The sequence below is a fragment of the Astyanax mexicanus genome, chromosome 22 (genome assembly GCF_023375975.1).
Source record: "Astyanax mexicanus isolate ESR-SI-001 chromosome 22, AstMex3_surface, whole genome shotgun sequence".
NCBI classification, from domain to species: domain Eukaryota; kingdom Metazoa; phylum Chordata; class Actinopteri; order Characiformes; family Acestrorhamphidae; genus Astyanax; species Astyanax mexicanus.
The window spans coordinates 24,648,759-24,777,511 of NC_064429.1; the positions used below are offsets into that span (position 1 = coordinate 24,648,759).

The 128,753-nt window shown below is 37.4% G+C and overlaps 4 protein-coding genes across 6 annotated transcripts; 3 read left to right on the top strand and 1 right to left on the bottom strand.

The window, feature by feature from the left end:
- Positions 1–9,675: 9,675 nt before the first annotated feature.
- cdk7 (cyclin-dependent kinase 7) lies at positions 9,676–17,648 on the top strand. Of its 2 annotated transcripts, none has more exons than XM_007243947.4 (12): positions 9,676–9,827; positions 11,401–11,460; positions 11,646–11,679; positions 11,799–11,866; positions 12,827–12,895; positions 13,695–13,805; positions 13,901–14,019; positions 14,769–14,868; positions 15,735–15,821; positions 15,922–16,071; positions 16,194–16,338; positions 17,416–17,648. In XM_007243947.4, the coding sequence occupies exons 1-12, from the start codon at positions 9,762–9,764 to the stop codon at positions 17,442–17,444; spliced, it is 1,038 nt and encodes a 345-aa protein (XP_007244009.1). In that variant the 5' UTR covers positions 9,676–9,761; the 3' UTR covers positions 17,445–17,648. The 2 variants fall into 2 exon arrangements, with proteins under 2 accessions (XP_007244009.1, XP_049326662.1); XM_049470705.1 differs by lacking the exon at positions 9,676–9,827 and adding an exon at positions 9,831–9,849.
- A 5,692-nt stretch (positions 17,649–23,340) lies between these two features.
- On the top strand, positions 23,341–73,695 carry serinc5 (serine incorporator 5). The gene is made up of 12 exons (XM_007243945.4): positions 23,341–23,725; positions 38,540–38,707; positions 43,782–43,960; positions 47,253–47,335; positions 51,588–51,681; positions 56,198–56,409; positions 59,158–59,250; positions 59,971–60,097; positions 62,645–62,714; positions 64,573–64,609; positions 66,105–66,249; positions 67,913–73,695. Exons 1-12 carry the CDS (start codon positions 23,699–23,701, stop codon positions 68,055–68,057), a joined length of 1,380 nt encoding a protein of 459 aa, XP_007244007.3. The 5' UTR covers positions 23,341–23,698; the 3' UTR covers positions 68,058–73,695.
- Positions 73,696–74,994: 1,299 nt separating this feature from the next.
- On the bottom strand, positions 74,995–98,167 carry thbs4a (thrombospondin 4a). The gene is made up of 21 exons (XM_022667579.2): positions 97,902–98,167; positions 97,084–97,281; positions 95,413–95,660; positions 94,557–94,650; positions 94,391–94,473; positions 94,213–94,264; positions 93,881–94,035; positions 92,081–92,218; positions 90,789–90,866; positions 90,424–90,696; positions 90,109–90,213; positions 88,689–88,796; positions 88,435–88,594; positions 82,403–82,521; positions 80,675–80,727; positions 79,798–79,979; positions 79,470–79,697; positions 77,392–77,588; positions 76,996–77,168; positions 75,620–75,759; positions 74,995–75,500 (listed from the first exon to the last, which is right to left on the bottom strand). Exons 1-21 carry the CDS (start codon positions 97,978–97,980, stop codon positions 75,448–75,450), a joined length of 2,916 nt encoding a protein of 971 aa, XP_022523300.2. The 5' UTR covers positions 97,981–98,167; the 3' UTR covers positions 74,995–75,447.
- A 3,449-nt stretch (positions 98,168–101,616) lies between these two features.
- mtx3 (metaxin 3) lies at positions 101,617–111,666 on the top strand. Of its 2 annotated transcripts, XM_007243943.4 has the most exons (9): positions 101,617–101,897; positions 103,659–103,728; positions 103,872–103,948; positions 104,811–104,903; positions 105,013–105,195; positions 105,651–105,727; positions 107,097–107,254; positions 107,672–107,760; positions 109,714–111,666. In XM_007243943.4, the coding sequence occupies exons 1-9, from the start codon at positions 101,817–101,819 to the stop codon at positions 109,819–109,821; spliced, it is 936 nt and encodes a 311-aa protein (XP_007244005.3). In that variant the 5' UTR covers positions 101,617–101,816; the 3' UTR covers positions 109,822–111,666. The 2 variants fall into 2 exon arrangements, with proteins under 2 accessions (XP_007244005.3, XP_007244006.3); XM_007243944.3 differs by lacking the exon at positions 107,672–107,760.
- The last annotated feature ends 17,087 nt before the right edge of the window (positions 111,667–128,753 follow it).

Below are 128,753 nucleotides of genomic sequence, written 5' to 3' on the forward strand. Positions count from 1 at the left end.
TAATTAATTTTCCTCTAGCCTCTGTTTTCATCTCAGTCTACACAGTTCACCTCTCTCACCCCGCAGATTGGATGTGGGCTTATATGTGAGGCTGGTATTGATTGCGAGGGGTTTTGTAATGATACACTGAGACCTCTTCAATATAGAGGTCAGCCGCTGCTCCCTTGACAGCCAATCAATGTGTTGACTGTGTTAGTAAATAATCCTCACAGGTCAACCCAGAAAACCACCCAGACTCGCAACCATGCAAAGAGGTCCAGCGCGTTTTTTTCTCTTTCCTCCGCAAATGTTGCCAAAGACCCCAGTGGCCTGCATAGACTATACATTTTTAATCTTCTGAATACCATGAACCAAGTCCATTGTGTGTTATCCATTGTATGCAGAACAGGAGCACTTTTTCTTTACAGTAACTATAGTGAATAATGAGGATACTCTATGAAAAATAAATGCATGAAAATTTGATCTTCATTTGAACTGTATTGATATTGAGAGATGGAGGTTATAAAACACATAAGAAAACTGAATAAATGTTTTCCAAAAACAGATGATTAAAACATGTTTGGTAAAGTTTTAGGAGGAGCCTGTCCTATTTAAACCTCATTACAACATTTACTTCCCCTTCACACCTGGCTTTAACATGCATCCTGGTCATGCATCTGATCATTAGATCATTAGTGACCAGCACAAAGTATAGGAGTAAACAGTGTACAATACTCTTTTACAATACTTAAGGAGTATCGCCTGGTAATCTGATGACTCAAATCACATTCAGGGGTGATCAGAGATGCATATGACCACATTATTAGTATTAGTATGTAGTAGTGTGAACTTCATCACTGCCCCTGCTGGAATTATTAATCAAGTAATAACCGTAAGACCACACGTCCACCATCCGGAGTAGTTAGCTGAGCATGCTACAGTTATACGCTAATGGATAAAAGGGAATCTTGTGGATACTCAAAACTGCACATTGATGGTGAGTTAGAGATAAATAAATGATACCAGGAACCAATAAAGAAAGATGCATTGGTTAATATGGGAGTATATTGCTTAAATAAGACCTTGAATAATATTTCCAAAAATCGTCAGTGTTTCTTTAAATCCAGTTTGCCTTATATACGCCTTATTACTTCTGTGATTGCAGCATCAGTAAAGAAGTAAGTACACTGAGATCTAAGAGCAACATATGCTGCCTCCAAGGCCACCTCTTTACTTGGACATCCATTCCATTTTTAACAAGACAATGCCAAACCACATGCTGCACACATTTATTTTATCGGTGTGGCTGCAGGAAAAGAGAGTATGGGTACTATACTGTCTAAATTAAATAATAAATACTGTACACTGCACTATAAATGTAAAAGCTTGAGGGTGTGAACACCTGGGTCTTTTTCCAGCTCCTGCAGCAACACTGAGAGTCTCAAATGCTTCAGTGTGTTTCTTATTCTGATGTGTGACCACATGGCTCATGCACACTCAGTACATGCATCAGCTGAAAGCGATGCACGCAAAGGTTTCCATGCAGTAATGGCCACAATTAGCAGTGTTGAGTATCTTCAAACAGCTGTTACACCGCTGAGGACCTACATGATTTAAATATGCAGAAGTGTCTGCATATGAATATGATATGGTATGTTACGTTGGTTTTTCATTTTTTCTTACATTAAATTTCATTTTTTTATTTTTAATGGCAGACAGTATTATGTTTTGTATAGTCAACTTATTAAAAAGAAAAAAATAACCTTTAATGTTGCCATTTCTTTTCACTTAAAACATTTAAAAGTGTCATAGTGGGGCAGAACTCAGACAAGCGCGGATGTAAAATAAACGCTTTAATAACAAAAGGAGTAATACTGAGAGTAGTCAGAACAAGCAGGGTCAATACCGGTAAACAGGAGCCAACAGGAGAAAACATACCAGGGTTGATACAAACAGTCCATAGTTCGGTACGCAGGCAGAGAGGCAAAAAGGGCAGACAAAAAAAAGAGTCGGGGTAACAAAGGCAAAGAGAAACACGTTGTAATGCTGGACGAACCGAAACAATACTCAGAGTTCAGGGCAGTCTCAGGAGAACGACTTCCTGGAGTTGTCACATGATTGTGAGAGTCACTGATGGTGGTGGTGCATTCTGGGTAGCGTAGTCTTGTGAATGGAAGTCGCAGGTAGAGCTGAGTGTGGGTGAGACAGGCACCGCTTCAGCGCCAGGCATGACATAGGATACCAAGCACTGAAATGTATTAAGTGTTATTTTGTCCCATTTTTCCTGCAAACATGTCATAAGATGTGAAATAGCACAGAGTCGTCATTATCACTTTTGTCTTTTTAAAATATTCCACATATTCTCTATTGGGAACAGGTCAGTCCCCAACCGTATCCTCTTCTTCTTCAGCCATACCTTTGTAATGTGTGCAGCATGTGGTTTAGCATTGTCTTGGGTGTTTGATAAATGCATTGACATTCCTGAAAAGATGTCATGAGTTTTTGGAATTGAAAGTCTCTTTTTGGTTTATTAAGGGAAACTGTAAACTTTGAAAGAAGGCTTCCAATTAGTACCCTGTTTGTCTGCCTCTAGAAAGATTTGGACATGCGCCGTTGGTTTTAAATTCTTGGGCATGCAATCCAGGGAAGGGGTTGCAATCTCCAAGAGAGATTCCTGGAAAGCCACTGCTGTGTATGGGGGTGAGCATCGTCCTGCTGAAAATGGCAATCGAATTCCTGCCATGAAATGTGGCAACACATGTGGCCTCATGGTGTCCTTCACATATCATTGAGCTGTTAGTGTCTGTCATGTCACTACTAGACACGATCTTAGTTGTATGTAAAGGCTCCCTATATCATCACACCACTATTTGGGGCACTATAACTTCAAGGCAGGATTGACAACCCTTCACAAGGCAGCCATACTCGTATCTGGAACCTGGAATTGAAATGGTTTCAGTCTGGGGCAGTCTATGCATGTCTGTTTGTTGATAATCTCTCACCAAGAGGTACACTACCTAAAAAAGCCTCTGAGAGCCTTAGAGGAAAGAAGGGGAAGCACTTTTACACATCCTTGTAGCAAGCTACATGAAGTTAATCAGACAATACATGAAATATATTGGGTTTATACTGTCTGCAGTAAAATGTAAAAACACAACATTTTTCTTCTGCATTTGTACATTTTATACTATGCCAACTTTTCCTGAGTTTGAGTTGTATATATAATTCAAAACAGCTCACTTGCTTTAGAATGCACAACCATAAAAAAGGCCCATAAGCAATTTCTTAGGCAAGACGCAAGACTAAGTAAGAAATGGGAGCTTACACAACCTTAAAGTGTACCAAGCTCTTTGCTTTTGATAGCATTTCCAGGAAACTCTTTCTAATAACCCATAAAGCAATGCTCCTTTTGTTCTAAAAGTGGATTCCACCTACAAGCACTATTACACCAGTCTTTTCTAAATAACTCACAGATTACTTTAGCAATGATTCACCCTCCACCCATTCATCTCCATTTCCAGAGTAGACAGTCTATGGTTTGACCTATTCACCTATATATTAATCAACTTGAGTGTCTATTATCAAGCTAGAAATAACTGTGGACTTGAAAGGTACAGCTGTTCATCTGATGCCATCTTAAAAGCTGCAAGTCTTTCAGGCCTTTCAGGAGAGACCCACTTTAGCCTCATTATTAGAAACTCATTGAAGGGGGAGGAGTGCGCATGCCCGAGAGTGTTGATTTGGTTTCTCGGATTCACTCAACATCTGCCCACTCGCTACAAAACCTAACAGTTGTGGAATGAATCAGCTTGAGCTCCACGGGGAGCAGAATGACTGCAACATAAAGCCAATGCTGACTAGCAGCAGCAGCAGCAGCAGCATCTTGTAGAACACGTTTTCTATAGCGGAGCAGGTTCTGCTCGAGGCCACATGAAGCTTGTAAATCTTTCTCAGCATCTATCTGCTAAATCATAATGACACAATGATGATTCATTTAATATCGCGCAGCATCCAAACGCGATTTATGATAACAGCAAAAGCAGATGACGAACCATGAGAGCCAGCAAGCCATGACCCTCTTACAGCAGCTGGAAAGAGGTGAGTTGGACTGAGGTCTAATTGTGCACGGAGATTGAGAAGATGGGCCTACAAACAAAGCATGCAGTACATAATGCTTACACGGAAAATGTGGAACAAAAGGGAAATGTGTCTTCATGCATTTGTCTTGGTCGATGACAGTTATTATCTCCTGCAGGAGTAGACTGCACTGCACTGTACTGTAGTATGTGAGTGCTTTAAGGCCAATTTGTGCTTCTGCGTCGTCAAATTTACCTCTGTAAATAGCAACTGTGATTGGTCCGAGAAGCATCATATTCTTACCATCCCATTGAACCAAGTCATGATTAGAATCACCTTTTCAGATCAAGGTTATTATCGATAACGAAATAACGAAAACTGAAAGTGAAAAACATTTTTGTACTCTGAAACTAATAAAAACGGTAGTTAAAAGTAAAAAACAGTAACTAACTTTTTCATTGAGTTCATTTTATATGTTTATAAAATGAAATCATAGGTAGAAAATGCTTCGTTTTCATGTTTGTTTGTATGTTTTTTAGTTGATAATTCTGGTGAAAATGAGTAAAACCTGTAGAGTTTATTGGGTTCCTGAGTTTGTTAATGTGTTTATCCCTGTTATGATTTGTGTTTTTATTTTCATGTTAATGTGTGTTCTATTTTAAGCAGCAGCATTACATGCATTTTGGGCTTAAGGCTGTTACAGTTTTTGTGAACAGTAACAGAACAGTTTTTTTTTTTTAATTACACAATACATTTTTAAATCTTGCATCTCAAAAATAATCCAAAGTAGGAACAAACATGAAACTAATACTAAAATTAATGTAACTAAACTAAAACTAAGTACTAACAAAAATAAAAAGTAATAAAAACTAGCAAATCCACTATAACTAATTCAAAAACACACCCAAAATGTTTTTAAACTATTCAAGGATTTAGGAGGAATTTCAGTGCATAAAGTGCAAATGCACAAGCCTAGCCTGTCTTCCCTCAGTTAGTACTACATCAAGCAAATAGCTAATAGAACGATGTGAGCAAGTGATTACTTAACTAAAACTGTGCAAAACATTATGTTAACCATGTCCAAAAGCAGGGTGGATTTTTCTGGGCATCTGAGATGCACAATCATACAATGGAGATGTAGTGGAGTGAAAGTACATTGGGTGCTGCTGTAAAGAACAGAGAGAGCTGTGAATGGTCAGAATGGGTCATACATTACATCATTCACTATTCACTATAAAGCATTTGGGTGCATCTCAAAAAATCAATAAAAAAGTTATTTATTTTTGTAATTTGTGAAGCAATTCAGTCTAAAATGTGAAACTCATATTATTTAGGTGTATTACACACAGCGTGATCTATTTAAGTGTTTATTTCTTTTTTTTGTTAATGATTATGGCTTACAGCCAATTTATACTTTTGGCAGTGCATGTTTCCAGCAAATCCTGCTGGAAAATGAAATCTGTAGTCAGCAGAGGGATGTTTTTCGGGAAAACATTGTGCTTGATGTCCTCAATGACAAACGTCTTTTAAGTGTTGTGAGACACTGTGTGTGTGCATTGCATAATTATAAACAGGTAAATGCTTTACCGTCCAATAATGATCAATGGAAAACTACACTGTTTAGATTGTGTCTGAAGCATTAGGCTGCCCAGTTAGATAGGATTCTGAGGCATGAAGGCACCCAGTCATCTCTGAATCAGAGCTTGGTAATCTAGTCTTCTATTTTAGTCATCAAAATGCAAATGGTTAATCATATCAAGCAGTGAGCAATGTCTGGACGTGTTGCTGCCATTTGATTCAGATGAAGGGAGCTTCATCATTCATTACACAACATTCTAAGTAAGATTGTGTAGGCAGCAGGGCATCAAGTCAGCATTTGTTGCATTTCAGACTCCCTCAGATTAGTACTGTATATAGTATATACATAATAGTATTAGTGTGTAGTACACAATTGGGATGCAGCCAAAATCTCATTAAGAAGGAGGTTATCCAATTTATTAGAATTAGGTGCCTCCAAATCGAATTTGCGTCATGAAACCACCCAGAAAATCATTTTGTAATTCGAGGACACTGTCTCCGACAGCAGTTGGGGAAATTTATCTGATGGGGTTAGTGCACTAAACCACAAATGTGTTTATCAAAGTCAGAGGAAGTGGGCGTTCTCAAAAAGAAAAGAGCCCTGAGCCAACCACTTCCTGTTAAGATGGGAAACTTCTGATGGTGTTATAAAGTGTACAGTAAACAAGTCGACCAAAAAAAAAAAAAAGGTATTGAAAAGGAAACAAGGCCTGAGAATGGTCCTGAAACTCAAGCTTCAGCTGCATTTGCACAAAAACAGGCTTCAGTTATTACAAATAAAACAACAACAACAACAACAATGCTATGCATCCTCAGGCTAAGCTAAAAACAACGCCCATAGAAGACCATGCATAAGGTGTGGGAAAGCGTCTGCGTGAGTATCGGTTACAGAGGCAGTTGGCACTGAATTTCACACTCTCGGTCGTGAGGTAGATGTGACAGAAACTGCGAACTAAAACGCTGTTCCTGTTACTAACACCTGTCAATCTGCTAATTAGCCTCGCAACTCATCACAGAACGCAACTTTAATGTTTTATTCATTTTATTCATTTTTGTGAATTTAATAACTGGCACAGATAGTGCATTTACAGTCAGATAATTGAGTACAAAATTCTAATTAATAGATACAGCCAATAATACACACACACATACACACACACATATTGGACACACCACACTACATGGACAAAAGTATTGGGACACCGTCTTATAAACTACTTCCTCTAAAATCGAGTGATTTTTTTTGTTTTTCATTTTTTTGTGTGTAGAAGATTGATGTGAAAATTTGTTTCAATTTAAAAGCCTCAGAGGGGTCAGCATGTTAACTACGGTGGGTAACTTATCATTCTCATCTAACCAATAGGGATGGAGCACCATCACTCCAGAGAACACAGCTCCACTGCTTCACAGCTCAATGCTGGGGAATATGCTTGATATAGCCTCTATAACCCATGACTGGCATGTTTCTCAGCTCCAGAGAGTTCTATTCTATTATCAGTACTTCTCTACAGGGACTTGACAAGCTGTGTGTGTGTGCATTTGCACGTCTGTGTCAGCAACAAGGGGCAACTTTGGAGGAGCTGAATGCATTCATGAGAAGGGGTGTTCACAAACATTATTTTGGACATATGGTAAAAGTTCAGAGATGTCCAGGCTTATGGTGAGAGCCAAAACAGACAGTAAACAGTAAATGATATACTGTATAAATGAAAAAATGGTTCTTTACATGATGGCCTCTTTCCATTTAAACTAAGGTTCTTAGACCTGACCATTTTTATGCTTCGAACAAGTTAACCTCATAAACTGACAGTTCACTTGCTGCCTAATATAACAGGAGTTATAATTAGTGTTGTTTATCTGTAATAGAATTTTGTACATTAGTTTAGTGAAGGTAGCCAGCATCTTTTTTATTTAGGCCACTTTACATTATTCATGGAGAAAACAATTATTATATCCTTATTGCTTATATTATATGCTATTTTGCTTTTTTTTTTTTTTTTTAGGGAAGAACTAGTGGGCAGGTCCATTCCACAAAAGTGTGTTAGAAATGGAATGCCCAAATTGTCCTAATATGTATTTAAGAACATTTTGATAGGTGCTAGATTAAAGGGAAAGATTAGTTTAGGGATAGATTAAAAGGAAAGTGCATCAGTGCATCATATCACAGTATTTGGTGCTTACATTATCTGCTCTGGAGAAACTACTGGAGATTTTTTTACTCTTACATCAAACCCACTAGGAGAGCCAGAAAGCTGAGGAGGAACACAGTCAGTCCAACCGAGAGCCTGAGAGCCTGAATTCTCCCATTCTCAAGCATTCTGAGCATGCATCTTCAATAGAATAAGTAAAATAGCAAGGGTTTACTTTTATATTATTTAATTTGTTGCTTATTTAGCATTCACATTAGATGTATTATCTGTAAAAGCTCCTGGTATTAAGAAGTAGCTCTCTTTTGCAATAGGCAACAGTGCCCTCTGCAGGGAGGATTAGTAAAGGCTGTATTAGCTTTGTAGGGAAAAATGGAAATGTGCTAGCAAAATAGCCTACTGATAACTAATAGCTAAATAATAATAACATATGTGTTCATGAGTTATAAATATGTTTATTAATGTTTATTGATGCAGTGATGCAAAAACAGTGTTGAACAGCATTACCCATACAAAACACACAACTCCAAAATAAATAAATAAATAAATAAATAAATAAAAGGGTGGCTTACTCAAACAACGTGACAGTTTTGTTTTGTTTTTTTGTCATTTTCCTCCAAAATACTACAGCTTTCACAGACATTTACGTATTACTGCACTTCCAGCTTTCTGTTTTTAACCATTTCTACCTTTACATAATGAAAAATGAAAATGTATGTTCCAATCCACTGTATTGGTGTGTTTTAACATACCCACTGCCAATCTGAAAAGGCCTTGCAAATGAGCTGATTAGCTGAATCAGGTGTGCTAGGACAAGAAAAAACTGTACATTTGTAACACATGGAAGTGCCAGGACCAGGATTAAGGCGGATGGACTACTACAACAACAGGGCTTTACCACTGTCAGTCAAGAACAGAAAGCTGAGGCTGCATTTGGCACAGACTATAGGGTTCATTATCAATCAAAGCTTTTGGACATGCCTTCTCATTAAATGTGTTTTTCTTTCTTTTTATTATTATTTTTTTTACATAATAAAGGTAATATTAAAGACATGAAAACTATTAAGGAACACATAAACATAAGGAGTGCTTGTTCTCCACAATCCCCTGACCTAAACCTGATCATCTGAGATGGTGATTTGGGATGAGCTGGAGTTTCACAGTGTGAAGGAAAAGCAGCAACTATTGTTCCGCCCTTCCAGGAACTCCTTTTAGACGCTGAGAAAACTATTCAAGGTGACAGATATGTCCCCAAAGATAAATGTGCTACATAGAAGAATCTAAATTATAAAAAATAATATGTTTTTTTTTTACACTTTTTGTTTACAGAATAATTGTTCATGTGTTCATGTATAGCTTTACTGTCTTCAGTATTAAATTTACAATGTAAAAAAGTCCTAAAAAAAGGATTTAATTAATAAAAAAAGCTTAGAGATGTTATTATAATAATACGATTTATGTATATGTATTTATATGTTTATCATGTATTCATTTATGATGATAATTATTTTTTATTATTATAATACATTTTATTATTATTATTATTATTATTATTATTATTATTATTATTATTATTATTAATGTTTATTATTATTATTATTATTATTATTATTATTATTATTGTTGTTGTTGTTGTTGAGTGTATTAAGCCTTTTTTATGTATTTATGTATTTTATGTATTTTAAAAAACTCTGTAAACCGAAAAAAACACTATTTATTTCAGCATACGAGCTTTAGAATTCGCATTTAATCGATTAAATAAACCGCTGTTTAGACGGTAGACGATTTAAAGCGACAAAAGTAATATCGCAGATTTGTATATCATGTGTACCTCGAAAAAGACTGACAAAATGGTGTGTTGATCAGCGATTGAGTCTCGGGAAGGTTCCGCTGACTCTTGTGTTACCCGGATGTATTTAGAGCGCTTTAACTGAACAGCAGCAGCCTGGCTTCTCACAAAGAAGCAGCTAAACTCCGGTCATGGCTCTAGATGTGAAGTCCAGAGCGAAACGATATGAAAAGCTGGACTTTCTGGGAGAGGGTCAGGTAATGAAGCACAGCTTTAAAGGTGTTTAATCTAAGACAATGACCCATATTCTTCGCTCTGAGTTAGATGGAGTAGTTAGCTATCTTAGCTTAGCCCAGCTTGCTGTATTAAAGCCTGGGTTTAGCTTAGCAACGCAACTGTTAGCACCCGCTTGTCAACAGTAGCTCGTGGCACAGTTAGTTAGCTTAGCTAACTACAGCTCTGGGAAAAATAAGAGACCACTTTAGTTTCTGAATCAGTTTTTCTGAGTTAGCTATTTATAGGTATGTGAGTCAAGTAAACATTGTTGTTTTATTCTATAAAACACGGACAACATCTCTCCCAAATAATAAAAATGATCGTTTAGAGCATTTATTTGCAGAAAATGAGAAATGACTGAAATAACAAAAAGGTGCAGAGCTTTCAGACCTTAAATAATGCAAAGAAAACATATACTTTATATACTTAAAGTTTTAAGAGTTCAGAAATCAATATTTGTCTTTTAATCATAGTTTTCATGCATCTTTGCATGTTCTCCTCCACCAATCTTAAACACTGCTTTTGGATAACTTTATGCCACTCCTGGTACAAAAAAATCAAGCAGTTCTGCTTGGTTTGATGGATTGTGATTATCCGTCTTCCTCTTGATTATATTCCAGCCAACCAACTAGCTAGATTTTATAATCTGTTCTTTGACTCACTATAGCTTTTTTTTTTTCATTTTAGCCTAATTTTCACAACTAGGTTAGTTAATTTATTTTTTGTGTAGATGGTGAGCTACACAACGCTGGCTAGGTTAACTAACCTAAATACTATTAATTAAGCGCCTTCATTTTCTTCACTGTACTGAAGTTAATACTTTATCAGACATGTATAATAAAGTACTAGAGACCCAGACTTGAGTAAAATATTTTGATATTTTATAAAATTCATCATAAAAGCTCACTAAAAGCATAAACCAATTGAATATTTATATTTAGTTAGTTTATTTATTTTTTTATTGTATATTTACTACGTTTATATTTTATGTGGCATACTTGGCGACATACAAGTGATTAGAGCTCCTTAAAACGCCCTTTAAACCATCCCTCCCTTCTCCTTCCCACTCCAACAAATGAAAACATGGACAGTAATTCAGGGTCAATCACAGTTGAAGGTTTTTAAGGTACTAAAGGTGTTGAAGATGGTGCTTCTGGTTCTTCCATCTCGAAACAAAATAAAAATCTCAGGTGTTATTATATTCAATGATCCAACATGTCATGATGATGGTTTACCTATTGGATGGATTAGGTAGATATGATCAGTAATCTGATAGATACTGTCTTGTACAATAAAAACATTGTCATTTTTTCATTGATACTGACATAGCACGAAACATTGCATAAGTGGCCTTTTCAGTCAACAAATCTGAATCCATTAGATCTCATTTAGGATGTTTTGTATTCATGTTACTTTTAAAGTATTAAGGGCTGGCTAACATAATCCTATGTATTGAAGTTTGTGACAGTCCTTTGTTCTTGTTTTTTTTTTTTTTTTTCTTTTTGACCTATGCACATTCCCATGACCTTCCATGTTATTCTGTCTCTCTTGCAGTTTGCCACTGTGTACAAGGCAAGAGACAAAACTACAAACCGAATTGTTGCAATTAAAAAGGTAAGATAACTAATACTCATAAAAAGAAGCTCTCAGACATGTTTTGCTCACTGTGATAACGTTTTCACAGACAATAAAGCCAGGTTATATTCACAATTCAATGTAGTTAATTATCAATTTATCTTCGTTTTGCCCTACAAGTGAAACCTTTTAAAACTTTCCTTTTGTTTTTATGTTCTGAACAGATTAAAGTTGGACACAGAACAGAAGCTAAAGATGGTAAATGCATTCTCAGGCATGAAATCCTATCGTTAAGATTGTGATCTCTTGTTTTGTTTGGGGTTTGTCTCTGATTTTGTTTGACTCTAAAAAGGTCTGATTTTCCTTTTGTCTTTCAGGCATTAACAGAACAGCTCTCAGAGAGATTAAGCTACTGCAAGAGCTGAGCCACCCAAACATTATTGGAGTAAGTAATACTTTATATGTTGGGTTAGGGCTGCACAGCATTAGATTGATATATTTAATAATGCAGTATTTTCTGATACACCTATCATCCCTTATATTTAATACCCACTTCAGTTTTTATAACAATGTCAGAAGGAATGACCCACCATCCCAGAATACAGTACCTGATCTGGTACTGGTGGTCCTGTTGGGGTTGGGACCATTAAAGAAGAGGGTAAAAGGAGAATAGTAAAGTATGCAGAGAAACTGATAAATGAATACAGTCTGTAATTATAGAAATTTAAAGTGCTTTTATATGGTCCTATATGGTTAGTGGTGCTCCTTGAATTTGCCTTACATGACATGGCATGAACTGTGGTTTGAGTATTGTGCATGAGCAAATACTGAAATTATACAGCTCTGGAAAAAAAGAGGCCACTTATACATTATGAGTTTCTTTGACAAACCAAGCTGAACTGCTTGAATGTTTGCACCAGGAGTGTCAAAATGCTATGCTATCCAAAAGCAGTGTGTAAGACTGGTGAAGGAAAACATGCCAAGATGCATGAAAACTGTGATTAAAAGCCAGGGTTATTCAATCAAATATTGATGTCTGCACTGTTAAGACTTTTTTTGCATTATTTGAGGTTTGAAAGCTCTGCATCTTTTTTGTTGTTTCAGCCATTTCTCATTTTTTGCAAATAAATCTTTAAAAGACAACATTTTTTATTTTGAATTTGGGAGAAATGTTGTCCATAGTTAATAGAATAAAACAACAATGTTCATTTTACTCAAATATATTCCTAGAAATAGCAAAATCAGAAACTGAATAAATTTTTCCAGAGCTTTATATTGTACATCCCTAGTGCAAAAACACTGTTTGCTACATAGAGCATGTCATTTGCATTTACGTAAAGACTATTTATTATCAAACTCGCTCTTGTGCTTTGAGTAATCATCTTTCTTTTAAATTCTTCCAAAGCTTCTTGATGCCTTCGGACACAAATCCAACATCAGCCTTGTGTTTGACTACATGGAGACGGATCTAGAGGTAAACAAGGGACAGGATTTGCCGGTGTTTACGTGCCAGCTACTTACGAGTCCCGATGGTCTCTCTGTGTGCTTTTGTACTCTTATTTAAAACCAGCCCCACTGGACTGCATTCAGCTGAAGTCCTAATTGAATTTTTGCAGCAAAAAAAGCAAACGCAGAGTGGAGGACAGGCAGAGAGCTCCTCTTAATTGTACTTTAAAAATCAATATTACCTCTCTTATCGCTTTTCCCAAACAGCTATTATAAAATTAGAGGGCAGATGCCAAAAGCAGGCATGGGAGTTTGTGAGGAGAGGATGTGGAAGCAAAACATAGCACATGATTATTTTTAACCTGTTTTGCTGCTTGCATTGTGGTTTTACACAGTAATTGTGTGGCAAGGGTCTTTTTTCTGTTACTAATGTACGTTATGGGGGTTGATGGGATTTTTAGAACAATCACTGTGATGTTTTCAAATAATGTTTCAATAATTTCAATAATGTTTGATTGTATTCAGCAACAAGTATTAATAAGGTTGTGTACTGATGTTGGGTGAGGTTAGGCACAAATGAGTATTTTCCAGCATCCCATTCTATTCTCTAACATGCCTTTTTTTATAGAGATTTTACAGTACAGTAGCACTTCTTTGAAAAGGGTGTTCACTTTGGTTGTGTGAATCCGTTTTGTAAAAAATAAGTCATGATTGTTTTAGATGGTACTGGCACCTTTTTTAAGGAAATGGTTGTGTAATGCAGATGTTTTACAAATACAAAGATTTATGTGTTTTTTTTTTTCTTTTCTTTTCTTTCTTTCCTCCAGGTGATCATAAAGGACACTAGTCTTGTACTGACGCCAGCCAACATAAAGGCATACACACTGATGACTCTGCAGGGCCTGGAGTACATGCACAGTCACTGGGTTCTGCACAGGGTCAGTTAAAAACCATATAATATATAATGGTTCACATGACGTTTACCGAAAAGCAGTTAATTATTTCTAATCATGTTGTGTCTTTGCTCTTCCAGGATTTGAAGCCCAATAATTTGCTTTTAGATGAAAATGGAGTTCTGAAACTTGCTGATTTTGGCTTGGCGAAAGCATTTGGAAGCCCTAACAGAGTCTACACACATCAGGTCGTGACCAGGTATGCACTTTTTTTTTTAGCCACACACGTGTGATGTATACAACTCTGGGGAAAAAATGAGAGACCACTTAAAATGTATGTGTTTCTTTGATTTTACCAAATTGAACCCCTTGTATTATAATTAAGAAGAAGATGGATGATCACAAGCCATTAAACCTAGTTGAACTGCTTAAATTTCTGCACCAGGAGTGTAAAGCATAAAGTTATCCAAAAGCAGTGTGTAAGACTGGTGGGGAGAACATGCCAAGATGCATGAAAACTGGGATTAAAAATCAGGGTTATTCCACCAAATATTGATTTTCGAACATTTTAAAACTTTATGAATATGAACTTGTTTTTTTTTTTTTTTTTTTTTGCATTATCTGAGGTCTAAAAGCTCTCCATCTTTTTTGTTATTTCAGCCATTTCTCATTTTCTGCAAAATTAATTTTTTTTTTTTTTTTTTTTTTTTTTTTGGAATTTGGGAGAAACGTCTGTAGTTTCTAAAATAAAACAACAATGTTAATTTTGCTTAAACATATAGCTTTAAATAGCAAAATCAGAGAAACTGAAGTGATCTCCTAATTTTCCATGTATATAAAGCCGATCATATGTGACCTAATTTTACAGAGCCTTAATTTTTTGTTGTAATTATTGTTTTGAATTCAATGTTAAGCAGATTTATTATTAAATTATTCTTCGAATTATGTAGTTTATTAGCTTAATAGCATAATATTTAGAATTTGTACACATGGTACATTTTGTTTCAGATGGTACCGTGCACCGGAGCTGCTTTTCGGGGCCAGGATGTATGGAGTGGGTGTGGACATGTGGGCTGTTGGCTGCATCCTTGCAGAACTCCTCCTCAGGGTGGGTCACATGACTGTTGGCATTAATAAACAATTTTGCTTTCATGTTTGATTATTTTCATGCAATTTTAACACATGTATACATTTTACACTAAATGTCAAAATGTTTGTCGACACCCAAATCCTGAGAGAGCACAATTGGCTTTTTTTTTTTTTTTAATCCCATTTTCTGCCCAATTTAAAAGAACATATAACCCAAACCACTTATTAGGACTCCCCCTATCTCTAGTGATGCCCCAACACACCAGGAGGGTGAAGACTAACACATGCCTCCTCTGATACATGTGAAGTCAGCCAACGCTCTTTCAAACTGTTGCTGATGCAGCATTGCCGAGTAGCATCACAGTGCACTCTGAGGAAAGCGCAGCGACTCAGTTCTGATACAGTTCTCGCAGACGCTTTGTGCTGATCAACATCACCAACATCATCTACCCACCCAGAGAAAGCAAGCTGATGGCAAGCTGTATAAACAGGATTCAAACCAGCGATCTTCTGATTATAGTAGCAGCGCTTAGCTCCCTGGACCACTCTAAGCCCATTCTCGCCCTCCTTTTTTCGTAAACATTGCAAGTGATGAGGTAGTCCAATTGGATGGGGTAATTGGCTCAGCAACTTGGGGAGAAAAAAAAATAGTAAAAATAAAAAATTTTTTAGATAAAAAAGGAAGTAGGGTGATGATCGTTCAACATTTGGACCACACTAACCCTCTTTTGGCTGAATAGAATCAAATCCTCACAGCAATCCTTGATAGTTGCAGTATGCTTGTTTTTTTGTCCATATAGTGTTGTCCAGAAACTTCTACATGCAAACTATTTTTGTATGTTTATTTTTTGTTCTGTGTACTAAATCAGTTTATTTTGTTAAAAGGTACCTTTTCTGGCTGGGGATTCGGACCTGGATCAGCTGACAAAGATATTTGAAGCTTTGGGGACTCCAACAGAAGACATTTGGCCTGTGTGTACACACAGTATTCTGTATCATATTCATATTCTTTATGACGTGTGTTTTTCAGATAAATAATCAATACATGCTAATTTAATCATTCATTTTTAAGGGTATGACCAGTCTCCCAGACTTCGTATCATTTAAACCATTTCCTGGCACGCCGTTGGAGCACATTTTCAGTGCAGCTAGTGACGACCTGCTGGATCTCCTACAAGGCCTGTTCACATTTAACCCTTGCACCCGCTTCACAGCCACAAAGGTACCAGTATACACTTAGTTTAAGCTCAGGCATGACTTACAGTACAGTGGATTATTTAAGTATGTTTTTAATGTATACACTGTTTCTCTATATATATATTTATAAATGAATAAATGTTTTAGGCCCTGAAGTCGCAATATTTCAGTAAGAAACCAGGACCCACACCAGGCCCTCAGCTGCCCAGACCAAACTCTTCAGCAGAAGCTCTGAAAGAAAAAGAAAATCTCACCATTGGCATCAAGAGGAAACGGGATGGTATTGATCAAGGTAAGTACTCTTCTAATAGTCATGGGACAAAATATTGCAATGTTTGCAGTACATTTATATGTGGTGTCAAATATTAGTGTTTGTATTGAAACATTGGCGCTCTAATCTCCCCAAAGACAGGATAAAAAATTTGCGTACCACAGCAATCACTTGGCAATCCTTAAACACTACAGCAATCACCATCCTTAAACACTACAGCAAAACACCCTAGTTACCACTAAGCAACATCATTGCAGCTGTCTAAAATATAAACTTATGGCTAATTTCTACTTCTGCATTGAACCTACGTGTCTCCAGTACAGCTCAACACGTACTTGCATTTCCAGGGAGGTGTGCTAACGGGTAGCATAAGTGGCAACCATAGCAACCACATGGGATACAATAACAACCACTTAGCAATACTGTAGCAATCACCTGAGAACATGGAAAACATTTAATAACACCATAGCAGCCAACTAGCAACCACTTAGCAACACTATAGCAAACACCAGAGCAGCTGTTTAACAACACTGTAGCAACCACCCTAGAATACATTAGAAACCACATAGCAGCACTGTAGAAACCACCTGGCAGCATCATATCAGCCACTTAGTAACACTGTAGTAACCACCTAAAAAAACTATAGAAGCCACCAGACAACACCATATCAACCATCTGAGATACCAATAGAAGCAACCTGGAAACACCATATTAGCCACATAGCAACACCATTTTAGCCACAAATTGTTAGCCACTTATTAACACCCTAGAAACCACCCTGGAATACCACATAAACCACATAGCAACACCATGTTAGCCTCTTAGTAACATCGTAGCAACCACCTAGGATCCTCTTTTTTTTTTTTTTTCGAAAACTACATTACAGGTTAATAATGTTGAAAGTTGCTTCCAGAATACTGCTAAATTCTGTTGTAGCCAATCACATTACGAGCTCAGGCCTAATTGTGGGATAATGTGTGCCCCAAGTATCTCTTTCATTTTCTAGATAGTTTTATGAGAATCTATAGTTACATTTTTTAATTATATATTTACAAGTTTGACAGTATAATCATAATCATTTTTGTTTTGTTTTTACAGCTAGCCTGAAGAAAAAGCTGGTGTTTTAGGAGAGGAGGTTAAAAATCCCACCTGTCTGCCTTTGAGCCACGTGACCACTAGTGCTGCTGAAAACCTCCACGAACAATAAATCCATTGGTCAGCCGTTCATCTTGCATAATGATTTTGTACATATTTATGGTAACTTGATTTGTTTGATTTTTGTTTTCAGTTATTTTTTTACATGCTGTAAGTAATTAAATTATGATGAAAGGTTTGGAGTCCTGTTTCATTTTTTCATTGAATTTTAAATGATTCATTCCATTCAGCTGATGCCACAATAGTTATTTATTTATATTTATTTAATCTTTTAGAGACAGGGATTTATCACATAAGCTGCTGTTGGTCCCTGGATGGATTCTGGCAGCAGCTTCATTTTATCTGCCCTGGTTGCTAAGCAACCAGAATTTGGGTCCCAAACTGCATAGGGAGCTCTGTGAGCTTGTGTCAGTGTGCAGTGTCAGATGAAATTTGGGGTAAAATCCTTTGTCTTACAGTCGGAACAATTATAATCTCTACTTTCTCTGCATGAAGAAACAAATATGTCCACTATATGTTTGTGGTTAACCAATCTAATACCTGTATTCGGATACTGAAAGTTGCACTTATTGCTGACACAGATTGCTTGTCTAGAAGAATAGGACTCAAATAGACATACATAAACCTGTTGACACCATTAATAATGCCTAATATATACCAGCCATAAGATAGAGGGGTATAAAGCACCCCAGCATTGAGCTCTGGAGTGATAAAACTGTTCCCTGTAATGATTGTGATCTATACAATACTTTTGGATGAGTTTTGCAGCGAAAGATGAAGTACAGTGGGCATCATCTAAAATCCCAGCTGCACTGCTGCTTTTGTTGCTAAATGCAATCAAATTATCATAGCAATACAGCAAAATCTAGTAGAAAGTCAATAGAAATGGTTACTCCAACAAGACCAATTTTTAATACCCCATAATTTTGAAAAAATGAATAAATTAGCAATATCTTTGTCCATGTATTGCATATGGACTCTATCTTCCGAATTTAGGTTTGTCTCCTTCTTTGAGGACCGTTCTGTTGATTATGAAGCTTAAAAGCTTGAGTATTTAAATATGCATTTTGTATATTTTAATTAAATGTGTGATTTTAATGTAATATATATGTATGTATTCAGCTCTGAAAAAAACATAAATAGAGCACTTCAGTTTCTCTGAACATTGTTTTATTCTATAAAGTACGGACATTTTTCCCAAATTCCAAATAAAATATTGTCATTTAGTGGTTTTATTTGCAGAAAATGAGAAATGGCTGAAATAACAAAAAAGATAGAGATATACATTTAGCTAGTTAGCTACGTTAGCTAGCTTATTTTTTGCTATAGGACCAAACGTTAATAAGATAAAAATAAAATTGGAATGGTTATAATGAAGGAAAAGTTCATATTCATAAAGTTTTTAGAGTTCAGAAATCAATATTTTGAGGAATAAACCTGGTTTTTAATCACAGTTTTCAAGCATCTTTTTATGCATCTTACACACTGCTTTGGGATAACTTTATGCCACTCCTGGTGCCGAAATTCAAGCAGTTCATCTTGGTTGGCTTGTGATCATCCATCTTCCTCTTGATTATATTCCATAGGTTTTTAATTTGGTGAAATCAAAGAAACTAATCATTTTAAAGTGGTCTCTATTTTTTTTTTCCAAAGCTGTATTTAATTATGTATTTAATGGATTTTTACAATACGTTTTTGTACATTTAGAACTTTTGTTGGTGACGTTTATAAAAAAAAAAAATAATAAAACCTTTTCAGAAAAAGAAATTCAAATACATACAGTTTCAGATTTTAGATAATCCGATCTTTAAGTTAAAAATAAAAAATAAAAAATATTTTAATGTGATTGATTCAAAACTATGAATTTATGCCAAAGGAAATGTACAGATTAAAAACATTAATTTATTCATTCAATTAAATTATTTTATTTAAACAATTAAAATATGAGTTTAAGCCAGAGGTGAAATGTTTGATATATATATTCGAATTTATGAATCAAAAAAATTACCATTATGAACATTTTTGTATTTGTGAGCTTTGAGTCAAATATATTTTAAGTTTTTGGATATGATTTTTTTTATCTAAAAAATTATGGATCTGTTTTTTTTTTCTAAAAATGTATAGCTTTGACATTCTGAAAATGCAATCTTATTTTGAAATGTATTTTTCTTTGCCAGAACATTTCATTAAAAAATCATCCAAAGCATTGTTTAAATGTATGAATTATGCCATCAAGTTTAACAAAAGTTGGATAAGTTCAATTCTTATATAAAAAATACAGTTGCAATTTTTTGTTTTGTTCACACCTCAAGCGGAGCTCCCTTAAAGATAGAGGGAGAAAGCTTGAGATGTGAACAAAAATATTTTGCGCCTAAAACACTAAGTGGACATAAGTATTGGGACGCCATATTCTAAATGCAGATTTAAAATACGTATAAAAATAGTATATGAACTTTTAAACTCCCTAACCTGATCAAATGGATTTATCTGGCAGAAGATTGCTCTCACCAGCTTTGCTGCCAACTAGTCCAGTGTGCTGCTGCCAGTCCATGTAAATATTTGGCACTCTGACTCATTACTTGGCACTAAAGCCCTGAGGGAGGTGCTGTTGTCCCACACCACTCAGCACCTCATCTGTCAGCTTAGTGCCTCATTGGACACGGTTTTGCTGCTTCATCTGGGTGTCAGAAAAGTTTGCCTGGTCTTCTGCCATAGCAACCTGGAGGGAATGCAGCTAACAGTGAAGAGCAACAGATACAGAGAGGGTGAGATTTGTGTTGTTGTAGCAAAGGAGAGGCTGTAGCACCTTTTGGCCTGAAATTCCAGGATCATTCACACTGTGCTGTTGAAGTTCAGGCTTTTGACACTTGACTGGAGGTGTGAGGATTGGGTTGACTCTACATGCAGTATTTGTAGAATGATGGCAAAACTGGTATCCAGAAAAGGAGAAATGGCTAAAAAAAAACAAAAAAGATGCAGAGCTCAAATAATGCAAAGATAAGTTTATATTCAGAAAGTTTTAAGAGGCCAGAAATCAATATTTGGTGAAATAATGATTTTAATTACTAATTATTATTTTTTATGCATCTAGGCATGTTCTCCTCCACCAGCCTTACACACTGCTTTCTGAGAACTTTACGTCACTCCTGGTGCAAAAATTGATGGCTTGATGGTTTGATGGCTTGTGATCATCCATCTTCCTCTTGATTATAATTCCAGAGGTTTTCAATTTGGTAAAATCAAAGAAACCAGTTTGTATAGTTACACTTTAGATTAATATTTAAGAGCACATTTAAGAGTACTTCTTTGGTATTACATATCATTTTTAGATTATGTTTTTTTTGCATTCAATTTAAATAAGTATAAGCTGTGTAAAGATAAGAATTATACACTAACCTGTGGGATATGTGGGATGGGCCTCCTGCACTTAATAATGGATGTGAGCCACCTGTCTGATCACACGACAATTCTAGCCAGACGTCGCCAGTCACAAGCATTCCCATCTGCTGCACTGTCTACTGTTCAGGGTAGTCATGCCTTCTGTGATGTATTCCTGGTACATGTGTGACACTGTTAAATTCCCACAAGATTTTAAAAAGGGAGTGTCCTTGAATATGTAAACAGGATGGCTTGTACAGAAAAATAGCAAAAGAGACCTCAAAAAAGAGATGCAATCTGAAAGGCCCTCAAAATCCTTGACCTGAACATCATCTGTGGATTGACTTCAAGAGAGCAAAACATGTGAGCCAGCCTACGTTATCTATAGAGACTCTCTGTGCAGGAAATAACAATTAAAATTCTGTTTGTTGGCTACAGACGTCAAGTCAAAAGAAAGTTGAGGCGTTGCTGGGCCTATGGAGGCCTTGGTTTGGAGCTGAGGTTCTCTGCAATGTGAACACCATCTAACATTGTGTTCTTCACAATTTCCACAGCAGAGCTGTTGATGTTCAGCAGGTGATGGACACCTGGAGCTCTCCTGAAGTCAACAACTATTTCTTTAGTTTTATAAACGATTAGAGACAGGTTCTTGGTTCTGCACCAGTCTGTTAGCCACTGCACCTTCTCGACTTGTCTTCTTAATGATGTGGTTTGAGCTGTACTTTGCAGTAAAGTCCTGAGTCAGTAGAATAAACAGCAGTGGACTGAGAACACAGCCCTGGGGGGCACCGGTGCTCAGTATGGTGGTGCTGGAGGTGTTGCTTCCATTCCTGAATAATTGTGGTCTTTCAGTCAGGAAATCCAGAACACAATTATAGAGGGAGAAGTTCAGGCCCAGCAAGGCATTTACAAGCTGTGATACTTGCAAAAGAGGGTGACAATACATCCATACTGACCATACAGGGTCTCCACACCTTCTTGTGTTTAATTTACATGGTAAACAGCACAGCCATCTTAAGATGTTCAAATCACATAAATCAGATACAGCTTTTTTATATGTGTCTGGTTTACAAGCATAATCAGCCTGACTAAGATAAACAGACAGTCAGGATGGTCAGGCCTAATGACCAAATGCACCAGCTAATATCTAAATAGTGCATATTTTATATATTTTTGCCTGTATGAGCAGCTTTTTAGCAGTTAAAGACCAATGTGAAGGCAAATGTTCGCTTAGCTTAACATTTCTTAATGAATGCCCGGCCATGGCCATAGGATTTACTTACATGACGTCGGGGTCACTGAAATGTACTGAGTGTGAAGAAGATGTCTACTGTCTGCACACACTAAATGCAGACACTCGTCTGGGGCTGAGAGAGCGGACAGCATAGTCTGACCACATAGTCTAACCACACTCTTGCTGCTACATAGACATGTCACCCTGACACAGATACACTGTCCTTCCTCTGATAACAATATATATTTACATAATTAAGTTTGTTTGTGTCTTTCTCTGCCAATAGAATTGATTGTTACCTTTTAAGGGAAAGGTGCACATCAATGTATCATATATAACCCAGTTTTCTCTGTTTCTCTGCCTGAGAGAAGAGAACTTCTGAACTTGCTCTTTGTTACTCAAAGGCTCTGGGTGTCTGAGTATCCGACTGATTGTTCTTTCTTGTGTCTTTTGGAAGTCAGGTAATTTTCAACCTTATATCTCTGTTTTTTAAGTGTTTTTTTTGTATGCTGTGTGAAAATTTAATAATGGGTGGATCAAAAGAAAGCCTCCAAAATCACCTTAAATAAAATATGTCTACACTGACTTCCATATAAAGATTTTTCTGGAGCTTTTTGCATGACAATATATGCGACTTAGGCTACTTTATGCTGAGTCATTTGATGCTTTGTTTTGATGTTGTAAAGAAATAAATAATACAGTATTATTAGTTGTCCTAAGAGGGGGAAGGTTGATGGGCCAAAAAAAAGAAAAAAAAAGGAAAAGAAATGACCCTTTTAACCAAAGGTACATACTCATCCCAGGGGTACATATAAAAATAATAAAACATACATATAAAAAAAGAGATTTAAAAAATATAATTATATTACGTTATATTTCATGCTTTGATCATATGGATTGTTTGATTAATTAATACTTTGTAATCATTGAAATATCTAGGTCCAATACATTATTTTATTTGGAATTTGGGAGAAATTATGTCCGTAGTTTATAGGATAAAACAACAATATTCATTTTACTCAAACCTGTAAATAGCAATAAAATCAGAGAAACTGATTCAGAAACTGAAGTGGTCTCTTAATTATTTTTTCCAGAGCTGTATTTCTTTGAGTGAAAAACATTTTATTATTGATTTATCGTTGCATTTTAAGCCAAAACTACACAAAAACGTTGTTGTTCATCTTTCACCAGATTTACATACGTGACTTTTTTCATAGGTGCAAAACCAGCACTGTACTGGGGATGTAAACTAGTAACACTGACGACAGCGGAAGTGACACACGCGGTGTGTTTTCTTTGATTGTGGAGAAAAGGCTGAGAGTTCAGAGGGGGATATGGAGGGAGTCCGGGCTCGCTGTGAGCGGGTGAATTAGGAGGCTGTGTGCGGGCCTTTCTGCTCTCTGTCTGGGTCTCACCATTATACTACAGCCGGTATCGGTCAATCAGCGGCGGAGGACTGTGGCTCCGTTTTTCTGAGAGCCGGAGCAGCGGATTCAGACACTCACACACACACTGAAAGAGAGCGCTGGTTAACGAGGACAACAACACGCACAACATCTGGCTCAAACTGGACCCGTATCTGTGGAGGGAGTTTCTAAATAATCCGGATTAAAGATGTGCACCCCGTGCTGCGTGTCTCAGGTGAGTTCCTGTGTTTTTTAACGAGAGAAAAGAAGGTCGAGATGAAAACAAGCGTGACTGGCGTTAACGATACTACTCTCTCTCTCTCTTTTTTTTTTTTATCTCTGCTTTACTTCACTGCCAGCTCATTTTCCTTTAATATAAACATCCTACCTTCATTTTTACTTTCTTAAAACAATATTTCTCATTTAAAGACGGTGTAAATCCGTATAAACCGCTGGAGAGAGCTCGTCTGTTCTCTCTCCTGCTGAAGTTACTCCTCTCCCCGCCGTGTCTCTTTGTTTGTGCTCCAGTGTTGAGCTGTTACAGTATAACGTTAGCTAAACGTTTGGTCATATAGCTAAACGTAAGCTAGCTAATGTAGCTAACTAGCTATCTGATATCTCTAGTTTAGTTATATATATAAGTCTCATATAAGACAGGTGTAGAAACAGTACAGTACATTTACTGTACATTCACTACTGAAATAAAGTTATCCAAAAGCAGTGTGTAAGACTGGTGGAGGAGACATGCCAAGATGCATGAAAACTGTGATAAACAAAAATATTTATTCCACTAAATATTGATTTCTAAACTCTTTAAACATGAACGTTATGAATGTGAACTTGTTTTCTTTGCATTATTTAAGGTCTGTCAGTTGTCAGCTCTTTTTTTTCTTCATTATAACCATTCCACCTTCATTTTAAACTTCTTAAAGACATCATTTCTCATTTTAAGACGATGTAAATCGGTATTAACTGCTGGAGAGAGCTCTTCTGTTCTCTCTCCTGCTGAAGTTACTCCTCTCCCCGCCGTGTCTCTTCGTTTGTGCTCCAGTGTTGAGAGCTGTTACAGTTAGCTAAACGTTTGGTTATATAGCTAGACTGTTTATCTGTAGTTTAGTTGTATACGTCTTGTGTATATATAAGACAGTTGTAGAAACAGTACAGTACATTTAATGTGACTCTTTTTTGCCCATTGTCTCTCTAACCTGGGGAACTACTGTACTCCTGAGCAGCTAACTAGCCAGCTTATCTCCATTACCTCATGTTCAGCAGTTATAGCTAAGTACAGTGTGTTGGTGGTGTTTGTGGTGTTGAGGGTTTCTAGTGCTTCTACTCAACAATTGTAGGTTAACCCAGTTAGTTAACCTAGTTCTGTCCTATTGGAAATTAATTTTGAATTGTAATAAGGTGTTTTGTCATGCTTCTAGTTAAATGTGGACAGGCAATATCAAGAATAGCAAATTCAGTACCGTTCTCATTCCTTGTTAAAATTAAAACTACCATAGCAATATTATAAATGACCTATATAATTAATTATACCTTATTTTTTAAGACACACAGAGTTTAAAAAACTATAGCAGCTTGGACCATTGCTTTGTGGAGAACGGGGGGGAAAAGCACAGTACTGTACAAACCATATTTTTGAAGTATATATCTTAAAATATCCTTAACGTGACATTTTAATGCCTCAGATATCTATGGAACTTCCAAAGCCTCAAGCTAGGACTGGGAGGTTAATTAAATTAATTAGATTAATCAAATTACTGTTTTAATGTGATTTTTAAAATGCAATAATGGAAGTTGTAAACCTGAAAAGAACTCTTTAATGTGGCAGCAATCTTTGTATTTTACACTTTTTCTTAAATAAAAACTGAAATAAAAGGCAGGTATGTTTACACTGTGTTTAATATAAAAGCTATATGTAAGATTAAAGGAGGCTGCTTACTGTTCTTAAAAAAAATGTACATTGTACAAAAGAACAATAGCTTGTGCCTTACTTTATTTGGTGCTGTCTGTTTACAAAAAACAACTGAAGTTGTTAACTAAAAATCGTGATCAAGAATCACTTATTTGATGTATTTTTTTTTACATATCGCCCAGCCCTACCTGTTCAACATTAAAACCATGCATCCCTATTTCCACAGTATATATCTTAAACTTTTTGTGTAGGACTACAGCAACTAATCGGTTAAAGTAGATTATTAAAATACTTGTCAACGGATTTTAATAATCAATTAGTTGGGTATATGCTATTATAGCCAACAAATTATTAGCATTCCCCATAAGTTCTCACTCCCACCTTATGTTCCACCTTATATATAACCAAGCTAAGGTTACTGACAAGTTCCTACAATTATTATTTTTTCTCTCACTCAGTGTTACTAGAGTCAGCTACAGTAGAGTGGAAGAGTGGATTTCCAGTGTGTTTTCTAGTAAACTCAACCTGTACAATTTATTTATTAAACACGTAAAACTATTATATATATATATTAGGGGTGTCACGATCTCGATATTTTATCGAAATCGAATCGAAATGAGGTCACGATCTCGAGTATCGAAGTCAAAAAGAGGATCGACGATCCCTCCCGCGCGCGCTACGCAAATAGCGCAGCGCGCTACGCAAATGGCGCGGCACCAACACAGCGCATCCTATTCATTTAAATAGAGATAGCCACTGCATGAGCGCAGTCGGCGGGAGTGTGATCACTGTTTTTATCTGTCCAACGGGGGAGGGGGGGAGGGGGTTGGGCGCGCAGGTTTTGTATCTGTATCTAACGGAGGGGTGGGTGCGCGCAGGTGAGAGCGTGTGAACTCGCTGAAATGCGTGTGTCAGTGTGACTTGAGAACACTGACTATAGATCACAGTGAGGTGGATTAAAAATCTTAAACTTATAATTGACTACACCTGTTGCTTTCCATTGAATTAAAAAAACATCTTTCTCTCAGATAAAGTAAACACAAGCGTGTTTCTGACTAAAATAAAAGCTTTTCAGGAGAGATATAAGTTATGTGTAAATATTTATAAGACAATACCCACATCACTTATCTAACCAGCCTGTACTGATTTCTGCCCCCCAATAATGCTTTCAATAACCTCTTGTAACCCCTGGGAGCCAGGGGTTACACTCTAATAGCCTTTAATAGTCTTCAGTAGCCTTTAAAAGACTTACCTGGCGGCCGTGGTGTGTCCACTAAACTCCGTAGTTATAAACATCCTGAGGTTAGCAGCGCGCTAACTGACCTGTTTATAATTTAATCCGAGCAGTGACTCCGTGTCGGCTGTTCTAACCTGCTGCTGTTAGCTGCTTGGGCTGAAAGATGAACTGTAGTGAGCTGTATTATCCGGTTAGTGGGGTTAAAACCTTTATTTGTTTACAGAAACAGTAAAAACGGACTGGCTGAGCTCTGTAGCCCGTGGCTGGGCTGTACTGAAGTAGTGACTGAGTGAAAAGAGCGGGGCTTGTGCTGCTGCTGCTAGTGGTTGGATGAAGAACTGCAGCTTCATGTAATGAGCAGTTTCACCAGCCATCCACACACAGCTCTGATAAACTGCTTGTTTTAATAGTGCACACTGTTGCTACCAAAAAAAGTCACTAGATGGCATTACCATATATATCTTAATAAATAATAATAATAATATTTATAATATTTATAATAATAATAATAATAATAATAATAATATTAATAATAATAATAAATATATTATTTAAATTTTATGAGGCATAAAATAATAACAAGAAAAAAAAACAAGAAAATCTCGAATCGAATCGTGACCCTCAAATCGAAAATGAAATCGAATCGAGGATTTAGAGAATCGTGACACCCCTAATATATATATATATATATATATATATATATATATATATATATATATATATATATATGAGAATTCCCTTAACAGTGCCTTTCAAATGTATTTATTCAGCATTGAGATCTTTATTTCTCTGAAAACAAAGGAAAGTTGTTGTTCAGAAGGAGTGTTGCTCGGCTTAGAGACACACATTCAGTCTTTGTTGTTTGTCTCATTGTGCTGGAACAGACATTGAGCTGTTGTTTATGGGAGTCCTGTAACTAACACTGCTTTACAACACTACTAGTGAAGACTTGCTGCCTTGAAGGCAGCTTTTTTCAGTGAAAATAGGCCGGATAGTAATAATTCATCAGTATTTGCTGACATTTCCTTGACATTTCTTCTATTTAAGCTTGTTTCTGTTTAGAGAAAGTGTTGGAACTGACCCTATTTATTTTGAGAGGACAGCACTGAAAACACAATTGGGGAGCGTTTAAGGAACGCTGGAGATAATCTGGGAAATGGAGGACAATAGATTAGTCAACACACTGTCCTCCACATTCTTGGTGTGCTTTGAGTGGCCTGCGTTTGCTGCTAACCCCCTGTTTTTGTATGTTGCATGGTCCGCGGGTGGTCTTTTCATTTCCTAGTTGGATCTATGAGGCTGCTTGTTTGCATAAGATTAGCGGCGGGCAACAGAAAGAAGGCGGCCTGCGTCTGCTGGGCTGTCTCATTAGTGCTAAGCCTGTCAGGAGTCGGTGGCCCCACGGCAGCCAAGATGGGTGCGAGATGGGCACAGACGGATTGCTGGCGCCTTTTTATGGTCCTGTTCACCTGATACACCACAGATTGTGCTGGTATTTTGGTGTGAGGGGTTAGGAGGGGGTTTTCTTTGTAATACTTTGTTGTACTTAGCACAATCGAGGAACCCAGCAGAAATGGGTCTACACTTGTGAAGGTCTTTTAGATTCCAGTGGGCCATTCAGGATCGACAATGGGAGCAAATCCTGATTCACAGGATACATTTCCATCTCAAGCAGGCTGTTAGAATTGGATAGGATCGTGCTGCTGCTTATGTTTGAACCCACACAACCTGGGAACAAGCAGCTTAGCGTCGGAATGATGCTATGAATGTGAATTCCTTGTCGGCCTTGTAGTAGCTAGAGTAGGCCAAAGCTAAAGGCGCCTACATTCTTGTGATATCCCAGGTCAACAAAAAACAAGAGCTGCACGATAATGGGGAAAAAAATACTGAGATATATTGTGTTTTTAAAGCAGCAGTCCTTACATTTTTATTTGAAATTAAAAGCATTAGTACTGTTTTTTTCCGCACTCTAAGGCGCATGTCTACTTTCATACAAAAGCCGCACTGAATTATAAGGCGCATTAAGCTGAGTAAACAAAACTGTAATTCTTAAAAAAATAAAAACACTGGGTGTTAATCTACACAGATTCCTCTCCTGAAAACTGTTTAGTTGGGTGAGTAAAGCGCTTCCATTTATTTACAGTAAACTTAGATTACCTGATTTCCACTAAGGCTGGGTGCAGCAGCATTAGAATAAGCAGCTAAATAAACCCTAACCTGACTTGATGAATTCATACATTAGGCACACTGACAAATATTTGCAAAAAGTAAAGGATTTTAAGTGTGCGTTATATTGCGAAAAAATATGGCTCTCCTAAATTGGTAGGGTGCAAAATATTTAGATTAATGGTATCACTGTCCTACAAAATCAGTGTAAATACAGAGTGGTCTGGTAGGTTTGTTCAGTGTAATTGATTTCTACATTTTGATAGTATTATATAAATGAACAAAACACCATACTCAAACACTGAATGTTATGCATTAATTTATTTATATAAGCCTGCATTAAAAGTACTTTTTCACAAACTTGTTGCAGTTGCACATTCTCACCAGAGAGGTCTCTAAATGCTCAAAACTTACAGTGTCACTTTAAGAAATACATGGATTTTCTTCAGATTTCTCCAGATATCAGTGAGTGTTTCTTTTCATGATATTATTATTATTATTACGCTCTGCATATCTGAGAATAATATGATTAATTATTATCTGTTATGTGTGTGCTTTAATTAGCCTGATGTAACATTGTTAGGGGCCTATGTACAGCATTTTGTTTTGCATTTTTCTCTATATATCTAAAATCTGATTTCATGTTCTCTCCATTGTATGAAAATCATAGGACCCTAGTTGCCATAGTCTGCGATGTGAATATTGCCCTTGAGTCCATTGCAATTACATTACTTAACAGATTTATCAGGAAGGCCTAGTAGAAACATGGTAAATCTTGCAGTCTGTATGGATTGTCTCCTTCAGCTGTCTGGACTTGAGTTCCTCCTTGCTCTAGATGGCTTGATGACTATCTCATGATTCAGCCGTGATGATGTAAGCTGTTTACAGACGGGAGGTTTCATTGGCAAGTGAAGCTTTAGTTTATTTGGAAGAGCTGGTGCTGTGTTGTTTTTATTGCATGTATTTAGTCAGTATGTCAGATACTAATACGTTGTGGGCACAATCAGATTAATGATTACTTAAGTAATTGGTAATTATCAGTTCATGCAGATTTAATTTGTCCATTTAATTTAACTGGTTCTCTGTGGTCGGTGGCAGTTTACCATTGTTTCACCATTGTATTATTTGTTTTAGGGTAAGCTATGTTTAGCTGGGGGTGCATGATGAAACTTCATGAAATATGTCTCTGGACTCGAGCCTATGTGGAGGAGCGTGGCATATCTTGAGAACAGGCTGGTCTTTTTTTTGTGTTTGTGTTTTAAACCATGCCACTGTTACAACAGATTCCTGAATTCCATTTTTGTTAAGCTTTTTTTATTAATTATTTTATTTTTTTTGGAAGGTTGTCTTTTCATATATAAAAATATTTGAAGTTCGCTAATATTTGCTACTTTTCTGATTTATTTGATAAAAACTGTGTGGAAAAACGCATGACTTGTGTGTGATTTATAGCTGTGAGATGCATATTGAACTGGAGTTGGCTAGATGGTTGTTGTGGTGGTGCTTTGTGGTTGTTAGGTTGTTAGTGTTTTGTGTGAAATCCCAGATGGATGCTATGATTTTGCTCAGTGGTTCTAGGTGGTTGCTATGGTGTTGAAAAGTGCTTTTTGTGGTATCCCACGTGGTTCATAAGCTTTTTTTTTAGGTGGTTGGTATCATTTTTCTAGGTAACTTATATCGCAGGTTATGAGCCCTGTGTTTGATGTGGTGCTGGTAAATCATTGCTAGGTGGTTGATATGGTATCCCAGGTGATTGCCGAATGGTTAATAGCTGGTTGTTATGGTGTTGCTAAGTGGTTTTAGTGGTGTTGCTAAGTGGTTGCTATGATATACCTGGTAATTGACAAGTAATTGCTGCTTGTTTTTTGTTATAGGTTTGCTAAGTGGTTACCTGGTGTTTGATGGTAAGTGGTTACTAGATGGTTAATATGGTATCCCAGGTGATTGCCAAGTGTTTGATATGTGGTTGCTATGGTGCTGCTCAGTGGTTACTAGTTCGGTTAGGTTACTAATATAAAGCACTGTTGTTAGGTGTTTGCTGTGGTGGTAGCTATTGTGTTGCTATTTGAGTGCTGTGGTATCCCAGGAGGTGTTGCTAAGGTGATGCCAGGTGCTTGCTTTGGTATCTTAAGTGAGTGTCAAGATGAGGCTATAGGTAGTTGCTATAATGTTGCTGCCATGGTATCCCTAGTGGTTTTGTTGGTATTCCTATGTGGTTGGTGTGCTACCTTCAAGCACAGGCTGTTTACATGCTGCCTAATATATAGCCTGTATATCTCCATAGACAGATGCCACTGTAGTCAGATTGTCACTGTTTTTTTACTTCACTTGTCAGTGGTTTTAATGTTATGGCTGATTTTGCGTAACTCTAATTGTTTTTGGCAGGTGTAAGTGTTTTTCCTTCACGTCTTTAGCAGTCTTTCAGTAGTAGTAGTAGTAGTAGTAGTAGCAGCTCTGCGAGGAGTCAACACCAGCGTTCACACCGTCACAGTGCTGCTGGAGCTGAAGCAGTGCTAACAGTGCTGACAGTGTGGGAAGTAGTAAGATGTTCTCAGTCAGCTGAAGATTTCACACACCCTCTCACCTCCACTCAGTGTGAGAGGCCACAATCAGAGCACCGTCCCGCTGCTGAAAGAGCGCTGTTTACTCCCTCACTGTCTGTTCCCCCTCAGGACTCTGCATTTGCAAATGAAAAAGCCGTTTCCGGCGCCCGACAAATGATTGCCAGCCGAACTGCATCCATCCATCAGTGCCTCTTTTAAATCCATTGATCTGATGCTGCAGTTGGATGTTGGAGTGTTTGGTGTAACTATGGTCTCTGCGGGAGGAGGCTTTCTGTGTGTGTGTTTACACTTCAAATAGTGAAGTAATACATTTTTGGCAGAGCTGGAGAATTTCCCAGCTAACGCACCAGCAGAGCTGCGTCTCAGATCAAACAAGATTCCACGTTTTGGCAACAGAATTAACCTAACTAGAGCATGGACTTCAAATCGTCAAATCGTGGCATTCGATTTTTGTTACTATAACCAAAACGCTCAAAATTTATTCTGCAGAATTTTTCCAAATTGCTCAAGTAGTTGCTCATGGGTAGGGGTGGGCAATATGGCCCTAAAATAATATCGCGATATTTCATGATATTTTTTCGCTATAACGATACTCTTGGCGATATTACAAAACACTACGTTTACATTACCAGGCTGAAGTGAATCTGATATTTTTTTGCTTAATGTGGCTCAGATCTGACTTTTTAATGGGTTTGTGAACGTGCCAAATCTGATTTTTTCATATCAGATCTGAGCAACTTCCATATGTGGTCCTAAATCTGATACGTATACGATCTATGGACATGCAACATGAATGTTAAAATCAGTTAAATCAGAATTCATGCAACTTTTTGCTTTTACGCATCGTACCCACACATCTCCTGGTGCAGCTGTGCAGCTATAGCTCTTGGCGATATGACAAAACACTGAAATAAAAACAAAAATAACTTAAGGATACACTACTGCAACAAAATATATATTTTTAATTATTTTATTATTGCATATGATAAGGCATGATATGGCACACCCTTAACTGAGATATTAAAAAAATACAAGAATTTTATCAGATTTGTAACAGAAGTCAATGTAATATTTTCCAGCTTTGTGTGTTGTAATATTTTCCAGTGTAGTACATGCCTTTTCCCCTTTTAGAGCTCAGTGATTGGCTGCTGCTATTCGGTCTGGCCACGCCCATTGTCCCTCCTCCAGAAAAGGTGTTGCTAAGGTGTTGCATGGTGGCTGTTAGTGTTGCTAGGTGTTTGCTGTGGTATCTTAAGTTGGTGTTTGTCAAAAGAAGGCAGGTGGTTGCTATAATGTTGCTCTTTGGCTGCCATGGTATCCCTAGTGGTTTTGTTGGTTAATATGACTGATTACTAGGTCTTTAACTAATAGATATAATAACTAGGTCTTTAACTAATAACTAATAGAGCTGTTTTCACAAGTTTGTGGCTAAAATTTGGGAAGTGACAACTTTTTCTCAAAATATAGTTGGTCGAAAAAGCACAATTTTTAGGATGAAAATTCCACCATTCATTCTTATGAGAGAAACTTTTTTGTTGATTTTATTAAAACTGTAAATTGAATTGGTTTAAAAAGAAGAAAACACAAACCATACAATAGGTTCTATGATTGTGCAAAATTTATTGGCTGTAGTTTGAAAAATGTGACCTGTAGATTTCTGAAGCAAAAGTCTATGAAGACATTTCTATGAGAGTGTTTTGGCCACAGTAGATTTGTTCAGATGTTTACTGTATAAATATTCCTGATTGAGATGGAACACTATTGATTTTTTCCAACTGTAGGAGGAGTAGCAGCTTTAAAAATATATAAAAAATAAAAAGTGTCATTGACATTAACTGGTTAGGAAATTGTAGTTTTCCTCTTGTGTCTTTGTTTAGGAAGGAACTTTCCATAGTTATCTTCAGTTGGAGTGATTATTATGTTGGATGGCGGATAAAGCGATTACTTGAGTCATTATTTGGACAATGTTTGGAGATAATTGCTCCATTTCAGACTTTTATTGGCAAATAGACTTGATTTAGAGCTGTGTTTTACACAAATATGTTTCACTGCAGCCCTTTTTATATTCTTTTCTTCAGTGTGGAACATTCCTTAGTATGAGGTTGAAGCAGCCTTAAGCAGCAGGGTTTAAGGAGCTCTTGGGCTTCATTGTGTGAAACTTAGTATCCAGGTCAATGGCCTCAGCCTGGGTCTGTAACCTTTAACCCAGATCCTTGCGACAGCTGGAGAGGCTTCAGGGAAAGTCTTTGAAGGGACTCCACCAGAGTTTGTTGGTTGGGCAGAGTGGGAAGAAGTAGCTGAGGTCCATGCTCCTAAGGCTACGTTTACATTACCAGGCTGAAGTGAATCTGATTTTTTTTGCTTAATGTGGCTCAGATCTGACTTTTTAATGGGTTTGTGAACGTGCCAAATCGGATTTTTTCATATCAGATCTGAGCAACTTCCATATGTGGTCCTAAATCTGATACGTATACGATCTATGGACATGAAACATGAATGTGAACAGTTAAATCAGAATTCATGCAACTTTTTGCTTTTACGCATCGTACCCACACATCTCCTGGTGCAGCTGTGCAGCTATAGCTAAAACCAGCAAAAGCAAACCGCCTGGCCTTTTTTCTCCTCCTTGACCTGAGCATGTACTTCAGACCAGCTGTTTACTCTCCACTCCAGCAAAAGATGCTCCCCACATGAGCTGCTAATGCATCTATTTTCCTTTATAAAGCTACGAGTCGTCTCTCAAATATGACTTTTTTATTGTTGGTGAAAGAAGGCGATGTTATACACGTATCAATGTGCGGATGTGAGGTGTTTCGGGGACATATTTATTCATATTACACACAGATACAGGTCACTTACATTTGTGAATGTGAACCATCAAAAATCGGATTTGAGCAACAATGTTTAGGTTGTTTACACTATATTTTGAATGTGACCTATATCTGATGTTTGTTTGAAAAGTTCCTACTTCACATGTAGTTTCGGTTTTATTTGCGCCAGAATCACAGGAGCTATCAGATGGTTTCAGGCGTTTTTTGCTGTTCAAACTTCCACTCCGACAACATATCTGTTTCACATATAAAGAAAAAGTTTGGACAAACTTGACCAATACTTAAAAGCCTAATCGGACCTCCAAAGTAAATAGTTGATTCCTACTAGGTTTAGATGAACATTTTGATGTTCTTATGTTTGCTTCACGACCCACCTCAGGCGATGTGGGAATAGGGCGGGTACTGAGAGAGAAGCTCTCTCCGGCTGACCACCTGTCGTCAGGAGGAGGGGGATGGTACTCCCAGTCTTCTTGAGCTTTGTTGATGCTGTCTGCAGTCTTTGTTGATGCAGCCGTCAGTGTCATGGCCCCCACGCTATGGAATTCCTCTATATCTCCAACTTTGCTCCTACTGATCTTCTCAATACTATAAACATATAATAAAAAAGGACTGTACATCAACATGAACACATCATCTCAACCTTAAAAAAAAAACAAAACAAAACAAAACAAAAAAAAAAAGTATGGTGGTGGGAACATCATGATATGGGCCTGTTTTGCTGCATTAGGGCCTAGCCAGTTTTTGCAATCACTGAGCGGAAGATTTCAAAAGTTTCCACAGGATAATATGAGTGTCTGTACATCAGCTTAAACTCCGTAGAAGTTGGGTTATGCAACAGGACAATAACCAGAAAACATTGAAGCAAGTCCACATCAGAATGGCTTAAAAAAAACAAAATCTGCCTTTTGACATAGCAAAGTCAAAACCCGGATCGCAAAACTTTAGAGTGGTGTAGAGTGGAGGAGTGTGTAACCACATTCATTCTAAAAGTTCACTTACTTTCCACTACCTCTTTGAATGTTGAAGGAGTGTGTTCAATAAAAATCTGCAAGATCATATATTTTTTGTGTTTATTGGTTTAGGCACATTATATTTGTCAAAACCTTTGATTTTGATAAAGAACATCCCATTCCATTTTATGATGAATTTATACAGAAAACCATGAAATTGCAAACATTTTACATACTTTTTCTTGCCACTTAATCTCTGATATTGGCATAATAAATTCAGCTCTTACCTGATTCACTTCTGCCCTAATGGGTAATTTTGTTTTGTATACACTGAGGCAATATACAGTGAATATTTATCACTTTTATACAGGATGTTCTCCAGGGATCAGTGCTAAGCCCTCTCTTTCTTGTTATTTACATGCTGCCTCTTGGGCAAAACAAGTTTGAGAGCAGGCTACTTTCCTTTTGTCTCTCTCTCTCTCTCTTCTGACTCTTTCTGTTCTTCTCTATGTTGACATTACAAGCCTGAGTTATCAGTTTCGTATTGGATTTGGTTTTCTTGTTGGTTCACATTCTTAATAATCTGTAGCTGTAATTTGAACACGTTTTCTTGAAATGACACAATGTGCGCATAATGTTTATACATGACTATTCCCCAGAGACATTATAAAGGAGGAGACCAGTCATTGGTTGAAGTTTGACTTGTGTATGTTTGTAAGGTTAAAAATGGCATTTTTTTTACAGATAAATCCCAGCTCTTCAATGGTTATGCCACAAATGGGGAGGGCTGACCTACTATTGCGGAAGCCCTTCTTAATTGTGGAGATCTGCACAAGCGTAGTAGCCAGAGCAAGCTGAAAAAAAAAAAAACACATTTTGGTGCATTATTGAGACAAACGGTACAAACTTTTTTTTTTGTTTAGGGCTTTAATCAGATTTAATTAGTGATTTTAAAATATGTTTTACACGTGTTTCTGTTTCAAATCACCTCCTGAAGGGGTTTGCGTGACTGGGTTTGTATTTGTTTTGAATGTATACTGTATATGTATATGACCAGGTGTAAACCGTATTAAAGGCTACTAAAGCACTGACTGGATGGGAGCAGTTTCTCAGGAGGACGTCTGTTAAAAAGCAGGAGGACCAGTGAGTTTTTTTGGCTTTCACTGTCACATGATCACATCGCGTTCAGTAGCTCCTCCATTTCCACTCGTTGTTGTGTTTACGTGGATCTCCATGGAAACGCACGAAGAAAGTGTAATTACGGTGCGTGGCAGTGGACTCAGAGATGTGCATCTGGACGGAACTAAAAATAAGGGAGGAGTTTGAGGACGTCTAAGAAAAACACCTACATGGTTGTTCCAGACGGGAATAAAATTACCCCAGGACCCCCTGAGAAACTAATCCCATCCGGATAGGGTTTAGCTGTACTAAAGCTTAAAATAAACATCAGGTTTGTTGAGAATAGCAGAAATCGGCTATTTCCTATAGCTGTGTGAACATAGCAAAAGTGATTCAGATCTGGTTTGAAAAGACAAAAAAAGTCAGATTTCCTCTTCTCTCAGAACCCTGCTTAGCAACAATGAACCCACTGTTTTATAAGGTCCACTTTAATCACAGAAAATAATGCTTGTCATATATCAGTACCACCACATCAGTGTGGTTCCATACACCATGACTGCTGGTCTTTGTGTGTAGATGGAATATGATCTCATATATCCACTCTCTGTCTGTGTAATAGTATGATCTCAGCACTTCTTATTCTGACTGCAGCAGCTGATGTTTGTCATGTGCTGATTTCAGTTTCATAGTAACAGCCCAGTGCTACCTTCACTGTGTCGGCCAATAGGAGCAGGCGGTTTTTGCTGCTAGGGGCGAAAATGACCAATGAGGTTCTCTAGGTGTGTGTGCCTTTGTCTGTATGTGTGTGTGCTTTCTAATAGAATAGCCCAGGCTTTGTCCTCATGTTTAAAAATGTTACAATCTTAATTCCACAATTCCACAGTGTGTAAAACAATGTATATAATGTAAATAAGTCAATAAATGTAAATTTAAATAAAACAGAATGCAATACTCCATAATAATAATCTATTGGACCCATATTTTATTTACAATGGAACATATTTAACACTTATCAGATGTTAAATAATGTGGAGACCATTTTCCGGTAAGTTTTAGCCCAGAGAATACAGCGCAGAGAATATTTTTCTAAATTGTGTAGACATATGGCTTCTTTTTTGCATGAGACAGCTTACATCATTTTTGATTATGAACAATGAGCTGTGATCAGACTGAGTTCTGGACAGCTAACGAAGTTAGATAAAGATAGGCTTAGTAAACAAACCTGTAATAAATATTATTTATTATTAAATATTAATATTATTGTTATTATTAAATAATAAATGTTAATCTCAGTAAAGCCAGTAAAGTGCTTCCGTTTATTTACAGTAAGCTTAGATTACTGAATTTCTGCAGCACTAAGTCTGGATCATTAGCATTAGCGGCTAACCGATATTAATACAGGCCGATAATGCTCACCTCTGGACGAGGAAATAGCGAGCACAGTTGGTGGGTAATGCTAATACTGCTCCAGCAGTGCTAGATGGGGTTAGCAGCAGGCTACAGGCCCATAATACTCCCCTCTGAACGAGGGAAATAGTGGCTAGCAGCTAATGCTAATGCTACTCCAGCCCCTGTGCTGGAGAACTAAACTGAAACTCCTGTATAACACTGTACTTCAGTGCAGTGACTTTACTGCTCCTTACACCCTGACTGGATAAAAGGTGCACTGACGATTTTTGGGAAAATAAAAGGATTTTAAGGGCGACTTAAAGTGCGAAAAATACAGTACAGTAGATGGTGGGGTATGCAAAGTCGTTTTTCGCAGATTGGTGAACCTTTGTCTCTCCAAAATGCTTATTTTAACCCAGTTTTTGGCTACTATTACAGCTGTTAGTAACACTTAAACACTTTTAGCTTTTGTTGCGACTTTTTATGTTTTGCTGAAAATCAAGTTCTAAATGCATTAATGTTTTAATGAAATGTCTCACTTTCTACATCCGGTATTTGTTCTAAGTTCTTTAGTGAATAGATTATATGTATATGATATTTGTAAACTATTATATTCTGTTTTTTTTTTAATTTATATACATTTTACACAGCTTCCCAACTTTTTGCAATTGTGCTTGTACATCAAGGCCTTGTCCTCTTATTTACTGTTTTTATGCAGGCCTAACTATTATACAGACTTAAGCCACATGGTTAAACCTCAGTATTGAAGCTCTTTTAATGAAAGAGGAACAACAGTTTGGGCTAAATAACAGTCATTAGTACAGAGTGCACAATGTTAACATGTCCACCTCTCTCTCTCTCTTTGCTTCCTCTAGCTGGCCTGCTGCTGTGGTAATGCGGCCTGTTCGCTATGCTGCGGCTGCTGTCCCAAGATCAAGCAGTCCACCAGCACGCGCTTCATGTACGCACTTTACTTCATGCTGGGCACCGTCATCTGTGTCATCATGATGTCGCCCACCGTGGAGATGGAACTGCAGAATCGGGTACGTTTTTAATGCATACACTTCTTTGAGGTTCTACTCTTAAAATCCAATAAAGTTTAAAGTTGTTTATATTAAAGCAGTAGCTCATTTAAAAAATGTCACATGACCCCTGAAAGTAGGTGATAAAATAGTTTTTTTTTTTAAACCATTGCCACCCAGTCAGTGTCTCATCTTACTGTTTAATCCAGTCCAATGTTGACTGCGTGTCTTGGTGCCCTGTCTCGGTATCAAGTCTGGTCTTGGTGCCTAGACTTAGTGTCAAGTCTGGTCTTGGTGCTTGGTGTTGGTGCTTAGTGTCCAGTCTGGTCTTGGTGCCCAGTCTTGGTATCAATTCTGGTATTGCTGTCATGTCTTGGTTCCCAGTCCTAATCCAATATTGGTCTCATATCTTGGTGCCTACTAGTCTCGGTGTATAGTCTGTGTATATAATTTTGGTGTCATGTCTATCTTGGATGTTAGACCTAGGTGTTTCCTCCAATCTTTGTGTCCAGTCTTGGTGTTGCGTCTAGTGTTGGGGTCATATTTTGGTGCTACATCTACTTTTGGTGACCAGTCAGTGTGTCTTATTTTTGTGTCTAGTCCTTTGGAGTCTTGGTGCTTAGCCTTCGTGTTAACTCTTGGTGTTGGTTTTGAGTCTTGGTGTCTGGTTAAGTCCTAGTTTATGTTTTGGTGTATAATGTTTAGTCTTAGTACTGATTCTTGGTGTAAAAAGCAAGACCCTATAGAACCCCTGTGTTACACTGCTGCTCAGAGATCATATATATCTGTCCACAGGCTGCTTATGGCCCGTTTCTCCACAGCTGAGTTGAACTCTAATCATGCGGTTATTAAGCACAGCTGAACAGTCTTATTCCTCCGCCTTGTTTTAACATTTGGCTTTTCAGCAGGAGACGAGGGCAAACCTAGTTTTCCATACCAAAGAAAGCTATTCTCCATCCTTTACAAAAGAGAAATAATCTTGCTGTCAGTTGAATGAAAACATCTTCTGGAAAAAGGCCTTTTTGCTCCAGCCGCGGGAGACTTTTTTCTTTTTTTTTTTACGAGTTTAATTACAGTGTTGCTAGGGATGGCCTGTAAAGCACTCGCTGCTGACGGAGACGGCCTTCAGACGTATGAAGGCATTATCTACAGTCAGCCAGCGCTTCAGTCCAAACCACAAAAGTCCACCCCATAAACGACGCAGCGCTGCAGGAAACTGAAAGCCATACTGGAACTCAGTAAACCTTTAACACACACAACAGGAGAAGAAAAAAATAGATTTTTGAACAACACAGAGCAGTATATGTACCCATAATGCACCATTACCCCTCTCACTTGGTCTGCTTATTATTATTTCTGAAGGTTTTTCCTCTATATGCGCATGAAGCTATGGAGAGGGTCTATACTGGAATGCTGTAGCTGGGTGTGTAATGTGGACCCAGCCATTGTGCTCTGGCCGAGCCTTTCTTTTAGGCCCACAGCTCGCCTGTTGACTCCCTACTGTGTAAATGCCATGTGAGAACAAGAGGCTAGAAAAGACGAGCTCGGCCACAACAAGGCCTCCCCTCAGAAAAGCCTCAAACGGGCTCAGATGACCTCTAGGTGAAGAAGAAAGGAGAACTGGGTGGACCTTGTGAAGAGGTTCTCAGTGGTTTTGAATGACTGTAGTCTGGGCGAGTACTTCACAGTGCAGGAAAACTCCATTATTTAAAGGGGAATTCCACTGATTGCACTAAATGTCTATAATGACAGTAAATGGCTGGTGGTGGTGACTGGAAATGGGGGTCATGGTTACTACAACACAAATATACAGTCATGGCACCCTTAAAATTCACAATCCAAATTGTGGGTAAATAACTTAAATAACAAGCATGTGATGCTCGTTTGAACCCACCTGTTACATAAAACACACCTAAAACCAGATAAAAAGGAGAGAATTTGACTCAAGCTTTGCATTATCTGTCTGTGTGTGCTACAGTATGCATGAAGAACGGAAAGAGCAGAAGAAGAGAACCTTTTAAAGACTTGAGAACCAAAATTGTGGAAAAATATCAACAATCTTACAGTTACATTAAGTCCATCTCTAAAGATCTTAATGTGCCTTAACATAATCAAGAAGATTACAACCTATGGCACCGTAGCTAATCTCCATGGACGTGGACAGACAGGAAAAATAGTCCTGGTGGTGGATAAACAGCCCCAATCAAGTTCCAAAGAAATTTGAGCTGTCCTGCAGGCTCATGGTGCATCAGTGTCAGCTAGGCCTGTCGCAATAAATGCAATATCGATTTATCGCACAATAAATGAACATGACCTCAATTATTTTTGATAATCATGATATAGTCTATTGTGTTTATTTGTATGTTTGTTCACATATAAAACAGTGAACAGTGTTTTAGCCAGTTGTGCTTTAATAACTGTAACTCCATACACACAGTGTGAACTAAAGTAGGTGAAGAAATAAGAATATAATTCCCAAACTAATTATAATAAATGATAAATTAAAAATGTATTATGCTGTTCTGTTATCATTATGTCATTGGCATTTAATAGTCTTAAAATTACAAAAATATTGTGTACTGCAATAATTTCTACATTCGAATTAAATGAAATGCTATAGCAGGAGACACAAAAAGCTAGACTGCAGTTTGCCGAAACATAAGTGAGTAAGCCTGAGTAAACCTTCTAGAATAATGTCTTGTGGACAGTCAGATGAGAACAAGATGGAGCTATAGCTAAAGTACATATTTTTACTGTTTATGCAGTTTATGCAATCACACAGTACAAACACCAGGCCATGGAGATCTTTGCTTTACCCTGCTACCAGCTACTAACATCTCCAGGATTCTTAGCTACACTTTAATTTCAAAAGTATTTGCTCACCCATCCAAATCATTCAGCTTTAGGTGTTCCAATCACTTCCATGGCCACCGGTGTATAAAACCAGAATCCAAGGCATGGTGCATACTGGTTCTACAAGGCAAAAAACGGACCAGCTCCTTTCTACTTGATGGCAGTGGTCAAAGCCAGATCTGTACCAAGAGCTCTTAGAGCTTCCAGTACTGCTCTGCTCAAACCTCCATCCCTCCAAACAAACAGAAAACAGACATCCAGACTCTTCTCTGTACTGGAGCACCAAGGTGGTGGAATGAACTTCCACTGGTTGTCAGAACAGCAGAGTCTAACGTCGACTGAAGACACATCTTTTCAAAGAGTTCCTAAACTAATAATAAAAAAAGGTTCCTAGGGTTCTAAACATGATCAAGCTCTGTGTATCTCTTGATCCTAGTCTACAAACTAGCTTTGGATGTTTGAAGTAACATCAAAGCACTGTTGTAAGTCACTCTGTATAAGGGCGTCTGCTAAATACCTTAAATGTAAATGTACAAATATTAGTGAAAAATGGTCTATTCTCCGAAGCTCAGACATGGTACCACAGTGGTACCATGATAGGATGCCACCTGTGCAACCTGACCAAGTCCAGCCGTGAATTTTTCTTTCTTTACTACTAAATATTTAAATATTCCACAGCCAACAGTCAGTGATATCATAACACAGTGGAAGTGACTGGGAACGACAAAAAAAAAAAAAAAAACATAAATAAGTGACATCCAAAAGTAGACTTCATATGGTCTTCAGATTAGCTCAAGAACCGTAGAGCATATAGAACTTCATAGAATGGATTTCCATTGACACAAACAGCTGCATCCAAGCCTTACATCACCAAACACAATGCAGTCAAATGGATACCCTTTTGCAATATAGTGTACTTCTCAAAATAACCTGTAAAAGACTCTCTATACAAGGATAACTGGTCACACATGGCGCTGGAAATAGAAGCTAATTATACACTGCAGAATATTCTCGCCCTCTCTTTAAACATAACTCCACCAGCCACGAAGAATCCTAAACTATAGGGCTGAACCCAGTTCAGCTTTTTATATATACAGGATACACTAGACTTCTGTGGGTGCTGTTCTGTGTAGAAGAACAGACTGAATGGTCGTTCCTCTCGTTCTGATTCATGGCACTGCGCAGGGTTGCTGAAAGTGCCTGATCAAAGAGGAAGGTCATTATTTATTCATCCCCATCCTTGTTTGCAAGTCAAAATGGCTCTTGTTTGCTGTGGACAGACCTTGTGATCCGTGTGAAAATATTGTTCCATCCAGCCGAGAACCGTGAAGGTTAAAATGGCCTCAATTATAGTCTCAGATCCTCATTTCTGAATGCAGATTTTTCCTTTGTTCAGGGTTGTCTTTTGTGAGTGATATGATATATCGAATATCACAGTATCATGTGTATATATATCGATGATGTCACAAGACAATTCTCTATGATACTTCACGACATCTGTGTTACTGAGTAGGATAAATGCTCCTGAAGTAAATACCAGAACTTATGGATAAATTGGTGTCAGATTCACAGAATTTAACTTAATTAAGCCCTATTCATTTAATTAGCGCCACTACATTGAGTAATGAAGCAGTAGCTTTAGTAAGCCAAATAGGGGGTCGAGTCTTAGAGAGTTTAGAGCGCCTATCTTTTATTGTTGAATTAAAAAATACATATGCATGCAACGTGACGTTTTCTTATCGTTCAGTTCTGTCCCATAATAAATAAAAGCTGTGACACTTTGATAAATGTCCTTTGAAGAGAAAGAAAAGAAAGATTAATACATAAATCTGAGAACCCTGGGAATATTTTATGTGTAAATAAGTTTATAATTATATTTAATAGATATGTTAACCACTTATACAGGTGTAATGGATTTAAAATGATCACAACTTAAATCGCAATCGCAATATTCTGTGGAAAAATTGCAATTAGATATTTTGCCCAAACTGTGCAGCCCTAACCACAGCTGACTGTGCTGTTTATATAATCCCAACCAGAGCATTACACAGTGCCCTGTATGTCTCAATGAAGAGTACAGACTGTTTACTCCAAACACAAATATTTTATTTAGACTTGTAGATTTAGATTTAGATTTTCTGCACATGTTCTGCATTGGTTTGGGCTTGGCTAGCCCTGAGGGTGTTAGCAGAACTTCTGCAGACCCTCATTGTGTTTCTGTTTTTGTTCTGTTTTGTTTTAGATTCCCTTCTACTCTGAGATGTGTTCGAAGCTGAACGCGGGGGAAAACTGCAGCGCTCTGGTGGGCTACTCTGCTGTGTATAAGGTCTGCTTCGGCATGGCCTGCTTCTTCTTCTTCTTCTGCGTGTTCACCATCAGAGTGAAGACGAGCAGAGGGTGCAGGGCGGCCGTCCATAACGGGTAAGTCCTTCCTCCTCTGTCCCAAACCCCCTACAGGAAGAGTTTCAGTCTTTCATCTAAACTCAGTGAGACCTGACTATTCACGCTCAGGTCCAGACATCATATCTCTGTTTGACAGGACTGAGGTGTTCAGGTTCAGGTTTCGGCTTCTGCTTTCTCAGGATCTGTCTCTCCCACTTTACTGGGTTCAGGTTTTGGCCTGAACTTAGTTGTTTCATTTTTTAACCTTTAATAGTTTTATTACTTTAAATATATTTCTAATCTGGTCCTTATGGGCACAGAGGTCTTTCAGGCCTACGCATGTGTGTGTGAAACTGGAAGTAAAACAAGGAATCAATTCAGGGAAGTACAGTACAGTGTAGCCAAAATAGTGTTCGTCAGACGTCTGGAAATCATTTGTGCAAAAAAAAAAAAAAAAAAAAAGAAAGAAGACCTCTCTTAATTATTTTCACAGGATTTCCAGTGAGAATTGGTATTGAGCATATGTTGTTCATTATTTCTGACAAGATTAGATATTCAATAATATTAAAGTACCTTTATAAAGGAAAGGAAAGTCAAAGTAAGTGAAAATAAGTTTTAAAAAACTGGCGTTCTTCCAAAACTGCTGAGAATTTGATCCCTGACAACAACAAAGTAAACACTTAGACCATCATTAGCAGAGATGTGTGGTAAGAAAGTAGAACTATTTCACTACTGTGCTTGAGTAGTAAAATGCTGTATCTGTATCTACTGGTGTATTATTATTTTTTCCCCTACTTCCACTTTTACTTCACTACATATTTTGGATGAGATTAGTATTTTTCTTCTCTGATACATTTTTATGTGCTGCATCGATACTCGTTAGAAATGTTAGGAATCATTCCAAACCCACGTTATCAATAAAACCAGAACAGTAAATGTTCTGTACTGTCACAGGGTTAGATGAAGCTCCTCATCATTAAGTGAAACAAGAGATCAAGCTGAACTTAAAAGAAGAGCTATATACCAGAGTATTGTACTTTACAGCACTTCAGTACTACACTTTAGAATAAACTACTTCCAATATTTAAGTACAAAAAAAATGTTAAAACCTTAGTACTTCCACTTAAGTGTGGAGCTTATAGAACACTTCAACTTCTACTCAAGTCACTTTTTTGATAGAGCACTTTTATTTTTACTCAGATCTGGGTCTCTATCCCTGTCAGATGTGTCAAGGGTTTAATTTTGAGCGAGAGAAGAATCCGAGCTCTAAAAATCCATAGTCCAGTATGGACTATGTTTGTGAGTATGTTTGTGTCCAGTATGACTCCAGAGCTTATCAAGAAACTGTGAGAAAGATGAGAAAAGGTGAGAAAAGGTGCAGCACATTTGCAAATCAAACAGAAGCTGAATTTGCTTATGAAGTTCTCACAACACTTGACCAACGCCTATAGAATCCAAACCTCAACATTTTTATATAATTTGATGTTTTATTTTTTCTCCCAATTTTCAAACTGCCCCAGAGAGGAGAATACAAAGAATACAATATGAAGTTAAATACAAAGGGGTAGTATATGTAGATACAAATGTATACAAATGTAAACAGATGTGTACAACTATATCATGTAAACCTCAACATTTTTGAATGAGTTTTTTTGTAATTATTATTATTTATTTATTTATTTATTTATTTATTTATTTATATATATATATATTTATTTTAGAAACTCTGGATTTTTTTTTTTTTTTTGCCGTTTTGACTGAAACACTGGAATCTGATTTCACACATTGCTGTAATGTGCAACCAGAACAAGCATACAAGGTAAAATCTGGCAAATCATAAGGAATAAGAATAAGGACTGAAGCATCAATGTAATTGGAAATATCAGGGTTCCTGCAGGTCCCTAAAAAGTCTTAGAATGTCTTAAATTTAATCTGGATAATTAAGGTCTTAAATTGTCTTAAATTGTCTGTAAATTTGCTGTAGGTATAAATTTTTAGACCGCGCATTTAATGCCAGTGGGGAAACACTGTGGCCTCAGAGACTGTGGATGAGACCGGCCGAAACATTTTTTTTTTCCATTTTACTTGCTTGGGACAGGCTTCATTTTGAGCTTATTTATAATAGAGACTGTTTTAAGCGTGCTTTCATAATTGTTTATGGTTCCTATATGCAGTTCATTGTGTAATTTGACGTAATGCAACTTTACATATGTTATGCTGGCTCTGTTCTGCATCACAATGGAACAAATTTGAAGAAAAAAAAAAAAGATAACACATAGAAAAGGTTAAGTTTTCATTTCCAGTACATTAAATTATTTTGAACCAAAGAAATTATGACTACTTATTGTTTTCTGAGGTCTTAAAAAGGTCTTAAAAGCATTAAATTTGACTTTTAAAATGGTGCAAGAACCCTGAATGGGAAGCCTTAATTTTTTTTATAATAAAAAACAAACTCTCAAACTTGCTTTGGGTCAGACTTGATGTTGAATTCCAGGCTGATTTTTGTTGGTTCTCTACCTCCCTACCCTGTTGTCTCTCTAAACTCTCCCTGTTTCTCAACACACGTTCTCTCTGGGCCCTCTGATCTGCTCGGCTCTGTTCTGCTCTGTAGGAGGTTCTGTAGCTATCCCAGGTTCATCAGAGGTCTACAAGGCTGTGTATCGTTTGGCTGGCTGCCCTAATCCAGCTCCCCATGAGCGGTGTTCTGCTCCCTGCTCCTCCTTAAACTCCATTATCCGCCCACTCCTGTAGCTCTGAATGGGGGTATTAATTAAAAGCCCTGTCTGGGGGAAATTGCATCAGGAGGTGAGCTTTATTCTCCTCAGGCGCGGTGCTTTAGCCCCCGACGAGAGCTCTTCACATCGCAATAATCGGATCTTTGTGTTGTATGCAAATAACGTGGAGGAGAAGGGGAAGTGTACGGCAGAGTACGAGTGGAGGAATGTGTGCTGCCTCCAGAGCAGAACAGAGCAGAGCAGAGCAGAGCAAGCTGATGCTTATTTCCAGCCTGCTCGAGCAGCTTCTCCAATAAAATACAAGCATAGTAAACAGGAAGCCTCGTTCTAAATAATGACCCAAAAAAACAACAAATGCCCGAAAAAGTGCTATGGAAGTCATTTACTCGTGCTGTTTATCCATCGTTTATGAGCGTTAAGTAAATCCAGGTGATTTTGGAATGGTAAAGCACACTCCACGCTCTGCACTTTTTCACTTAAACCAAACTGACTTTTCAAAACCGAGCCCAGGCCAAGAGCACTGGCAGCGTCTGCCCAAGTTTTTAAATACTTTCTCTTTTTTTTCTCCTTTTTTTCCCCCCTTATGATCCTTTCAGGTTCTGGTTCATAAAGTTTTTGGCTCTGCTGGCCTGCTGTGCAGGGGGCTTCTTCATACCAGGAGAAGAACAGTTTCTGGAAGGTACAGTAGAACTTTTAACTTTTCTTTGCTTCTTCTGATTCTATAAAGTACCAGTCAACAGTTTGGACACACCTTAAATTCAGTTTTTTTTAATTATTTTAAAATGTTCTGCATTGTAGATTGATACTAAAGTCATCCAACTGGAATTATTTAGCAAAAAAAAAGTTAAACAAAGCAGAATGTCTTTTACATCAAAGTTTTAATCAAAGTAGCACCTCTTGCTTAGATAGATACAGCTTTGTACATCTTGGCTGGATTTGCTCAGTCAGCTTTACGAGGTAAGGTCACCTGGAATTCAGGATTTCAGTTAACAGCTGTGCTGAACTCGTCAAGAGTTCATTACTTGAATTTCTGTGTAAACGAAAAAAAAACCTTTTAAAAATAAAGATCAGCCAATCCGAAACATTTCAAGAACTTTGAGTATCCTCAAGAACAGTCGCAAAGACTCATCAGAATCACTCCAAAGAGTTTCCTCTGTTACACAGGATAAGTTAATCAGAGTTACCAGCCTCAGAAACTGCAAGTTAAAATTACCCCAGATAAGAGCCACCTAAATGATTTGCAGAGTATTTTGGTTTGGATAACAATTTTAATTTACTACATGATTCCGTATGTGTTCCTTCATAGTTTGAGTGCCTTCAGTCCTAATTTACAATGTATGAAAAAAACTAAAATAAAACCCTTGAATGTGATGGTGAGTCTTCATTTCTGTAAACTTGAAATGAATGGAACCACATTATTATATGCCCATTATTTTGTACAGTCATTGGTTCCTAATAGTGACTGTATTGTTGTAGAGATAGCAGCTCTACTGATAATGTAAACTACTTCCTCATTTTCCATTCCTTTGTTTGGACACCAAATCATTGTTCAGCATGCACCAGAGAACTTGCTTTTTCTTGTAGAGTCTCTTTCACTTTCTACCGGAGAGCAGAACTCATTTACTGGAGCTTCATTGTTTAAATAGTGTTTATCTCAGCATTCCACAGTATCTACAGTAGAATCATCCCCAGTGCTGTGTGAAGGATGTGGGAGGCTAATTAGTTGGTGTGATTTGCTCGTACAGTTTATAATTAAGTGCAGTCTTTTTCTGCTGTATCCTTTTAAACTAAACATAGATTGGAATGATTTTTGAGTACCATAATTTTCGCACTATAAGGTGCACTAAAATCCTTTAATTTACCCAAAACCGTCAGTGCGTCTTTTAATCCAGTGCGTCTTGTGTATGAATTTTACCAGTCAGGTTATAAGAAATAGTAAAGCCTCTCGTCTGAAGCGCAGTGTTATAAAGGAGTTTCAGTTTAGTTCTCCAGCACCAGGGCTGGAGTAGCATTAGCATTAGCCACTAACAGCTATTTCCCCATCCAGAGGTGAGTATTATCAGCCTGTAGCCTGCTGCTAACCCTGGCTAGCACTGCAGGAGCAGCATAGGCATTAGTCACAAACCTCACTAAGTGCTAGCTCTTTCGTCGTTCAGAGGTGAGTATTATCGAACTGTAGCCTGCTCCAAACCCTAGCTAGCACTGCAGCAGCAGGATTAGCATTACCTGCTAACCGCGGTCACTATTTTGTCATTCAGAGGGAACTATATCCTGTATAGTCTGCATGTTTACAGTGTTAAAACAAGCTACGTGGCACAAACCGCTAGCTAATATCGTCCTGGCTTACCAGAGCACTCAGCTCAGAGTTCCCAGGAGTTAGCCATTAATGCTAACACTTCAGCCTTAGTGCTGGAGAAATTTAGGAATCTAAGCTTACTGTAAGGAAACAGAAGTGCTTTACTCACCCAAATAAAGTTACATTTTTTGGAGAGAAATCTGTGTAGATTAACATCCAGCGCTTGTTTGATTTTGGTTGAGTTTTTTGAGTTTTTTTTTTTTATTACTGTTTTGTTTAATTGGCTTATCCCTAATCCGTGGCTGGTGAAGGTTTGTGGAAAGGTTTCTGCAGAGGCATTGTGTGGAGTTTTAGCAGAGCTCGTGTGGCAGTGCTTTGTGTTGTTCTGTTTGTAGAACATCTGCAGGCCAGCAGGAGATCCTGTCCCGTCCTGTATCTACTACTCTCACTCGTAAACGCTGTCATTAGCCTGTGTCTGCGTGAGTGATGAGATACTTTGATGTTATATCATCCGGCTTCTGCCAACAGAGCCGAGTCTTAATCTGCAGACGCACAATCTAACACTCTCCTTCTGTCTCTCTTTCAGTTTTTCTTTTTTTCTGTCTGTCTCTCTCCTCTCTCTGTGCTTTCTGTGTCTCATACACCTGTCTCTCTGAAACAGAATACAACACTCTCTTCTTCTGTCTCTTTTTCTGTTTCTCTTTCTTTCTGTCTTTCTCTGACACACAATACAGCACTCTCTTTCTGTGTGTGTCTCTCTCTCTCTCTCTCTGTTTGTCTCATACACTTTGTCTCTTTCTCTTGCTCTCTCTCTCTCCTCCCACTCTGCTGCTCTGACACACTTTTGCTTCCTCTCTCTCCTTTACTTTCTATCAATCTGTCTTTCTTTTTCCCAGCTTCTCTCCCTCACACCCTCACTTTTGCTCCCTTCCTCTTTCCTCCTTCACGCACTCTCTCTCTCTCTCTCTCTTTCTCTTTCACACACACACACTCACACCGTCTCTTTCCCTAACTCTCTTCTTCCCCCTCGTTATTCTCTTTACCCTTCTTTGACCTTCCCCTTCTTTGTGACTCATTTTCTCTCTGATCTGCCCTTTCCACCCCTTCTCGTTCATCCTGCCCTCCCTTCCCTCCCTCTCTTATTCTCTCTTCTTTCTTTCTTCCCCTTTTTGTTTTTTCCTTTACTTAATCCACTTTTCTCTGTCCTTCCTTTCTGTTTCTCTTCCTCTCACTCTCTCTCACTCTGTCTTTGCCACTCATACACTTTTTGCTCCCTCTCCTTTGTCTCCCTGCCTTTCTCTTTTACAGTCTCACTTTTGCTCCCTCTCTCCTCCCTCCTTCACACATCTATTGTCTCTTTCTCTCTCAGTCCCTAAATCTCCCTTCTTCCTCTTCTTTATCATCCACACCTTCTTTGACCTTGTCCTTCTTTGTGATTGATTTTCCCACTGGTCTGCCTCCTTTCACACCTTTCTATGTCTTTATCTCTCCTTTCCCACCACTTTATTCTCTCTCTCTCTTTCTCATTCTCCCTCTGTCTCTTTTGTGTCACTCATTTGCTCTCTCTGTCCTTTGCCATCATCTCTCTCCTCCTCTTATAATCTCTCTTCTTTCTGATCACTCCCTTTCTTTCTCGCTCTAAATCTATTTAAGTCTCTCTTTCTGTTAGTCATTCACACCCTTCTGTTTCTCTGGCCTTTACTTGTCCTCCATTTTTCTTACTATTTCTCTTTCTTGTGATCAAAAGAGATACAGAAGTGGTGTGTAACCCGTGTAATACAACATGCGAAACATACATAGAGTTATAGAGGTTCCTAATGGTGCTATAATCCATCCCATGCTGCTCAAATATTTTCACACTTTCTGCTTATTATGCAATAGGGGGTAAGGGGTGTTTGTTGATTGTGTGTCCAATAGCATCCCACACATTCTTAAACAGGGACAGGTCTGGCGATGTAGCTCAACATAAGTAAGTACAGCAGCAATAAGTAATTAATTTGGATAATTAAAGTCTTAAATTGTCTTAAATTTACTGTAAATTTGCTTTAGGTATTACATTTTTAGACTGTGTGTTTAATGCCTGTGCGAAAGAGCACACTAACATTAGCGGTGAGTTACTGGGGAGAGAACTATGTTTGGCGGGGAGCTAGCTAACGTTACTGGGGAGAGAAATAAGGTTGGCTGAGAGCTAGCTAATATTAGCCGCGAGCTAGCTGACATTACTGGGGAGATAACTAATATTAGCTTAAAGCTATCATACGTTAGCGGCGAGTTTGCTACGTTATCGGGGAGAACACTAGGGTTAGCGGAGAGCTGGCTAAGATTAGCGGTGAGCTAGCTAAGATGCTAACATGTTCTGCATCACAATGGAACAAAATTGAAAAAGAAAAAAGATAACAAATTGGAGATGTTAAGTTTTAATTTTCAATACAATAAATTATTTTCTACTTAAAAAGTTATGACTACTATAAAACTATATTTATTGAGGTCTTAAAAGGGTCTTAAAAGCATTAAATTTGACATTTAAAAAGAAGCAAGAGCCCTGTGTTAAACCTGAAATAATGTTGAATTCTCTCTCTTTCTGTTTGTGGTTCTCTCTCTCTCTTTCTCTTTCTATCTCTCTCTCTTTGTACAGTGTGGCGTTATGTGGGAGCTGCTGGGGGTTCCCTGTTCCTCCTGATTCAGCTCATGCTGCTGGTCCAGTTCGCTCACAGATGGAATCAGAACTGGTGAGATATGAATCCATCGCACAATAATCCACACACTTCACTTCACTGTTTTCCTAATCCTCCCTCCCTCTGTCTGCGGGATCACCAGTGGAAAACCTATCAGGCCCCTGGAAACTTGTCATAATTCCATTTTCCTGTTTCCAGCCCTCCATCCAGTTTTTTTTTTCTTTCTTTTTGAGAAACTGGAGACAGCGCAACTGGAATCTATTAGACAGGGCAGAGGGAGTGTAAAGCGCGGTCTGTACACCTCTTAATTTCCACAGCGCAGCCAGAAATACTGGGGAATACTGCAGAGTGGGCTGGCTGGGTGGTCTGTTCCTAGACATGTTATAATAATATAGAACTGAGGGTGGGAAGCTTCTTTTTTATATTGTTCTGATGTTAAAGTGAATATTCTGAGAGAAAGAGACAGAGATGGAGATAGAAAAGCCCGGTGAAAAGAACAGCAGATTTATGTGCTATAAACTTATTGCATTGCTCTCAGCTGACAGTTTCATATCGCCTCTGAGAACCAGCAAGAAAACTACTCACTCTTTATACTGATTTCCTCACTGAACCACAGCACTAGAGCCTTATTAAAGATACACAGTAGTTACTGCAAGTTCTGTTGCTGTTCAGTAGCGCTATATACAAACAGCTCTGGAAAAAATAAGAGAGCACTTAAAAATTTAGTTTTTTTTTTATTTTACCAAATTAAAAAAGATGGATGATCAAAAGCCATCAAACCAAGCTGAACTGCTTGAATTTTTGCACCAGGAAGGGAATAAAGTTATCCAAAAGCAGTGTGTAAGACTGGTGGAGGAGAACATGCCAAGATGCATGAAAACTGTGATTAAAAACAGTTATTCCACCAAATATTGATTTCTGAACTCTTAAAACTTTATGAATATGAACTTGTTTTCTTCTGTATTATTTGAGGTGAGGTCTGAAATCTCTGCATCTTTTTGTTATTTCAGCCATTTCTCATTTTCTGCAAATAAATGCTCTAAATGACAAATCAGGGATTTGCCTTTCTGGGTATTGTACTAAATTCTGCCTTCTTACCAAAATCAAAGTCTATTGTACAGAATTCCCTTGGATCCCCTTTATTCTGGGAATAAATAAGAGTTAATCTACAGTTACAGGGAATCACCAGTGGAATCTGTTGCATCCTTACCCTTACATGTCTTACACGCACAGGAAGAGGAGTTGGATTTCGAAACACCAGTTTCTTTTTCTTTACTTATTGCTCAATGGTATTCTATACCCTTTCTCAACTTCCTGCAACTGACCCATTAGTCTAAACCAGTGTTTTTGCTTTTCAAAACCAACAGAACAAAAGAGGGACCTCCTCTTTTGATGGGAGCAAATTTTGTTTTTTTGGTCTGGACCATTGTTGGCAGCACCTTTCACACCTGCTATTTTGGTTCACACCAGGCTAAAAATATACCCATAATCATAGTAAGGCCAGCAAAATTTTACTCTCTGGAGCAAATATAATAAGACCATATTCTAAGACTATATTGCCACCATGTCTAACACCAGTGCTCCATCTTTCCAGCAGACACACTCACAGTTTGACAGTGTCGAAATAGATAAAAACCTGTTGTTTTGGTTCCTACAGTGTTGTAACAACACTGAAATGCTCTATAATATATGGTCTATAATATAGGATGTGTTATATTGGTATATTAATGGCTAATGGAACATGATTGGCATTTGGAAAGATTAGATGCCAAATTGAAGTCTTATGAATAAGTACTAATATTACCCAATGATAAAGTTGTGACAATGTTATGAGATTGCTGTAAAATTCAAAATATAGTAGAAAGCTTTAACTGGACAGTAGAGACAGTTACTCCAGCAAAATCGTCCTTTGAATATCCTTGATTTTGTAGGAATTGATTAAAAGGTGTCCCAATACCCTTGTCCATATAGTGTATATCGGTGAATATCAGCATATTGTTACTGTTCCTGTAAAAATCAAAATTATTACCAATTATTTTTTAGATTTGACATGGTTAATGGATCAATATGCTGCCCCAGAGTTAATTGGTATACATTATTTATACATTGATCTTATTTATTATTATTATTATTTTCATTCTCTGATAAAATTTCCATTTTGAGATACTGAGAAGGTTTTGCACAATAGTGATGATAAGTTAAATATGGCTGTATATTTTTTTTCTTTCTTTTTTCATTGTTCTAATAACTTCTTTAGTCTTGTAAAGCAGGACAGGACTCGGTTTGTTGGGGTTTTGTTGTCTGTTTTTTACAGCAGAGCTGTGTGGCTGTGTGGTAGTTGGAACAAGCTTTACCCTCTGTGTGTATAAATTATGTGTGGGCTGCTGTGGCAGACTGTACCCTGTATTGTGCTGCTGACATTAAGAGGTGGAGAAAGAGTGCGATAGAGAGAGAGAGACATGGAGAGAGCATAGGAAACACATGGCAGTGAGACACTGAGCACAGTTTCCTCTCCCCAGTTCACAATAAATAATCCCCAAACATACCCGGACCCTCAGCACAAAAAGACTGAAATAAATCTTACTCATGGCTGATTGTGTAGGAGACGCACCATGTGACGCCCGATTCAAAGGAAATCCAAGGGTGGAGCTGTGTGTGTGTGTTAATACTGTATAATTTTAGGGTAAAATGTTCTGACTGTAGAACCCTGTGAAGTGATTTTTACTAAAATTCTAAATATTTACCTTTTTACATACACATACATAGTAAAACCATTTTTTTTCTCTTTCGTTTTAAGTTTTTTATTAAATGTTTTTTTTTCTTCCAGATTTTTTCTCAGAAAAAAATATTTTAGATTTCAGTGGAAGTCAATGTGAAGATTTTATTTCCAGACATTTTGGAACATTCACCATGAAATGAAGAACTAGTTTAAAAAAAATAACTAAAATGATAGAAAACTGTCTGCATAAAGTTTGGACACACCTTCGTATTCAATGTTTTTTTTTTCTCTATTTAATTAATTTTCTACATTCTAGATTAATATTAATGACATGAAACCTATAAAGTGTATGTCCTCCACAATCCCCTAATCTAAACACAACTGAGAAGGTGATTTTGCATGAGCTGGAGCTTCACAGCGTAAAGGAAAATCAGCAACTGTTGTTTAGCACCTCCAGAAACTCCTTCAAAATTATTCCAGGTTACTCTACCTCAAAAAGACACTGAGATTAAAATACCAAGAGTGTGCAGATTTGTCCTCAAAGATAATTGTCATACTTGGAAGAATCTATATAGTATAAAACATATAACACTTTTTGTTTACAGAATAAATCAGCGTGTGTTTCTGTCTAGCTTTAATATAGTCTTCAATATTAAACTTACAATGTAAAGTAAGAAAGAAAAGAGACGTGCCCAAACTTTTGACTTATACTGTATACACATGGAGATGCATGTTTATTCTCATGCCTTGATGTTGTACAAAAGTGTGTGTGTGTGGTGCATGCCGAAGTTACTGAGCTAAGTACTGGAGAGTTGCCAGGCGTTCAGAGGGTTGGGGGTTCAGTGGTTTTTGTGAAGGGTGATTGACTCATTCACTCCATATGCTCATAAAAGAGGAATTTCCTCAGTTCATTCTGCTCTAATCACTAAATTACAAACTGTTCTGAATGTAATGCAGAACCCAAGATGAGTTAAGTTGACTTGAGTTCCTTAACCTAGAAAAATAACTTTATATATAACCAATAATTGATTAATAATACATTATTTATACTACATATAATGTATTGTTTTATTAAACCATTAAAATCATTATGTAATTGTGATATATGTGTGGGTAATGTTAATAAATGTTATTGTTATTCATTATTTACTTACTATAACTTGTGTGTTCTTTTACTTTTGAACATAATGTGAGTCAGGCAGTTTTTATTTATATTGTATAGACATTTCACGATAAATGGACCAAAAAAACGAGAAAATGCTCCAAAATGACTTGAAATACAATCCTTTTATACTGACTTCCATTGTCCGAAGGGAACTGAAAATTCATGATTTAGAATAGCTCTGCTGATGTAAATTCATGATTATAATATCACTGTTCACGTAAATTCATGATTAGAATAGCACTGTTGAGGTAAATTGATAGTTAGAAAAACACTGTTATGGTAAATTCATGATTAAGAATAGCACTGCTGAGGTAAATTCTTTATTAGAATAGCACTGCTAATGTAAATTCATGATTGGAATAGGACTGCTGAGGTAAATTCATGATTGTAATAGCACTGCCAAAGTAAATTCATGAGTAACAATAGCACAGCTGCAGTAAATGCATGATTAGAATAGCACTTCTGCGGCAAATGTATTGTGCTTTGTTGTTTTGTCTGATGAATATAATATTTGTACATTGTAGTATTGTAATCGCTTTTTTTTTTCTTCAGCAAAATTATTAATTTAGTTCGCTTTTCGGGGGATTTTTTTCCCGTTGCATCTCTAGAGGCAGTATTACATAACCGCTTGATAATAACTGTTACTATTAAGTGATAAACATTATTCCCTCTCTCTCTTTCTGCAGGACGTCGGGAGTGGAGTATAATAAGCTGTGGTATGCGGCGCTGGCCTTCGTCACTCTGGTGCTGTTCTCTGTGGCAGTGGGAGCCATGGTTTTCATGGCCATGTTCTACACACACGCTGAGGCCTGCTTCCTCAACAAGATCTTCCTGGGCGTGAACTCGAGTCTGTGCATCGTCATCTCGCTGCTGGCCATCTCTCCATGCATTCAGACATGTGAGTGTACATCCGCACCCCAAACATCACCGTCCGTCTGCTGCTCTTATCCAGCACAAACACTGTTTACATACAGCCTGGGTGTGGAGCAGCGGCTGTTTATTCTGAGCCTCCACAGGAAACGTTATGCAGCAGGATAAAGCAGATGTGAGGAGCTTTTCTACAGCATGAATTTACCTCAGCTCAGCAGTGCTATTCTACCTCATGAATTTACCTCAGCTCAACAGTGCTGTTCTACATCTATTCTACCTCATGAATTTACTGCAGCAGTGCTATTCTACATCATGAATTTACCTCAGCTCAGCAGTGCTGTTCATCATCATTAATTTACTTTAGCAGTGCTATTCTGTATCATGAATTTACCTCAGCAGTGCTTTTCTTCATCATGAATTTACTTTAGCAGTGCTATTCTACCTCATGAATTTACCTCAGCAGTGCTATTCTACATCATGGATTTACCTCAGCAGTGCTATTCTACATCATGAATTCACCTGAACAGTGCTATTCCACATCATGAATTTACCTTAGCAGTGCTTTTCTAAATCATGAATTTACCTTAGCAGTGCTATTTACCATCATAAATTTACCTCAGCTCAGCAGTGCTATTCTACAGCATTCTAATCATGTTTTTACCTCAGAAGTGCTAGACTAAATCATGTACTAATTCTCTTTAATTTATCATGGGTGTGTTTTGGGCGTAACATGCAATAAACCAGTCAGCGCTGTGGGTTTGTGCACTGCTGGGTAACCATGTGTGCATAACAAGTGATGCGCCTGTTGACAATTCGCTGCTAAGATGGGCAATAAACATCTGACTTTTGACGTCTGTCTCAGTTACTTTAGTCTTCGGCATACTTGTGTTTTCCATTGCCAAGATAACAATACACCATAAATTTACCTCACTTAAACACACATCACTTCCAGACCACCACGCTTATTAGCGAAGATATATATTCACAAGCACCTTTACTGTTTAAACAACACAGAACACAAGGTGTGAAAATAGACTGTTGGCAGGGTGAAGGATCTCAACACGTCTTGCGCAGGGTGTACTCGGATATAAGGAACAAACTCAACGTTTTACAGTCAATTAATTAAATCCTAGATACAAGAATAGTGTTTATAGTAGTTGGATACTGTTTTGAAGCTATCCTACTACTGCTTTTTCATAATTTGTAGTTTTTACAAATATGAATGACAAATGGCAACTGAAAGAAAACTGAAAGAAAAGATGCTCCCCTCTACTACAACATAAAACCAAACCCTTACAACTGACTGACTGATCACGTATCTATTCAGTTTTAGCCAGGCATATCAGCTGACCGTGAAACAGGGCTAGCACCATGCCAGACATTGACTGGACCTCCATAGATAGTGGCAGTGTATTGATTACAGACGCTGCCCCTCTCACATTACAGCTGTAGGCCCTGATTCAACATGTTTATTCATCACTACTACTGATGATGCTGCTGCTGCTTTCAGCACTGTAGCTTGATTTTGTTAATTCCTATAAATAACAGGGTCACACAGGGCCGGAAACCGCAGCAGGAAGTGCTTTTCATCTTGCTTAACATGGTTTGAGGCAGGTGTGTGCTGTGATGCTAATGGATGGCTGTGACTGGTGTGACAAAATTGAACTCTAATAGTTTTAAAACACTATCCAACTACTGAAATCACTCATCATGTTATTTCATTTCAATCAGTTAACAATACTTAACACTAGGGGTGAACAATTAATCGTTTTTTAATTGAAATTGCAATTTAAATGAATGTGATTTTTCAATCGTAGGAGCTGAGATTTGAATTAGCCAATAGCCTGCAAGTGTGTTTGTGAGGATGCAGTTTGCTCTTTTAGTGATGCGTCACAACGTTGCGGCATGTGTGCCATGACATCACTGTGTTTGTAGTCTGTAGAGTGCTGGGGATTAAAAATATTGTCATTTAAATCATTTATTTGCAGAAAATGAGGAAAATAATGGAAATAACAAAAGATGCAGAGCTTTTAGACCTCAAATAATGCAAAGAAAACAAGAGTTCAGAAATCAATATTTGGTGGAATAACCCTGGTTTTTAATCAGTTTTCATGCATCTTCGCATCATGTTCTCCTCCACCAGTCTTACACACTGCTTTTGGATAACTTTATGCCACTCCTGTTGCAAAAATTCAAGCAGTTCAGCTTGGTTTGATGTCTTATCATCTTATCTTCCTCTTGATTAAATTCCAAAGGTTTTAATTTGGTAAAATCAAAACAACACATCATTTTTAAGTGGTCTCTAAATTGTTGTTTTTCAGAGCTGTATAATCATGTTATTTCCTTATTTAAAAATGTTATTTAAAAATAATTAACAATGTTATTTAAAAATAAAACTGGAGCTGATCCTTGCCACTTATGTATTTTTTTACCCCCCACCCCCCCAATACACACAAAAAAATTAAAAAGCAACCGAAGCATTAATGAAACACAATGTGATGTTTAGGATTTAAAAATCAATCCATGGTTTGGAAAAAGTTCTCATATTGAAAACAAACCAGTGAAAATCACCTTCTCCTCCAAACAAGCCCAGAATCAAGTGTTTAAAAAAAACAAATGCCCTTAACTGACAGTCTGCTCTGAAAGTGAAGGTGGTGTTATTTTCTGCAGCTTAGAGAATACTGAAACCTTGTGTGAAGGTCAGACTCTCAGTATTCAGTGTGTACCAAATTTGCTTTCCTAATCTGACCTGTGATTGCTGTTGTTCTCTCCACAGTCCAGCCCACCTCAGGCCTGCTTCAGCCAGCTATCATCAGCGTCTACGTCATGTACCTCACCTTCTCCGCCCTGGCCAGCAAACCCATAGAAAGTGAGTGCAGCTGCTTTTGTGTGTGTCTCTCTGTGGGTATAGGCTCGGTTTACACTGGAGAGTATCATCTGACAGGCCACTGTGGTCGAGTGAATGGGGCCTTAATCTTAGAAGTTTAAACCACTTTTAAAATGTGTCACCGCACACTAGGTTTCTTAAACCTATTTTACCACACCCTGATTCACACCACTCAGATTTTACCTGTTAACTCTCAGTGTTTCCTGTCAGGGTTCGTACGGTCATGAAAAACCTAAAAAGTCATAGAATTTAAAAATATCAATTTTCAGGCCTGGATAAGTTTTGGAAAAATAAAAATACCCAGAAAGTTTTGGAAAAGTCATGGAAATTTGCTCTGTTTTTCAGTTTATCAATGGAGAAAATCTATTTTGAGATAAAAAAAAAAAGTCAGCTCAGAGTTAATACAGTAATTTAGCCCTACACACAGGAGCTCTCAGGATCTGACATACATTTTATTATTAAAGATTGTGTGTCAACATTTTTATCAGATTCGTTTTAGACCTACTATAATCAATTTTAATTATAGTTTTAGTTTTTGTTTAATTGTCTATGTCTGCACTGAGGTTTTAAAAATTGTATGGCCATGGAAATTTACCTTGAAGGCATGGAAAAGTCATGAAAATGAATTAGTTGGTTAAAAAGTGTATGAACCTTGCCTGATTTGTCTTTCTCTGTTTCTTTTTCTCTCTCTCTCTTTCTCAGTGGTGGAACAAGATGGAAAGAACGTTACAGTCTGTGTCTTTCCCTTCAACTCCGGATCGGAGAGTGACAGCAAGATAGTGAAGGGCGTGGGAACGGCCATTCTGTTCGGCTGTGTGCTGTACTCCTGGTATTACTTTTTACCTTTTTAACCAATTAAGATTAGCTTTTATTTTGTTTTTAGAGCTTCAACTTATAAAGGGGCTTTAAAATCAGTGGATAATTGCACTTTGTCTTTATAAAACGCAAGTTTTTTATAGTGGATATTTAAATCTAAATAAAATATTAAATGTAAGAAATGTAAAATACAATTATTACTAATATTTATATAAGTAGTGTCAATAAATAAAATACTACGTTTGAGGGTAGATAAAGCCTCTGTGAAAGTTTGCCACTGTGCTTTTAAACACAGTGTTTTCAATGGGACGTGCAGCGCAGATGTATTAAATTCTCCTCATCTGCAGTTTTGCTGAATTAAAAAGCAATATATTTGATAGTTCTGCCGGATTAAGACCAGATCACGTGCTCAGCACAAGCGAACTGTTTTAGAAAAAAAAATATTCACATTGGACAGGGTTGGGGCTGGAGCAGAGGGCAAAATTAATTGCGTACGTTAACACTTGTTAACACAATGTTAACACAATTAACGGCAGATACACTGTTTAAAGTAATGTACAGGTTCTTCAATTTGACCATGGAGGTGCCACACAAGGTACTTTGGGGGACCATCAAGAAAGCTCAACATTTTTTTTTCTTGAAAGTTTTTTAAAGCACCTTCAACTTGAAGAACCTTTAAAAGTTCCTCAAGCACCTTACACCATTAACAGTGGTAGGATATATCACTGGGAGTCTTCAGGGCAATTCTAACTTTTGTTCAGAATTTCTGTATGGTATAAATCAGATTTTAACATTCTTTTATAGGTGTTGCAAATGTCTTAAAGTAAGGAAATGTTCAGTCAGTGATCAGTCGTCTCATACATACAATCATATATGCTGTAATCTGATGCAGTATCTGTATGTTTAAAATACAAATGCTCATTCACTGATTTCACTTATTTTAGATAGTATTTTAGATTCTGGACCCTCTAGTGTCTGACCAATTTTTAAGATGTTATTGTAGATTTTCTCCTTGTTTCTACTCATGTACTGATGTCAGCAGTGCAAGAAAATTAACTAAATGAGGAGACAAAAAGGGATGTTAATAATTCAGAAAGCCATTAGAACTGCTGCTCTGGGGGGCAGTCATTGCCAAAAATGCTAGAGAAGCAGGCTTGGAACTGGCAGGTTGCTGGTTCGATTCTCTGAATAAGCTGAAAGTGGGGGTGAAGTAGTTGGTGGGTGGGGTGAAGAAGTGGGTGGGTTAGTTGGGGTAAAGGAACCTTAACATTTATCACAGGGGTATTTCATTAGAATTCAGTTTGGTCCAATTAGAGAAAATTTCAACAGGCAAAGGTCCAGACCGATTTTTAACTTGTGTTATGATTCAGTGCTATATCCTGTAAGGTTGTTTGAACTATGATGAAAAAACATAATAATTATAAAAAATGCCTCTTTGGCATTTGTGTTTATTTATTTATTTATTTTTTTCCTTACCGCGTCTGCACAGATCTGATTGGCAGAGGAGAGCGTTTGGTAATCTTACACCACACGTGATTGGTCTGTGAGTTTACTGCGCCACAAAGCACGTATACAATTAAATCCTTCTCAGTAGTTAACAGTTTAGCGGTCCGCCTATTGGCGACCCCTGATTTATCAACTGCTGCCTTAAGATTTTCTGAGTTTTGTGCCACTTCCCAGTCTCACCCCAACATAGTGTGTGTATGTTTACTGCCAGATTTGAGGTTGCAAATATGCATAGCTGTGCTGCAATGGCTTTAGTGTGTTTAGTGTATTTCTAAATCTATATTTTTTGCATTTTTGCCTCTTTGCTTCGTTCCAACCTCCCTAAAACCTCCTCCTGCTTCTCGCCTTTAAAGCAAATCAGCTCACTACCAGAACCAGGTCATTTAGAAGGGTGTGTAAAGAGACCGAACCCAAACTCGGCGCAAACATGCAATTATCTGGTTATGCCACTGTGTTCATTTGGACATAAAAGCAGGTAGCCTTGGTGAAGCTGAAGAGAAGATTAAAGCCTTCTTCATTTAGCTCTCTCTCTCTCTCTTTTCTCTCTCTCTCTCTCTCTCACGCTGCTCCAGCAGCCGTCGCTGCACATATGTTTCCCATCAAGTGCAGACATGTCTGCAGAAGCTGTCTCTCGCAGGCCTGAGAGTGTATTTACAGGCAGATGTTATTGCTGGTGACATGTGTATATTGTCAGACATATTATTCAGAGCCAGGGCCCAACTCTGAATGATTTTTCCATCTTCTTTCCAAACGTCTCTTTCTTTACTTCTCCGTTTTTTTTTTGTCCGCCACAAAATGCAGAGGGGAACATACTTCAGCAGAAAAAGTACTTTCAACCGGTGCCCATTATACCGAGTTCCAGGAAACACTCGAGCCAGAAGAATCTTCAGCATTAATAGCAGCTTTAGCAGAAACGAGTGCAGAGATGAGTGCAGTAGAGGCCTAACTGTTTGCTATTCTCCTTATTTTCCTCTAAGCAGCAGGAGAGCAGACATGAGGGGTTTGACTAAGTGGAAGAAAACATTTTTCTCTTTTTCTCTCTCTCTGAACACAGTTTGACCTCCACCACCAAGAGGAGTTCTGCAGCTTTGAGGGTGTACAGAAATTCAGTGCAAGAAAATGAGGTACAGTGTTTTCACCCCTTTTACAGTTAGTTACCCATTAAAGGAGAACTCTGGTGTGAAATCGACTTTGGGTTTAGTAAAACATGATAAAGAATACTAACCTTTGTTGAATAACCCATTTCTGCTCTCGCACAGCTTTCCGAGATCCAGCAATTTAGAGCAATTTGTCCAAAGGGCTTAGAATGTGTTTGAATGGGGCATAGTTTGCCCCTGCAAATAAATTGCTTTTTACACCGTTACCCAGGCTCAAAATAGCTACACTCCTCATTGATAGAATCCGTAGAGCCTTGCCATTTAAAACGAAGCACTAACAACTTGCAAAAATGTGCAAAAGAAGTTTATATAAAAAAAAAAAACAGTTTACAACCCATATCTTAAGCTAAATCTCCAGGTGCCGCCATCTTAAAGTAAAGTCATAATCAGTAGAGTGACGAGCACAAAATGTAGATGGAAGTACATGCTGTACACGTGAAGAAGACATGGCCAGGATGTGTGCTGTGCTCGAAGTGCAACCTCAGCTGGTAAAACAGAGGAGAAGGCGAAGGAAAAAGAAGACAGAATGGTTCGTGTTTGTGGGTTGTAAACAGTGGGTTTTAATCAACTTATTGTGCACTTTTAAAGTTATTAAGCCCTTGTTTTAAATGTCAGAGCTCTCCGGATTCTACCAATGAGGTGTGGAGCTACTTTGAGCTTTAATAACTGTGGAAAAAGCGATTTATCTGCAGGGGAAAAATATGCCCCATTAAAATCCATTCTAACCAAGTTTCACACTGGAGTTCTTCTTTAATGCAAACACAACCCAAACCACTTTTACCCTGTTTACACCTGGTCCTGGTATCTGGATTTTTTTCTGGATCCTGTTTAGATTTAAACACATCACTCATTGTCCATTCTATATTCAGTGGCTTGCAAAAGTATTTATACCCCTTTGAACATTTTCACATTTTTTCACCATACACCTACAAACTACACAAAGTAGCACATTATTGAATAAGGTGAAACAAAAAAAATGATACGTGTGTGACGTGCAAAAGGATCTTTGACTGGGCAATTCTAACACATGAATATTCTTGATCTAATATTTTCCACTGTAGCTCTGGCTGTATGTTTAGAGTCATTGTCTTGCTTGAAGTCTTTTGCAGCCTCCAACAGGTTTTCTTGCAGGATTCCAGTCCTGTATTTAGCTCCATCCTTCATCCCATTAACTCTGACCAAACGCTCTGTTCCTGCTGAAGAAAAGCATGCCCACATCATGATGCTCCCACCACCATGTTTTACAGTGGGGATGGTGTGTTCAGGGTGATGAGCAGTGTTACACTTTTCCTCCACACATAGCTCTTTGTGTTTGGGCCAAAATGTTAAACTTTGGTCACATTAAACTAAATTACTCACAGCTGGAGTGTTTGAACTAATTAAGAGGCTTCTAGAGTGATGGATGGATGAATGGAGACTGACTGATTCACTCACTCACTCACTCACTCACTCACTGACTTACTTGATTACAAAGGGAAATTTTGGATCCCATAGGCAACACACTTTTTTTTTTTAGATTTTTACTTGATTAAAATGTTGAGAACCATGTATGATTTTTCTTTTCACGATTATGTTCTACTTTGTGTTGGTCTTTCATTAAAAATCTCTATAAAATACATTTTAAGTTTGTGGTTAAAAGGTGACAAAATGTGAAAATGTGTTCAAGGGGTATGAATACTATTGCAAGCCACTGTATATGATCAGTGGAGCTGATAAAATGGACAGTGAGTGTAGAAACATGAGGTGGTGTTAATGTTATGGCTGATCAATTTGTAATCTAGACTTTTAATGATTGTTTTTTATTTTTTCTTCGTCATTCTTTCAGAGAGCGCGATGCTGCTTCTGCTGCAGTGATGATGGAGGTAAGAATAAATAAATAAATAAATTAATAATTACTTTCTTCATATTATATTAATATTGAAGCTGAAGTGACTTGACATTATTTTCCATTTGTGGAAATGGAAAATAATGTTTCTGAGACTGTGCCAGTGACCTGTGGTGTACCCCAGGGTTCAATTCTTGGGCCACTCTTATTTAATTTATATATGATTCCTCTGGGGGAAATCATGCGTGACTATGGGATATCTTACCACAGCTATGCAGATGACACTCAGATCTACATGGCCCTCTGCCCAAACAACTATGGTCCCATTGACTCACTGTGTAAATGCCTTGAGCAGATAAATAAATGGATGGCACAGAACTTTCTGCAATTAAATAAAGATAAAACAGAGATTATTTTATTTGGGAATAGTAATGAGAGGCACAGACTAGCTGCCTATCTGGATTCAAAAAGCCTGAAATCTAAAGAACTAGTGCGTAATCTTGGTGTACAAATGGACTCTGATCTCACTTTTAACAGTCATGTCAAAGCAGTCACCAAATCAGCATTTTATCACCTCAAGAACATCAACAAGATCAGAGATTTTCTGTCTAAATCAGACCTGGAGAAACTCATCCACGCCTTTATTTCTAGTAGGATTGATTACTGTAATGGACTCCTAACTGGACTCCCCAAAAAGACCATCAAACAGCTTCAGCTGATTCAGAATTCAGCAGCCAGAGTTTTGACTAGGAGTAAAAGAAGGGAGCACATCACCCCCATCCTTAAATCCCTGCACTGGATACCAGTGTGTTACAGAATAGACTTTAAGGTACTGTTACTGGTCTATAAATGTGTTAATGGTGCAGGACCAGCATATTTATCTGATGTGCTCCAGCAGTATGAGCCGAGCAGAGCTCTCAGATCATCAGGAACTGCTCAGTTAGAGCCGCCTAAAGTAAAAACTAAACACGGAGAGGCAGCGTTTAGCTACTACGCTGCTCTTAAATGGAACCAGTTAACAGAGAGCATTAGAAGAGCTCCAACACTAAACATGTTTAAATCCAGACTGAAAACCTACATGTTTGAGCAGGCTTTCAGCTCAGCTTAAAACACTGCAGCTCCACACACTTTTATTCTGTAACGGCACTTTTATATTATGTTTTATTCATGCTTTATTCTTATTAATTCCTTGTTGTTCTTTTACATGTTTTTAATTTAATTCTCTTTGTTTTAATCATGTTTTAATCAATCATGCTTTATTCTTATTTTAGTTTTTATTTCCATTTTTACTGTTAATCTTTTACATTTTTGTTAATTTGATTTCTCTGTGTATTTTCTAACTTGTAAAGCACTTTGAATGACCGTTGTGTATGAAAGGTGCTATATAAATAAACTTGCCTTGCCTTGCCGTTTATGGCCGCTGTGGTGCTTGAATTAAACTTTTAAAAAGCTCTATGGATCCCCCTGGTGGTGATGCGTGGACACCGCACAGCTCCATCTGCTGCTGAATGTTCTCTCTGCATGTTTTTCAGATGATTACGACGATGAGAAAACTGCTGGAGGACAGAATGTTATTTATGATGAGGGCGAGGGCACCATCTACAGCTACTGGTATTTCCACTTTGTCTTCTTCCTCGGCTCTCTCTACGTCATGATGACCGCCACTAACTGGTTCCAGTAAGTCTTAATTTCTCTTTCTTCAGTCCACACCAACAGTAGTGCCAAGTGTGTCTGGATTTTACAGTTACATATAGCCTCAACATCACAGCAGTCCGTGTTTCAGTGAGTATTTAATGTTTCACTGGCTCTGAGTTCAGTATGATTTCACTTCTCCAGATGTGCAGTTGTCAGACTAAATCCTGAGGATTTAATATAATTTATCTTAACTTGTATATAGTTTTTTATTAGTCACATCTTTAAAATCAAAATGTTCCACATTTGATTTGCCAACCACTGCTTCCAAAATGTTGCTTTAAAAACTGTGATTTCATTACGATTTCCAGTCCTGGGTGGAATTTGCATCATACACCATTTTAGCTATGATGGTTGTCAATTCCCCTCATGAACAATTATTATTATTTTTTTTGTTATATATATATATATATATATATATATATATATATATATGTGTGTGTATATACATGTATATACATATATATACACAAATAAAAATATTGTCATTTAGAGCATTTATTTGCAGAAAATAAGAATTGTCTGAAATAACAAAAAAGATGTAGAGCTTTTAAATCTCAAATAATGCATAATGCAAAGAAAACAAGTTTATATTCATAAAGTGTTAAAAGTTCAGAAATCAATACTTTGTGGAATAACCCTGGTTTTTAATCACAATTTTCATGCATCTTAGCATGTTCTCCTCCACCAGTCTTACACACTGCTTTTGGATAACTTTGTCACTCCTGGTGCAAAAATTCAAGCAGTTCAGCTTGGTTTGACTGCTTGTGATCAAACATCTTCATCTTGATTATATTCCAGAGGTTTTCAATTTGGTAAAATCAAAGAAACTCATCATTTTGAAATGGTCTCGTTAGTTTTTTTCCCAGATATATATATATATACATATGATAAAATAACAGCATAATAATGCAGTTACAATCTTTTTATATAGCGAGCAATTAACTTTTAATTATTAAAACTATTCACACATTGGTGTTTAAATATTAATGTACTTTTAGATTTCCAAATAAATAAAGCATAAAGCAAATGAAAAAACTGTCACAGATGTTCATCCCCAGCTGCATACAATGTCCATGTTAAAAGTTTTGTTTAAAGCAAATTAACCCAGGATTTTGTGTAATCTCAACATGTTTATAGGTTAGTCAAGTTTTACTTTAGGATAATGCTGCGTAACTTCTAGTATCTCTTAGCTGCTTACACTGCAGCATTTTATGACTCTTAATATTTAGTGCTCCTGTGCTCCCCTTACAGCTAGAAGATAAGTCAAGATGAGCATGTTTTTTTACTGGCCTTTCTGAATAAGCTGAGAGATAATAAACCGTCTCTGAAAGCTAGAGCAGCCTGTGGACTAAGGATTTTTACATACATAAGATTTGGGTTACGCAATGTTACAAAGATCTAAAAGTTTTTTTTACCCCACTTCACAAAAGTTACATAGTGTAGTAGCAGCAGTCTGTGACCAGGGTAGCAGCGACATAGATGCTATTCTCCTTCACTAAAGAAATTCACCAGAGTGCTATGATTTATAGTGCTTTTATTTTAAGATACAAATGCTACACAGCGTTTTTTTAATTCAATGACTTTATTTCTTAACACAGTTAAGCTGATTTCTGTGCAACCCGTTTTATTTTGTTTTTTTCTGCAGTTACGACAACGCGAAGATCGAGAGACTGTTGGAAGGCAGCTGGTCAGTGTTCTGGATCAAGATGGTGTCGTGCTGGGTGTGTCTCTTTCTCTACATGTGGACCCTGGTGGCCCCCATGCTCTTTCCAAAGAGGTTTGAAGCATAAAAGCAATCTCCAAATACATCCTACCAACCACTGCTCACTAAAAAAAACAAAAACTTTTCAGACTTTTCTTCTGTTACTGACTGTTTTGCCAAGTTCTTTTATAAATTCCTTGTTTTCATTTGTACTACGTAGATCTTGTTAAAAGAAAAGCTATATCTGGTGCCTTAAAGGCATCTTATGTTTTTTGTTTTTTTGTTCATTTTTTAGATAGATTTACGGAGCTTTGTTACAGATGTGGGTTTTTATTCCATTTTGCTTACACGCCGGTCAGAAGGGATATGTTTCAGTTTTGTAAGAAAAAAAAAATGACATGAAGGTATGAAAACAAACCATCGCTCAGGCTCACACCACCTGTAAGTGTCTTGCGTGTTACATTTACATCCTTCAGTAGATGAAGTATTCTATGCAACTCTGTCAACAACAGCTTTCTGTTTCATTTAGATTTTTTTTTTTTTTTTTTAGAATTTGTTTATGGGTTTATATTTGTTTTTCTGACTTTCTACTGAACAGCTTTTCTGTACACACACCAAAATAATAGAGTTAGACATGCAAAACATGTAGAATGATTTCCAAATGAAGAAGAATAATGCTGCCTTCAGGTCAAACGAGAAGTATTACTGTAAATATTTTGAAGCAAACAAAACAAACACAGCAATTATGTGCATTGCATATTAATTTAATATTTTTATCCAGTTAAAAAAAATATATATATATATATTATATTGGTACTAATAGTACCAATATTACACCTTATAACACGAACCTCGAGTGTATTATTAATTTGATTATACCTCAGTTCCATTAGCACTGTTTATTGAAAGATTTAGAGTTAAAATGGACGAGAAAATACGATCTGTTTGGTTATAAAAACTCTGCGAGTTAGAATGGTTCCATTGCTGCTCTGTTTGTAGCTGTGCTGTTTGGCTTGTAAGCACTGCATTGTTGCTAGCTTACCTGTATGTGGCAAAGTAATACGTGGAGAGCTTCGGTTACAGTGCATTACTGGTTGATAATGGCACACGCAGAGCGCCTCTCATCCAATCACATTGCAGGGTCGGAACTACCTGTGGTATAATTGTTGCTAAATAATAACCAATGCATTTTTTAAATTTACAATATAGTTATAGTAAAGGTTTTTTTTTTTTTTCCCCCGATTTCCTCTTCAATTTACATGGCCAATTACCCAACCCACTCATTAGGACTCCACCTATCACTAGTGACGCCCCAACACCAGGACGGAAAAGTCTAGCACACGCCTCCTCTGATACATGTGAAGTCAGACTCTGCTTCTTTTCAAACTGCTGCTGATGTAGTGTTGCCGAGTAGCATCACAGCGCACTCGGAGGAAAGTGCAGCAACTCGGTTCTGATACATCAGCTCACAGACGCCTTGTGCTGATCGACATCACCCACAGAGCCATTTACCCACCCAGCGAGAGCAAGCTGATGGCAAGCTACATGAACAGGATTCGAACCAGCAGCGCTTTGAATGATGATCATAGTGTCAGCACTTAGCCCGCTTGACCACTCGGAACCCGTAAAGGTTCCTTATTATTATTTTTTTATATATATTTATATTTATTTACACACCCCTATATCTGACAAATGATTTTGAGTTTCACAATCAAAAGTATCAGTTCGTCATGGCGTTCATGTGCACTCGATATTTCCATAGTGACCTGAAGGCAGCATAAACCACTATATACCTGAGCTATATAACTTGCATTATGGGGCCAGTTGTTGTTATGTTTTAGCTTAATATTAAATCCTAATACAGCTAATGTTTGTAAGAGTATGGAGAGTTTATAGTGTAGTCTCGCTTCACTCTCCTTTTAATCTCAGGCTTAAAAAAAATAGCAGAGAAATATGGATTCTAGGACCGTTGGAGAACAGTTAGCGTAGCATCACGAGAGAAAAATGTTACCAGCCTGTTCTAGGGCACTTCCTAATGGCCAAATCAGATGGTAGAATTTCAGCTCAGTGTTTTTGTCGAGTAAAGTGCGTCACGCTGAGGAAAAGCTAAAGAACATAATGAACAAAATGAGTTGATGAACTTAAAAGCAAGGCTTGTCTGGCCTTATTACTGGCCTCTTTACAATGGTTTTCTCGTTCTCGTTGTAACTACAGCCAGCTTATTATGATTATGATCTCATTCATAATAATAATTATTATTTTTATCTTTTTATTTATTTTGTCCTACATTTCAAATAGACATTAAGGCATTCTAGAACCAGTGCTAGATCTGCTGTAACTGTGCCAGCTCTTCTCCTGTATTAGTGCAGCATGTTTTTTTTCCCAAGCCAATTTTACCATTTTCCCATTTTAAGATGAGGGAGTCCCCCTTCTGGTGATGTCTTAAAGGTGGGAGGAGCCTTTGTTTTCTCTAGACAGCCATTCGCCAATGCAAAGTCATATTTCATTATTATTAGGGGTGTAACGGTACACAAGCACTGCGGTTCAGTTCAAACAGTGGTTTGAATCTCACAGTCCAGTGTGAGGTTATAGTGAAACAGGGTAACTAAATAACATAAACTAAAGTATTCATACAAACATGGCAACAAAATCACTTTTGAGAGTGAAAAGACAGAAAAAATGATTTGTAAAGTGAGGTCCTATTTCAGTGTTTCCTCTAAGAAAGGAACAGAAGATTTCTAAGAAACTCATTTTTTGGCAAAATGTATGAAAAGTGTTTGTTATCCAGGATTTCAGCCTTAGACAAAACCTTTCATTGTGTTCAGTTTTACTTTTGGACGAAAATGTTAATTTCGGTACATCATTAGTTCCTTTCCATTTAAATTCAAACACATTTGTGCAAGTTACAGTGTGTTCCATATAATGCTAGAATATCTGTAAAATACTTTTTTTTTTCCAGTTATTTCAAATCCAAAAGTAAGAAACGTGAGAGATAAAGAATAGAGAGAGATATAAAAATGAGCATCTGAGTCTCTCTCTATACATGTGGCAGTGAAGAAAAGATAAATGAAAAAAGAAAGAAAGAAGGAAGGAAAAGAAGGGTGGAGGGGACAAACAAGACTACAGGTACTATTGCAATAGTCCTTAACCAGTACAGTTCCCATAATACCATACAAATCAAATAGCTTAATTTTACAGAGTGGGATGTGTGCACTTGTAAAATTTCTGTATTAATAATTAACGTAATAGTGCATACTGTGTATTCTCAGTGCAACTGCCTGTTCAAACCGAACCGTGACTGAACCCATGCTGCACCGCTTTGGTACAAATTACCATACCGTTACACCCCTTTACAGGTAGCTAATGTTACTGCCAGGAATTCAATGCCATGTCTGTATTTATACTAGCGATCAGGATATCTTTATATCTGTGGTAGGGGATTTCCAGTAGATATACTGTAATGTATTTGCATAATGCATGCTGGGTATTGAAGGTAGAGAATATTGATTAATTAAACATAAAAAAAGAACATTGTTATACTGCTGTGCACAGTTTACCTTTAACTTCTCTAGTGTTAATGTTTAGCCAGGGTTAGGGCTAAGGTTTAGCTACTCTCGTTTTTCGTTTGGTGAAAGAAAACTGTTCTGCTTAGATTAAGCAAGGCTTAGTTTATACAAACACACACACACACACACACACACACACACACACACACACACACACACACACACACACACACACAAGTGCACACACGTAGTCTCCCAGCAAGGGATTAAGCCTAGTCTTAAGTCCTGTCCGGATGGGCTTAGTTTCTCATATTTTACTCTTCTACTCAGTGATAAAACCCTTGCATCTGGACTGCGATAAAAAAAACAGGAGGACCAGTGAGTTTTTTAGGTTTATCTGTCACGTGACATCGCGTTCAGTAGCTCATCCATTTCCACTCGCTGTTGTGTTTACATGGATCTCCATGGAAACGAGCGCCCAAAGTGTTAATACAGTGCGTGGCAGTGGACAAATAGCTATTTTATTAAACGTGAGGTGGCAAAAATCAAGAGATGTGGATCCGGACGGGAATAAAATTACCAGAGGACCACGGATTTAGCAAAAAAAAAAAAAACGGTAGATAATTTAGCCTGTAATTTTCTCAGAGGATGTCTTGAGAAAAACACATACGTGGTCGTTCTGGACAGGAATAAAATCACAAAGGACCCCCCATAAAAGAGAAAATGAAACTAATCCCTTCCACATAGGGCTTATGACAATGCATATTCCCTATACAGGATTAAACTACCCCACAGTTTAACAATCACAGTATTTCACCCTTTAACAGAAATGTAGCATTTCTATTAGTTTCTATTAGCCGAGTTCCTTCTTGCCTATGGTGTGTTTGTCAGAACCTTTCATGGAAAACTAACAAAAAAAAAACATCCTTGTGAACCGAAACCTAGAACTGGAATTTATTTATGTTTAGGGTTACGTCTTGTGCTTTTTGTAATATTTCAGAAGAAAAACCCTCCTCTCTTCCTTTTTTGATATATTTTATATTTTACAGATTATTACACAGACTCTTGCTATAAATACCTACAGAATATGATCTCAGAAGTAGATGTCTTGGCGCTGCCTGTAACAATCAGAGTGAAATCTGAAGAACATCCTATCATGATCTCGTGCTGTTTGCCTTAAACAAACATAAACATGTGATGGAAACACCTTTTCTGAGGTAAACGTTCATCAGTATGTTAATAATATATATAGGTAATATTCTATTTATAGTCAATTGTGGAACATTGAAGGTTTGGACACTTCTGTTGTGTTTCTGTTGATTTTCATGTGAAAATTAGTAAAAAAAAAAAAAAAAAAAAAACAGTTTTTTTTTAGTTCATTATTAGACTTATTAACATATTGCAAAAAATATAACATACAGCTCTTTAAAAATGTAAGTAATGGCTGGAATTTGTCTAAAATTGGACTATATTGTAGGTGGGAATTGAAAAAAGAGAAAAAATATATATAAAAGAGGGCCCGTAGATGGTTCCTTGGGGGATGCCGTAGAAGCTTGAAGCTATGGGATCTCTCAAAGAAGAGAAGTGTAATGTTACTAACTGTTTTAGGTCAATTTTGATCAGTAACATTATTATTATCTTGAACCTTCAGTTGTTACCAACCAAAAACTGCCGAACACCTTTTCTGATTAATCTTTGAAAATACAATATGATCCAGACATGCCATTTTTATAAACTCTATCTGTGAGTATGTTGGTGCTCTCTGTTCCACTGTCCAGATCAAGCATAACCTCTAATTAAACACGGATCATGCTAAAGATGAAGGCAAAAAAAAAGTTTTTTTAAAGGTATCTGCTTTATTGTACAGTGTCCATTTTAATCATGACCACTAGGTGTGCTCACACTATTTACAGAGGTATAACTACTCATGCTCCTTCTGTGCCGTTCCTACTAATTTTGCATGATATAAACTGTTACCTTTCCCAAAAAAAATACAATAAGTTTACAAAAAAATGTACGTTAATTTTGATGTTATTTTTATGTTGTGTGTGTTTCTTACCTGTCAAATACTTTGAGTTTTTTTCCAAAAGGCTGCAAAAGACAGGCAAGATCAACCGTGTGTACTTTTGACTGTTTTTTTTTGTTGTTTATTTGTTTGACTTTTCGATACAAAAAAGTTGATTGTTAAAAAAATAAAAGTTGTGTTGATTTACCCAGAAATGATGAGTCTTAATTAAGTGTTCCTCTGTGTGTGTGTTGGAATGTGTAAATACAAGCTAATGCAGACAAGCAGAATTAGTGTAATATAAAGCTCTGGAAAAAAAATAGACCACTTAAGTTTCTGAATCAGTTTCTCTGATTTTGCTATTTATAGGTTTATGTTTGAGTAAAATGAACAATGTTGTTTTATTCTAAAAACTACAAACAATATTTCTTCCAAATTCCAAATAAAAATATTGTCATTTAGAGCATTTATTTGCAGAAAATGAGAAATGGCTGAAATAAAAAAAGATGCAGAGCTTTCAGATCTCAAATAATGCAAAGAAAACAAGTTCATATTCCTAAAGTTTTAAGAGTTCAGAAATCAATATTTGGTGGAATAACCCTGGTTTTTAATCACAGTTTTCATGCATCTTGGCATGTTCTCCTCCACCAGTCTTACACACCAGAGCTGTAGATTAATTTTGATGACTTCAGTCTGTTTCCAAATTTAAATGGATAATCTGATTTTGATTAGTTTGGCCTTCAAATTTGAGTGTCTGCTGTTCTACTCCAGTAAGCATATTCTGTACAGAGCTGATGTTTTATAGTGTGATGAGCGTTCATTTTCACTGTAGATTATGTAGTGTGACTGTAGTGGCTTAAAATTACTCTAAAATTCAATTTTATGATTCAAAATCTGAAGAGAAGAGTGTACTGATTTACTGAAGTGGCATTAGTAGTGAAATGCTCAAATGCTCTAAAATTCGTTACATTATTTTTTCTTAGCTTTGGGGCAAACCTAAAGCAGCAGATATACAGCTCTGGAAAAAAATAAGAGACCATTTAAAATGATTAAGTTCTTTGATTTTACCAAATTGAAAACCTCTGGAATATAATTAAGAGGGAGATGGATGATCACAAGACATCAAACTAAGCTGAACTGCTTGAATTCTTGCACCAGGAGTTGCATAAAGTTATACAAAAGCAGTGAGTAAGACTGGTGGAGGAGAACATGCCAAGACGCATGAAAACTGTGATTAAAAACCAGGGTTATTCCACCAAATATAGATTTTTTTTATTTTAAAACTCTATAATATAAACGTGTTTTCTTTGCATTATTTGAGGTCTAAAAGCTCTGCATCTTTTTATTTCAGCCAATGACTTTGCTCTAAGTGAATTTGGGAGAAATGTTGTCTGTAGTTTATAGAATATGTAGAAATGTTCATTTTACTCAAACATATACCTATAAATAACAAAATCAGATAAACTGATTCAGAAACTAAAGTGGTCTTTTATTTTTTTTTTCCAGAACTGTATTTTCATTTATTTTTCAAAGACCCCTTTACATACTTTTTCTTTAACATACAACTCCAGATATTTCTCTTTTTTTTTTTTGCAGCTCCCTGATCCACAAAGTCATATTCAGTCACTTTCCTTACATATTTTAAAAGAGAGAGCAGGTGTGCTTATGGTGTTGTGCATGAAATGGATAAAGTTTTGCAATATTTAGAAGAAGAGCAAAGCATCTGCTCAACTGAGCAAAATTCTGCCTTAGACATTCAACAAAACTCAAAACACTTACTTTCTTGCAGGCTGCTTAAAGCTGCTTAATGCTTGGCCAAAAAAATGCTAACATGGCCAACAGTGAAGGAAACGTTACACAAATCATTTACAATAAGCAACATCAGCAGACTAGCTTTCTCTCATTATTAGCCGTGCTAGAACGTGTGTTTGGAGTGCCTCTTAAAGTTACTGTGCAGTTCTGTCCTCTTAGCTGGAGAGGTGCTGGGCTCTGTACTCCTCGTAGTCTTCTGGGATTGTGTCTGTTAAAGGAACACATGCACAGAAGAGAGAAATGTGTTAGAATTTTCCAGAAAACTCTCCAGCAGGAAGCTGGAATCGGCTGAGAGCTGTCGGAATGTTCAGAGAGTCGTTCTCTCACCGTTACAGCGATATCTCAGATTGGACCAGATGATGTTTTCCTGTGAGAAGCAGAAGACCCCCAGGCGGCCTCCCCTCATACTGGTGTCAATCACCACTCCAGAGTCTGCAACGAGGCTGGTGCCTTCATAGAAACGAACCCTTCAAAACAAAAGACAAAAAACATTACAGTAACTTTATTTTTTTATATTTTAAAAATATCTGTCATCTAAAAGTGTGTTGAATTCAAGGAACTTTAAGGCACAACACATTTATTCTAGTATAAATGTTTCAGTGTTCATTTGAACTGATCTTTTGCTTCCATTATGATTCAGTTACTGCCCGTATTGAGTCTGTATGTAGTATAAATGATTCAGAATCTATTTTAACAGATTTTTTGTATCCACTTTTAATGATTCTGTTATTCTTATAAATTAGTCTGTAACTACTGTAAGTTCTTCAGCTTCTATTACAAATAATTCAGTATCTATTTTTACTTATACTGTGTTCAGTATTAATAATTAAGTTTCTACTCTAAATGATTCAGTATTTATTATAAAGTGTATTTGATTCAGTGTATTTGAACTGATTCCATATTCACTATTAGTGAATATCACTACTGATTTTGTTATTGCTACAAATGAATTTGTAACAATGATAAATGATTCAGTATCTGATTCTGGATTCCTTATTAATGAATCTGTTACTAATGGGTTATTAATGGGTGATTCACTTAGTGTTATAAATAATTCAGTGGAACTAAGACTACGTTTACATTACCAGGCTAAAGTGACTCCAATCAGATTTTTTTGCTTGATGTGGCTAAGATCTGATTTTTTTTACATGGCTGTGTAAATGTGTCAAATCTGATTTTTTTAAATCAGATTTGAGCCACTTTCATATATGCGCCTTTTTGATTTTATGCATGCATTACATGCTTCTCTCTCGTACCTACACATCTCCTGGTGCAGCTGTGCAGCTATAGCTGTAAAAACAGCAAAAGCAAACCGCCTGGCCTTTTTTCACCTCCTCGACCTGAGCATGTACTTCAGACCAGCTGTTTACTCTCCACTCCAGCTAAAGATGCTCCACATACGAGCTGCTAACTCATCCATTTCCCTTTATAAAGCTATGCGTCATCCGTTTCTCAAATATGACTTTTTTTTTGTTGGTGGTGAAGAAGGCGAGGTTTATACAGGTATCAATGTGAGCACGTGAGTTGTTTCAGGGACAGATTCTTTTTCATTACACACAGATACAGCTCACTTACATTTGTGATTGTGAACTCTCAAGATCCATTCCCTCAAATCCAATCTAAGCAAAACATCGGATTTGAGCAATGAGGCTTGTGATGTGAACGTAGCCTAATATGCAGACTCAAAGGTTAAGACATCTGACCTGATGTATCCCACTTGTGGCCGGTGCTGCAGGTTCCAGCGGTACGAGACCTTGTCCTTCCAGCCCACGTTCCGAGGGTCTTTCCACAGCAGACGCACCTGCTCCTTGGTGTCCCCAGTGTGCCACAGAGAATTCCTCAGGAACTCCCCCGGCCCGGTCTTGGACTTTACAGCCTTCAGTTTAGAAGAGAGAGATGATGAGCGGACTGCTGTAGCTCTTATTTACAGGCCAGATTAATCACAGCTGCGGCCGCAAACACATTACTCTAAACATTTCTACACATGCTGCAGCACACAGGCCAATCCTGAAGCTCTAAAAACGCCTCCGCTGAGACCTGAACAGCAGCCTAATGATAATCACAGATCCTGCTGAGCCTCAAAAGATAAATATTGGAACCTTGAGTTGAATGCCAGGCTCGGCCACGGCTCTGAAGGGCACGGCCTGCCAGTAGGTCTGCTCCGTCTGCTTCCACATCACCACGTAGAAGCTGGACGAGTCCTGGTAGCCGAAGATGAAGCCGGCGTAGTCATCGTCAGTCACCGTGTTCACATGGAAGGTACCTTCAAAGTCGACCCCGCTGAAGGCTGTATAACCTGGGAAGAGATTAAAGCAATCAGTAAAATGTAAAAATGCCACTGTAAAAAAATATTATAGATTTAGAATTGAATTAATCACAGTTACAGTGATGGGAATGGGAAACATTAATAAAAAAATAAATAATAGACACTGTAAGCTCAATTAATGTTAAATCCCTGCACAACTTCAGCTCCAAGCAGTTCAGCAGGCTAAGCGCTGCCACAATGATCGGGATATCGCTGGTTCGAATCCTGTTCATGCAGCTTGTCATCAGCTGCCGGAGCCCTGAGAGAGCACAATTGGCCTTGTTCTCTCTGGGTGGGTAGATGGTGCTCTTTCCCCACATCATTCCGAAAAGGTAATGTCGCTGTCATGCCCTGTCTCATGTCTCTGTGTGTGTCCCACGTGACCTGTGCCCCTGTGTTCTGTCTCAGTACTTTTCCATGTGTTTCTCATTTGTAGCTCCACCCCTGCCCCAGGTGTTTCCAATTCTAGTGTGTTTCCTGTTTGTTAAATAGCCCTCGTCTACCACTTTGTCTCCGTCGGTCTTTGCACTAACCCCCGTTGTTTGTCTCTCCGTGTCTCTTTGTTATTTCAAGCCTTAGCCCTAGCCCTAGTTCCTTGTTTACATCTTCTTGTTTCTTGTTCCCTTTAGTTCCCTGCTTAGTTTATTTATTCTTGTCTAGTTTAGTTTTTCCCTGTCTAGTTTAGCCTCTTGTTAGTTTTCCCTGCCTTGTTTAGTATTGTATTTATTCAGTCCCTTGTTTGTTTCTTTGTTTATTTACTCCCAGTTTATTTTGCTATTTATTATCTCTTGTTGGTTTAGTTGATGTTCTCTGGTTTCTCTCGTTTGTTTTGGTTTTTGGTTATTTGTTTATCTAGTTTAATTTATTTAGTTCACTCCCTTGATCCTTGTATATATCTCCCTGTTTTATGTTTAAGTGTTTACTTGTTTCTCTTTCCTGGTGTATTTATATTTATTTATTAAATTATTATTTATTGATTTCACCCTACCTGCACTTGTGTCCGCCTCCTCGTCTCCCTGCCTGGGTCACCCGTGACAGTCGCAGACACATGAATAATTCATGTGACTTTGCCATGTGCATTCTGCCCAGTGTTCAACCTCACTCACAAGATAACACCTCACAACTTTAAGAGATGTGTGTGTATTTCCAAGCCAATCACTTCATGAACAATTTAAATTCTGCTATCCCATGACTTTTGTAAGCATGTAAATGTAAATGAGTTTGGAAGGAGAAACTCTTACATGGTGTGGTAGTGGTGTTATCCACTGCACCCCGCCAACAATTATCAGCTTTACTGCACTGATTTAACTAGATCATCTGGTGTTGTTCATTAAAAATTATATATATACATATACATATGAATTTAAGAATATTCTTTTTTACTTTTAGAATATTTTGTGGGTCTTTTGTACGTTTTACTTAGGAAAGGTTTTGTAAACCTGGCTCCTGAACTGGTACATCGGACTACAATGTACTTTTTCACAGAAAGTCACACTTAATAATGTGGATTTTTTTGAAAATCAGTGAAATATCCTTTTAATGTTCCACACATCTAAATAATGATTGTCTTTTTGTATCCTTGGTTAGCTTGGGTGAGCTGAGAAAGGTTAATTTTGAAATGGAAGTCAATCCAAGACAAAAAGGTAGATGTTTAGGAGGTGGACAGTGATCACTGTTGTAGATTGATACATTATTACAATAAATCCATTATAATTATGCTAAAATGTGCTATGGTTTATATCGTGTCTTGAATCAAATTCATATTTTTCTTAATTTTTATTTATGTTTATAATTTTACTCAAATTTATGTTTATAAACTGATAGAACTCAAATATTTGAAGGTGTCATTTTTTTAAAGCCGTGCAGACTTACCCACTGCCAGTCCCGGGTCGCTGTTCATGGTCTGAATGATCTCCATGCCCTGATTGAGGACGACCCAGTTGGGGTCAATCTGAGCCTCCCCCTCCGGGTCCAGCACTACAGTCTGATAAGCTCTGAAGTCTGTCAGAGTTACCTCTGCGTTCTCAGGGCAGGTGTCAATCCTGTCGATCACATGATCCAGGTCGAAATCTCCAGTGCAGGCATCACCCACTCCATCATCTAAAGAAAAGTGTGCCAAATATATAGTTTAAAGACCAGGATGTGAAAGAAAACAGGACACTAAAACTGTAAATGGAGACATGATGGATAATGAACGTACTGTTTTCGTCTGCCTGGTCTTTATTGGGCACTAGTCTGCAGTTGTCTTGTTCATCTAGGATTCCATCGTTATCGTCGTCATCGTCACACTCGTCCCCGAGCCCGTCCTTATCTGTATCCAGCTGTGAGCTGTTGATGATAGTGGGGCAGTTGTCTTTTGTATTCTGGTGTCCATCTCCATCACTGCAAACCAGATATAGTGTTGGGGATAATGAGTAAATTGGTATGGTCATGAAAAACCAAAATTTCTACATATAATATATAGATAATATACTATACAGCTCCTGAAAAAAAAATTAAGAGACCACTTTAGTTTTTTTTTTATGAATTTCTCTGATTTTGCTATTTATAGATATATGTTTGAGTAAAATTTTACCTATAAACTGCGGACAACATTTCTCCCAAATTAAAAAAAAATATTGTCAATTAGAGCATTTATTTGCAGAAAATGAGAAATGGCTGAAATAACAAAAAAGATGCAGAGCTTTTAGACCTCAAATAATGCAAAAAAAAACAGGTTTATGTTCACAAAATGTAAAGTATTTAAGTATTTGGAATAGTCCTGTTTTTTAATCACAGTTTTCATGCATCTTGGCATGTTCTCCTCCACCAGTCTTACACACTGCTTTTGGATACTTTTATGCCACTCCTGGTGCAAAATTTCAAGCAGTTCATCTTGGTTTGATGGCTTGTGATCATCCATCTTCCTCTTGATTGTATTCCAGAGATTTTCAATATGGTAAAAGCAAAGAAACTCATCATTTTTCAGTGGTCTCTTATTTTTGTTCCAGAGCTATATATATTTTTATATATATATATATATATATATATATATATATATATATATATATATATATATTAATAATGAATACTTTTACCTGTCTATGTTCGTATCACATGTGTCTCCTACAAGGTCATTGTCAACATCAGACTGTAAGATCAAGCAAAAATTATGAATGTTTTAATACAACATATACATGTAAAAAAAATTAAATAATGTAGAATACCCAAAACATTAATAACTGGCCTAATAAGCTAAATTTGTTGTTTTTGTAACCATCCACCAGTGTCTAACATCAACATGACTGTTTATTTCTTTTTTGTGCCATTCATTAAGGGATTTCCTAGAACAGTAGGAAGGTTTGTGGTTTGTTAAGTGAGCTGCGACTTGCAAAACTTTTTAGGTCATCGTCATGTTGCATGGTCCACATCCTTTTCCTCACATTTTCCTCTAGCACCTGACAGATAACATACATAGGTCATGCCTGTATGTTTAGCCTACTTTAGAACGAGAAAGTTTTGTCCATGAGTTCCATGTTGGCCCTCATATCAGGCAGGGTCACTGATGGGACCAGGATAAAAAAAATAGTTTATAGTGGACAGCTTGCAAACTATGATACAGTAAATGTTAAAAGACCAAGGTTTTTATTGGGCATCCTATGTTTTCATACAACAATACATGATTACATATCTGTTAATAAAGTGTTTAAATCATTGTCCAAAATATTAGTTTTCCCATGTGGCATCAGTTGCTCGATCCTGCCGCTTTGCGCTTTGCATCAGAAAAATTGTACCATTTCTGACGCAACAGGCCACCCAACTCCTGGTACAAGCAGTCGTCATCTCACACATCCACTCATGCAATGCCATACTAACTGGCCTCCCGGCCTGTGTAGTAAAACCACTACAGATGATTCAGAACGCAGCAGCACGTCTGGTCTTCAACCAACCAGAACGGGCTCATGTCACCACGCTGCTCATTGAGCTCCATTGGCTACCATTTGATGCTCGTATCAAATTCAAAGGTCTTACAATCGCCTACAAGGTGATGAGAAAACAGCTCCTTCCTACCTGCACTGATCACTCCTGAAGGCTTACGCTACCTCCCGCTGCGCTCCTCCAATGAACGTTGCCTCACTTTACCACACACTCACACAAAGCAATCCAGGCTGTTCTCATACAGAGTTCCCCAATGGTGGAACAAACTACCTTCTACTACCAGATCAGGAGAATCTCTCACTATCTTTAATAAACTCCTGAAGACAGAGCTCTTCAAAGAGCACTTACTCTCCTAACACCTCTAACTAACTACCTTCTACTACCAGATCAGGAGAATCTCTCGCTATCTTTAATAAACTCCTGAGAACAGAGCTCTTCAAAGAGCACTTACTCTCCTAACACCTCTAACTAACTACCTTCTACTACCAGATCAGGAGAATCTCTCGCTATCTTTAATAAACTCCTGAAGACAGAGCTCTTCAAAGAGTACTTACTCTCCTAACACCTCTAACTAACTACCTTCTACTACCAGATCAGGAGAATCTCTCACTATCTTTAATAAACTCCTGAAGACAGAGCTCTTCAAAGAGCACTTACTCTCTTAACACCTCTAACACACTAACTACTTCTAACCTCATTTCCTTCTTCCCCTCCTTCACTCCTCTATCCCCTTATTTCCCTTTGACCTCCTTTAGGCCCTATCTAAAGATGTTTTTACCTTAATTTCTATTACTTTTGTACTTCACTATTGTAAGTCGCTTTGGACAAAAGTGTCTGCCAAATTTAATGTAATGTAATGTAATGTAATTTAATGTAAAGTGTTGTACCTGGTTGGGATTGGGCACTTCAGGGCAGCTGTCACAAGCATCGCCCACACCATCGTTATCTTTGTCCAGCTGGTCAGTGTTGGGAACTCTCTGGCAATTATCGAGAATATTCTTCAGACCTGCAGAGTCACATAAAATGAATCATCAATACGAATATGGGAACTGAGATATAATTACTGCAGATCTCTAAAGCAAATTACAGATATTTTATTTCACCATTAAATTGGAACCAGAGTTTTTAAACTACACCACAAAGTAAAACATCATCAAAAATCAACAAACTATGCTTAGCCTTCTTAAAGATATCAATATACAGTATATATACAATTTTAAATATAAAAGCACATTATGACAAACACAGTGCTGTAAGAATCAAATCATGATTTTCTACACAGTTGCCAATCATTTCTTTAAATAAAAACAATGATGTCAGTTATTTGATTATTTGTCATTATATAGATGCATAAGCATTTTTTGTTAGTAAAATCACGTGGCTCGACCTTATTTATAAGCATTTCAACTAAGGATGGACCAGTTACTCAGACTGTAGCTTCATCATTCAGCTCTGCAGAAAAAAAAGTTTAGTTTTTTCTAGTTACAGCACACTATGCCAAAAAATATAATTATTTAAAAAAATGTTTTTCAAATATATCCATATGGAAAAGGTTACAATGCAGTTTCTTGAAGCTTTTAAACTCACAGTGAGTTTAACTCACAGTGAATGACTCACAGTAAGAGCCATTATCTCTAAACGGAGAAAACTTGGATCAACTGCTATATTTCCCAGAAGTGACCAGTCTACCAAAATTCTGTCAGTGCTGTCTCATCCAGAAACTCACAAAAAAAAACACATAAGCACATACTGTATGAAGAACTGCAGGCCCTGCTTACCCCAGATAAAGTCACCAGTCATGATTACACTGTTAAAAAGTAACCAAGCAACAAGCAACTGTTCTAACAATGATGTCCATTCACACTAAGGAACACTGCAATGGTGTCATGGTGTGGGGTGCAATTTTGTCTGAAGCCGGATCACCTTTGGTCTTCATCAAAGCTTTTTTGATGAGGTTCTGCAACCAATGGTCCTACCTTTACTGAATAGATACTCTAAAACGTTGCACTATTTTAACAAGACAATGCCCATCCACATACTGCTGTCGCCTCAAGAGTTTGAAGAAACAGAAAATCTTAATACAAAATCAGCAGGATTCTGTGAAAGTGTGAGAATATACCAACTATGTGAGAATATTCCAACTGCATGGTAAAATGGATTATTACTGGACACTATTAGGAACCTCTACAACTCTATGCTGAGATGTCTGGCATGTTGCCTTACACGTGGTTTACACACTACTTCTATAGGTGCATACTTCATGCTTCCCTCTGCTGAAAACTTTTTTTTATTCTTTATTTAAAGAGACAATCATATCTCAGCATATATACATCATCCAAATTGTGTCACTTAGAACATTTTCATACATTTTAAGAAAACATTTATATTGTCACTTAAAACACAAAAACAACATCAAAAAAGAGAAAAAAAAGAAGAAAAAACTAACAAATAACAAAACAAAAGGGGGGGGGGGGGTGTCACATGCCTGACAGTTTTACAATAGTATTAGAGCCGAGCCTGGGAAAACAAATATATAAACAACCATTTCTAATTCACTGGGTATTTCCATGAAATGTGGTCGTAAGGGTTTTACATAAGTTACCCATTTTGGCCATGTCTTAACAAATCTTTTCATTTGTAAACGGAGTGAAAAGGTGATTTTTTTCCATAATATACACTACCGTTCAAAAGTTTGGGGTCACATTGAAACGTCCTTATTTTTGAAAGAATGAAGATAACTTTAAACTAGTCCTAACTTTAAACAAATACACTCTGCACATTGCTAATGTGGTAAATGACTATTCTAGCTGCAAATGTCTGGTTTTGGTGCAATATCTACATAGGTGTATAGAGGCCCATTTCCAGCAACTATCACTCCAGTGTTCTAATGGTACAATGTGTTTGCTCATTGGCTCAGAAGGCTAATTGATGATTAGAAAACCCTTGTGCAATCATGTTCACACACCTGAAAACAGTCTAGCTCATTACAGAAGCTACAAAACTGACCTTCCTTTGAGCAGATTGAGTTTCTGGAGCATCACATTTGTGGGGTCAATTAAACGCTCAAAATAGCCAGAAAAAGAGAACTTTCATCTGAAACTCGACAGTCTATTCTTGTTCTTAGAAATGAAGGCTATTCCATGTGAGAAATTGCTAAGAAATTGAAGATTTCCTACAACGGTGTGTACTACTCCCTTCAGAGGACAGCACAAACAGGCTCTAACCAGAGTAGAAAAAGAAGTGGGAGGCCACGTTGCACAACTAAGCAAGAAGATAAGTACATTAGAGTCTCTAGTTTGAGAAACAGACGCCTCACAGGTCCCCAACTGGCATCTTCATTAAATAGTACCCGCAAAACACCAGTGTCAACATCTACAGTGAAGAGGCGGCTGCGGGATTTTGGGCTTCAGGGCAGAGTGGCAAAGAAAAAGCCATATCTGAGACTGGCTAATAAAAGAAAAAGATTAAGATGGGCAAAAGAACACAGACATTGGACAGAGGAAGACTGGAAAAAAGTGTTGTGGACGGATGAATCCAAGTTTGAGGTGTTTGGATCACAAAGAAGAACGTTTGTGAGACGCAGAACAAATGAAAAGATGCTGGAAGAATGCCTGACGCCATCTGTTAAGCATGGTGGAGGTAATGTGATGGTCTGGGGTTGCTTTGGTGCTGGTAAGGTGGGAGATTTGTACAGGGTAAAAGGATTTCTGAATAAGGAAGGCTATCACTCCATTTTGCAACGCCATGCCATAACCAGTGGACAGCGCCTGATCGGAGCCAATTTCGTCCTACAACAGGACAGTGACCCTAAACACACCTCCAAATTTTGCAAGAACTATTTACAGCAGAAGCAGGCAGCTGGTATTCTATTGGTAATGGAGTGGCCAGCGCAGTCACCAGATCTGAACCCCATTGAGCTGTTGTGGGAGCAGCTTGACCGTATGGTACGCCAGAAGTGCCCATCCAACCAATCCAACTTGTGGGAGCTGCTTCTAGAAGCGTGGGGTGCAATTTCTCCAGCTTACCTCAACAAATTAACAGCTAGAATGCCAAAGGTGTGCAATGCTGTAATTGCTGCAAATGGAGGATTCTTTGATGAAAGCAAAGTTTGATGTAAAAACAATGTTATTTCAAATACAAATCATTATTTCTAACCTTGTCAATGTCTTGACTCTATTTTCTATTCATTTCACAACGTATGGTGGTGAATAAGTGTGACTTTTCATGGAAAACACAAAATTGTTTGAGTGACCCCAAACTTTTGAACGGTAGTGTATATATATCGTTCACTAGATCAACCCAGTGAACAATATATATTCCTATTAGAGGAGGTTCAGAAGTACACCAACAACATTTTTTTTTACATGCTGATATCAAAACCCCCGAACAAATATTTATCTGGACTTTCCCACATCCATTTCCCGAGGTACCATACCTCAAATTGAAAAGGTATTTCTGTGCAGAATATTTCCTTCAAGCTGACAACTTTTATAGAGATGTGGATTTCATTTTCCAGCAGAACTTGGCATACAGCCCACCCTGCCAAAAGTATAAATTGGTCTTATATAATATTCTTATTTTCTAAGACACTGATTTTTGGGGTTTCGTTGCTTTAAGCCATAATCGTCAACAATAAAATAAATAAAACACTTAAAATAGATCACTCTGTGTGTTTAATACATCTATATAATGTATAAGTTTCACAATTTGAACTGGATTACTGAAATAAAGTAACCTTTCAATAATATTCTTTTTTTTTTAGATGCACTACAACAACAACAACATTTGCTCCAAATTTATCAGGAACTGTAAAACTCTGTGAAATGTCACAGAGTGGAACAAATGGAATCATAAACAGCACACGGACGTGTTAAATGCCTGGCGTGTGCATAACAATACTGCCTTTTATCTGCACATGTTGTTTATTTTGGTCCCTGTGTCACAAGGTGGCAGTGTTTCAGTCCGGCTGCAGCCGAATACTTTCCACTGGTCATCAACTCCTGGCTGGACGTTCCAGTGGAAATGTGGTTTCTCCCAGGGAGACAAGACCAGACTCTGCAGATCGAGTCAACTGAGCCGAGCGTCTGGAGGCCGGCCTCTCTGAACAGACTGTAAATGTCAAGCTCTGCCTGGGCTTGTGCTTTTTATGCTTTTTAGTCGGGAACACATAATTGTCCTTTAGATGTACATAACTGACACTGGGCTTCAAAGAAACTTTATAGTAAGAATGCCCACCTCCCCTGAAAAAAAACACCGCACCCCCACCCCCAGGTACTCTGCTGTCAACTGAATGACTATTAAGGAGCTCATTGTAAAAGAGCTTCTAATTGGCACTGTGAAGAACGCAGGCACACAGTCGCTTCTGTTTTTCCCCATAAAAAATGACCTAAATCTGGATGAAAAACAGGCAGAGTGAAGAAGATATTTTAAAACATGACGCGCCGCTTCTGCAGCTGAGAGAAAACAAATGTCCTGGGATGTGCAGGGAGGCGAGGCAGTGACAGGGAAAATATGAGGGAGGTGGAAATATGTATCTTTGACATCTCTGTGCTCACTGTAAAAGCTTCACTTGCAGTAAAATCACACTGGGATTTCTGAACAGATGACATGCCCTAGTATCTGAGTCATCCAAATGCATTATCTAGGTTGGGTTTAAAGTAGTATTTAACAAGTTTTTCCCCTTTCCCCTTACTTGAGTTTAGTTAGCAGATGTGTGGTGTTTAACACTGCGATATGTAGTATTTCTACCTTAAAGGAGAATTCTGGTGTGAATTGGACTTTGGGCGCATTAAAGCATGATAAAAAGTACTTACCCCTGTGGAATAACCCACCTCTGTTCTCCCACAGCTTTCTGAGATCCAGTATTTTGTGCACTTTGCACAAAAAAATTGGATAGTTTTACGAATAATAAAACTTTTTGAGCAATGTTTATGTAATTTGTTGTTGGTTCTTTGCATTCTAATATTGACAGTAGCCAGATACTTTCAGCAACTGTTGACTTATTGTGCCTTAAATTAAAGACGATTTAAGCCATAGAGGTTTACCTACGCTATAGGATGTAAACAGTGTCTTTTAAGAAACTTCTTGTGCAAATTTTAAAGTTCTAAATGCCTCTTTTTAAATTTCAGAGCTATCCGGATTCTACCAATGCAGTGTGGAGCTACTCTGAGCCGGAATAACAGGGAAAAAAGAGATTTATCTGCAGACGCAAGCATTGCCCCATATCACCCAGTCTAAAAGCCTGTTTGGGCAAGTTCACAAAATACTAAAGAGCAGAGGAGGGCTATTTCACAGAAGTCCATTTCACACCTGAGTTCTCTATTAAAATAAAGGTTGGTACACCCTGTTGATGCTGTACTGACTTCTTTATTGTTCCTACCATTTTTACAACCTTTGATACTATGTAGTTCTAGTAAAGTAGAAAGGGCAACGTTTGCAACTGTGTAATGCTGTATTTCCTAAATCCTATTTGTGTAATATTCTGTAATATTAGTCTACCACCTCAGTTCACATGCTTCTTTCACTATCAGTGACTGCTCTTCCAGCTTGTCCAGAAATGCATGTGTAAAATGTGACTTTTAGGAGTGGATCAAAGCACAAATAACACTGCATGACTGTAGAGGGAGCACAGAAGCAGAAAATACCAACCAGAAAAGGAAAACCATTTCATTCATTTCGAGCAAAACAACAGGGTTGGTAGTAGGCTTGAAAACTGAACCAAAAAAACAATTTAAATACTTAAAAATTGCATTCTGTGGCACATTTAAAGTTGAATATTCCCCTAAAAATAGTGCTTAATTTTGAATGTCAGTTTAGTCTCAGACCTTTAGACCCTACTGTATGATCTTTCTGTAAATTGCATTTTTTGCTCAAACTATCACTGCAAGTATTTAGGATTACAATTTTGATCTGGGCTTACCGTCACCATCCATGTCATCATCACAAGCATCTCCCAAACCGTCATTATCCGTGTCCCGTTGATCCGAGTTGTCCACATTAATGCAGTTGTCGCATGCGTCACCATTAAGGTCCCCGTCACTGTTCTTCTGGTCTACATTCTTAACCAACCAGCAGTTGTCCTGTTTAACGATCACACAGGGAGATCATTGGAGATCATTTTAACAAGCTCATAATGAGCTTCTGTGGAAAGGTAAGACGATGCCTGGTGTGTACCTTCTCATTGAGGATACCATCACTGTCTGCATCTTCATCACAGGTGTCACCAATCCCATCGTTATCTGCGTCTTCCTGACCGGAATTAGGCACGAACATGCAGTTGTCCTGGAAGTAGAATACACATTATTACATTAGAAATCTTGTATGACTTTCATTTCTTTAAAGAAATTAATTGGATTGCCTATAGCCTGGTTCTTAGCAATGGTTCCTTATTGCTTCTGCATCACAATTACCCACAGATGTTGCTGCTGGGCTTGTAGATCCTGCTCTACACTCGTAGCTGTCAAAGATGGCAGCCCAGCTGATTCTGTAAATACCTGATTGGCTATTCAAGTTCAAGAAAGTGCTGCAATCTGGTAAAGACATTCCTGGAGAATTCTTGCTGTGTGTGGGTGAGCATTATCCTGCTGAAAAATGCTGAAATTTGTAAGCCCCACCATGAGAGCCAAAACTTGAGGCCAATAGTTTGTACTGCACATTATCACTAAGTTGTTAGAGTTTCCTTTTTTTCCTACTAGAGGTGACCAACTGTTCTATACAATATATCCCCCTGATCTTCCACACCAGCCGTTGTGGCAGCGTGTTGCTCCACAGCAAATGCAGGATTTTAACGTTCACCACAAGGCCTCCATACTCAAACCAGACCGTCGTCAGATCCTAAATAGAACCTGCATTCAGTGCTAAAGACAATAAGGTTCCAGTTTGTAGCATTCCTGGTTTCTTGTTCACAACATCACCGCAAACGAAAATGCAAAAATGACGGTGGCTGAATGAGAGACAAGCCTAGATGATGGGTAATTTGTAGAAGCATGTCTAGCAGTCAACAATCTCTCACCAAGAGGTACACCACCTCTTGGTGAGAAAAGAGAGAAGAAAAATGTATGCCAAGTTCTGCAGCAATCTAGGGCACATTACTGTTTTCATATGGTAGAATATACAGCTATGGAAAAAAATAAGATACCATATAAAATTATGAGTTTCTTTGATTTTACCAATTTGAAAATCTATGGAGTATAATAAAGATGGATGATCACAAGCCATCAAACCAAGCTAAACTACTTGAAATTTTGCACCAGGAGTGGCATAAAGTTATCCAAAAGCAGTGTGTAAGACTGGTGGAGGAGAACATGCCAAGATGCATGAAAACAGTGTTTACAGTGGTCTCTTATTTTTTTCCAGAGCTGTATATACAGATCGACATAAATATTGCGTTTTTTTTAACAATTATGTTTGTTTATTACAATATCTACACACAAATTACACATATTATTACAGAATATTAAAGACATAATCTTATTGCATTGCTATTCATCTCCTTTTAGGGCTATTAACATGCTGAACATTTTAAGATTTCAAGATTCAATTAATCATATTACAGTTTTTTTTTTTATGAACTGTTACACCACAAGCAGTTCACCTTTTTGCAGTTTGCATCCTGGCACTGAAGAGTCCTGTCAGGATGAGCATCAATGTCTGTGTCCTTCCCACACACATAGCCATTTCCTGCCCAGCCAATGTTGCACTAAAGAAGATGAAATACCAAATATATTATATGGGGGAAATATAGTCTGTTTATAATCTGTTTATAATAGGGCTGTATATACACTAAGACCTTTTTTGAAACCATAAATCACCCAAAAATAGTGTTCTTGAGATGAGTATAGTACCGGTACATTTTGTTTACGTTACCTTATAGCACATTTAGACTTTTAAAGATAAACCAAAACCTCACCACACAGCTGATGCTTCCATCTCTCTCTACCACACACTCTGCATTCACATCGCAGGGGTTCGTCTGGCCGTTCCCACACTGTCTGCTGGAGAGAGCAGCAGAAATAGCAGTACCCGAGCCAGAGCCAGAACCAGAGCCAGAGCCAGAGCCAGAGCCAGAGCCAGAGCCAGACCCTGTTCCAGTATCAGAACCAGAACCATCTCCAGACGACCTGCAGCCTCTGATTTGGTCTCCAGTATAACCAGGCTTACAATCTCCACAGCGGAAGGAGCCCTGAAAGAAAGCACACTCATTGCTAGTACTAACACTGTATGCTGAAGGTAGGCAGACCAAAAAACATGCAGTGATCGAGAAGGACATCTTACCACGGTGTTGTGGCAGTAGGAGTTTGGAGTGCAGCCTCCGTTGTCCAAACCCTGGCATTCATCAATGTCATTGCACACCTGATGCACAGAAATGATGTTGGTAACAGTTTGACATCAATCACAACTGATACAGTACAAACCAGCAGTTAGTGTTCTCCTCCAAGTGTGTTTAACTGTCCATTAGCGATAGTGCCAGTGTAACAGTACTGTCTACTACGTGGAAACTACTAAGTTTTAATCACATTAAAATGCATAAATAACAAAGTAGTTCATAATATCTGTATTGAAATTGAAATGTGAGATAATGCAAGAAAAGTGCTTAGTGTCGAAGCTGGTGTCCTAGCAGGTCTCATAAAAGTTGCGACATTGCAACATTGCGCCTCCTTGTGGCAAAACCCAGATCTGTAATTATATTTTTATTGTTATATATTTATTTGGCGACATTACTGCATGCCGAGTTTTGCATAATGGGGTGCATTATAGTTTCTCTGTTTCCCAAAGTTTCCCAATTTATACTTCGTGTCGAACCTATACTGTAGCCTACACGTATCCAGCGAGAGTGGGCTACGCAGCGAAGCACGTTTATACTTCTGCGTGCGCAAATCAGCTGCGTGAAGGCAGGAATGTGCGGGCAGAAAGAAGTCCAGCGGGCAATCACAGCTGCCGATGTCTGCTTCATGCGATGTGTAGTTATATTTCCAGCATGGCTGCATGATATATTGTTTAAGCATCGTCAATGCGGTGTGCGAATGCGAAATAGTCACATCACAGGATGTTAAACACGAAAGTAACCGCATGGCCTCTATCCACATGGCTGAACACGCGCTTGTAAACGTGCACATGTCGAAATTGTTTAATGCCTTGTTTAATATCACAATATATAACGCCTAAAAAGGACATTGGCAAAGGTGTGTGTCGAGCTACAGCGTGGGCTACAACATAGGGTGCACAGCAACGCACAGGCCAGAGCGTAGGTTTGATCTATAAGTATAAATTGGCCTTTATTTTCAGCTTTGTTAATGATGACTGCCTCATGTTTCCTGTGTTCATTTTGTGCACTGGTTGTGTGTGTTTGCGAGGTGCAGTACACGTAAAAACACTAGGGGGCAGTGTAAGCACCTGGCACCTCCAAAGCTATGGAAAACTTTCAAGAAAGGCTTCTCATATTTACATGATTTTCCTTGTTGCTGTATCAATGGCCCCTAGCAGAAGCCTCAAATACCATGTGTACCATGTTGGCAAGTATATGAACCATTGTGTTATCAAGCACATGGCTAACATGTATATCTCACCTGCTTGTGTGTTTTGGCAAAAGTGAGGCCCACCCCCTGCAGCTCCGCCCCACTATAGCCTCTGGGGCAGCTCTGGCACCTGAAGCCTGGAGCGGTGTTCATGCAGCGCACGCCGGGGAAGCACGGGTTAAACTGACACTGCAGAAACACAAACCACACAAATCACAAAACACTGACAAGATGATTCTCTGCAGAGATTTATTTCATTACCAAAGAAGCATGCTCCGCAGTCTGCTCTTCTAAAGACTGATTACCTCAATCCCTCATAAAACCTCTGTTAAATCCTAATAGCGGAACACAAACACTGACAGCCTCAATGAAATGCAAATAAAGCCATGATGAAGTGTTTTTTACAGGACTTTTATTGAACGGCTCTGAATATCCTGCAGTAATAAAGGACACTCGCTCTGTCCAGAGAGTGATAGCATTCTGCAGGGAGTGAGTAACGGAAAAACACAATAATTTGTTTATTGGGAGGGTCACTTTCAGTTATTCAGCCATTACACTCCTCAGAGAGATCTGGAGAGTTATGATTGCACTTATTCTCCTCCTCCCATCTCTCTATAGGATTGGACAGAATTGACAGATTTGTGGATAATAACAAGCACAGAGAGGTATTGGATGTGTACAAGGCTACAATTAAATAAATACAGGGCGTATTAAAGAATTATAAACATATAGCTTTCAGGTTTTAATAATTCCTCCTGACTGTGGCTGTTTTTTTTTTTAGCTTCTTTTGGTCTCAAATCAACAAAATAACAAAACGTTGGGCCTGTATAGAAAATGCAACTAGCCAAATAGTGTGTCTTTCATTTACCCTGGCTTTGATTTCATTGCAGACAGTATGAACCTAATATATTTTATGTTTTATCTTGTTAACTTTGTGTGATATGTTAATAATATACAGGTGCATCTTAAAAAATATACAATATCATTGAAAAGATACTTAATTTCATTAATTCAGTTCAAAATGTGAAACTCATATTATATAGATGTATTACACACAGAATGATCTATTCTAAGCGTTTATTTATTTTATTGTTGATGATTACGGCTTACAGACAATGAAAACCCCAAAAATGTGTCTCAGAAAATTAGAATATTATACAAGACCAACTTGTACTTTCGGCAATGTGAGCAGTGTGCCAAGTCCTGCTGGAAAATGAAATCTGCATCTCTATAATAGTATATAATCAGCAGAGGGAAGCATGAAGTGCTGTAAGATTTTGTGGAAAAACACTACACTGACTTTGGACTTGATATAAATAACACAGTAGATCAACACCAGCAGATGACATGTCTCTCCAAACCATCACTGATTGGTGGAAACTTCACACTAGACCTCAAGCAGTTTGGACTGTGAGTCTCTCCACTCTTCCTCCAGACTCTGATCGCTTGATTTACAAATTAAATGCTAAATTTACTGATGATCAGTGATGGTTTGGAGAGACATGTCATCTGCTGGTGTTGATCCAATGTGTTATATCAAGTCCAAAGTCAGTGCAGTGTTTTAAAATCCTACAAATCTTACTTGCAAGTATTTACAGAATATGAGGGCCTTTGATGGACATTCTCCAATTCTATTGATTGGACTATATTGAGCTATATTAACTATATTCTGTTAATATAATATCATCTGCTACATTAAAGGTCTTAATCATCTTCACGAGACCAAAAGAATCCATTCATAAAGACTAGAAATGTGTTAGATTCTTATATGTGTGTAAATGTGTTATGCAATGATTATGGATGTGATATGAAGTTCCTATGTATTCTGGCTTGATACATAAAAAACATTACCTCATTCACATCAGCACAGTGAACTCCATCTCCAGTGTAGCCCTCAGGACATGGCGCACACTGGAAACCTCGCTCCGTCTCGATGCACATGCTCTGCTGGAAGCAAACTCCTGGCCCGCACTTGGCTGCAGTGTCCGTTTTTTCCTTCGCTCCATCTAAATATTCACAGAATGCTTCAGTTAGCCTGTCTCAGGAAGTCATCATCATCATTACAATGGCTTATAATGCTGGCCTAAGTGACTGCAGGTGCACTGTCCGTGCTAATTGCAAATATTTTCACTTCAGGTTCTTGCAGAAACATGCGAGCAAAGAAAAGCACAAAGGAGCCTCACCACATGGAACACACTCCATAATTATTTTCCTCATATTGGCGGTTTCCCGGATCTGTTAGGATCATAAGAACAAAGTGACCTAGAAAATCTCTCCACTCCACCTGCAGAAGAAGCCCTGTAATAAGAGTCTCAGAATATACCAATCCCCTCTGGAAAAATATGAATCATCGCACGGTACCTGCTGGTCCATCTTCTCCTTCAGCTCCTGCACCATCCTTACAAGTTCAAGCACGGGGCCCGCCTCCAGCTTTGATGTCAGTCCTATACAGATTAGACCTGTAATAAGAGCAGCTCTCTCTAAAATAACACATCTGCAACTAATGGTACCAAATAAAGACTCTCACCGAGTGATTCACCATGCTGAAGAGTGCAGTCCTGAAGCTCCGCCACATTCTCTACAGACTCGCCCAGCACCAGCTTAAGGTCTGACACGATGTCCTAAAGGAAAAATAAATAGGGTTATTTAAAAATGTGCAGCACAGTTACAGTAAACATACTATAGAGACATATAGAGCTCTGCAAAAAGTTAGCAGACCACTTCAGTTAATCTGATTTATATGATATCTCTATTTATGGGTATATGTTTGAGTTAAATGAACATTGTTGTTTTATTCTAGAAACTACAGACAACATATCTCCCAAATTCCAAATAAAAACATTGTAAAGCATTTATTTGCAGAAAATGAGAAATGGTTGAAATAATAAAAAAGACACAGAGCTTTTAGACCTCAAATAATGCAAAGAAAACAAGTTCATATATATATCACAGTTTTCATGCATCTTGGCATATTCTCCTCCACTAGTTTTACACACTGCTTTTGGATAACTTTATGCCACTCCTGGTGCGAACATTCAAGCAGTTCAGCTTGGTTTGATAACGCAGTAAAGACGCGTAACGTTGCCAGAAAAACTCCTGTGAAAAGTGACCAGACACCCCAGTTTTAGAATAAAAAATATTAGGTTTAGCAGGGATGGTGGTTTCAGCACACTGGCACTATTAAACACAATATGTTATCCCTTCTCCACTCAGAAATGCTTCTGCTTTCAGTTTAGAAACAAAATAATATGGAACGCCACTTCAACAATTCAGAGCAATAAAATAAATTATATTTTGTCATTTTTATAAGTTTCTATGAGAGTCATTACTAGGGCACATTTGTCATTCATGTCACACATGAATCAGTGTGGCGTGTGCTGTACCTGTGCTGTAGTGGGCATGATTTTTAGTGCCACTTTATTGGGGCCAGAAGGCAGCGTCTTAAAGGCTGCCGGTAAGTCCTCCACTATTTGCACCAGCCTGCAGTCCACATACAGGGCCATGCTGGGCGTGCCGTGTGTCAGCCCGCTGAAATGCAGCATGACGTTGTGGGGATGGCCATCTGCCAGCGGCACGTTAAGGAAGCTGGCAGTTCCCATCTTTCCATTGCTTTTCAGATACCTCAGAGTCACTGAGAGAGAGAGAGAGAGAGAGAGAGAGAGAGAGAGAGAAAGAGAACAGAGAGAGAGTTTTTGTGAATGTCTAGACATTTTTATCTTCAGTCCCTTGAGAACGATTGTCTAAAGTTGCTCACGCTGCCAGTCTGTACAGTGTCTGTATGGAAAGTTAACCTGCACTGCTATTTCAATTAGCCATAGTAGCCAGTCAATCAGAACAAAGGTCATTTACATGTATCAGTCTTAAATACACTGTAAAGACACACATACACTGAGTGGCAGTGGGGAACTCGTCAGATCCTAATATTCTGATTTGTTTTAATATAAACTTTCTTTTACTTAGATCTTTTTAACCTAATTTTCTAACCATTTTAGCTGAAGCTACTTACCCACTCAGTTACCAGGATGGCTGCAATGATCAGTTGATATAATCGACAATGTCAGTGTCAAGGTCAACTACAGCCAAACACAGCATGTACATACATGCACCATTCCACCGAATAGGTGCCAATTCTGTTCCTAGGAAATTACATGTATAAATGTGCACATAAAATAACTTTAAAATACATTTTATTATTAAGCATAGTGTCTTGTACATTGACCTAATTGCAAATGTAAAATATGTAATTAAAATCCTTAATAAAAACTACTTGCAACACTGCAAACTTAGCATTTGCTACCTGTCCCAACTCTTTAACTATAAACTTTACCATGAAATATAATTATTAAAATCCTTCAGAGATGTCATTTTTTTGCATTGTTGTGTGACTTCAAATCCCATCTATGCTTTTTTTTTTCATAATAAATTCCTAATAATTAAGTTAAAATACACACTTTATGTCCCTGGGTTTCACTCATTCCTGTTATTTGATCTTATTGTAATGATGACTGAGAAGATCCATCTCAACACTCATTCCTGTTACCTAAATATTTTTTTAGATGTTCTTTGTTTATTTTTAAAATACAAATTTTGGAAAAATCATTAGAATCTGCTCAATGTCCTCATGCTATTAGCAAAGCCGCCATTTAGCTATTTTCCATGCTTTTGCTAATTCTATGTTAAAACACATTCCTCTTACTTTCATTACTGTTGTTTAAAACAAAAAAGAAACAGGAATGAGTGACAGTAACAGGAGTGAGTTCCAGTAACAGGCATGAGTGCCATTAACAGGAGTAAATATCATAACATAAATATAAAATTTTTAAACATGCAGTCAACCATTTATTTAAAATAAATCTTGAAAGAAAAGTGAGAGATTAGTGGACTTGCTTTTAAACATGCTTTTTAAAGGTGTTTTGTTACCATTATTGGATTAGAAAATTTGTAAAAAAAAAAAAAAAATGTTTTGAATAGAATACAGTCCTATATAAACAGGGTACATCTTTAGCTTGTAAAAGTTGATTCATAGCTACTAGCTTTAGTCAAAGTGAAAGTACCTTTGTTGATTTTCCCGTTCATATTGAAATCAAAATAATCGCTGTTATCTGTAGGGTTGTAAATGCGAAAAGCACGTGTTGGAGCTTGGCTCTGGAGGTGGAAGGTGGTCAGGATGAAAACGTCGTTCACATTCTTAGCCTTTAGTCCACCTTGCAGGAGATCGGGCAAACATTCTGCAGACACCAGGAGATCATAGACTGCAAAAGAGTAATCAGATTAATCCGATTAATTATATTTAATATGTTTAACCAGGGAACTACAGATCCAACCATATGAGATTTTGGTCGGTTTATGCTCAGAAATGGACAAGATTCAGATATATTACAAGTTATAGTAAGTTGTGTTTCCAGCTAAAACTTTCTTTTTTCCATTACTGAGCTCCTTTCAGTAGACCTGCTCCTGAAGGCTACTATCACTGCCCATTTCCAGCTTGGGCTTAAGGCTAAATACCAGTTTATGGAGTGCTTGAAATCACACCTAATGCCACCAGAGCACACTGATGGAGAAATCCCTGCTGCAGTTTACACTGATTGGAACTGAAGTTCTGCAGTGTGCCTGAACTTTTAAATATCTCTTTTACCAGAGTATTCCATATATTCTAATGCAAATCCTGTCGAAGTCCTGTCAGACACAGTAAACTAGCACTGCATTAATCAGCACTTCTTACTTTAACTGAAGGCCAGCAGATCTACAGCATGATTAATAAACTACAGAGCACTGTATCTGCTATATTTAACCATAAAATATGCAATGCATCACATAAAAAACAGCTTTTCTCAGCCCATAATTAACAATAATATAAAAGTTATATACTTACCAATTCCCTGGGCATCTACAGTACAGAAAAGTTTTAGAAATGTCAGTAAAATAAGCAGACACTGTGTCCGAATGACCATTTTGTCAGACTTTCTGTGCCCCAAATTTTAATTCCAACTTCAGATAAAGCAGGTCCCTTTCCCAGTCCAGCAGACGTCTCCGTGTCTGCAGCCTCTGCATATGATTTAGAGCAGTAGCAGCCAAAACAGCCCTGCTTTTTCCCTTGGATGACTGCTGCACAGCTGCTGAATGAAAACCAGATAGGTGCCTGAGAGATTTATGCTTTTCAGATGACTTTAGACATGGAAGGTGTGACCAAGGACCTCCTCCAGTACGCTCCTGACTCATGTCCCAGTATAATGGGACCATTTTACTATGAGAATGTGAGATGTGCAGAAGTGTGAAATTGAAATTGATATATTTTGGGTGGAAAAAAGGCTCATATATTCATATTTATTGTTTTTCATTCAAATGTTTTATTGAGAGATTTTATTAATATTGCCCCAAAACATTGGGACAGTATGAAAAGTAAAAAAAAAACAAATAATGTCATCCAATGAAAAACAAGTATATCATTTTTTATTAATTTTTAGATTGCTACATAATTTTAACTGTGTCACTGAGTCAAAATGTATTGCTTTTTTTACACTGACAGTTTAAAAGTTGAACTTAATTAACTTTCTTTTTTTTTAGCAAATGTAACTTGTCTAAGCCACTTAAAATATACTTAAATAAATGAACACAATATAACTAAGACACAAAGTTATGTCAACTTATTTTTTTCACCCCTCATTAACTCCCATAACTTAAGATGACTCAGTTTTTTAAATAAACACAACTTAATCAAGTCAAAATAAGGATCTACAAATTTAAGTTGTTCTAACTTATTTTTGTAATTCTACTAACATAAAAAGATCCATGCAAATCGTTGCCTTATGTTTTTGCCCACCCACTTACCATTCGAACAAATCAGTTCTTAGACCTTAAACATCATCTGCATGTACAGCTGAGTAACTGTTGAGTATCAGCTGAGTGGGTGGGCTAACTAACTGGCCTAGCTAAATTGGGAGAAAATGTGAAAAAATATATATATAAAATAGTCACCGCTCTCAACTGTTGGGACGTGACATGAACAAAACAGAAATAATTAACCAGACTCAGTGAAAATAATTGCCTGCCAGGCTATACTTTGTTATCATTTCTCGCTAGCATTTAGCTATTTAGCCAGGTAACAAAACTGCCTCTCCAGACTAAACAGTTAGCTAGGTTAGCTATATCATCCCCAGTCTTTATCCACACACCGAGTCTCCTGGCTAGCATTTAGCTAATTAGCCAGGTAACAAAACTGCTTCTCCAGGGTAGATAGATAGCAATATCATCCTCAGTCTTTATCCATGCAAAGTCTCCTCACTAGCATTTAGCTATTTAGCCAGGTAACAAACTGCCTCCCCAGGGGTAGATAGCAAGCCATATTAGCAATATCAACCCCAGTCAGTATCCACACACCAAGTTTCCTCTGTAGCATTTAGCTATTTAACTTAGCCCACTAACAAACTGCCTCTCTAGTATGGGAGGTAAATCCTGCCAAAAATAAAACTGAAATGAAAACACTAAAATTAAAGTGCAAATACTGTTTTACACTTATTTTTTCAACATGTATGAAAATATTATAAAAAAAATTCTTACTTTTTGCCATTTCATTTTTATTACCATACAGGTATTTCACAGTCAAATCTAAAATAAAAAACTAATTGTAAAAAGAAAAAAAAATTAAGCTTCACAACTGCATAACAAAAGTCAAAAATAAAATCGAAATGCAATGGTAACATTTTTATAGCACAGTGACAGTTTGTGATTCAGTTTTTGGCAAGGATGGCTCTTTTAGTGTATTTTTAAAGGGAAATACTTTTTCTTTATGCCACTTTTTTGTAAGTATTGTGCTGTCATGTTCACTTTGGTTATTTTAAACAGTTGGGTTACAAATGTTGTATTTTACCTTCCTTTAGCCTTGTAACTTATAAAAACCTCATGATCTTTACATAGTGTTCCTAATAAACTCGAATCATGACATTACTTAATGTTTTTTGGATGGTGAATAATAAGTACAGAAGATATGCCAACAAAAAACTGGAAATTCACATTCTGTTCAAAAATAAAAATCTTGCACAGTGGACTGTGGTTAAGATTTCCAGATAATATCTGGCTTTGTGTCTTGACCTAACGCCACTAGTGGTTTTGCTGCCAGATAGCACACGACACATTCAGTGAGTATGAAAGTTCATTCCTCTGCTTTAATCTCTCCAAAATGACTTGAAATAAACACATTTATACATCAATTTTTTTTCTTTACCTTCTGTAAAGTGGCCATTTTGGTGATTTGTCGTTTTGTTTTGACAATGCCAATATGTAAATTTAATACAATGTAAAGGCCTAACTGAAATAAGTCAAAACATTTAAATCAGTGGTGGTGTTCCAAAGCCTAGGCTGCAGTAATGGTAGGCTGGAACTTTGGGAGGATTGTCTTATGAAGACTCCTGGTAGCAAAGAACACTGGATACCTGTTAATTTTTGCATTTGCATTTTATTTTTTTAGGTTGATAATGGAAAAAACTATTTTAAAACAACCTTTACTTAACATTGTCTAATAGGCATCTGCATTATATAGGCATTATCTCTGTTGTGTTTGAAGCTAAACTTCCTGGAGCCATTTCAAAACATTGTCATTGCCTCTGTTAGCTGGGTTATAAATAATTTGGAAATAAAAATCGACTAAAACAACGATAATATGATATAATTTTAAATAAAAGGCTATTATATTTCAACCCCCAAAACAGGCATAATGGTTTAATGGAAAATGTTAGCTTCTTGTTAGGGCTGGATCGATACCAAATGTCTCAGTACTACCGAGTACCAAAAGGTCAAAAAAAAGTGGTGCTACTTTTGGTCTTACTTTGCAAGAAAAATGCCAAACGTAGAGAGTGTGCACAGTGAGGTAAAAACAAGCGTGACGCCGCCCTGACTAACGCAAAAGAAGAGTGTGCGCAGAAACGCGATCAACACACCGCTGCTGTGCTGAAATCTCTCAAGCGTTCACTCGCTTCCATGTGCGTCCCTCGCTCTCTCGCACAATCCCCCCTCTCTACCCTGAGATATTATAATACACTAAAAAGGATCTAGTCTGCCCAACCTAAACCACAATACTGTACAGTAATACACAACATTATCTAATGCTGATTAGGGACAGATTCGTTCACATTACACACACATACAGCTCACCTATGTTTGTAAATGTGAACCGGCGAGACAGCCAAAACCAATCTGAGCAAAAAATCTGATTTGAGCAATGTGGCGGGTACTGTGAATGTAGCGTGATTATTACTTTTTGTATTTTTTGGTTACAGATTAGAAAAATATATTGAAAAAAGTATCATTTACTTATCAGTATCGGTATCAGTAGGGTACCAGCCCTACTTGTTGTATTAAAAGTCTGTTTCCAAATTCAGAATTATGATGTTTTTCTTGTGTAGTTTGAGTCAGGGAAGTCTGGGGTTGTAGTGTTGCAGCCAATCAAAAACGAGGGGGCGTTTCTGGTAACAGAAACGTCCTACGAACAGAACCACCCCTGGCTGAGGCTCGAAAAAATGTGATAAAATTTTAAATAATTTAGAAAAATAAAAATGTTGAGGACTTTTATTTTGAAAACTCTTCTCATTACATGGGAATCACCACTGTGCCGTGGTGAATTGAATTGTCGCACAGTTGTGTTTTCACCTGCTTTGACTGATATTCAGGTCTGAAAGTGTTTAAAACCCTGATTAAAATAATAAAATGCAGGGCTGACAGTGAGCCGCCGCCGCCGCTGTACAGCCCCGGACACACAGCCTGCAAATCACTGGCGTTCCTCTAGCAAACAACCATGGCGGCACCCATGGAGCTGCTGTGCTGGGGAGGAGACTGGGACTTACCGTCCGTACACACAGAATCTCTCATAGTTCTGGTAAATAAACCCGTCTAAAATCTGATCATTGTGTTTACTCAGCCACAGAGCTGCTGTTTTATTTCTGACAGTTTTAATTTAGCCGGAATTGTGGTTAACTGGTAGCACTGCTAACCTTGCTAACAGCTATTTAGCTAAGTTAGCTGATGTGTAACTAATAACAACAGCTCTGCAGTCGGTGTTAGCTTGTTGTAGTATTTTCCATAAATTAACCTAATGTAGCTAAATAATGTGGTATTTAAATGTGTCTAATAAAAAACCCACAATTCTGTCCTCTAGCTAGGTTAGCTAACTAGCTATCTAAAGGTTTGGCTGTGGTTTTGCCTTATCAATAAGACTATCTCTGTATACTGTACAGCTTCCTCAAGGTCACCTAATCATTGCCTGTCTGAGAATTTGGTAGGTATAACATTCAGTAAACCCCCCAAAATAAGCTTTTCTGCTTTAAATCCTCATACTTTAACCTTTTTATTTTCAGATAATATTCTGTAGTCAAGTAGAAGTAAGAACTAAGCTAAGCTAGTTCCTACCAAAGTAGCTATCTAGCATTTCCCTCACTTGTATACATGTACAGCTCTGGAAAAAAAAAAAACTAAGAGACCACTTTAGTTTCTCTGATTTTGAGCGTTATAGGTATATGTTTAGGTAAAATGGACATTGTTGTTTTATTCTATAAACTACGGACAACATTTCTCCAAAATTCCAAATAACAATGTTGTTATTCAGAGCACTTATTTGCAGAAAATGAGAAATGGCTGAAATAACAAAAAAAGATGCTGAGCTTTCAGACCTCACATAATGCAAAGAAAACAAGTTAATATTCAGAAAGATTTAAGAGTTCAGAAATCAATATTTGGTGGAATAACCCTGGTTTTTAATCACAGTTTTCATTCATCTTGGTATGTTCTCCTCCACAAGTCTCACACACTGCTTTTGGATAAAGTTATGCCACTCCTGGTGCAAAAAATCAAGCAGTTCAGCTTGGTTTGATGGTTGTGATCATCCATCTTCCTCTTGATTATATTCCAGAGGTTTTTATTTAGGTAAAATCAAAGAAACTCATAATTTTTAAGTGGTCTCAATTTTTTCCAGAGCTGTATGTTGTGCTGTGAACTTAATTAAAGGGCCCATAAGCCATATTATTAGACATAGATATAAAGAGCCCATATATAGTACCAGTCTGAAGTTTGGTTTGGACACACCTCTTTTCATTTATTGTGCTTTCTTTTTCATTTTTTACATTGTAAATGTAATATTAAAGACTATATTACGTCTGTACAGGAACACATGCAAAATTATTCTGTAAACAAAAGAAGTGTTAAACAATCCAGAATCTGTTTTATAATCTGTGATTATTCTAAGTAGCATATTTAGCTTTGAGGACAGATCTGCACACTCTTGGTATTTTAATCTTAGTGTCTTCATGATGGAGAGACACCTGAAATAGTTTTCTCAGAGTCTTGAAGTAGTTCCTGGAGGTGCTGAACAATAGTTGCTGCTTTTCCTATAATTTGACTGGACTGTTTTTTTATATGGGCTCTTTAATGCTGTGTGTAAGTTGGTTCCCAAACCTTTGGGGTGGGCTTCCTGGACAGTTGTAGACCTCATGCTGTGTAGTCCAAGACTAGATTCAATCCCTGTCTGGGAAACTGACCAAAGGGAAACCCTTTATTATTATTATTTTTTAATCTATAAACATTTTAAGCAGCTTTTTGACACAGTTTATGTCGTGTTGTATTAACCTGTAATGCTTCTTTGCAGGCATATGCAAAATTTTCTGGTGCCAGTCTCACAGTTAAGCCAGTGGATTGGACTTGGAGGACTATTACAGGTGGGTGTGGATAATTCCCTCTAGCTACTGGTAATTCAGTTAAACCTGGATCATGTATTACGCAGTATATGTACAGCAGTTCTGTCTTGATGTGTTAATAGTGATGTTGAAATATTTGTATTATCTCTTCTTTATGTCCTCAGCCTCTATTCCACAACTGTACTGTGAGGGATCTTCAGCAACAGAGCCAGCACAGATTCTGAACTTACTCCGAAAAAATGTAGGTATCAATTGAACTCAACCTCAAATTCGATTAAGGTCACAGAGTAGCAGCAGTTAGGGTCGATTTAGAAGCACTTCAGAAAATTGGTGGTCTACAATCAAAGGAAACCAAAGACTTGAGGCCTTTAAGATGGTCCCAAAAAATCCACTATTCTAGAAATTAATGCAGATTTCTATACCAGTACGCAAAAAGCCATCAAGATCGTTTTTTTTCCCACTAGAAACCTACATTGTATAATGACCAACATACAGCTCTGGAAAAAAAGAGAACACTTCAGTTTTTGAATCAGTTTCTCTGATTTTGCTATTTATAGGTATATGTTTGAATAAAATGAACATTATTGTTTTATGTCTATAAACTATGGACAACTTATCTCCCAAATTGCGAATAAAAGCATTGTCATTTAGAGCATTTATTTTCAGAAAATGAGAAATGACTGAAATAACAAAAAAGATGCAGAGCTTTCAGACCTCAAACAATGCAAAGAAAACAAGTTTTAACCCTGGTTTTTAATCAGAGATTTCATGCATCTTGGCCTGTTTTCCTCCACCAGTCTTACACGCTGCTTTTGGATAACATTTTGCCACTCCTGGTGCAAAAATTAGTAAAAGTAGTTCAGCTTGGTTTGATGGCTTGTGATCATCCATCTTCCTCTTGATTATATTCCATAGGTTTTTATTTTGTTAAAAGCAAAGAAAGTAATTTTTAAATACATTTTAAGTGGTCGCTTATTTTTTTTTTCTTCAGAGCTTTATAGTTTATACCTGTAGTTAGGTAGTTGTGACAATATTGTAAACTGTGAAAAAAGTTGGTACTTGTTGTGCAGAATTCACCAATTTCTCTATATATTCACCAACAGAGATTCAATGCAGACTACGAGTTGTCAGCCAAGCAGGGAGCTGATACCATGGCGTACATCGCACTACTGGAGGAGAAGCTGCGGCCTGCTTTGGTTGGTGCTTTCACAGTTCATGCTCATAGATTTGTTAATTACAGGTTTACTCAAAGTCCGCTGTAGAATCTGTGGATATGTAGACCTTAGACTGTGTGTCTTTGTATAGCTCCATACGTTCTGGGTGGATGCAGAAAACTATGCCAACCTGACGAGGCCGTGGTTTGCGTCACACTCTCCATTCCCTCTCAACTTCTTCGTCCCAGCACGGCAGGCCAGCTTGGCTCTTTCCAGAATCCTTCTGACCAAAGCAGAGGCACCACTTCACTCCATCACTGAGGTGGAGGGAAAGGTATTTCTTTTTTTCAGACATTTAACATGATACTGCTGTTTTCCTTCTCTGAAACTTTGTATTTTTAATTTTGAAGGTTTATGAAGAACAGTGACTATTCTAGATTATGAACAAATATAGAAATTAGCTCATTTTGCTCTGCAAACCAAATTATTTTTGAAAAATATTGAAAATTGACTCCATTTGTCCCCATTTTGTGCCACAACAGGCTGATTTAAACAGTCTCGGGAGCTGTCTGAGTGCTGTCTGCGGTTTTAGAGAACAGATGGAAAAGAGTTTATCACCTACAGGACTGTAGCTCCTGAGCCCAACTTAACGAAAGCCAGCTCTCAATAATAGACTAAAAACCTGCCAATGTTCCTCAAGAGTCGTTCAATAAAGTCCAGCAGTCAGTTTATTTTAGTAGTTAATTATCTTTGATTGTCAGTAATGCAGTGCCTAAATTGTTTGTGCAGATCTACAGTGAAGCCAAAGAGTGTCTGAATCTGCTCTCTCACAGGCTGGGGACCTCACACTACTTCTTTGGGAACATGTGAGTTCAGCTTTGATTAGTCGTTTTCATCCATCAGCTCTTCTAAAGAACTGGAAATATCATCCTCATTATCTCTATGAAAGAAAGCATTTATACTGAATTAGTAGTCTGAACTGGGAATTATACCTTTCCTTTTTTTGTTCTGAAGTAATGACGAATTCAGTATTAATCTGATATTTGTTTGTTACAATCCAAAAGCTTTAAAACAAGCTGTTTTTAATTTAAACACTATTTTAAGATGATGGTCTGAGAACTGGCTGTTATGTGGCTAGATAATTTACATTATTGGATCTGATTCATTTATAGTTATCCTTTCCAATTTACTAGTGTAGTCTTTCCTAGTTTAGTGCTGCATTTTCTGCCAGCTATTCACTAAATACTTTTTCATGTTGATACTGATATTATCTCCCAAACATTATCTTTATTCTTTTGCAGCCATTCTTTTGTAGAAAAAACTTGTATGCTTGGGGTCATTGTCTTGCTGCGTGACCCAAATTCTTTTGACATTCAGCTCACAGACAGATTTTGTGACATTTTTCTTTGGAATTTATTTTAAAATTTAGATTTGTTGTTCCATCAGCACTGGAAAAAAAACAGATGCAACAAATAAAATGGTTTAACTGTCCACAAATCATTGTTCCAATGGCCTTCTGAATTGTCCACGTAAGCTCTAGCAATCTGCAGATGGGCATTAATGTTCTTTTTGGAGAGCAATGGCTCACTCCTTGCAGACCAGCTATCGTTGTTCAGTATCCTGATGCTGGACTCATGTACGTTAACTCTAGATGATGTGAAAAAGGCCTTCAGTTGCTTAGAAGTTACTTTGGGTACTTGTTCTTTCTTTGGCTTGATCTTTGTTGGTTGTCCACTCATGGGGAGAGTAATAATGCATTTGTGAAGTCAAGAACTTGTTAGAGATGAAATTGTAACCTTTTTTCTGCCTAATGACCATCAACATCTCTTCTTCTCTAGGGTTTTCAAAAGTCACATTTCTTTGTGCAATGATAGACTTTCACAAACATGTAAAGATCTCTGTTCTGTTAATAAACAGGACACATTTTTACACCTGATTGTTGTCCCATTGATTTGGCAAAAAACACCTGATTTCATATTTCACATCCAAATGGTCTACAATCCTAAATATTCACACATTTCTCACTGTAATATTGGAAGGTTTAAAATAAATAAGTCTACTGGTAATACAATTGTTTGATATTGTTTACCTTATCAACTTTATTTTCTGATTGAAAATTTATTAATTGTACATTGTTATCTATGTTTATTAAAAAGTTTTGCTTAGCACTTTAATAATAATTAATAACACCAAAAAATCTTTTGATCTTTTGTTGCTTGTTTTTTCTTTTCATAGGCCTACAAGCCTGGATGCCTTTGTGTTTGGCTACCTAGCTCCTCTCCATAAAGCCAGTCTGCCCAGTGGTCAGCTCCAGCAGCATCTGAAACAGCTTCATAACCTCTGCCAGTTCTGCAGCAGCATCCTCAAAAACTACTTTACTGAGGCTGGCTCCGGTAAGACGACAGACGGACAGACATTGGCATTTTCTGAACTGTTTATATACACAGCATGAGCGTCTGCTTCGTAATTTACAGTTTTAAACGTATTTATGTGCTTGGTGCAAGGGTTGATTCACATGATTGATCCATCAGGGCCGTTTGATTCCTTTCATTTTTCTAACAAGTACAATCCAAAAGCTCTCATCATAAATCATGACTCATTCAGTTTCTTTTCACACTGAGAAGTGTTAGCTGTGCATACAGTAGTCTAATCAGAGCTCTTTATGTTGAACTGTGGGGTTATTTAGAGGAACGTGCTGCATGCCTGTGTTGAATTTCTTTGCACTAACATTTCTTCTGAATGATTGAGGTCTGCTGTTACTGTTTGGCATCTTTTTCCTCTCCTGATCCTTCTCTCCACCCTCTCGCTAGGCTCTTCTCCCGCTAGCCAGGATGCCGTCGATGCAAACCTCCAGAAACTGACGCAGCTTGTTAACAAAGAGTCCAACCTTATTGAAAAGGTCATGGCCAATCTGCTTGTAATTTTTCCTTGTGATCATTTAGAACTTGGTAATAATAAGGTGCTGTCTGGAAGCAATTGAAATGTGTTTATTGTAAATTTAACTTAATTGTTTGGCTGCAAACAAATTTTCCCCTTGTCCCAAATGCAGTCGGTCAGCCAAGACATGCTTGGTGTCTGAATGTGGTTCATTGGTTTTGCCCTGGAGCTCTGAGGTTAATGCAGCTAAAAAGTAATATAAGTCTATGTCGAAATACAGGCAAAAATTACTCATCTGTAATCACACACAAATATACATACATTATACAGTAAATATACAGTGGAACATAATATAAATACACAACACAAATTTACTAATTCAACACATGTGAAGTCAGCCACTGCTCTTTTTGAACTGCTGTTGATGCAGCAAGTAGCTAACGCACTCGGAGGAAAGAGCAGCGACTCATATACATCTGCTCACAGACGCCTTGTGCTGCAGACATCATCCTTTGGAGATGATGTGTCGAGAGGGCACCATCTACCCACCCAGAAATAGCAAAGCCAATTGTGGTCTCTCGGGGCTCCGGTAGCCGATGGCATATAGCTAATATTTTGAATCATAATTTGTTTGCCTTTTATATTAGATAACATTACCTTAAGACAAATACAGTGTTAGGAACTACATAAGCAAGCCTGTTTGAGATTGAATAAAGGTGCCATTGAGAACATCATAAGTAAACTTGCAGTTTTACAACTCTGTTATTTTACTTAATATGCCAAACCTTTGCTTTGATTTGACTTATTTTCCATCCCTGAAATCTCTTACATTAGTTAGATCTATACTGGACTAGCAAACAAATGATTTGCTTTACCTAGTTTGTGGAACTTTTCTCAGTTGTGTGGCTTGGTAGTTAAAAAAAGTTGGCTGGATTAGCTTTTAGCACCTGCTACCTATCATCTGCAGTCAGCCTTTAGCCCCATCTTCCCTGCATTCTGACGCATTACCAGTAGCTAAGTTTTCATGTGGAACCAGTTCCTCAACTTCTCTAATCGACCTGGCATTAGCTTTTAGTTTAGTTTCTTTTTTTTAGACTTACATTATTATTTATTTTCCTTGTTTAGCCTCGAACTCCTTTCTATGTTGGGCTTAATGTATGTAAATAATAATAAATAGTCCCAGACTGATATGTTACAGTTTGGGGGGTTTGTAATATGCCCATTTTACAGCCCTGTTTTATGCTCCCTTTTTTATTGTGAAGAAACATCAGTGTTTGAGATCAGTGGTGACAGGTAAATTACATTAAGTTAATTTAGAGGAACTAATGGTGTTGAGAAGGCTAGTGGTGCTTTCAGTTTACCTCAGAAACTGGGTGTTGGAGCTGGGATTTACATTACACTCGATTTCAAAACATGTCACGAAAAACAGTAAGCTATAGACTTTAGATATTACCACAATTGGTTTGATCATTTATTGGTGTTTTATCATAAATCTAATCGAACCAAAATATGCCGCTAAAGCATTTTATTTACATATTTATCATTATTAGCATTTTTAGCATTATACAGTATTTTGCGCATCCAAACAACATGCTAACATGCACACAAAGAGAAATTGGATACTATACTCACAAACATATAGGAAAACTGTGTAATACTACTGTTTTAACTGCTGTTTATGTGCAGTACGGCTATTTTGGATTTTAAATCCTGGGTTGGTGATGCTCTCTCTCCCCACTTTCTTAGTAGGAAATGTGACTACTGCTTCAGTACTTGTTAGCTACATTACCTAAACAAAATAAGCACACTTCAGACACCAGAATAATAATTAAATATATTTAAGACAAATGAAAATGTATTTTTAGTCAAATGATCCCTTCCCATTTTTTATGTTTTGTTTTTTTTTTGTGTGTTTTTTTGCCAATTCCCGAAGTTGTGTGGCTTTATCTGACTGCTTTATGTCTTTGTGTAACAGATGGACGATAACCTCCGCAGCAGTCCCCAACACAGACCTAGCAGACCCCACCGACCTGAACCTAAACCTTCATCTCTGGCCACTGAGAAGAACTCAACCCCTGCCTGACAATCTCATACTTTCCCAACACTGATATCTTTCACTGACTATTTATTTATATTAATATATTATCTGAATGGCACTTGAAGCAGTCTGTTTAAATAGGCAGCACTACAGAAGCAGCGCTAGGTTCATTCTGCTATCGTGTATTTATACTTCTCAGAGCAGTATGTAAGGCATTTAAAACATGGGATCACAGATTGCGATATTGTATGCGTATGGTGTCTAGAAAGGGACAAAAATGCAGACATCAAACAGCAGAGTTTCATAAAGGGCTGATGAAGAGGTATAACATAAGGGCATTCACTCTAATTGCCATTTAACAACATAGCTGCAAAAATAAAAGCAATTTGTGGGTAAATACAGTCGGCTTTGGTAACAGAGTAGATCAGAAAAGTCTGATCAGAGACAATTTTGAAAGCTCTCAATCAGCATGCTTATTTTTGGTTTATTTAAGTCGTATCTGTATTTATATTATGGAATATTGTTCTGTATATTATACTGTATCTATACTGTATGTTGCACTCAATGCAACAATGCAAAATCACCACTTTTTAGTGATTCTGAACTATTTTCATATATTCATATTGCCATGTCTGATATTTTTAAGGCAAAAAGGGAATTCAATTCAAGTGGATCTTTCAAACCAAGTCTGCATAGTGGCAAAAAATTACCATACTTTCTTTTTCTCTGTTCCATGTCTGCTTTTGCTCTCTTATATCCCTTTATAGTGGTTGTCTGTAGAAATTGGCCAGTCAATCCAGTTACAATAGCAGACAGTCTTTATTCCTTTAATTACAATTAAAGTTTGCTATAGTGAAAGTATATCATGTAATATAATTAGAGAAAACGTGAATAAGCTGTATCTGTTCCGTCTTAGAAAAACAGCCAAATGAGTGGAGATATTGAATAACTTCTTTGTTTTCTCTTTTACAACTACATGGTAGCTAGCTATCATACCATTTCTTATTAAATAATGGTTTGACTGACAATCTTATATGATTTGGGCCTAAAACACACAAAACCTTGCCGTTGTTATAAGTTGTCTGAATATTAAATTACACATACTGTAAACATAATCCAACACTAAACTTAACCCCTTTAAATTCACAGTTTTATTAATGCATAAGACTTTTGCATACCCTACTTTATTATCCTCTATTCCCCCCTTGTTCTTTAATGCTCAGGACCCCACAGGAGAGACCACCACACCACATAGGCTTTTAATTTATTCAGTGTGCCTAATATGTTCACCACAGTGGAATAAAAGGTATAATGGAATCATCACATTTTTTTTTTTGTTTTTTTTTTTTTATGTGGTTACTACATTATCTTCTGCCTTTTGAAGCAAATGGATTTCTCTTGACCTTTTTCTTTTTAATCATTACGTCTTGTGCCTTTATGTTCTATATGAATGTGTAATTTATTTACTATTATTTGATTTGATTAGGTCTGCCTATGAATGACCTTAAATTAGCATATTGTGACGTTAGCAGTACTCATGTACTGTTCAGTTTCTCTAAATCTCTGAAAAAGGACAATTAATACATTCCCCTTCAAACACATCACAGTCCAAATACTTTTATAATGTTTTTTTTTCGTTGTTGTTGTCATTGTTTGTTTATTGCCTGGGTTTGCCTTTTTTATTATTTCTCCATCTGCAGCTCAAACGTCAAGCTGGTAATAATGTTGAACACTGCTTTATGCACTACTGTTTCTTGATACATTTGTTATTATTATTATTTGTTTCTCAGAGGATATAAAGTTTTGTTTTCATCACTTGTATTGAAAGCCTTTAAAACATGTTGAGTGGTGAACTGTATTTATGCATATGTAATAAAATACAGTTTGTAATCTCTGTGTGTGATATTGAAGTGTTTCTGAGATAAGAGCCAGATATCCAGGAGTCTGGTCTAGAGGATTTCCTCTACAGGCAGTAATGAAGCTGAAATTCTCCTGAATCAAACCCACAGACTTTCTCCTGGTGTGGTAAGAGTCTGATACCAGTGTTTGTTCTCTGCAGCTCTTATTAAATTAGGTAAATGTCAGCAGGGCCTTTATTTCCATTGATTCATCCTGTTTAATCCTGCAGTAATCATGGCCAACAAAGAGACTGCTGTATAGATGTCACATGGAAACCATTACAGCTTGCGCTGATCAGCCGTTACACCCCAAACACAGCTGAGCAGAAAGAGCCAAGATCAGACAGTGTAGGACTGTCCATAACTCTTTTTACTTAAACAGAAAAAGAATACTCTAACCCCTTATATTTGTGCATATATTGAAAGATGGCCATCACACAATCAACTGATTCTGGAAACTTTTTTTATGTATATGTTCCTGTAGATGTATTACTTGGTGTATCATCTATTTATGTGTTTGTGGGATAGACCTCTTAAAAAGTATTAGTTTCTTTAATTTTGCCAAATAGAAAACCTCTGGAATTTAAACAGGAGGAAGATGGATGATCAAAAGCCATCAAACTAAGCTGAACTGCTTGAATTTTTGCACTAGGAGTGGCATAAAATTGTCCAAAAGCAGTGTGTAAGACTGGTGGAGGAGAACATGCCAAGATGCACGAAAACTGTTATTAAAAACCAGGGTTATTCCACCAAATATTGATTTCTGTACTCTTAAAACATTAAGAATCTAAACTTTTCTTTGCATTATTTGAGATCTGAAAGCTCTGAATCTTTTTATTTTAGCCATTTCTCATTTTCTGCAAATAATGCTCTAAATGACTATTTTTATTTGGAATTTTGAAGAAATGTTGTCTGTAGTTTATAGAATAAAAAAGAAACAATTGTATACTGTCCCATGACTTTCACGTTTAATGGAAGCTAATGAACACTGCACTCGAGCCAGAGTTGCTTGTCAGTTTGCATGGACAATTTTAGCCAATCACACAGTCTTTACCACATTAATACTGCGCTGTCCACTGTGGGTGGTAATGCCATTTATGATGTATTCCTGTTTCTGGTACGTACATGACTCTGTGGATGGAGGAATGTTAAATGCCTGTACAATTCTTTAGAAATGGAATGACCCACTTTTCTTGCTCAAATTCTGATAATGCTTCTCATTTGACTGATTCTAGATGTTCTGCTGCACACTTCATTTTTTGAGGTTTGTGATGTCATAGTACAGATCACTTCTTTCAACTGACTTGGAAATTAGTTTCTGCAACCACTGATGCACAATGGAACATTGCACCACCCTTATGACTTAGCATTTGAGTACTCCTTTCCAGGAGTTTTGTTGGTTGTCTTGATCTCAACTCGACTTCCATAGTTCCCCTGAACTGCTATTGGTTAGCGTTCCTCAGAATTAAAACAAGCTGAAAATGCTTGCCTATCTTATTTTTGTTTTCAGATATTCACAGTTGCTTAGAGGAAATGTTTGGGTAGTACAGGATTTTTTTAAAGTCAGACATATAAACAGCTTACAAATATAAACATAGTCTTTCCTTTATAAACCAGGTGATCTACCGCAGGACCAATTTGCTAATCAAGGTTTAAAAAACACATTTTAAAGAAACTGAGTACCCAGTTTTTACACAACATTATTTAAAAGAAGTAAATCAAGATGCAGGCCTTTATTTTAGATCAAATCAGCTAATTAAATAAGATTTCAGGGCAAGCATTTCTAACAGCCTGGGGATGTTTTCGGAAGTGCAGGACAAACTGTTCCACCTGTAACACAGCTGGCTGGTTCCTCTGTTCCCAAATGTTCCCTGCAAACTGGTCTTTTTTCAAACCATATTTTACTGTCTGAGCCTCAGCCCAGCAGGCTCACAACAAAAAAGATTTTAGTCATGTCCAGGGCTTTTGTGCACATTGAACAGAACAATATTTAAATATACAGAGGTCTGAGGATGTTTATTTCCACCATGAGCTCATTTTTCCAGCAATACACTGATTGAACTAATCCAATTACACATTTGATATTAACATTCTTTAGAAACAGGGGAACAGTCTATAAAGCAGCTCGCTCACTCTCTGCCAGTCTAAACATCTGCTTGCAAAACAAGAGCTTGTGTATAAAATATATTCAGATACCCCATCACACACATTTCACATGTGCATTATAGTTTTTTCCATTATAAAATACCACAGGTTAACAGTTTGAAACATACTGAGATCTCAAAATCAAACTCTAACCTTGCTTTTGTAAAGTGATCAGTGGTAGGAGCAAAAGTCTGCTGTTCTAAAGACACCTGCATCTCTAAATGCTTCCAATTGTTCGATTTTATTTCTGATGTTAACTTAGTTTTACCAAATATTGACTAGAAATGTGTACATTTCAAATGCATAAATCATAAATCAGGTGAATGTTGGACATGAAACACCACTAAAGTTCTTAAAAAAAAACCCAAGAAAAACTGTTTAAATATTAGCATGCAACTCCTAGTAAACTTAGACTTCCCAAAACAATTGAATATTCACACAATGTTCCCCAAAGTTTTGTTCATCTAGTTGTAGTTAAACTTCACAGAATTGGAAGAAGAGAGGGGGGGGGGGGGTGTAAAAAGACAGACAAGACATTTGAACAAATCAGTTTATTTTATTGCATTTGGATAAATTCCAAACACTCAATTCACTTTAAACATTGTTATAACAAAATGCATTTCAGACCCCAGATTACCTGAAACTGCAGCTTCCTATTCAGAATTAGAGAAAAAGCTGTAACAAATGTTTACAAGAAAATGAATGGCAGACAGGAGACAAAAAAAAACAGAGACCTAACGGAGAAGCACTAGACAGTTTTATTTTTAACTTCAGAACAATTTTTTTTAGCGATTTGTAAAAAAAGTCCTGCCCTAAGCTTTTTGATGTGAGGAAACATCTGCCCTCGAAAAGATGGACAGGGCAAAAAAATCCAGAACATTTAAGTAATTTAGTGAACAGATTTAGAAAAAAAAAAAAAAAAGCCAACAATGACGGAAAGAGTCGCAGGAGCAGCCGTGAAAGAATCACCCGATCCGATCCCAATTCAGTCTAGTCTAACAGATTTAGTTATAATTGGAATAATTTAGCATGGCAGAAACATGACAACTATTGCCATGTTTTATTATTAAATAAAACTAGTATATTAACCTGAACAGAGAGTTCTAAATATATAGCCGAAAAGTTAACTTAAATTCCCAAACAACCCCAAATTTAGGTAAATCAAAACTGCCCTACATGTTTAAAAAATGTTTTAATGTTAACTCCAGAAACAGTTATCTTAAAATCCATTAGATCTCACTTACCTACACATGTAGCCTGTATACAGGACAATACATGTTTAAGTGTTAATAATCTACTAAACACTATTTATTTCTTATTTTTGGGGCTATGTTTAGCTAGATAACTGTCTTCATTAGTTTGTAAGTTTGTGCATTTGTGTTTGCCCTCGAATGATCACGTGACTAATTAAGGTAACCGGTCCCAGGTGTTGAGGATTAGTAATCCGGGTATTCCTCGTTGTGGGCGGGGCACAGGTATGCGCTATATAGAGGATTAGTTTGAAGCGGCTCCTGAGAGGAACAGGCAAGGAACTGAGCGCGGTTTAAGGTTTTTTTTTTTTTTTTTTTTTTTGTTTTTTGTGTTGCGCGGTTGTAGAATAAGTGATGTTTAGCGTGTTTTTTGGGCGAGTGTTCAGTTTAATTTAGTTGTGAATTGTTTGTGAAGTTGTGAGCGAGTAATGCGGCGGAGGGAGAAGTGCGCGCGCTTCAATCCGCGGGGTTAAATCCGTGTCTTTGAGTTCACCACCTTATGGTCGTCTTGGTTAAAGCTCTTAAAAATCTCAGGGTAGAAGTTGTAAGCATTTTTTTTAATATAACCTTTTCTATTTTTATAGAAAATGGAATGTTCTACTTTATAGAATGGGATCGAATGCAGTTTTTTCCGGTGTTGTGCCGAAATCCGACTCCCCGCAGAATCCGACTCCCCTTCGCGGGCGCGCGCATGACGTTAACTTGTTGGCGCAACTAAGAGACTCGCGATTTTGGTCACTTCTGTGTGTTAATTACGCTTTATCTTTCATTTTCCTTCACATCAAACAGCACAGTGTAATCAAAAGCCAAACGAGGACTCTCATTGTGATTAGTTTGGGTAAACCAGGTCAGTTTAATATAAGGAATACACAATGTTTCTCGCAGCATGCTTTTTAGTCATAAAGATGAGTTTTACATATTAAACACTGTTTTAAGTCACAACTGTGAAGTGAAAACACAGCCGACGGTGTGTCATTGCACTATACGCAGACTTTTTTTATTCTAGTTCACACTTTACTGCATAACAAAGTCGCCTGAACCTAAAAATGATAGTAGCAGATTTATGTAAATAGATTTGTTTTGAAATGCTAGTAGCTTTCACATTCACTAGGATAACTTGTTAAAATGATGTTCATCTTTTGCATTAACATATGAATGATTCACTTTTGGTGTCTTATCTTTCCTTGTATAGTAAACAATACATACCAAAGGCTTTATTGGGGGTTGTATAATTTTGGCAGTAGAGTATGTCCTGTGATGGATTTTACTCTTCAACAGAGGGGCTTCAAATGGGGGGAGTATAATTTTGGCAGCATAATATTTTTATGCCTGCCGAAATTAACCCCCACCCCCTATGATCTCAGCTCTGCAGGGTTCTAAATGTCATGTAATTTATTTTACATACATGTCCTGGTATGGAGAGTATGTCCTGTGATGGATTTCACTCTATCTTTAACAGGGGGGCTTCTAATGGGGGGAGTATAATTTTGGCAGCATCATTTTTATGCCTGCCGAAATCATACTCCCCCTATGATCTCAGCACTGCAAGGTCTCAATGTCCTGTAATTTATTTTACATACATGTCCTGGTGTGTAGAGTATGTCCTGTGATGGATTTCACTCTATCTTTAACAGGGGGGCTTCTAATGGGGGGGAGTATAATTTTGGCAGCATCATTTTTATGCCTGCCGAAATCATACTCCCCCTATGATCTCAGCAGTGCAAGGTCTGAAGGTCATGTAATTTATTTTACATACATGTCCTGGTGTGGAGAGTATGTCCTGTGATGGATTTCACTCTATCTTTAACAGGGGGGCTTCTAATGGGGGGAGTATAATTTTGGCAGCATTATTTTTATGCCTGCCGAAATCATACTCCCCCTATGATCTCAGCAATTTAGGGTCTTAATGTCCTGTAATTTATTTTACATACATGTCCTTGTGTGTAGAGTATGTCCTGTGATGGATTTCACTCTATCTTTAACGGGGGGCTTCTTAAGGGGGGGAGTATAATTTTGGCAGCATCATTTTTATGCCTGCCGAAATCATACTCCCCCTATGATCTCAGCACTGCAAGGTCTCAATGTCCTGTAATTTATTTTACATACATGTCCTGGTGTGTAGAGTATGTCCTGTGATGCATTTCACTCTATCTTTAACAGGGGGGCTTCCAATGGGGGGAGTATAATTTTGGCAGCATCATTTTTATGCCTGCCGAAATCATACTCCCCCTATGATCTCAGCAGTGCAAGGTCTGAAGGTCATGTAATTTATTTTACATACATGTCCTGGTGTGGAGAGTATGTCCTGTGATGGATTTCACTCTATCTTTAACAGGGGGGCTTCCAATGGGGGGAGTATAATTTTGGCAGCATTATTTTTATGCCTGCCGAAATCATACTCCCCCTATGATCTCAGCAATGCAGGGTCTCAATGTCATGTAATTTATTTTACATACATGTCCTTGTGTGTAGAGTATGTCCTGTGATGGATTTCACTCTATCTTTAACGGGGGGCTTCTTAAGGGGGGGAGTATAATTTTGGCAGCATCATTTTTATGCCTGCCGAAATCATACTCCCCCTATGATCTCAGCACTGCAAGGTCTCAATGTCCTGTAATTTATTTTACATACATGTCCTGGTGTGTAGAGTATGTCCTGTGATGCATTTCACTCTATCTTTAACAGGGGGGCTTCCAATGGGGGGAGTATAATTTTGGCAGCATTATTTTTATGCCTGCCGAAATCATACTCCCCCTATGATCTCAGCAGTGCAAGGTCTGAAGGTCATGTAATTTATTTTACATACATGTCCTGGTGTGGAGAGTATGTCCTGTGATGGATTTCACTCTATCTTTAACAGGGGGGCTTCCAATGAGGGGAGTATAATTTTGGCAGCATCATTTTTATGCCTGCCGAAATCATACTCCCCCTATGATCTCAGCAATGCAGGGTCTCAATGTCCTGTAATTTATTTTACATACATGTCCTGGTATGGAGAGTATGTCCTGTGATGCATTTCACTCTATCTTTAACAGGGGGGCTTCCAATGAGGGGAGTATAATTTTGGCAGCATCATTTTTATGCCTGCCGAAATCATACTCCCCCCATGATCTCAGCAATGCAGGGTCTCAATGTCCTGTAATTTATTTTACATACATGTCCTGGTATGGAGAGTATGTCCTGTGATGCATTTCACTCTATCTTTAACAGGGGGGCTTCCAATGAGGGGAGTATAATTTTGGCAGCATAATTTTTATGCCTGCCGAAATCATACTCCCCCTATGATCTCAGCAATGCAGGGTCTCAATGTCCTGTAATTTATTTTACATACATGTCCTGGTGTGTAGAGTATGTCCTGTGATGCATTTCACTCTATCTTTAACAGGGGGGCTTCCAATGGGGGGAGTATAATTTTGGCAGCATCATTTTTATGCCTGCCGAAATCATACTCCCCCTATGATCTCAGCACTGCAAGGTCTGAAGGTCATGTAATTTATTTTACATACATGTCCTGGTATGGAGAGTATGTCCTGTGATGGTTTTCACTCTATCTTTAACGGGGGGCTTCTTAAGGGGGGGAGTATAATTTTGGCAGCATCATTTTTATGCCTGCCGAAATCATACTCCCCCTATGATCTCAGCACTGCAAGGTCTCAATGTCCTGTAATTTATTTTACATACATGTCCTGGTGTGTAGAGTATGTCCTGTGATGGATTTCACTCTGAGTTTAACAGGGGGGCTTCTAATGGGGGGAGTATAATTTTGGCAGCATTATTTTTATGCCTGCCAAAATCATACTCCCCCTATGATCTCAGCACTGCAAGGTCTGAAGGTCATGTAATTTATTTTACATACATGTCCTGGTATGGAGAGTATGTCCTGTGATGCATTTCACTCTATCTTTAACAGGGGGGCTTTATTTCGAGAATTGCAATTCTTGGAGTATTATTTGATATTCTGTATGTCTGAATAAGTATGTTTTTATAAATAAAGAATAGTATTTATATACTACAATGTAATATTGTGTTTTTTCAATCATGAGTGTCCTTTAATTAATTACTTTGTATTATTATAACTGTTATTAATTCATATTTTACTTTAATATTTATCTTTTGTATTCCATTGATATATTTACTGACAACAATAACAAATAAATCACGTAAAAAAAAAATCTGGCTGCAGTAAGTTTCGTGACGTCAGTTGTTGTGATTGATGGGACAGAGGAGAGTGACAGTTTTCAGTTTGTTCAGCTTTTACTTATTTACCTGCGAAGCTATTTTAGTACAATTTCAACAGCTATTCTTTTGTTCATTTATCCGTAATTCGTCTGTTAGTTTTTCCTTAACTTGGAAAATGGATCCCGTTATTTATAAACAGATCGTCGCATATAAAACACATGGTACTTATCCCGTCGGCCTCACAAAAGTGGAAAGAAACACTTTTAGGAAGAAGGCTCACACATATGATATTGAAGGTAAGATGATATTTGCTTCTTTATGGATTACATTTTGTTCTATATTGGTCTAGAAGGTCTAGAAGGTGATGTGAAGCATCGTCATGTAGGTCCACCATCCTCTTATGATGCGTCTTTCAATATGGCTATGGCTGGGGCCTACAGCTTTATTTTCAGTTTGCCTTTAAAGTGGACCTTACACATTATAGATATTGTATTGACATTATTTTTTAAAACCTTTAAGGGACATGTCTGTCTGGACAGTTGTGTAATACCTTTACCTATATCAGTGGAATCCTCTGGAACAGTTTTCATACATGTTTTATTCTGGAAAATATGGAAATGTGGCTGAACTGACTTTTATATTCCATTTACATCAATTACTTCACAGATGGGGAATTATACTATAGCCGACGCAAAGGGACTTCCTTTGCTTTGAAAACAAAAGTTGTTTGTGGCGCAGAAGAAGCAAACAGCATTTTCAAAGATTTTCATGCTAGCAGCATCGGAGCCCACTGTGGGCAAAGAAAGACCAGAGATGTCATCTCCAGGAGGTTTTACTGGCCTGGCATGTCCTCGGACATCGACACATGGGTGGTTATACTTTGTCTTATTTTAATAGCAAATTACTACAAAACTGTAAGGTTCAACACAAATACACAAAGTTATTATTTGTTATTATATATACACTGATACACCACATTGTTCCTACACTGTAAACGGAGCTACTGTATCTGATCCACTCATACCAGCCCAACACACAATAACACCAGCGTGTCACTGCAATGCTGAGAATGATCTTGACATTTCATACAGTCATCTTCGACATGAAAATGCATTTCATGAAGCCCTTAATTCACAGTTCTGGTGCTGATGTTACATTCAGAGAATGATATAGCTGAGAATAGCATTTAATGTTCTATGCATTTCAGCTCTTGGTGCCTTGCTCTCTTATTTGAGTGATCTTCATAGCTGAGTTGTTGCTCTTAGATGCTACACTATAAAGCATACTTACAATTCACTGGGGCAGAGGAACCAAAGCAAAACATTTACTGATATTTTCAGATTTAATGTCACAGGTCTCTTCAGTACAACCCATTCTAGTCCTTGTGTTTGTGTAAACTGTACGAGTAGGTGCTTGATTTTATACACCTTTTAGCAATAGGTGGGCTGAAAAACATTAACTCAATAATAATATGAGTATCCACAATAGTTTAGAGGTGTATCATATTTAATGTATTTCCACACTTTCTTATAGTGGGTATAGCCATATAAACATTGTAATTAAATTATCCATTAGAATTCCATGTCATAGCACTGTTCCATGTAATTTGTGAAAGCCAAGCAATTATAAATACCTATGTTAACATTTGAAATGTCTGTATTTTAAATAAGGTGGCACAGTGTGTTCCATGCCAGGCCAGCCAAATCTCCATAAAGCAGGAAGTGGAGTACACACCTATTGTGGTATGACTAATTTTCTGCATGTCCTATTTCACAGGTGTCAAACCTGTCCTCAAAGGGCCGATGTGGCTGCAGGTTTTTGTTTCAATAAAGAAGGATTTCTATCCTGATTAGTTGTCTATAGAGTTAGGCTGATTGATTAAATTTGGTGTGCTCTCCTTGCTTGAAAAAAAAAAACTGCAGTGCCACTGGCCTATTTCAGACAGGATTGAAACCTATGTCCTGTTCGAATGTCATGTAATGTATTTGTTTTAATAGTAACAACATTAAATACAGATGTTTTACAGTTTTAGAAACTTTCATAAATCACAACAATATAAATTAGACACGGATAAATTATAAAAAAAAAAATGTATTTACGTGTTTAGCACATTCATATATGGAATAAAATGCAGCATGCTTTACACTGAAAAAATTGTGATATTTGAAATAAGATCAGCAGATATAATGTTAAATAAAAAGAAACAGTGTTTAGATATGGTCAGATTGATAAGAATAATATAATAAAATTTATGATTATGTTGTCATCATCACAAATGCGACAATTTGTTTTCCTGTCTTATTTCTTTAAGGTAAAGCAGCCATTTGAACTAATTGGGATGGATCTTATTGGCAAACTTACACTGACAGACAGTGGCAACCAGTATATCTGTGTCATAGTTGATTATGTCACCAAATGGCCACAAGCGTACCCAATAAAAAACAAATCTGCTAAAGAAGTCACTGACTGCTTGCTGAAATTTGTGCACCAATTCGAGACACCCAAAAGAGTGCTGACTGACCAGGGGAAGGAGTTTGTAAACGAGGTAAGTGTTCACTATGTTTATATTTTCGAATACTACAATAGTTACCTAAAAACTGTCTGTATTCCTATTATACTAGGGCGATCACGATAACAAAACTTCCAGTTGATATATTGTCCCAGAAATTATTGCGATAACCGATAATATTGTATTTCACAGCACCAGGGAGCATTAAGACAATGTACCAAATTAATAATATAGTAGCATAAAAGTACAATTACACAAATATAAAATGAAATGAACATTCACACATTAAGCTTCCAATATAAAAATATTTTAATATCATAAATAAATTAAACATAATAGAAATACAACACATGTAAGTGGACTGTCAGGTTCCGTTGAGAAAATTGCACTAAATATTAAACAGATATTTAAACAAATTCTTTGTTAACAAAAAAGTGCAAAATTATGATATTGTAAGTTTAAGTGGCAACAAATAGAAATAAAGTAACATACAGGCCACGAGAAATGTTTTTATGGACAGAAAAATTGTCCCTTAAAAATGTGCGTAAAATATGTAAAATAAATCCTTATTATTGGTGTGTTAATAATTATTATTTTGTGTGTTTGAATACATATACATACTGTTTATAAATGAAGTCGACATATCAGCTCAGTCACGTTAATGTGATTTCCTCTTACTGACCATAACAAATTCTGGGTTTAGAGTCACAGATCAGATTATATTTACGATATAAATGTCACCAGTCACCTGTGCTGGTAAAGCTGTTTGCTGGAGCGATGAGCTGGGGAGAGGAGTCTGCTTCCCCATGAGGCTCATTCACACAGCCTGATTCAGAAAGGGTAAATAGCTTACTGACTGATCACATATTTTCAGTCTTCTCATGTGTAAAGGTCCAGAAATTTCCTGCATTGCGGCACGGCACATGCAGGAAAGCAACAACAGTTTTTACTTGTGTTGAAACATAAATGATGTCCATGTATCCCTTGATTAAACAGAGCAGAACACACAAAAATGCACAATGACAAAAAAAGCATTCACTCTAGGCAGTTTATTTGGTACACCATATTCATGACTTATATCCTTTTGATTTTCAGCTCAACAAACATGTCTGTGAAGTTCTGGACATCAAAAGGAGCCTCTGTGCACCCTATCATCCACAGACCAATGGTTTGGTGGAAAGAATGAATGGAGTAATACAGAGGTATGATAGTATTTTTTTAACTTCACTGATAATGATTATTTTTTTAATGGCACCAAGTTAGGCAGTTTGTAATCACTGTAGATTTTGTGTTGTTGCAGTTCTTCTGTTAACTCTTACACTATTTTTCCCCATATAACACAGAATACGTACAAACAAAATTTAATCCTTTTTTTATTGTTATTATTAGAGCCCTTTCCAAGCTGGTTAGCAAAAAGCCAAAAGAATGGGACAAGCACCTTGATGCCGTAATGTTTGGGCTTAGAACAAAGAAGCAGATGACCACAAAATACTCTCCTTACTTTCTTATGTTTGGGAGAGAGGCCCGCTACCCTTCAGAGGTCCCTGAGCAGTACAAGGTATGGACATGACATTTTTGCCATCAATGTTAAATATAAAAAAAAAAAAAAAAACGAATACATATTAAAGTTTTACTTTTTTTTAAACTGTTCCTTCATTTAAAACTATTTTTCAGATTGACAGCACAGTTGAGGAAATGGTGGCATGTGAAGAAGTCACAGAGTCTGCATTAAGGCTGAATGACATTCTCACCCAAGCAAAGGCAAACATTGAAAAAACTCAAGAAAAAATTAAGAAAGGCAAGCAAAAGTCACCACTTCCTAAATTCAGTGTGGGGGACAGGGTGTGGAGGCTCAATGTCAGAAGCCAGCAAAGGAAAGGAGGCAAGCTGGAGCCAAACTACTTGGGTCCATACAAAATCACATCAGTTGAGGGAAAAAATGCTGATCTTGAGGATGACAGAGGTATTATCATACCAAAAATTAATATCGACCATTTGCGGCATCATCGTGAAGAGACTCCACGCATACCCCACAAGCTGCAGAACATGTCAGGGAGCAATGAAAAATCAACCTCCACAGAAGCACCTGCCATTTTAGCCCCTACAGGACCCACACACTCTACAACTCCCAGAGTCTCTACAGTCATTGTAAGCCCTACTGTGTCTCCAGTCGCTGTAAAACCTACGGTCTCTACAGTCATTGTAAGCCCTACTGTGTCTCCAGTCGCTGTAAAACCTACGGTCTCTACAGTCATTGTAAGCCCTACTGTGTCTCCAGTCGCTGTAAAACCTACGGTCTCTACAGTCATTGTAAGCCCTAATGTGTCTGCTCTCACATCATCCTCCGAAACCCCTGCTGTCTCCCTGGCACCTATGAAAGCAGCTGCCCTCTCAGCAGATGATGTTAGCACATCAGCGTCAGAATACATCATTGATAAAGATCAATGTACGTTTTGCTTTGCTAAAACAAAAATAAAAAACATAGGTTTGATATGTATAACAAATATTCTATATCCTTATTGTGTTTTTCATTTAATTTCATTTAATGTTTTATTTACTATAAAGAAAATTATTTATTAATTTGTTTTAATCTATTTACTTTAATTTTCACAGGTCTGAGAGAAGCATGGCAAGGCAAAGATGTGTATGTACTGCTAGCAAAAATAGGACCATACAAAATCTTCTTTGCTGACATACGTCGGACTGCTCCTAATATGGAGTTTGAAAGTGAGGTAAAATATTGATCCACATTGACACCTCAAATTGCAGACTATATAGGTATTTGTTTCTTTTTATAATAAGAATTTGTCACTTCATTGTATTTGACAGTATAACCATTACTAAATTGATTATGTAGCCATTACCATTAAATAATTAAAATAAATTAAAAATAACAGCATTTCATGTTATTTAGTATTTTATTAATGTATTAGTCTATGTGAATCAGCAAATGGGGCAGATTTAAAGAACTGCAACTAGTCCACAGCTGTCAAAGATAGTTATGTTGTAAACAATTTCCATAGAGAAGCTCTGAATTGTCATTGTGGCTGTTACATTAATACCATTGCAACCGAACCTCCTTATTTGTGTCTTTAGGCAACAAATTATGCGTCTTTTTTATTTTTTCCATCAGGTCATGAATGCCTACATGCGCCTCATTGTTGAAGATTATAATAGGCAGTCCCCTGACAAAGTTGTGGCGATAGATACATTTGAAATGGCAAACATCTGGAATCGCAAGCGGGCAAAAGTGAAAGTTAGTGGATTACTTTTTTGTTGTATTTTGTTGTATGTAATAATGAAGTGACTTTATATTTAATGGGTTAATACAATTTTGGATAATCAATAACTATGTTTCACTTTTAGTTGGATCCGTTGATGTACAAATATATCATTGGAATTATCAACCAGAACCACCACTGGACACTGATGGTAACAGTTTCTAAAGCACTAAATGTACAATGTCTAATATTACTTTCTAATGGCCATAGAGTATTTATTGGTTCAATTTAACTATTTCATTTATACATTTTTGACCATTAATAGAATGCTACCAGTAATTAAGTAAGTAAGTGCATTTTTTAAATTTGAAAACATTTAATGTATTATATGTTCAAGGTTGTGATCCCTTCGGAGAAGAGGGTTCTCTACTTAGATCCTTTAGGAGAAAGTAGAAACAACCTCAAAAGGTGTCAGGAGGTTACAAGGTAGGTCTAGATTTCTGTATGAGAAAAGGGAATACATTTGGTTTCTCTACTTATCAGTGTTGTAATTTCTATTATTTCAGATCTTTCATGAGACAGAGAGGGCTGAATGTTTCAAGGTGGGCATGCAACACAGTCCCACATCCACACCAGAAGGACAGCAGCTCCTGTGGGCCCTTTGTGCTGAAAGTAAGTATTACTATACTGGATAGGTCAAGAGCAATACCTGGTATTCTCAGCACTGTTGTAAATTCAGAAAGGGATGGGGTACCTATCCTTTCCACTTTTTTAAATAAACAAGATAATTTTAGGTGTTGTAGGGTGACAAACGAAGTACACAGCTAAGAGAAGCACTGAGATATCCATTAATTTCAATCTCATGGTTTTCGGTCATTTGGTTGTGGATGCATCCTTCCATCAATCCCTCTTATATGGCTGTCAATTTCACTGAATAATTTAAGACAAAATATACTGTTCTGATGTGTAGTTATAGCTATTAATGACAACAAATAAAGAACCACTTATCTTTTATGCAACAATTTCCATCATTTAAACTTTTTTATAGACTATTATTACAGTGTGTTGAATTACTTTAATTAACAGTCCTTACTTCATCCTTCATCATTATTGGGGTCTCATGCAGATCAGAGTTTTGCAGTTATCAGACTTTTAGCGAATCAATGGAAAGCAAAAGCCGTATTTTTATAGGCAACAAAAAAAATCACCTATATACTAAATGCATATAATATTTCCATTTTTGCTGGGAATTACTTTCCTGGTGCTTTGTTTTTGTGTATAAATATGTATTTAAAGACATAAAGCTGTAGAACATAAGAGTGTGTACTCAATTTAATGTGTAGGTTTGAATATTGTGCTGTGTGCAGCTACATTTTTAACCCTCCCACTATTTAGATCAATTTGCACCACTGGTTCTAAGTAATAGTTAAATGAACAAAGTAGAAAAATATCATTAAGTACACTTGTATTACAAAAAATGTTTTATGGCAATTTTAAGTTTTATTTATACACGGTTTATTGTTGTCACTCTATCTATTAGATTACATTGGAAAAAATGCATTACTTATGTTTTTACAGTTTGCCGAATGCATCCTGAAGGACAAGCCTATTTCCTTTTCCACAAATGTCAAGGATGTGGAGGACCTAAGAAAGGAAATAGCTATTGTGCTCCTTCAAAGAACTGGTAAGTGTACTTCTATTGCAACTAGTTCAAACTAGTAGCAAGTAGTAATAATTGAAACTACCATTAAAATGTTAAGTCTACAGTTATTCTAAAATTGACTACACACCTCTTTTGTTCAACAACAATAATGTCTGTGTTTAATAATGTTTTATAAGATGCCCTGACTGAGCTGTGCCATTTCTGTGGAGAAATGCAAAATGCCCAAGAAGACACTGACTGGGTAAAAGTTCTTAAATACTTTCTTTACAATCAAACTCAGTTTACATGTGACACATTATTCTGATATAAGGTAGTCACAATGCTAATACCAACAATGCTAATACATATGTCTGTATTCAAAATTTTAGATTGGCTGTGAGCTTTGCCCACGGTGGTTTCATTACAGCTGTGTTAAAAAGCCTGCCGGGGACACGGACTACATCTGTGATGCGTGTAGGACAGATTAAAATGACAAGTTGAAGAAAAGATGTAAATCAACCTGAAATTAGTTGCAATATAGTGTAAATAATGTACATATTTAAGTAGCAATTTGAACTAGTTAAATTATTGTTATAATATTTTAGTTTCTATTCAGAGATATTTATGTTTTATTTGCATTTGACCCTTTTTGTATTTGTGGTGTTCCAATTTTAGATAAATATGTAAATAAAATCTTTTTCTTGTGCTATTTTCTGTCTCTGTACTGCCCTCTTGTCTAATGGTTATTTGAGCATGATTATAGTTCATTTAGAACCCTGCAGTGCTGAGATCACAGGACAAAAATACATCACAGGAGTAAAATACATCACAGGACATACAGGACATACTCTACACACCAGGACATGTATGTAAAATAAATTACATGACCTTCAGACCTTGCAGTGCTGAGATCATAGGGGGAGTATGATTTCGGCAGGCATAAAAATGATGTTGCCAAAATTATACTCCCCCCCTTAAGAAGCCCCCCGTTAAAGATAGAGTGAAATCCATCACAGGACATACTCTCCATACCAGGACATGTATGTAAAATAAATTACAGGACATTGAGACCCTGCATTGCTGAGATCATAGGGGGAGTATGATTTCGGCAGGCATAAAAATAATGCTGCCAGAATTATACTCCCCCCATTGGAAGCCCCCCTGTTAAAGATAGAGTGAAATGCATCACAGGACATACTCTACACACCAGGACATGTATGTAAAATAAATTACAGGACATTGAGACCCTAAATTGCTGAGATCATAGGGGGAGTATGATTTCGGCAGGCATAAAAATAATGCTGCCAAAATTATACTCCCCCCATTGGAAGCCCCCCTGTTAAAGATAGAGTGAAATGCATCACAGGACATACTCTACACACCAGGACATGTATGTAAAATAAATTACAGGACATTGAGACCTTGCAGTGCTGAGATCATAGGGGGAGTATGATTTCGGCAGGCATAAAAATGATGCTGCCAAAATTATACTCCCCCCCTTAAGAAGCCCCCAGTTAAAGATAGAGTGAAATCCATCACAGGACATACTCTCCATACCAGGACATGTATGTAAAATAAATTACAGGACATTGAGACCCTGCATTGCTGAGATCATAGGGGGAGTATGATTTCGGCAGGCATAAAAATAATGCTGCCAGAATTATACTCCCCCCATTAGAAGCCCCCCTGTTAAAGATAGAGTGAAATCCATCACAGGACATACTCTCCACACCAGGACATGTATGTAAAATAAATTACATGACCTTCAGACCTTGCATTGCTGAGATCATAGGGGGAGTATGATTTCGGCAGGCATAAAAATGATGCTGCCAAAATTATACTCCCCCCATTGGAAGCCCCCCTGTTAAAGATAGAGTGAAATCCATCACAGGACATACTCTCCACACCAGGACATGTATGTAAAATAAATTACATGACCTTCAGACCTTGCACTGCTGAGATCATAGGGGGAGTATGATTTCGGCAGGCATAAAAATGATGCTGCCAAAATTATACTCCCCCCATTGGAAGCCCCCCTGTTAAAGATAGAGTGAAATGCATCACAGGACATACTCTACACACCAGGACATGTATGTAAAATAAATTACAGGACATTGAGACCTTGCAGTGCTG

What these genes read in the sequence shown, in the direction of transcription:
- cdk7 (XM_007243947.4), top strand. Translation starts at nt 9,762, where the DNA reads ATGGCTCTAGATGTGAAGTCCAGAGCGAAACGATATGAAAAGCTGGAC. An exon ending in CAGAACAGAAGCTAAAGATG is followed by an intron (nt 11,680 to 11,798) that starts GTAAATGCATTC and finishes TTTGTCTTTCAG; the next exon opens with GCATTAACAGAACAGCTCTC. An exon ending in ACATGGAGACGGATCTAGAG is followed by an intron (nt 12,896 to 13,694) that starts GTAAACAAGGGA and finishes TCTTTCCTCCAG; the next exon opens with GTGATCATAAAGGACACTAG.
- serinc5 (XM_007243945.4), top strand. Translation starts at nt 23,699, where the DNA reads ATGTGCACCCCGTGCTGCGTGTCTCAG. An exon ending in AGAAGAACAGTTTCTGGAAG is followed by an intron (nt 47,336 to 51,587) that starts GTACAGTAGAAC and finishes CTCTTTGTACAG; the next exon opens with TGTGGCGTTATGTGGGAGCT. An exon ending in ATTCAGTGCAAGAAAATGAG is followed by an intron (nt 62,715 to 64,572) that starts GTACAGTGTTTT and finishes TCATTCTTTCAG; the next exon opens with AGAGCGCGATGCTGCTTCTG.
- thbs4a (XM_022667579.2), bottom strand. Translation starts at nt 97,980, where the DNA reads ATGGTCATTCGGACACAGTGTCTGCTTATTTTACTGACATTTCTAAAA. An exon ending in GAACGGGAAAATCAACAAAG is followed by an intron (nt 95,661 to 97,083) that starts GTACTTTCACTT and finishes TCTCTCTCTCAG; the next exon opens with TGACTCTGAGGTATCTGAAA. An exon ending in AGACCAGGCAGACGAAAACA is followed by an intron (nt 79,698 to 79,797) that starts GTACGTTCATTA and finishes ACTTTTCTTTAG; the next exon opens with ATGATGGAGTGGGTGATGCC.
- mtx3 (XM_007243943.4), top strand. Translation starts at nt 101,817, where the DNA reads ATGGCGGCACCCATGGAGCTGCTGTGCTGGGGAGGAGACTGGGACTTA. An exon ending in TCACTGAGGTGGAGGGAAAG is followed by an intron (nt 105,196 to 105,650) that starts GTATTTCTTTTT and finishes TTGTTTGTGCAG; the next exon opens with ATCTACAGTGAAGCCAAAGA. An exon ending in CTTTACTGAGGCTGGCTCCG is followed by an intron (nt 107,255 to 107,671) that starts GTAAGACGACAG and finishes CCCTCTCGCTAG; the next exon opens with GCTCTTCTCCCGCTAGCCAG.